Genomic DNA, 120,797 nt, shown 5'->3' on the forward strand with positions numbered 1-120,797 from the left:
AATGATCCTCCTATCCCCGCCCCCACATCCCCCGACTGTCAGGGTCAGTTCCCCCCAGGGTTCGTGCTCTTGGCCGCGAGGCCCTTGTAGGCGCTTCTCTGGGTTCGTGGCGCCAAGCGGAGCCACGGGAAAACCGGCCTGTTGACAGCGTGGGGTTTGGGCGACGCGGCGGCGCCCACTCCCTGCCGGCAGCTCAGGGCCCCAGCCCCAGCCAGGAAGTCCCGGACTGTGGTGCGGGGCCAGGGGGGTGAATAATTAACAACCAGGAGCAGCTAGGGTGTCAGGGGAGCCTGGCAAGATGAGGAGAAGGAAGATGAGAGAGACAGAGGAGAAAAGACGGGGCCAAGAACGGGACGGATAAGAGAGGAAGAAATGCTGGAGAAAAGGAAACATAGAGATAAAGGGGAAAAGGGAGACGGAGAAAGGTGGTGGAAGGGCAGCCGAGACCCTCGAGGAGTTTGGCCGGAGGCGCTGATATCCTCTCTCCCTGAAGCACCGCTGGGGGCCCTTGACCTTATCTTCCAAAGCTGCTGAATTCTGCCCTGAGACCCTGGGCTTCCAGTAGCGGATGGGGAGACCATAACGTGGTAGCCTGCAACAGGCTTCAGAGAATTAGGAACGTGCAGACTCCGCTGAACACGTCGGTGGCTCACAGAAGCAGAGAAAGGTGATAGAGAGAGTGTGAGGTGATGGGGAAGCTGTAACATCTTAGGGCACAGAGAAGGTGCCTAAGAGGTGCACCCAGCAAGCTGAAGTTCTCCAGATAAAGGTGCAGAGTCATTTCTGGAATCACAGCCACCAAGAGGCTTGGCTGAGTTCAGAGCTCACGCATAAGCTCCAGCTGACTCCGTGGCCATTTTACTCTCAGAACACCTGAAAAAATACCTACCGTAGTCTCTCTCCTGGCCCTCGTATCCACGGACCGGTGGGGAACAGGCTGCTAGGACCAACTATGTGGCCTTGGCCAAGTTATTCCTCCTTTATAAAAGGAGAGTCTGGGGCTAGGAGTCACCAGTCCTTCCAGTGGAAAGATGATCAGAGCCAGGAAGGAATGAGACCAACCCAGGTTTGGCGAGTCAGTCAGTCTCACCCCAGAACATTCTGGACTTCATCAGTAAACATACTGTGTATTAATTTTCAGCAGAGTGCGGGCCGACCTGAGAGAAAGGCACCAGCTGTGGGGAGCAAGAGGACTTCCCAGGAGGGTGAATAACCAGGCAGGGTGCTCTGGGCAGAGGATGACATAAGGGCCAGACAGCTTGATGGGAGAGCAAGGTGCTGGGAAGAGCACAGTCTGCAATGGCAGCCCTGCCACTTAGCTGGCTGTGTGACTCTACGCCAGTTACCTAAACTCTCTGAGCCTCTGTTCGGAAGAGGTAAAATGCAGGAGAGGAAACATAGTTCCTTGGGTTGTGAACTCAGTGCATTAATGCACCCAGTGTGTACCTGTTTGGCCCCTCATAGACACTCAAGAAATAGTACGTTTCTTCCAGTCCAGGATTGTTATGTCAACTGTTTGATTTTCATATTTGCTGGGGGGGAGGGGGGCTTGGGAGGTGAGGAATGGCTGTAACTTGCTGCCTTCTTGTTTTAACCAGTCTACACATCCTTGTGTCAGCCTCAAATTATCTCAACTAAACAAATACACACATAACAAAATGTCACCCTTTTAAAAAATGATACTAAAATAAAATAAAACATACCTCAGAACATTGAAATAGCCTGAAACAAAATGCTGTACAAGTGGAATTCCTCCTGGAACCCTCACCAGTCAACTGTTACATCTCTTAGAGTTTAATGTACTCAAAAGTGTTAGAATTTTTACTTGGAACTGAATAATTTGTGCTGCCTTTCTATCTGCCCCTCCCCACCACCAACTTTCCTTATTTACATACTTATTTTCAGAGAATTGTGGAGATTCTATGTATGGAAAAATGCATATTTGACTATTTGTGTTTTGGTTTTTAATCCCCCAAGTTAAATCTATAAATCTGATACAATTCCAAGCAGATGTCTGTTCAAGACTGATTGTAACAATAAAGTTTTGGAAATTACTTCAATACTGAAATAAATCAATAAAATGTTGTGCAGTAGTTAAAATAAAAATTTAGACCTCTATATCAACACGAGTAGATCTCACAATATAATGAAAGCAAGTTTCAGTTCTAGTTCTGTCACTTACTGAAGTGGGTGACCTTAGGCTTTCCAGTGTTTCGATTTCAATTTTCCTCACTTAGTTGTGAGGAACTACAAATAACTTACACACTACACACTACAAATAACTTATATGACCCTACCTACTGCACCACACCTCACACTGAATGCGTCTCCCATACGCCTCCAGCTCAGAGGCCCAGAGTCTCCAGATGGAGGGGATCCTAAGTCTGGAGGCACTTGGGCTCTGGGGGGATTGAGGTGAGTTAAAAGGATGAAGGGTTGGGCAGAGTGGCTCATTATCACCTTACCTCCCCTTTCACATTTCTCCCCCCTCCCCAATCCCTGCCCTTTCCCCCTGTCCTGGCTCTTTCTCTGCCTGGCTTTCAAGTCTGTGGAGAGTGGAGGGAGTCCCAGTGGAGGGAGTGGGAAATGGACTGAGATTCCACTGGGAGGGTTATCGTTTGGATTCTAAGAAGAATTTTCTGACCTCCCAAGGCAGGCGACCCAATATCTTTCCCCAAAGAAGAGTTCCTGGGAATGGAAAGTGTTGGAGGCAGAGGACGTTAGTGAAGATACCCCAGCACACCCAGGAGAGGGAGGAGGGAAAGGAAGAAAAAGGAGGCTCTGAGAGGGCACTGGGAGAATTCTTATTTCTGTGCTCTCTCAAGTGGAGAGGGGCTTCCATCGCCCAGCTAACGAACTTCTTCCCAAATTCTCTGTGCAAGATTCGGCTGCTCCCGGAGGGGGGTCCTTTCTAACAAGGTGCCCCCGGGCTCTGCCCCTCCCTCCCCAGGAGCTGAAGCCGCCAAAGGTTCCTGGAATATAATGGATCATTTTCCAATTTACCAGGGTCTTAGAGATTACGCCGCTAATCCCATCAAAGACCATCTGCTTACATTGTCCCTCCTGAGCCAAAATAAATAGATCCTTTACTCTCTCCACTTCAGCTCCTCTGGGGTATTGTAGCGGGAGAAAGTTCGACAAGGCCCATCCCATTTCCCCCTCCCTCCTGCTGCGGGCTGGACAGAAAAGGAGAAAACAAACTTAGCTTGTCTGAGGTGTGAAAGGTCACTTATGCTCCTGACCTGCATTCTTCTCGGGAGCCTGCGACGATGGGAATCGGGGAGAGGGGCGGGCCCGGGGCTCTGGGGGTCTCTGAGGATCAGCCCCCTGTGGAGGTGTGGGACAGCCTGTTCTGTGCCCCACTGGCCTGCTGTCTCAGCTCTGAGGCCACCTTGCCCCAGCCCACTTTTGGTCTCTCTTTCTCTCTAGTCTCTTCAAGTTTCTCCCACCTGTGACTGTTGGGAAATAATTATTGAAATCTAACTTTCATCCCTCCCTTGGCAGAACTGTGGGGAAGAGGACACGGAAATCCGCAGAAGCACTAATTTAATTCCATCTGAAAGTCATTTCTTCTATAGGCTTTTCACATTTATTCTCTTCTTTGTTATTACTCTGTTGTCAAAAGGGGCTTCATAAATGGTGGAGGGAGAGGCTTAGAGGAGCCTCACGGGAAGTTTATTTATGGCTGAACCAGGAGGACTATGTATGTGCAAATCGGTTCCAGGATTTAGATCATGCAAGTTATTTATTAAAAGGTGATAAGTGCCATAGAAAATAAATGAAATATAAAACAGGGTAAGGGAGTGAGGGATGGGGCCTCACTGAGAAGGTGGCATTTGAACAAAGACTTGCAGAAGATGAGAGAATTATTCAAGAGGAAATCAGGAGAGAGTTCCACACACAAAGAATAGCCGGTCTCTTCCCATCGTTTCCTGTGTCTTGGCCACATCTAACCCATTCTGTCTCTCAACCATTATTTTTAGCTGTTTTCTGACCTGCTCAAGAACCTAAAGGGGCTTCCAGCAGCCTGCTTTATCATCTCCAGGACAATCTGCAGAGGCAGGTCTCCCCAGCTCGGCCAACAACCAACTGCCTGTTTGGAGCGACTGCCCCAAACACACTTGGTCTCCAGAAGGGGCACATGTTTTATTTTAGAAAAGCAGCATAGTGACAGAAATAACACAGACATTGGAGTCAGGACGATCTCAGCTTGAATCATTCCAGCTCTGCTGCTTACTAGCTAGGTGATCTTGGGTCTGGATCCTCAACTCTCTGACTCTCCATTTTCCTCATTTGTAAAACAGAGATAATGCCAACCTCACAGGACTGCTGTGAAAAATCAATGAGGTAATACACAGTTCCTGGCGGGTGTTCTATACAAAACACTGTGCAGGACAGAGCAGGGACTGTGCCCCAACACCACAGAGAAGTTTGAAAGCCTTTGCTCAAGAAATTTAACAGCAGTGTGTAAAGCATTTGCACATTTAGGGACACAATGCTAATTTCCCAGTTATAAGATTTGTTCATTTGGCAAACGTGGCTGGATACTTCTATCTAAGAGACACAAAAGGGAATGAGGCGTATGCCCTGGTTAAAGAGTGAAGACAAGGACACAGATTACTGATGTACATAGCAGGACATGATATGTGCTCAGAAAAGGAGATAGAAATTCTAAGGGGAGAGCAAGAGGTCCTTTTTAAAAATTTATTTTATTTATTTATTTTTGGCTGTGTTGGGTCTACGTTGTTGTATGCGGGCTTTCTCTAGTTGCAGCGAGCGGGGGCTACTCTTCCTTGCAGTGCGTGCGCGGGGTTCCCATTGCAGTGGCTTCTCTTGTTGCGGAGCACGGGCTTTAGGCATGCGGGCTTCAGTAGTTGTGGCGCATGGGCTCAGTAGTTGTGCTCGTGGGCTCTAGAGTGCAGGCTCAGTAGCTGTGGTGCATGGGCTTAGTTGCTCCGTGGCATGTGGGATCTTCCCAGACCAGGGCTCAAACCCGTGTCCCCTGCATTGGCAGGCGGATTCTTAACCACTGTGCCACAAGTGAAGCCCAAGAGATAATATTCAGTTGGCATAATGTGGAATCAGGAAGATTTCGTTAAGGGGGTGGCATGAGCTGGGTGGGCCTTGAAGGATGAATAGGACCTGAACATGCAGAATGTAGGGAAAGGAGAGAATGGGAGAGACCATGCTTCACGATGATGCCTATCAATAAGACTTGAACATTTAGGTAATCGTAAGCTCATTATGAACCGATACCATCATGTAACTGGTAAAGGCTAACGTGGTCTTTGGCTTTATGAGGGGAAGAATCACATCCAGATCAAGAAAGATGAAGAATGTTACTGCTCTTTGAACTGGCTTCATCTGAAGTGAGATACTAACATATAAGATAGCACTGAGAAGAGGATTAGCTAAAAACAGTGGGCTCTGTGATATATAAGAGGTATGACCGTGGGCGGGTTACTTCACCTGTCTTGTCTTCAGTTTCCTTATTAGTAAGTAAGGTGAGAATGACATTGGCTGCACAGTAAGTGAGGATTAAATGAGATCATATGAAAACACCCACTAAAGTGACTGGCACATGGAAAACACAAGACATGATATCTGTTTTTAACTTTTAACTTTCAATGGGCCATCATGTAGAAGAGGGGCAGACTAGGGATTGACATATATACACTAATATGTATAACTAATAAGAACCCGCTGTATAGCACAGGGAACTCCACTTCGCTATACAGTAGAAACTAACAAAACATTGTAAAACAACTGTACCCCAATAAAAAAAAAAGAAAAGAAAGAAAAGGGACAGACTAATAGTGCAGGAGAAAAACAAATACCACATGCTAACGCACATATATGGAATCTAAAAAAATGGTACTGATGAACCTAGTGGCAGGGCAGGAATAAAGACGCAGACGTGTGCAAGGTACTTGAGGACACGATGTGTGTGGGGGGAGAAGGGGAAGCTGGGGCGAAGTGAGAGAGTAGCGCTGACATATATACACTACCAAATGTAAAATGGATGGCTAATGGGAAGCTGCTGCATAGCACAGGGAGCAGCTGGGTGCTTTGTGATGACCTAGAGGGTGGGATAGGGAGGGTGGGAGGGAGGCTCAAGAGGGAGGGGATATGGGGATATATGTATACGTATAGCTGATTCACTTTGTTGTACAGCAGAAACTAAACAACATTGTAAAGCAATTATACTCCAATAAAGATATTTAAAAAAATAGTGTAGGAGAAGAATCGGTGAATGGGAATAAGGAAGCAGATTAGGGTTGGCATGAAGAAGGATGTATAAATGGCCAGAAAAGACCAAATATAGAGAATGTTTTGTTAATAATGGCCACCCTTCAAAGACATAGAGGAAGGAATTTCTGATTTGGGTAAGGGATAGAACTAGTTGTTTCAAACATTCCTTCCAATGCCAAGATTCTGACACAAAGCAGTGGATGTGTCAGCTTAAATTGAAAACTATAAGCTTCCTTGAAAGTTCCATGAAGGCAGGAATCATGCCCGTTTGGTTCATTTCTCTATCAAGTGCCCAGAAGAGTATAACAGGCATTTGATAAATAATTTGTTGAATGAATGAATAACTGAGTGTTCTGTTTCAAGTGCTTTATATGCATTATTACAAAGACAGTAAATGTTACAGTTCAAAGGAAAAGCATGGGAAGAAGTGAGGTCTGCAAGAAACAGGGAGAATCAAGGAGTCATAGCCCAGAGACAGAGAAAACAGGGTAAGATGGTGGTATTTGTTGTACTGTGCTAAAGGAAATTTGGTGCGTCACCGGGCTGCACATCCACAGATGGCTGCTAAGATAGGATGTTGGACAGAGCAACAGGAGAAATGGAAATAATATAGAAAGTGGAATTTTGTCTTAGAGTTACAAAACCAAGCAGAGTGAAACTAAGGAGAAGGCAACATATTTCCACTGGGGTGATGTTCACGACACAGAAGACTTGCGTTATGGTGGCAAAGATGGCATGATCAACTCCCTGCTTTGTACCACAGTAGCTTTTCAGGATTTCATGGCTGAGATGGGGGTTTACTTGATGGCCCCCGGCTTTGGGCAGAGCCTTCTTTCCTGTAGCAAAGAACCAATACTTGATGGGAGGATAAAATGAAGAGTCTCCGTTAACTACACTCCTGATCTCTGCTTTGCTTTTGCTTTGCTGAGAAATGCTATGGGCTTTCTATCTATGGAGAAATTGGAGGAGACATGTCCTTGGTGTCCTGAGGCAGGAATGGGTGAGGCACTCACTTCCTCAGAGTACCATTATTTGATTTTAAAAAAAGAAAAAAAAAAAGATTCCTGCCACAGTTCTTTTCCCAATCAGTCTAGATTGGGAGTCCTATCTGAATGCCTCCTTACCCTGATCCAGATTTCTCATGCAGTGTTCTGAATTTTCCTTTTTCTTTTTATGCCCTTTTGAAAGCTGGAACACTCTAACCCCAGGGGCTATTTGAAAACGACCCTAGGAAACATGCATTTGGTTCCCCTCAAATTTTCTCTTCCCTGTCTGCATCTTTACCATTAGAGAGTGTCATCCTTTGAAAGAATGTAGGTAGAGAAAGGGAAAAGGTGCTTAAAGTCAGAGGAATACAGATGAGGTGCTCCGTCTCATCTCTTGGTTTCTTGCCTTGTGCTGCCACCTAGTGTCCCAAAACCTTAAATACCTTACCGTAGGGAGGGACCACAGTTCATTCATTCGTGCAGATTCATTTATACATTCATTCTCTCTTTGTTTGTTTTCGGGTTTTTGTTGTTGTTGTTTGTTTTTGTTTTTGGCTGCACCGCGCGTCTTGCGGGATCCTAATTCCCCAACCAGGGATAGAACCTGGGACCCCAGCAGCTGGAAGCACAGAGTCCTAACCTCTGGACCGCCAGGGAAGTCCCAATACATTCATTCTTTTTTTTTTTTAACTTTAAAATTTTATTTATTTATGTTTGGCTGCATTGGGTCTTCGTTGCTGCGTGCGGGCTTTCTCTAGTTGCGGAGATCTGGGGCTACTCTTTGTTGCGGTGCGCGGGCTTCTCATTGTGGTGGCTTCTCTTGTTGCGGAGCACGGGCTCTAGGCACGCGGGCTTCAGTAGTTGTGGCACGTGGGCTCAGTAGCTGTGGCTCACGGGCTCTAGATCACAGGCTCAGTAGTTGTGCACGGGCTTAGTTGCTCCGCAGCACGTGGGATCTTCCCGGACCAGGGCTTGAACCCGTGTCCCCTGCATTGGCAGATGGATTCTTAACCACTGCGCCACCAGGGAAGTCCTACATTCATTCTTTTATTCACTGATGCCCTTAACCTTTTAGCAAAAATACGCTAAGCCTTCCCTCTGGCCAATTATGGAGCAAGTCACCCCATCCCTCTGTTTGTTTCTAGGTATCCCTGCTTTCATGCTGCTCTAGACAGTTCCCTCTCTGCCCTTTTCTCCCTGTTAAAAAAAGAGGCTCCAGCCTTTCAACCTCTTGCTATGGTTGAAACTCATTCCTTTTTGTTAGCAGAGGTAGAGAAGCTGTGCTCTGTATTCCCTTCCTGACCATGAGTTTCCAACTTGAGGCACAGTGTTGATGGGAATGAAGAGCATAGACTGCAAAGACAGTGGAAGGGAGCAATGACACTGTATGAGATTAGACAAAGGTATAACCTTTGTGGCATGTTATAGTTAATAAATAGTGTCAACATATGTCAGGATATTTAAGATTTATAGCAACCTAGTGAGGCTCACAGGGCAGGTATTAGTATCATTATTTCACAGGTGAGGAAACGGATGCTAAAGAAAGTCAAGCAGTTAGCTAATCAGTGGCAAAGCTGGGTAAGTCACAGGTCTCCTGGCTCTCATCCAGGGTTCATTCCTTTAGAACAGGCTGTCTGAAAGAAGAGAATGGAAATGTAGAACTAGAGAGCCCCATGTATGCCTGGAGGAGGAGGGGACAGGGAGATGGAAGTGGTGGCATCGCAAAATAGCACACTACCAAGCAACATGCCCTAGAGGGGAGCGTATGAGGCCAGGAGACTCAAGCTGACTTTTTCCTACGGGAGAGTTGGAACTCCTCCTTTGGCACAAATGCTCCTCCTGGTGGCCATGCAAGGCTATGGCAATATCCTCCTCCACACAGGAGGAGAGTGAGGAGAGAGGAAGGAGAGGGGCTGGAAGGGCTGACCTGGGAAGAGAAGCTGGGAAGTAGAGTCATTTAATCTACACTGATGTGGATTTCCAGAAAGGCAGGCACATTCATACTAAAGTATAAATAGATAAAACCCATTTTGGGGCTTCCCTGGTGGCGCAGTGGCTGAGAGTCTGCCTGCCGATGCAGGGGACACGGGTTCGTGCCCCGGTCCGGGAGGATCCCGCGTGCCGCCGAGCGGCTGGGCCCGTGAGCCATGGCCGCGGAGCCTGCGCGCCCGGAGCCTGTGCTCCGCAACGGGAGAGGCCACAACAGTGAGAGGCCCGCATACCAAAAAAAAAAAAACAACAAAAAAACCCCAACCCATTTTGAATGTATTTTATAATTTCTACTGTTACTATAACATCTAAAATTTATTAAACACTTAATCTTTGCTAGGCACTATTCTAAGTGCTTTACTTGCATTATATTGACTCCTCACAACTCTACGAGGTAAGTACTCACAGAGAGTCCAAGAGGTTAAGCAATATGTTCTGAGTCATACTAGTAAGTGGTGGGACCTGGGCTGACTCCAAAGCCTGGAACACTGCTTCCCTCTACCTAACACTTGGAATAGAACTGACTGTGTAAAAGTAGGTAAAATTTATTTATGTAGGAATCCAATGGGAGAAAATAATCTCTCTTCCTAGGGGTATCTCTGATCTATTCCAGTTTCCAGGAATGACTCCCTCCTACAAGGCCACTCAGTCTAGAAACACAGCACAACAGCTCACCTGACAGAGCCTGAAATGTGGAAGTTGAAGGATTAACAAGAATGGACCAAATGTTTAGTTGATTGGTTCAAATCAGCCAAACTAAAATTTAACACACAGCACATGACTGCTTTGAACACTGCCTAGTGGGGGGCGGGGGGAGGGATGCGCGGGGGCGGGGTTAAGGTGAGAGGAGCAAAGATAGCTAAGAAACAGTCCATATCCTTTGAGAATATAAGAGACTAGTTGGGAAGACATACATTTACAAAAATCTGAGACAAGGAAAAATATGACAAAGAAAAGCAAAAAATACTAAGAGTGGGGGTTGGAAGAGGTAGAACTGAAATGTCCCTTAGAGGATTTGAAGGGGTTTTAGGTAGGAGGTGGCATCTGAATTGGGCTTTAAGTGTGGGTAGGATTTCAACAGACACATATTGGTGGGGGGGAGGGTTAGATAAGGAAGAAAAGGAATTAAAGAGGGAAGCAATAGCAAGAACAAACACTGGGTTAGGAGTGCGGGGCATGTTGAAGGCTCATGTTTTGGCTAGGTGGAATATAAGTCCACAAAGGGCACTTGCAGGATGAAAGGCTGGCATTAGAGGGTGGAGAGCCTTGGAGGCCAAGCTAAAGGGTTAGAACTTCATTCAGCACCAAGAGCAATTTCGGATTTTTAACCTACAAGGAGTGATATGTTTAAAACTATGCTTTAGAATGAAATCTGTCAGTGATCGTTGAAGAGGGTTTGCTAATTTCTAGGCAAAAAGAACAAAGGCTGACTGAAGGAGGTGGTGGGCAGATAAAGAAGGGGCAGATGTACAGTGAACATGCAGAGATTCAGGGGACCTGGAAACTGGCTGGATATGGTAGAGGAGCAGGAAGAAATTATGTGGTGAAATACCACACAGAGGCTTTACCACTAACTAGACTTGTGAATACCACCGCTTTCTAGTAGTTTCCTCATCTATAACAATGGGAATAGTAAATCAACTTTACACAATTATTGTAAGAGGATTGGATTTGACAGTGTATGGAAAGAACCTGGCATATAGCAGGTACTCAATACCTGGTAACTATTAGGTTATGGTTTTTTTTTTTTTTTTTTTTTTTTTTTGTGCGGTACGCGGGCCTCTCACTGTTGTGGCCTCTCCTGTTGCAGAGCACAGGCTCCGGACGCGCAGGCTCAGCGGTCATGGCTCACGGGCTCAGCCGTTCCGCGGCATGTGGGATCTTCCCGGACCGGGGCACGAACCCGTGTCCCCTGCATCGGCAGGCGGACTCTCAACCACTGCACCACCAGGGAAGCCCTAGATTATGATTTTGAACGTGACCATTAAAAGTATGGTGACAGCATTAACTGAAATGGGAAACATGGTGGGAGAGCAGATTTTTCTGTGTGGGGAGGGGAAGGGGTTGTTGGCTCAGGAATTCAATACGGGACTTGTGGAATCTGAGGAGTTACAATCCAGGTAGAGCTGTCTAACAGGTAACTATCTCATTTGGGTCTGGAATTCAAGAGAGAGGCTGTGAGTCATCAACGTAAAGAAGATCACTGAAGCCACGGAAGTAGGTGAGAAAACCCAAAGAGAGAGGGGAGAGAGAGAAGAGATGAGGGTGGAGGCACACAAACACTTAGAGGGCATGAAGAATTACAGACGTTCTCTTGAGAGGAGAACCGGGAGAAGGCAGAGCCACACAGCCAGAAGAAGATGGCCTCAGGATGGAGGTCATGGTTCTGCGTCACAAGCTACTAAGACGTGAAGGAGGACAACAGAGACCAAGATTTTCAGTATGGCTTTGAGACTGTTTGGGACCTTGAAGACTACAATTTCAGGAGAGAAAAGGGGCTGGAACACATAATTCAAGGGGTGAGAGGTAAATGAGAGTCAATAGACACTTCTTGATCACTGTTTAGAAAAGTTTGATGATGAAAAATAGGAGAGTTTGAGAAGGTACAAGTTTGAGAAGGTAAAAAAGGTGATGGAACTCTTTTCTTGTATAGGAGAGATTTAACTATATTTGCTGCAAGAGGAAGGACATTAATACTCTATTAATGCAAGCTACTGCTCAAATAAGGCAAAGGTTCTAGGGGAGGAGGGAAGGGCAGGAGTGCTTCGGAAGGGTCAACCTTCAAGGAGGGAGAAGAAACGACTTTTCAGAGACAGGAATTTAGGAAAAGAGGGAGATAAGAGAAAATACTAAAGAGTCACCAAAAACATATTTTGGAAGCTCATATAGAATAGTCTAGAAACCACTGCGCAGGAAAGCAGCAAAAATCGGGCCAGAGGCTTAAAGAAAGGGCAGAAGATTGAGAATTATCTCTATGGGAAATTTGGTGTAACTTTCCCCTCGGCCTTTCAAGTGAGTTGTGTATCCCGGGGGAGTTGTGAGAAACAAAGGATAAAGGATTTTAGGGAAAGGCAGGGGCTGAGAGTTGGAGGGCCAAATATAATCTATCATATCAGCAAAAATTAAAGGTGTTAACATCCAATGTTGGCAGAAGTACAGGCAAATGAATGCTACCCATATACTTCTAGTACAATTTTTCTGGAAGGCCAACTTGGCAATATGTGTTAAAAGCTTTTCAAATGTGCATACCCTTTGGCCTTCCACTTTCAGTTCTAAGTATTCAGTCTAAGGAAATAAAATACGTACATGCATGTTCAGTGCTATTTATAATAGAAAAAAAGGAAACAAACAGAATTTTCATCGGGGCAGTAGAATATAGTACATGTGTAGGAGATAATACTATGCAGACACTAAAAATATAGAAAATCATTTACTGACATGATAAAATGATTATGACATTAGTAAGTGAAAAAGAAAACATAATACACAAAATATAAGTGTGTTCCCAGTCTTTTAAATGCCTATCTACCTACGCACACATTTGGAGAAAGAGAGAGGAGAAGGAGAGAGAAAAAGAGAGAGATGAAGACATGTATCTGGCTTGGGCAACAGAGAAAGTATTGTGACCATTAGCTGTGATAAACAATTTAGGAGAAATTAACAGTTTCAGTCCTGGAGATACTGAGTTTTTGTTCAGTTTAATCCGTAAAATACCCTGGGGATATGTTATATAGGTAGCTGGATACATAGATCTGAAGCTCAAGAGAGAGATTTAAGCTACTGACATAGATTGGGAGTCATCAGCATTTACGTGCTTGCTTAAACCTCAGGACTAGATGACACTTCCCTGAAAAGGAGTAAAGAAGAAAAGGCAGCAAATACAGAATCCCCGGGAAACAATACACAGTAAGCAAAAGGAGTATAGCCAGTAAAGAATAATGTCTCTTAGATCACCAGCAATCTATAGTTCTTGTACACCACCCCATTACTGGAGACATGTAACCTTGCTTCCATCTGACTGAAAAAATCCACAGGAGCTCTCCTACACCACCTTTCCTACCTCAAGCGTCTGTATATAATTATGACTTGTGCCTTTAACCCTGCTGCCTACTTCAGAGGAGGAGACTTCTCACTTCCTTGCAAAAGCCAACCAGTCTCTTCAACTGGCTGATTTCTCAACTCCCTCCCATCCCCTCTGATGATGCATGTTCCCTTTCTCGAGCATTTTCAGTATCTCCTATGCTGCTGGTTTTGTCCCCTTTACCTACAAACATGCCATGATTTTCTCAATCTTAGGAACTCCAACTGGCATTATTTCTCCAGTATTTCCTGCTTGATTTTTCTTCCCTGTAGTGCCAAACTTCTCTGCATGATTTATATCCTCTGTCATGACTTCACAACTGCTTTCTTTATAAACCACAGCAATATGTTTACCAACTCCCTCTGTTGAAACTACCCTCTCAAAAGTTACCAACAATCTCCTTATCTTAAAATCTAATGGGTTTTATTTGGCCAACACAGTCTTTGATCTTTTCGCAAGTTTGATGATGCTGACCATCCTTCTTTCTTGAAAACATTTTCCAGTTTGGTTTAATAAACTTTGATGGAACACCTCTTACTTAGGTGCAAAGGATAATACTTGATCTCTGAGGAGTTTAGCCCAGTTGGAGCAGTTCAGTGAATTTAGCAACAGAGACCTTTGCCCCGGTCAGAAAGGCTTCAGTGGAATGGTGAAGGCTGACCTTAGACTACAGTGAGTTGAAGAGTAAAGCCAACTTATAATGGGAAAAGATAGAGTAGAAATAGCAAATGCAATTTATTCTGTTATGAAATTTGTTGGAGAAGGGAAAAAGAGATAAAACTTTCTAGAAAGTACCTAGAAGGGATTATAGGACAGTGGAGCAGTGGAGAGACTTAAACATGTTCTTACACTGAAGGAAAGATGCAAGTAGAAAGGGAAAAGTTGAAAACAGAGGAGGGGGACTTCCCCGGTGGCACAGTGGTTAAGAATCTGCCTGCCAATGCAGTGGACACAGGTTCGATCCCTGGTCCGGGAAGATCCCACATGCTGCGGAGCAACTAAGCTTGTGCGCCACAACTACTGAGCCTGCGCTCTAGAGCCCGCGAGCCACAACTACTGAAGCCCGTGTGACTAGAGCGCATGCTCTGTAACAAGAGAAGCCACCGCAATGAGAAGCCCACACACCGCAAGGAAGAGTAGCCCCTGCTCACCACAACTAGAAAAAGCCCGTGTGCAGCATAAATAAATAAGAAAAGAAAAAGAGGAAGAGAAGGGTATAACTGATGGGGCAAAGCCCTGGAAGTACCAAGAGGGTTGCGATTGATATTATAGAACTGCTATGAACAGAAACAGGAACCTCTTCCACTAAAATTATACTTAAGCATGTATGATTTGAGGGTGGGAAAAGAGTTCCTCTTTGCTACTATACTGGAGAGGCTAAAGACTGTGGCCCAACAAATCTGGCCTATAGATTGTGTGTGTGTGTGTGTGTGTGTGTGTGTGTGTGTGTGTGTGTGTGTGTGTTTACCTGCATAGAGCATCAAAAGAATCTTAATTGGTTGCCCACATTTAAAAATCATGAGATTTCAAACAAAAATCTGGATTTCCATCTTCATCTTAAAAACTAGAAGATGTGGCAACACAAGCTTTGGTAATCAGAGACTGCTGACTTCTTCGGATGGGCTGTGGCCTCTCCAGTCTCCACTGCTCCCTCATACTTACCACATGACCACTTCATTTATTTATGTTATCTGCCTGGCTCCTCTAGGCATCTGAATTTGTCACCCCTCCTATTATTATCTTTCCTACTTTTTTTTTTTTTGGCCATGCTGTGCAGCATGCTGGGATCTTAGTTCCCCAACCAGGGATTGAACCCATGCCCCCTGCATTGGGAATGCAGAGTCTTAACCACTGGACCGACAGGGAAGTCTCTCTTACTTCTGAGACTGATTTTTATGTCACTTTCAATGGCTTCTCTTTCTTGTATCGGATAACTGGATGTTGCTTCTGTTCTCAATCTTCTTCTTCTACACGTTTTCCCTTCAAGAACTTGTTCAAGTTCAATCTATCACTTCTGTGCAGATTACTTGTAACTCAATATTATAAAATCTTTGAATATTGGAGTTGGAAAAGGAATTTAGAGATTGGATAGTTCAATCTTCCCAATCCATAGAACATAGTTGGATAAAAGACTTCTATAATTCAAAAGAACTTTAAAGATGAACTAGCTTAATCTACAAATAAGGACATTTAGGTCTCACAGAGATTAAACATTGCTCTCTACTTAACCACACAATTCTGCGCAATTCAAGACACATCTACTACTTTGTGCAAGACACCTTGGGGGAATATAAACTTGAATTAGATAGGGTTCCTTCTCTCAAGGAACTCACTTCTAGCACAAGCACACGAAATAAAATGTGGTTAAGTCCTATAATGGAGAAAGAACATGACATTAATGGACAACCAAGGACAGCAAAGTTCCAACGATGGATATCTGCATATGTAACTATATGAGTAGATTTAACTAGATCTTGAGAAGGGGGTAGGGCACATTCTTCTTTTTATAGTTCTTGCTGTGTGTGTATGTTCCTTAATATCTGAGAATATAAACTCAGATGGATTAAGTAATTTCTCCAAGGCGACTCTGTCAATTACAGGCAAGGCCAGGTCTAGAAATCAGGTCTCCTAACTCAAACTCCAGTGTTCTTTCTCTTACATCTCAGTGTGTCTTCAGCCCTTATTTCTCCTGAGCACTATCCTGTATTATCAACTGTCTGCTAGGCATTTCTAAAAGAAGGCCTACTTCCTTGTTTTACTTGGTAGCACAACCATTCATCCAGTTGGGATGTGTCAACATCCTGTAGCTACCTACAACAATACACATAACAACAACTACAACACACCTCACACTTGTTCTGGCAAAAGGTCCTATTAATTTGTCCTTCAAAATGTCTCCTTTGTCCAGGCATTTCTTTGGTGACCACTTCCACTTCCCCAGTGGAAAGCCTTATTATCTTCATATGGTTTTGCCTTCAGCCCCTGATAAACTCATAGAGCCTTAGAGTTGAGAAGAATCTTAGAGGTTATCTACATCCAACCTTCACCCAGAGAGAGAATCACTTCTGTAGTACTCCTGATCCTGACAATGGTCAGCCAGCTGTTGTGCAGGGTATTCAACTGCTTCTAGGGCAGCTCATTTCACCACTAGACACCCAAGTAATTAGAAAATTCAGCCACTCGCTCACTCAACAGATGTTTACTGATCACGTTCTCTGTTCAGGCATCGTGCTTGGCTTGGCGCACTGGCGGTTTAGCTGTACAGGGCTCCCCACAGGCCTTCTGCATTTCTGCCTTTCCTGTCTTTGTTCACTGGCCTCAAGTAACTTTCAGTTGAGTTTCTTCTTCTCTAACATGGAGATAATAAAACCTACCTCGAAGGGTTTTTGTGAGGATCAACTGATATAACGTGTGTAGAAATGCTCTGGAAACCAAGTGTAATATAGCTAAGGCTTTCCCCTCATCTCTCCAACTGTGTATTATATTTGGGGGTGGTGGTGGTGGAGATGATTCCACTATCATCTTTTAGATATTTTATACATACAAAAGAATAGTTGTTGTATGTGTGTTATAAGATATAATGGATATCCACAAATCTACCGTTTAACCCAATAACTAGAACATTACCAAGAGCATCCACTTTTCTTCCCCATCCCATCCCCAAACTCTCTCCAAAGTAACTACTAATAAATTTTGTGTTTATCATTCCTCTGCTTTTCAAAACATTTTATCATATATACCCAAACAATATATTGTTTAATTTTGCTTGTTTCTGAGATTTATGAAAATGGTCTCAAATACCTGCAGTGTTCTGGGATTTCTTTTATCATTCAATAGTATGTTCCTAAGACTTAGTCAATCCAATTATACATACTTTGAAGCTTCATCTCCTTGACGTAGCCTCTTCAGATCACAAGAGCACAAAGCGATCCTTCCCACTATGAACGCCTCTAGCAGTCACTGTCTATTTTTAAAATGAGCTGAAATTGTAGCTTCACTTTTCCTATATCTTAAGTGACATCACCCTAACTAGACGTAAACTCCTTGGAAGGCAGGGAGGTGGCTTATCGTGGTAGGAGAGCACTGAATGGGTGGCCTGGGTTCCAATTCCGGTGTCACCCTCACAGGCAGTGTGTCCTCGGCCTGGCTCCTTCCCCTTTCTGAGCCTCCCACTTCTTTCTTTACTTTAACAGGAGGGTTTTTGCGAGGAACTCCTGAAACAGCGGATACAACGCGCTTCGTAAACTGCGAATTAATATTCACGTCACCGTTGGGCCCACAGTTTCCAGAGGGGCCTCTGCAAACAGGGCCAGGCCAGTGGCGCTCTGGCTGTGTTTGGGGACGGCCGTGTCACCCGCGAGGGCAGGGACCTGGATTCTTCCTTTCTTCGGGATACTCCAGGCAGCTCCACGGCGGGCCATACTCTTAACGGAGGATAAACTTCTGTGAAAACGCCAGCAGGCGGGAGGGCGTTCCCTCCCCCTCGAATTGGGCAGGGCGCGAGGCAGTTGTATTCACGCATGCGCATCTCCTCCTCGAGGCCCTGGTGAGACCCAGCCAAAATTGGTTCGCTCCGCTCGTGTTTTTTCCATACAGGGGCTAAAATCTTTTCTGTACGCACGCGTCTTGTGTAGGCTGCGGTTGGCTGATGGTCCCATCCGTCATCAGATGAGCCAATGAAATGAGCCTCAAGATCCACTTCCCGCCCTTCGGTGGGGAGCCCTAGGAGTGGATTTGGGTCTTTGTCCGCACTCATGCCCGTGCGGACCGAGCGGTTGGGAAGTTAGCCTGGGAGCGTGCAGGAGGCTTGGCTCACCCGCTGGCGACCGACTGCCTTATTTGCTGTCATAGCGGGGAGGGTGAATGAGAGAGTGAAGGGGTCGGTGTAAAGGGTGACGGGGTCCCCAGGGGTCGTTGCTAGTCAGTCATTTGTTGAGCACCCACTGTATGCCAGACGCTGCCCTAGGCAGGCGCTTTGGAACGGTGATGTCTGCTTCCATGGGGGCTTACAGCCTAGTGGGACAGGTTAAACAAGTGCTTTTATTGCCTTACACCTCCCTTCTTCCCCTTCGCTTTAGATGGAGATTCTCCTCTTCGCGAATACTAAACCAAGGTCCCCACCCGGCACTGGGTGGCAGCGCTGGGATTGGACACCAAGGCGCCGAGGCCAGCCTCCGCTCCCAGCCGAGGGCGGTGTCTGGGGGTGAGGACTGGCGCTGCGGTCACGTAAGGGCGGGGTTTGGCGGGCGCGTGACCTCCGTGTAGGCGGGGCCCTTCCCCTTCCTCTTCCTTTTCCCCTTCGCTCTTGGGCCCTCGGCGTCGTCGCCAGCTTTTATTGGACATATGGCGGCTGATGCGCAGTAAATGGGAGTGACTCTGGGCGGCCACACTGCGAAGGCGGGGATCTCAAGCCAAACGAAGTGCCCAAATGAGGCCTAAGAGCTGTAAACAGGTGGAAACGGGGGCAAAGCAAAGGGGGGTGGGGTGGGTAAATGCAAGTCAATCCAACTGGAAGCAATAAAGCCTAGGCTCAAATGAACTATACCTATTTGGGAACTGCGCTGTGGAAAGAACCTGAGAGCCACCTTTTCTTTTTGGGCCTAGGGTTTACCAACTGAAATAGAGCAGGGCACTGGACGTGCCCCTTAGCCGGGCAATGACACTGAATGATTTAAGTTTGCAATCAGAAACAAGCAGTCTGTACTGGCTCAGTAGGAGCCACTTTGGAGCCTGGGGTGGGGTCGCCTTATGTCCCTTTCACATCCGCTTGCTGTTCCTGAAACAAGTTTCCACAATCACAAGGCTGGAAAAGTTAGCCCATGGGACTGAGGGGTGAGTCACAAGAACATGAGCTACAGGGAACTGCTTGGCCTCCTTGGCTGGAACAATCAGATACCACCCTTTGTTTCCCACCTCCCAAGAGTCACCTCTTTGGGGATAGGCGCCCACTGGGTGCTAATTCTTCAGTGGAGGGATAACTAGAAGAAACTGGAATCCACGCTTCTCAGCCCCATTGGATCTGGTGCTGGAAAGTAGAGAAGCTGCAGAAAGTTACCACGCCCATGAGGGGAAAAAAAAACCCTTTGTAGATTGTAGCGCTCAGTTTATGAACTGCACTTTGACATGCATTATCTCATTTTAGTCTGACTGAACACGTACTGTGTGCCAGGCACTGAGCCAGACACAAAAATGGGTGAGGCAGTGAATTTTTAAGAAGAGCTTTCAGTCCAGTTGTACAGAATAAATAGAAACTAGTACCTACAGTTTCAGGTAGAATGAGGTAGGAGCTATAAAAAGGGCAGATTCCTAAGACACTTCATAAGAGAAGAATATCATATCCAGCTGGGTAGGATGGGGGAAATCAGGAAAAGTTTAATGGAGGTAAAGTTGTAGGAGTAAAAGCTTGAATGATAGGAAAGTTTTCAAAGAAACAGGCATGTAGAGCCCTATTTTTTGCCCATAGAACCTCTTCTTACCCACGTAAGTTAATCTATTTTCATGTCTTTGACAAGTAGCAGTAATAAAAATAATAACACTGATTGAGCACTTATGGATCAGGAATGGTTTCAAGTGATTAATACGTAACGTTTATTTAAATCTCACAGCAACCCATTTTACACATGAAGTGACTGAGTCATGAAGAAGTTAAGGTTCTCTCTAGGCTGATGTCTCACAAGCCTTCTCTTGCCTCTGGCCTACGCATTGTCCTGAGCCCCAGCTTCATTCATCCAGCTGCCTACCAGGTAGCTCCTCCGGAATATCCTCCAGGTATCTAGTAAAGAAGTGTTCTCTCTCCTTATCGAAAGAAAACCAGTGACCTCTAGGGTTGCACCAGGTCCACCACACCTGACCCTGCAGTTACCCCTGGGGAGCAAAACACTCCTCCCTACCTTCGATGCCCCAAAGAATGCATCAGTGAATTTTCCCTTTTTCAAGGTTAGCACAAGCGTAATGAGTCAAGGGACTTCCCTGGTGGTCCAGTGATTAAGACTCCGCACTTGCACTGCAGGGGGCATGAGTTCGATCCCTAGTCGTGGAACTAAGATCCCGGATGCGGTGCGGCCAAAAAAAAGACTAATGAGTCAAGCAGGCCTTTAGTGAAGTTAGGAGATCACAGATAAGAAATACACTTCTGGTTCTTCTGATCTCTACAACTCAAACTCTTATGCAGCTTGGGGCCCTCCATGAGTCTCTCCTTGCCCCGCCCTCCAGCCTTTTTCCTTGGTCCTTGGAGTTCCCATGTCCCAAGGACGACGACTTCACAGGTGACCAACACTATGAATGGCTTCCCTCTTCATAAAAACCTCTCTACCCATGGGGTGACCTCACCCTGCCGGCCTTCCACGTACACCTCCAACTCAGTTCATCTGAAACGAAACTCATCTCCTTCGGACGTACCTGGTGGCCTTGTCTGGCGCCACAGCACCACCATCCAGTGAGTCCAAGCACGAGTTTGAGAGTCGTTGACTCGCCTCCCTTTCCTTCGTCCTCTACCCTCACCAGGCAGTTTCTGAGTCCTGTTAATTCTACCTCTTAAGTATTTACTAAATTCATCCTCTCAGTTGCAAAGGACCCTGACTGGACCTCAATTCTGCCTGCCTTCCAACTGGTTCTCAGCATTACTGTCTGAGGGAGCTTATACTGGCAGGAAGCTTTCTGAAGTGCAAATCTGATCAAGTCCCTCCTCTATTTAAAATCCTTTGATGACCAAATATCTCCTGCAGAATAAAATCCGAATAACGGCAATCAAGGCCCTTCACAGTGAGGTTTCCGCCTGCCTCTTCAGCTTTCTCTGCTATACCTTTGACCCATGCCACAGTATTAGATTTCCTGAATGCACCATTTTCTCTCCATACTTTACACGCTATTCCGGCTACCAGGAATGACTTCCCTGCCCTCATTTGTACATGTCTTCCAAATCCAGCTCAAATACCTCCCCTAAGTAGCCTCCCGTGATCTGTACTGGCTCGGATTTCGGTGTGCCTCCTCCTCTGATCCCACAGCCCACTTACAGCCTTCCTACCTGTCATTTAATGCAGCCTGCTGACTCAAGTGTTAACTGTTGGTTCACCTGTCTTTTGTCCCCGCTTAACTGTGAGTTGAGAGGCAGGAGCTGTCTTGTTCCTCTCTGTATCTCCAATGCCTAACAAAGAGTTTCACACACAGCAGGTGCTTAATAAATGTTTGTTGCATTTAAGACAGGAGGATGGCATGACTGAAGACTCCAAGGGTCTGTCAAGGAATGGACTGTACTGCCTGGTTGCCCTAGTGGCCAAGGGATGTGCAGTGGAGTTGCATGGACTACGCCTGGAAAAGAGGTTGTGTCCGTTCTTTGAAGGCCCTGGGAACCCTGCCCAGGAGTTTGGGCTTATTTGGTGGGCAGTAGAGAACGATGAGGTGCTGGATGATCAGTGCTGTGCCAAAGATGGGAGGATGGATTAGAGAAGGCGAAGGCTTGGGTTAGAGAAAACGGGTAGCTATTAGTTCTGTCTTCCAGTTGATGAAACAGTGGCTTGGGCAAATGGTGACTACCCGAGGCCACACAGCTGGTAAGCAACAGAACTAGGAGTTGAACAAGTTCTGGACTATGCCAAGTCCAGAGATCTTTGTACCACACCACAGCGGGTATGCAGTAGAGGGGGCTTCAAGGTTGTCCCAGTGTGAATGGATACTCCATTAATCAGGATAGGGTAGGTTATGTTGCAGACACAATTCTGAAATCTCCGTGGCCTAACATAACACACTTATTTTCCATTCACACAAAGTCCACTGTGGTGCTGGACATCACCTTAAGGCAGCTTAGCCATCCAGGCTGCTTTGACATGCTTCCACAGTTGCCACGATAGGGAAAGAGCACTTGGAGAATCACATACCGGCTTGATTTTGGAAGTGACACACATTACTTCCAGTACGGTCCACTGGCCAGAACTAGTCTGATGACCTCACTTGACTACACAGGGACTGGGAAATACAGTCTTCTATGTGTCCAGGAAGCAGAAGAGGGCAGGAAATATTTGTGGGCAATAGTAATGCCTACCCAGGACATCAGGGGCTGATGTCTATAGAGAAGGAGGGGTGAGGCCAAACAGTCTGAGTGTATGAGATGTGCAAAGGAGAGAGGTTTTGCTCGGGATTTGTGTTAGGTCAAGGCTGTTCTAGTCACAGGCAGCCAGCAGGGGAACCTCATCCGGGCGAGAGTACCTTCTTAACCCTTTCCTGCTCAGCATCTTTCACCTCTGCTCCAGCTAAGGGAGAAGTGAAGCAAAATCTGTAATGACCCTGAGAGGGAGGCACGACTGGTACAGACGACCGCAGTTTTCAGATGAGGAATCCAAGGAATGAAGACATTCTGTGATGTGCCTGCATATGCAGCAACCAAAGCATTAAAACCACGGTTTGTGGATTTTAGGCATTTGCAGGCCTGTCGCCACCATCGTATGTGGGCCCTTCATACTCCATCTTTGCCTCTGCAGCACCTAGCATGGGCCTAGTACAGAAGAGTGGCCAAACCCTGTTAGTAGTGAGCCAGGCCCTCCCTGTGCACTTCCCTCCAGAGCCCCTGCATCTGCCCTACAGCACAGCTGTGCAGGGCACACGGCTTCGGGCGCAAGAGCCACCAGCCCCTGCCAGCCTCTGCAGAAAGGCACCAGGTGGGGAAGCCCTTTGGGGTATGTGAGGAGGGCAGGGAGAGGCTCCTGGCACTGTTAAAGGGCGCTTCAAAAGGGAGGGGTAGGGCAGCTGCCCCTTCGGGAGGGAACTCTGTGGGGGGCCGTGAAGGTGGAATCCATCTGTGCCTAACAGAGTGCCTGGGCAACTTTCTGCCGTGGAAGAGTTTTCCGTAGCTGAAGGTCCTCTATCACACTCCTCCTCCACGCACATTCCATCTGTTCCTGACCTGGCCTTGAGTGTCTTGTGTCCCAGGATCCCTCCTCTGGCTTCTAACCAGACAACCCTCCTGAGTCCTGGGGCTGCTTCTGCTTCTGACCAGAGCACCTGGAAGAAATTCTCACCTGAAAACCCCACCTCAGACGTCGTGAGCGTCCGCCCGGCAGGCTAACCGCCCTTCTTTCCTGCTGAGGTGGAGCTCTGGACTCCCACCCTGGCAGGGCCACACGATCCTTCCTTCCCCTACTCAGCCGACCGCACCAAAGAAACCAGAACCCAGGCCGAAGTATCAGAAACGTGTATTCTTTTTCTTTTAATAGTAAACCTCTTTACAACAAATATAGTGAAAGAGTTTTCAAACAAAACTCATAAGAATCTCGAGGACTTTGTCTTTTCTTATTGTGTAGAATACTAAGAAAGCATCACCATACAGCACAAAAAGAAATATTGAAAACAAATCAACAGTCACACACTTGGACTCGCCCTCCCCAGGACCCGGGATGAGCCCTAGGAGTGTGGGTGATTGTCGGGTTTGAGGGTGGGGCACCTCGGGGCCTGTCTCCCCTCCCTCTCCCTCCCCCCTTCCCTCTGGGACTTGAATGGGGAAGACAGAGAATCCAGATTCTCCGTATGACACTCCAGCCCCCCTCCCCCGCTACAAATCCCATTCCTTCTACCAACTGCTTAGGGGATGGAGAGGTGGCAAGAGGGGAGATGAAGCGTTCCCAGGCTCCATGTCTCCTCCCCTCCGTGAAAGCCTCATTTCACCCCCCCATCCCACCCCAGGGGATTCCAAAGAGTCAGTTAAAAATATATAGATATAGATATTTCTAGATACACTTTTACATCATTTGTCTCTCCAAACAAATAAATAATCAGCAAGAGAAGGTGCATTACTTCCTTCCTGTCCAAGGTGGGAAGGGCTGGATAAGGGTCAGGGGTCAGTCTCGCTGCATTGAGTGCACTGCTGGGGGGAGGGGAAATGGTGTGTTCCACTGGGGGAGGGGTGTATGTGTGGGAGGTCCTCTTGCCCACTATCCCTGAAAGCTGTGGGAAACCTGGGGAGGGGAGGGGCATTGGATGACTCCAGTGATTACTTTGGCAAATGCCCAGTTCTTCGGAGGAAGGAGTGGGTGGAGGCAAATTTGGCTTGTGAGAGGAAGAAGAAATGAAGTCCCCACTTGAGGTCTGGGTTCCCAGAGACCCATTCATCAGGCCGGCCAGGGGCCCCTAACCCCAAGAGAAACCTCGGGATACTGAATTGCAGAAATGTCACATATTCATTCACAGATCACCCCCTGCCCCCAGGGATAGAGAGAAAAGGACACGCACACATCCACACATGGTAATCAAAAGCCAGGTTTGCCATTACAAGGCAGAGGGCAAAACTGGTGAATATTGCACCGTGAACTGCAGGGGCCCTCACCCCGACCCCATGTTTAATGGTGGCCAAGCCCAGCCTAGAAAGGTGGGCAGACTGATGGCGGGAATAGCCTGAGAAGGGAAGGCCAGTCATTCAACGTTTATTGAGCACCTATCATTCACCTTGCACCCAATCAGCATTTGTTGAGCGCTGGCTATGTGCCAGGCACTGGGCAAGGCTCTGGGAATGCATGCACGCATGCACAAGACTACACCCTGGCTTCTTTCAAGGTCCTGATCAAGTCTCATCTACTGACACTCCCTCTAGGAACATGCAGGAAGACTGGGCATGCTGTGTGCCCAATCAGCAGTTGGGGGGGTAAGCTGTAAGGAAGGACCACAGCACAGGTGAGCAAAAAGCTGCAGAGAGGAAGAGGAACTTGAGTATCATCCTGAAAGCAGGAGGGGGTGTGGGGGGAAGAGGGTACTCCAAGAAAGGGAGCTGGGTATAAAGGCCTGGGGACTGGGTGAACAATTGTGCGTGGAGCTGCAGGAGAGGTAGGGCTACAGGGAGAAGCAAAGAGGGCCAAGTGCCAGATCCCCAAGTGAAGTATAAACATATCAGAGCTGAGGGTGAGAACAGGGGCTGCAGCAGGGAAGAGAGTGGGGCTCAGGAAGGAGGGTCACAGAGCTGGAAGCCAGGGCTGTGTGGCTGCAAGAAGAGCCATCTGTCCCTCTGTAAACACACACTCAGGCACGCACACACACACACACACACCCTCAGAGCTCAGTTCACACAGATTCACACACACATGCCCAGACGGGCTCAGAGCCACATAAAGGTACACCCATGCAGCCACACACACACACACACACATAAATACAAAGGTACACTCAGACACATAAATACCAGATGCCCTCATCAACACACTCGGGTACCTGTGTGGTCACACGCACCCCTCTGCTCTGGGTTCCTTCCCTGCATCAAGTATCGGAATACTGCAAGCGGCTGGATCGTAGAGGCAGGCAGTGTCGCCTACCACAAAACCGGGCCTTGTCTAACTCTACTTTCCCACCAGGATGAAACCCCAAGGGAGCACTGCACCCCTTGGGCAGAGGGGCTGGGCTTCTTATGTGAAGGAGTGGGGCAGGCCCCAGTCTGCCTGCCCACGTCACCCCAGGACAGGCCCCTTAGGGCAGGGAGTAGTGGTGGACTGCGGGCCGGGGGCCTGCCCCCTCCAGTTTGATCTGTGATCCAGCCTGGGGTCTCAGGACCCCACGCTTTGGCTGCCCCCACTGGGGAGGCAGTAGAGAGGGCGGACTTGGGGGGGGAGGGGAGGGGAGCAAGAACAACAGCAGAAGAATCTCGTCTGTACAGTACAGGCCGTTTGAGTCATTATTATTACAATATACTTTGACAAAAATAGAATCTCATTTCATATCAATACAACAACAACAAAAAAAAACAGTTTCCTGGACTGTTACACTGCTAACGTTTTCCAAAGGTTGCTATTTACAATTACAGTAGCCAAGACAGAAGGTGGGATGCGGCCTGGGGGTGGTGGGACAGGAGGTAGCGAGACAATGAGGGTGCCAAGAGCAGGGAGGTGGGGTCAGGAGCGGAAGGAGCTGGGAGGAGGGCTGGGGAGAGGGGCCGAGGAGGAAAGAAGGGAGGCAGGCCTTTTGCGGACCTCCTCCATCCCCTCTCCCACCCTCACACACCACCCCAATGTCCACTCCTCTGGGGATGTGTACGTGCAAGGAAGAGCAAGTCCCCTCACTCACGCTAGTCCCTGGATGCAAGGGTTTCCAGTCCTCAGGCACCCCGGGGTGCCTGAGGCCACCTCCTGCTGAGCCACTTCACTCTCCCCAGTTCTCCCTGCGCTTCGTGGCCGGCTTTACAGGGCTGGTGTCAACTGAGGGACGGGGAGCTATTGCACTGTGTATCTTAGAGAAAGTGCTGGGGAAGGGAGGGGGCCCCCAATTCACCCCCTGCCCCAGCCCTTCTGCCCCTCCTCAGCCCTCTCCTCATGGCTCTTTCTCTCCAACTGTGCTTCATAGGGGCCCCACCTCAAGCCCCTTCCCTCCAGCCTCGATTCCCAGGCAGCCTTCCCAGCCCCAAACCTCGGCCAGCACCCGCACACCTTGGAGGTGCAGATCACATGAGAATCAGTTGAGAGTGTGTGGTGTGTGTGCAGGGGCCTCTGGGGCCCAGGCTTGGGTATTCTGCCCCATGTGCCTGTGGCCATAGGAACAGCCGAGAAGCAGAGACCTTCTTCAGAACCTCTGCCTCACTTTCCCCCTGAAACACAAAACCACCCATGAGGCCGACTTTGGGGTTTCAGTCTATTGTAAGGGGTTTTTGTTGTTTGGTAGTTTTTGGTTATTTCCCTCTGTCTGGGGGATGGGGTGGGAGGGCCCCGCATGCAGGGCTCGGCACCTGTCCTTTCCCAAGGCCTATCGGGCCCCCCACCCCCTCCTGCAGCATATGTGTACAACGTGCAAAGTGTCCCCCCCTTCCCACAAAAAAGAGCCCCCCAGCCAGTGAAACTGGTGGGGGGTGCAGAAAGAGGGGATGGGAGCATCCCCCTCTCCAAAGCGAGAATCCAAATTAAAAAAAATATAATAATAATAATAATAATATAATAATTATACACAAATGTAACCGTCAACAGGACACGGAGCACAAGAAAGGAAGTGGGGGTCGAGCGGGAGGAGCCCAGGACAGGGAGGGGTGGGCGGTGAGATTGTCAACTCTTCATCAGGGAGGCTGAGAGGAGGGGAGTGGGAACCGTCACTTTAATGTCTGTGAAAAGAGGAGATGGAGAAGGGGGTGTGAGGGCGTGGCCCAGGCTACAGGGTATGTGCCCCCCACGTCCCTCTCCCAGTAGGGCCAGGATTCTAGTGGCAGGGCCAGCTCTGAGGGGAGGAAGTCATCGAGCAGAAGGACTGATACTGGAGGGAGGGGAGATGGGCCTTTGGCGGGGGTGAAAGGGTGTCCGTGCTGCCCCATAAGGGCTGATGGAAGGGCTAGCTGGCCACCTCTTAGGTGGGAGATGAGACAGGCTGGGGGCATATGGGCCAGTCCCTGGGTGCAGCAGACAATGGCAGACCGGAGGGGCGATGCTACAGTACCCAAGTATCGAGCCGCATCCTCTTCACAGCTGAGCCCTCAGCCTCAGGCTCTGGGGCTGGGCGCAGCAGGCCCAGTGTGGGCCCGAAGTCTCCCCGTCCATCATCCCGGTCCCCCGTCTCATAGGAGGCCCCAGCCGGGCTGCTGAGACTGTCGCCAGGCTCAGGGCGGGTAGCCGGAAACACAGCTGGAGGGGGAGGCGCAGGGCTGCGCTCACGGCTTGGGGACACTGGTTCCGACTTGATGCTGATGTGGGGGTGGGTGGTGACCGTGAGGGCAGCACCCACGTGGGGCAAGGGGCTGCCGGGGCTGGAGACAGGCAATGGGCATGGAGTACAGGGGACAGAAATAGAGGAGGTGAGGGACAGAAAAAGTGATGGGAGGTCACACGACGGAGTGAGAGAGGACAGAAAGTGAGAGGATGGGGGTTGGGGGTGGGGTGAGGCAAGTGGATGGAGACAGAGGCAGCAGGAGAGAGAGGGCCAAGTGAAGGGAAAAGAAGGAAAAGAAGTCACGTGAGTTGTCTTTCCATCCCATGTCATCTTCTGCAGAGCCAGGAGGGCCCCGCACCCCACCCCAAGCCCGGGCTGGCTGGGGGAAAGGCTCAGGATGGCTCTCCCAGGCCTTGGCAGGGGACTCCAGGGCTGCCACTTAGTGGCTTACGTGCTGTCCACTGATGACAGACAACCTCAAAGGGATCTCAGCTCTCATGAGGCCCCTCCTCTTCCCACCCCTCAGCTCCCCCTTCCCCAACACTGGTGGGCATCCCCTGGGACTCACATTAGGTTGCTGAGGGACACGGGGACCAGGTGGGGCTGCTGCTGAGGTGGCGGCTGGGGCTGCTGGGGAGGCTGGGGCTGCGGCTGCGGCTGGGGCTGCGGCGGCTGCTGCGGCTGCGGCGGCTGCTGCCAGGCGGTGACACTGCCTAGCGACAGCCCCCCAGGCGAACTGAAGGCCGGTAAGGAGGAGAGCTCTGCACTGGTCAACTGGTAATCTGCATGGGGTGGGGAAGAAAGTGCGGGTGAGCTTCTTGCAGTGGGAGAGAGGACCGAGGCTCCCGTGGGGGAGCCGCCTCCAGGACTATCAGGGTGGGGGGAGTTGTTAAGGACAGATGTGAATAATCAACTAAGCCCGTACAAATTCAGTGAAGATGGCACTCAAAGAAACGCAAATCTTGATAACCACGAGGTGCTGTTTTTTAACAGGATGCAAAGAGAGGTGGTTTTTTAAAATAGTGTTTAACTTTTTTTTTTTTTTTAACCGTGTGTAGGTATCACTTTTAGAATGTCAATTTTAAAAAAGAAGGCGAGGGACTTCCCTGGTGGCGCAGTGGTTAAGAATCCGCCTGCCAAGGCAGGGGACACAGGTTCCAGCCCTGGTCCGGGAAGATCCCACATGCCGCGGAGCAGCTAAGCCCGTGCGCCACAACTACTGAGCCCACGCGCCACAACTACTGAAGCCCGCGCACCTAGAGCCCGTGCTCCACAACAAGAGAAGCCACCGCAATGAGAAGCCCGTGCACCGCAACGAAGAGTAGCCCCTGCTCACCACAACTAGAGAAAGCCCGCTCGCGGCAGCGAAGACCCAAAGCAGGCAAAATTAAAAATATAAATAAATAAATTTTTAAAAAATAAAAAAGAAGGGGAAAAAAGGTAGGTAAGAAAGGTCTAATATATGTCTAATTGTCATCTCTTCAAATGCCAAGTCTTCAAGAGCCTTTCTGAGATTAGAGGGGAATGGTGGGAAATGCTAGGTGAATGGCGCATCTGAAGCAAATGACTGTAACTACCATTCCACCTTCCTCAAAGTCCCTTAGTCTCCTGAAGACTGTCAACACATAAAACAGGTAGGAATAGGTGGCAGCAAGCGTTCGGGCTGCTGTGCCCACAAACACAGAGGACGCACATCTGCCGCCCAGAAGGGCCTACAAGAGCAGAGGGGCTGTGAGCGAAACTGGCCTGCGGTGCAACTGGCCAAGGTTCTGGCGGATTTCCCCATGAGGTGGCACTCGTTGTTTTCAAAATTTCTGTCTTAATGAAGAAACTGTGATGTTTGCACTGAACAAACAGAACCATGAAATGTTTCACAATTTACACAGCTCTGTTATGTTTCATGCCGCAGCCTGTTTGGGACACTTTAGAAAATGCCTTCCCTGAGGAACACAGGCTGACTGCACCGTAGCGTGATGAGGAGGGCACACCCGCCAGTCCTCCCAATGCTACACCACGTGCTCCTACTTGAGGGGCCATCTGCTCCAGCCCTCTGTCTTTACGCAGGGAAGACAGGATTATCTGTGCAGCAGAACGGTAAGGTGAAGGGCATGAGCGATGGGGTCAAACTTCCTAGCCACCTCCACTTACAGTCCATGCGACCTTCGGCGAGTTACTTAGTCTGCCCATAAACTGGAGGCAATAATCCTGCCTGCATCACTCAGCTGCTATGAGGACTGAGCGCATTAATACACACGAAGTATGTAGAACAGTGTCTGGCACACGATAAATAATCAAAAGATTTACCTGCTGTTATTATTAATTTACAAAGGAGGTGACTGCAGCCTCAAGTTTGAGGAACTCTCCCCAGGTCACAGAGAAAGCCAATGGCAGAGCTAAGACACGACCCCAGGCTTCTTTTATTACCTTTAAATCTCACTCTACAGATGGTCCACGCTTGCCTCTGGTCTCATAACAATGTTAATTAGCCAGGAGTTTTGAGATGCTTACATTTAAAAAGCAGACCAAGGGCAGACAGGGGCCCCTAGGACCAACTATTTACAACATTCATTTTACAAACAAGGAAACCAACCCTGAACAGTGCAGTGTTGCCCAATGTCCCCCAGCCAGTGAATGGTAGGGACTCAAACCCCAGTCTTGCACTTTCCCACCACACTCCAGCCCTGTCTACCTGGAGATCTGGCTCCCCAGCAGGCCTCTTGGTCTCTTCCTAGAGCGACCAAGCCAGACCTCTGCAGCCAGTGTCAACAAGGGGCCAGGTGCGTCCCTTATCCATGATATTACCACAGGCAGATCACCCCCAGCCGGAACTTGGACTGGGGCCAGGCACTGTAAATAGTGAACAACTAAACAGCAATGTGTTCATTGGGGATTTGTTTATATACGTAGGGTCACCTGAAAACACCTGCTGTTTAAACCGAGGTCTGCTTAACTACTCCTGCAGCAAGAGGAACTGGAGCCCTTGGTTTCTGAGAGGATGTGAGAAAGCCCAAACACTTCCCAGCAGGGCTCCAACGGCAGGCCCAGGGTCAGAATCTGCTTTCACACCAGACTGACAAATAGAGTCTAAAGTCTGGCCTTGCTGAGCGCCTGTCGCAGGTTCACTGACACCCACTAACCTGCCTCCTGCTTCACAGAGACTGGTGGAGGACCTGAGAAGATGGCAGGAAACCACCACCATGGGATGCCCAAATAAACAGCAGCTCCTGAAAAGTGGCCTGTACTGCCCTCTACCAACCGCCCCCGCTGGTAGGGCTAGAAGGGCCTCAGAGACCTCCTGTACACCCACAACTCACAGATGAGAACTCCTACTGGCCCCCGAAGGTGCGGCCATCTGAAGCAGTCCTCTCTGAAGCTGCCCAAGGACATGATAACTTGGGAGTGGGTACACACATGGGAGCACACACAAGGGACGAGGGACTTCACAAGACACCCAGGTGATAAAATCTGGACACAGACCCACATGCCAGGGTCTGGCCTCTCAACACGAGGCAGTCCCTCCAGCTCTCTTACCTGCCCCGAAGGGCTTTCCCACACACAGGGTTGGGTTCTGGATTTTTACACACAGGGAAGAGGTGGGATTTTGTGGGTATTTGTACTGGTGTCTGGGACCCTACCTAGCATGGTTCAACTCTGGAATGTAGGCTTGGGGAGTGGCTAGAAGTTTAGGGGTCTTTTGGTCTAGTCTGATCTCACCACAGAACAGCCCTGATGCAAGCCATTCACAGGTGAGAAAAGCTGGGGAACATCAGAAGCCTCTTCAGTGGGAGAAACAGACCAGGTTCCCAGCCACACTGATACTTTGAAACAAGGTGACAAGGCATTTCCGCACTGGGAAGTCCTTCCTGACACAGCAGCTTGGAATGCAGGCAAGGATGGCTGAAAATGTCACAGACTGTTCCTGGGAGGGTGTGAGTGGGTGACAGAGGCCAGGACAGCCCTGGGGACCCAGGACGGCCCAAGCACTGGGTGTCCTTTCTGAATTTTTCTACACAGAGGTCTCTCCCATGTCTCCAAGTGACTCTTCAACCTTCAGATCCCCTCCCCCACTTTCATCAGACCTCCTCCTCCCTTTCCCCCTCATCATTCCACCAAGCCGACATCAGGGTGAGAGACCCCCTTCTTCCTCCTCCGCCCCGCCCTGGAGTCCCTACTTGGCTTTCCCAGGAAGCTAGATAAATCTTCCTGACCATGCTTCCTCTCGGGTCTCCTCAGCCTCCCTGTCTCTCTCATTCCTTCATTCTTCTCCTCCAGGAAGCCTTGCTGAACTCGGCATGCTCCCCTCCCCACTCCCCGACCCTGGTCAGCCCGAGTCACCCAGCTGCTCAACCCACCTCAGATGAGAGCTCCCCAAGGACAGGGCTTTCCCTCTCCATTAGGTCCTATTTAAAAATAAGGGATACTCATACCCACTTAAATTTGATTTGCAGACAAAACAATGAATAATTTTTGCACAAGTATGTCTTTGAGACAGTTCCAATAACACCATCACCATGTGAATGGCATCCGATGTTACTATTTGCTAAATCTGGCAACCTTAATTAGGTAGGGGCTACCCCAAATCAATGGCCCTCCTCAGATGGGGGCATCCCCCAGAGAATACCTCGTGTTCCTTCTCTGGTCCCTCCTGTGCCCCAAGGCCAAGTGCACACAGCTACATGTCACATGAACACTCACCTGTGTTGTAGGCGGTGGGCATGGAAGAGAAGGGGAGGCCCTGGCTGAGTAAACTCGGTGTTGCCACGGAAACCACTGGGGTGGTGAGCGAGTGGGTAGACTGGGAGACCCCAAGGCGCTGGGCATTGTTCTGCAGGAGAAAAGAGTCTGTCAAGAGGTGGCAAATGGGAGGGCTGCTTTATCCAGGCCCCCCATTCCAAGGACAAGCTGGGGTCCCTGAATCTCAAGGCCCAGGAGGAATGCCTCAGCATGAAGACACCGCAGACACACAAACACTGGTGCATTCACAGAGACACTGAGATCCATGGAGAGAGACATGCACACACAGATTCACTGACGCCTACACACATGTGAAAAGGAAAGTACATATGCTGGCCCTGGGGCCCCAACACCAGCCATGGGCCCTGTCTCCATTCTTCTCCTGGTTAGTCCTCCTAGAGTCTACCCTCCATCTGTCACACTGCAGCACACGCCCTGCTAGAAGTGTGCTGGCATCTGTGAGAGGAATGCAGGGCCTGGCGTGGCGTGTGCCTGCGTGTACGCACACACGTGTGTGGGGCTGTCAGCTCCATCTGCCGCTGAGTCACTTGTTTATTCCAACTCCACGCTGGGGCCGTAACTGCCGCCGTGTTGGCCGCCAAAGCCTGCCTGCCTTTTCCAGCCTCTCTGGCCTCCCGTCAGGGAGTTCGGGAGGGAGGAGCCCCCGCCCCACTCCTGGCTGAGGGTGAGGATGTAAGCGTGTATATGTGTGACAGAGGAAGAGTGCTGCGTATGCCTCTGAGTGTCTGTAAGACAGGCTGCGTGCAGGAGGGAGCACCAGGAGAGAGGGAAGCAGGGAAGCCCCTGACCAAGGACAACTCTGGCCTTGCCTTGGGCCTCAGCTTTCCCTAGAAAACCGATTTTCCTGTCCAGCTGGCATCCCTCCTAAGGAGGTCCCTGTCCTGGGTGGGCATGAATAGAGTCAGAGGGCAAGCGCAAGGGCCTAATCCAGGCACCCAGGGATACACTGAGATGGGACCTCTGAGGCCTGAGGCAGGCCCACTCCACTGGTGCACGTGCATGCGTGCACACACACACACACACACACAGGTGTGTCTGCATGAATGCAACATCCCATGAAAACATCCACGGACACTCAGGTACACACACATGCATTGAACTCCTCGCCCCCACCCCGTTCATCTCTGCATCCCACTTGGCACTAAGCATAGCTCTTGGCAAATAACCAGATAAACAAACACCACACACTACACACACAGGCGAAAGGACAAAGGCACACACATACTCCATGCTGGGGGACCGCAGAGCAATGGGCTAACCCAGAATTTAAAGCCACAGCAAACATCTCATAGCCTCACTTACCAGATCTAAATGGTCCTCAGTCTGGGAGCAGAAATAAAACCAAGGGGATGGTTCAGTCTCTGACCCCTGCCCCCCCCTCACGCCCCTGCCCCCACAGCCATGCCGTCTACCTCTTTGCATCGGAGCAGGATGGCTCTCCAGCCTAGGAGGGCAGAGCTCGTCACTGTCCTGATTTCCAGAAGATGCTATATCCCAATGCCCACCAGTTAGGAACCCCTCACAGCCTAATCCTCATCCCTCTGAGCACCCTCCTATTATCATCAGGGAACCTTCTCTCCCACCTCCTGTCCCTTTTTACTGCCCTTGAGACTGGTACTTCTGTGCTCCAACCTCTTGGAAGGCCCTTCGGGAAGGAAGAGCTCATAAAAAGCCATGATTCCACGATCTCTCTAGGGAAGTCCTAACTGCTGGTTCTCTCTCCTGCTAGAGGTCGGCTCTGTCCTCCCACCCTACTGCTCCCCACTCTCCCATTCCCCAGCCCCTGGCCCTCGGTCCAGACACCCCACTCACCAAATGATGCATTAACCCCTTTCCTCCCTGGGAAGTGATGACCCTCAGGTCAGGCTTGCGGCTGGGGGCTCCAAGCTGGGCGCTGTGGGTGGGTGGGGGCGGAGACTTGGCAGGGATGACCTTGTTTAGGCTGTTGCCGTTGGCCATGGGGAGGAGGCCAGGGGAAGCCCGGGCACTGACGTAGCCATTCCCTGGAAAGGTGAAGAGATGAGGGTAAAAGGAAAAATGTGGACCCACCACTTAGCCCTGTTAACTGCTCCCAAACCAATACTCCTGTCACCCAGAACTTCTCAAAGCCATGTTCAAACTTTGAGTGGCTACTAAGTTCTCTTATTTTCCCCTAAAACCACCCTGGTCTTGGGAGTAAGGGGAGAACACTCCTTACTCCTCAATCGTCGGGTTCATCCCCCTGCCTCTAAGCTACATGTGATGGGACTGGGTAGTAGGAGCTGGTCTCCAACGACAGGACGTCCAGTACCTGCCCCCAACTGGGCCCATAATGACGCAGGTTGGAGAAGGGGGGCAGCCTGGAAGTTGAGACTCAGTGTGGATCCCGGTCACAAGGGCAAGTCAACCACTCAGACTGCTCCCCTTGCCTTGAGCTCGGGATGCTGTGATGTGGATAAGCACGTGACAAAATGCCTGTAGCTCTGGGAAAAAGACGAGCCATTCACTTGCAGTGCTGGTGTTACTGGAACTGGGGGACTGATGACATAGCTGCCACCAAAATTAGACTGGTAATAACAAGCAGAATAACCATCTTTTACATTTGTTCCACACTCCATAACCAACACAGGGCCTTCACACACGTATCAGCGTATTTAATCCTCACACTAACCCTGCAAGATGGACAGGACATGTATCGTTAGCCCTATTTACAGACGAGGAAACACCTGCCAACCGCTGGTTGGGAGAGGTGCGATGACTTCTCCAGGGCCACACAACCACTTTGTACGTGTTGCGCTCGAGGGCCTAGAAGTATCACCGTTCCCTTAAGGTCTGCAGGCACCTCACGGGACATTTCCTTGGAGAGGGAGGGGTATTCAGCCATTCCCCCCATTTCCTGCCCCCGTACACAACTGCTGCTAAGGAGGTAGTACGTGGTTCCTGGGGCCAAGCTGGGGAACTCTAAAACCCAGAGATGTGGGGGTGACCAACGCCAGAAGTATCACCTTGCCCTCTGCTCTGAGAGCACACTGCTTCCCTGGAAGTGTGTGGCTGCCTCCATCCCAATTCCCGGATCACTCCGGGAATGGCAGGAATGTTGGGGTGACGTCAATGGTGACATTCGAAGTCACAGTCACCAGCCGGACAACGGCACAGGGCAGGAGGGGCTGTCAGCTGCCGGGGGGGCGGGGTGGCATGGGGCGAGCAGCCTTTCTTCTGTGGTTCATAGACGTGTGCTTACAAGTGCACATCTAATGTCTGGATATTTCCATAAGGGTGAGAAAGTGTCCGTACGTGTGTAAGTGCGTGTGAGTCTGTGCCTCTTTATCTGTTGCCAATGTCAGATATTCGTATCTTCCAGATCCCAACCAGACGCACCCCCCTACTGAACTGGAAAAATCTGGAATCTCTCTTCCAACTAGAAATGTTGGTCAGTTCTCAGAGTTTTCCCAGAATTCCAAGCCTACATCTCTGCCAATCATCCACACCAATCACTGCTACAGACAAAAAAATCCAGGGGCTTAGAAATCCTCAGATACTACAACCAGCTCAGGCCCTGGGATCTTCCTCTCCCCTAATCTAGGCCACTCTCGGTCCCTGGAACACCTGAGGCCACCGAGCAGGCAGACCCTGGCCCTCCCCCAGGCAGAAGGGCAGCGTTACTCACCGACAGGGCTGGGGCAGGCTCCGTTAGCACTGTTGAGGTCTCCCCCCAGCATGGCCCCTGGAGGAAAAAGAGAACCATAAGCCGACAGGACAGCCTCTTCCAGAGTGAGTCCTGGGAGAGTGCTGTGGTGGGTGAAGGGAAATAGTCACCGTGGAAAATGGAATCCCGAAGTCTCACCACACCTCACTGCCACGTCACCTACCCACCTGTCAGATCACTTACCTGCGCTGGCTGGCCGCTGGGGCAGGCCGGGAGACACACTGTTCCTCTGTAGTGCTGGCTGCTGGGGGGACAGGAGCCGTGGGTCCGTGAGGGATGACGTCACCAGGGAAGGGGTGACCAGGGAGCCGCTGGGATTGCTGAACTGCAGTGAGCTCTGATTGGACACGGGCACCGTGACGGGCATGGCAAAGTTGGGGGCCGGGACAGCTGACTAGACAGAAGATGGAGAGGCAGGGTCAGGCCGGGGTGATCCCTTACCCTGGACTCACTTTGCCTGGGAGGGCAGGCCAGGGTTCCTCTAGCCTCTGGGCTGTGGGTCCTTGGGCCAGTAGCTCCAGCTCTCTGCTCTGGAACCCCCTGGAGTCATGCCTGCCACTCCCACCAAGGAAGTATGCTGGTTGGAGTGCTTTGGGATCCAGCTCTGGCCCAGAGAATGAGAAGAAGGCTCTGCGCACTGCAGAGAGACCCGGGGACACCTGGAACCCCCCTAGCGGAGGTGGGTTAGTCCTCAGCCAGGCAGGACACACAGAGAGCAGGTTAGAGGCCCTGAGTACAGACCCAAACTCACACACACAGCTGTTAAGGATGAGCGCGTGGGTCGGGGCGTCACCTCACTTTGTCGCCTCTCATCCGTCTGCCTGCTGCAGAGGGCGTTCACCCACCTCACTGCCTTCCCCTTCAGCAGGAGTCTCTGCCTCCCCTTGACGTTGCTATTGAGTATCTTGGGCTGGGGGTGTCAGAGCAGGCCCAAAGGGGCCTCTCCCCAGAACAAATCTGGGCAAAGAGCACATTCTCTACTTTCCTGTCATCTAAGGATCTCAGGTCATCTACACACTTCTTGCTGGTGAGGGGGACACTCCAGGCCTCTCCCGGCTTATGCTCCATCCAAGATGAGTCTCAGCAAGGGTCACGGGTTTATCACGACCAACGTCAGAGGTTCCTCAGTGGTCACCAATAGCCCCAGCATGGCTCAGAGCAGAACATCCATCAGAGGCAGCCGAGGGCCGGGGCGGGGCGCGAAGCCACACCATGCACCACAGGGAGGCTCTCCTCCATGCGACTACTCACGGCCAGTCTATAACTCTGCATCATTTTATCAAACTCCTCGTCTATCTTTTTATATTTCTCCTCCGTCTGGGGGGTCAGGGCAAACACCTCGTCCACCTCAGGGCTCTCACATTCCCTGTGCTTCTTGTGCAGCGCCTGGGGGGGAAGGGGCCGGAAGGGGGGCCAACAGAGAGAGAGTGAGTGGGGCTCACCCCATAGCGCCGGAAGAGCCCGTCGAGCTCCTCGCTGGCGCGCCGGTACTTGTCCTCCAGCAGGGGGCTCTGTTCCAGCGAGTCCTCCCCGTCGGGCTCTGGGCTGTCGCAGCCGTTGAAGCCCTTCTTCCTCAGGGTCTGTAACCGCACCACTACCGTCAGCAGGGGTGAGGGTCCTCCCAGCTCCGACCACCCCCCGCCTCCCTGGCGTTCCTTCCAGCCCTTCCCTAAGACTCTCCTACTAGGGCACTGTGTGACTGTGTGGTTGGTGGGGGAGGCGTCAGAATACAGGGTCACGTGGAAGGTGGGCCTAACCCAGGGACTGCAGCCGGCACAGGGACATGTGCTTCCAAGGTGACAGGTGGGGTGGGGGGTTTCTGGGGGATGAGCTGAGGGGCTGATACCCTGTCTACCCTTAGGTGAGCCCCAGCCAGAAGGCACAGAGCACTCTCCAGCGCAAGGCAGTCGGGGCTGTCTTTGCCCGGCTCAATTCCTGGGCTCTGCTTAAAAGAAGAAGGGGAAAGAGAAATCGAAATGGAGACAGAGAGGTAGAAGAATAAGAGAGAGAAAGACAAAACATTTCTTTGCATTTACTGAGTTCCTACCATGTACCACCTTGTACGCTGTCCTCGAGCAAAGGCCACAGCTTCTCCCATGCACCCACACAAAGTAGGGGATGCACACCTGGTGGTGTGGAGGAGACCCCAAAGCTGACCTCTCCATGCTCAAAACATCTTCACAGATGCTTGTTTTGTCTTGAAAATGAATGTGAATTTCACATTCTAGTCTAGAGTAAATCTGTTTTCTCTAATATAAAAATAAAAGAATTTCTTCCACATCTGTGGAGTGGAAGTCTCGCTCCAGGAAGGCAGGCCTGTGGCTTCCCAGGCACCCTTCTTCATCGGCACAGGTCCCGTACCCCCAGTGTGAGAAGCAGGAACTGGGCTGTCTCATTCAATTCACACAACACCCTTCAAAGCAGGCACTGGCCCCATTTCGTGGAGGTGGGCACCAAGGCTCTGGGAAGCGAAACCACCTGCCCAAGGCCACACAGCCAGTAAAGGCCAGAGCTGGATTCCAAAGCCCACGTCCTTTAATGGTTTACAATGTCAGCTCTCTTTGAAACAGAAAATAGAGCCACAGGGACCCACAAAGGGACAGAGACAGAGTATCAGAGATGGAAACAAAGAGGGAGACAGAGAAAGGAAGAGTCAGATGCAGGAGCATATCAAAAGATGGAGAAGGAAGGAGAGAGAGAGAGAGAGAGAGAGAATTTGAGAGCAGACAGAGCAGAGATGTCATGTTGTGCCTGACAGACATGAAGAAAGCGGCTCAGAGAGGGCTGGGGTGGGACTGGGCTGGGTGGGCAGCCCCATCTGACATCTACCTCACTGCCCTCCCTCCTTCTCGGGCCCGGGGTTTGTAGAAGAGGATGTGGGTTTGTATGTGTGTGCGCACAGGTGAGGGGGCTTCAAGGGGCAGGTGTGCACGTGTGCGTGCACGGGGAGGTCCAAGTGTGCATGCTGCATGGGCACGTGGTGTGCAGTTGCAGGGGGGGGTGGGGTCCGCGTGCGTGGGCCCACCTCGATGATGTCGGCGTTGGTGCGGCTCTCGTGCGGCTCGTTGTACTCCGTGTACTTGAGCAGCACCTTGTCCATGTCCGTGCTGGCGTACTGGAACAGCTTGTTGGAGTGGTTGAAGATGATGAGCGCGATCTCGCAGTCACAGAGCACGCTCAGCTCGTACGCCTTCTTCATCAGCCCGAACTTCCTCTTGGTGAATGTCACCTGTAGGTGGGCGTGTGGGCGGCCAGGCCTGGCTCAGTCAAGGTCTGCCCAGGAGTCCCACCTACAGGAAGCTGGACATAGCCAGCCCCTGCCTCAGGGTAACCCTGTTCTCAGGAGCCCCTGGTCTGGGCAAGGAACAGGCCAGCACCCCTCTGCCAACACATGGCCAAGGCACAGCCCAGGGCCAATTCACTGAAGGCAGACATTCAGATGGACAGAAATACACACCTCTGTGCTGGGGGCTATAAAGAGGTTAGGGAGGGAGAACAGAAGAGCTTCCAGGCTCTTCCCTTGGGGTAGGAGGAGGGGAAGGATTCATCTCGGGAAAGGGGAAGTGCCTGGGTGCGGCCTGAGGTTTGCATATTGCATATTGTAGGGGCTCAGGTCTGCCTGGTTGCAGCAGCAGATAAGTCTTGGGGTTCTAGGACACAGGGTCCTAAGAGCTGCAGGGAGGTGGGGATTCCTCTTCTCCCAACTCAGCCCTTGCCCTTCCATAACAGACTCCAGAGCCCCCTTCTTCCAGGAAGCCTTCTTGGAGTGGCTGGAAGTGGAGTGGAGGCAGAGGCCAGCTCCCTGCCCTCATCCACTCCGTGAAGCTCCCGGATCCCCTCACCTGTCGGTTCCGCTCATCGGTGATTCGCTGGATCTGAATCTTTTTCCTCCCCATCTTTTCCGGGGATCTTCACTGCCGGGGAGGGGAGGGGATAGCTGGGTGGCGGGTCTCGGCACACCTTACACTGTGCTCATGAACAGTCTCGGACCAGCACTCAGTTCATGGTCTGCGGGACACCTTCTGCACAGCCTCCTGGGTGGGGAGGGTCACAAGAGGACTGTCAGCCCTGGCAACCCTCAGGCCTGCTCCTTTGGCACACGGGCCAGCCTCACAGCACCCCTGTGAGAGGCTGGCAGCATCTGAGCCCCATCCACAAACTAAGGAAATGTTGGTGACCTGAGGTGATGGCATGCCACAGCCAGGCACAAGCCGGTTCACTCAGGGCCCAGGACTCTGCTCCAGGCTCCTTCCACACCATCACTGCTGCCCTCAGGTTCTAGGTCAGACAGCACACAATCAGGGAGCTCCCTGGCTCCTAAGGGTCTGAGTCTTAGAGAATGTCCGACCCCCTCACTTCTCCCCAGAGCCCACCAGGAGCAGAGACACCTGGGCTTGCCAGCTGCCCCACTGGCCTAGGATGGTGGTTCCCATACGGAGCCCGGTGCAGAGAACATGCCGAGTGAACACCCGCCGAGGCTGTGAACAGCTAGCCCGGTGTACCTGCTGCCAGAATGGGAGTGTGTTTGCACCCCTGGCTCAAGAATATACCAGAGCAGGTCTAGAGCAGTGGTCCTCATACCAGACTCATGGAACCCTGGAGCCTGGAGTCCCAAAGTAGGGCTTGGGCTGCAGAACCCCTATCTCCCTTTAACCAGGGCTCCTCTACACCAATCTGTTTTACTCAGTGGGCCTTGGCCTAAATTTCTGCTTTGAAGAATGGATTCTGCTGCTTTAAATAAACAAACAAACCAACCAACCACCCCTCTACACCAGAGGTCAGTAAATTTTTTCTTTAAAAAGCCAAATAGGGGGCTTCCCTGGTGGCGCAGTGGTTGGGAGTCCGCCTGCCGATGCAGGGGACGCGGGTTTGTGCCCCGGTCCGGGAAGATCCCACATGCCGCGGAGCGGCTGGGCCCCATGAGCCATGGCCGCTGAGCCTGCACGTCCGGAGCCTGTGCTCCGCAACGGGAGAGGCCACAACAGTGAGAGAACCGTGTACCACAAAAAAAAAAAAGAAAAAGAAAAGCCAAATAGGGACCTCCCTGGCGGTCCAGTGGTAAAGAATCTGCCTTCCAATTCAGGGGACGTGGGTTTGATCCCTGGTTGGGGAACTAAGATCCCACATGCCGCAGGGCAACTAAGCCCTCGCGCCACAACTACTGAGCTCGCGCACCTCAACTAGAGAGCCCGTGTGCCGCAACGAAGAGCCCACGTGCTCTGGAGCCCACGCGCCACAACGAAAGATCCCATGTGCCGCAACTAAGACCCACTGCAGCAAAAAAAAAAAAAAAAAAAAAGGTAAATAAATATTTTTAAAAAAAGAAGCCAAATAGTAAGTAGTTGAGGTTTTGCAGGCCATACCGTCTCTGTTGTAACTACTCAACTCTGCCATTGCAGCATGAAAGCAGCTGTAGACAACACATTTAAAAGAACGAGTGTGGCTGTGCTCCCAATAACACTAGATTTATAAGGACAGGCATGGCCAGATTTGGCCCATGGGTCACAGTTTGCCAACTCCTGCTCTAGAGGAGTGGGGCATGCCTAGAACCCAAGCTCAGTCTAAGAGCACTGCCTCCCAACCTTGCTCAACTCAAAGCATGTAGAGAAAATATAGAACCAGTGCCAGACAGGAAAGAGGCTGCTGGCAGCCAGGGGGACACAGGCACCAGGTGGAAGGATCCTTGTTTCAGTACACCTATAAACCCATCGTGGCCCACTGGTCGAAGAGCTCCAATTAAAGGGCCAGGAGGGAAAACGGAGGCCCTGCACTGTACAGCGTGAGGTACCACAGGATGGAAGGAGGCACAGGGATGGCAGCCCAGCCTGAGCCAGACAAGGTGCATGCTCTCAGGTGTGGGTAGCACCTAAACAGGCTGGGTGAGCCCCCGGGGACTGGAAGGGCCCAGGATGGAGGCACAAGATGACCCCAGGGCCCTTCTGGCTCTGTGATTCCAGAGATGGAATAGTGGGAGATGGTGGAAAGGGGCAGTAGGCATGGGACCCATGCTTTCTAAAGCCACTCTGATAGGGTCCTGGAAGGAGCCCAGACCACAGAAGCCCAGTCCTCCTTTCCAGAGTTCCCCTTCCACAGAGTCCCTGCCAGAGGGCCCACTACAGAGTCCAGGAAGGTGGGCTCTCACCTCCCCACAACCAACCTGGGCAGAGGGTGGGTGTTTGACGACAGAGACACCTGTAATTAGGAACCCTCTCCCCAGCCCCCATTTCCAGTGGCTGCTGAGGTCCTCTAGCCTTTACGTATCCACTCAACCGTGGGTCCCAAGGTTCCACAGTAGATGCCAAAGTTCAGCCTTGGCATCTTGGCCACAGAGGGAAGGAGAAAGGGAAGGCAGGGAATCTATGGCCTTGGGAGGAGCCAGGAATATCCCTCCCCACCCTTTCCCGTGACCAGGACTTTCCCTCAGGCGTTCCCTAGCCCAGCTGGAAAGAGAGCTTCTGCTCTGTCCAGGTAGCTTCAGAAAACAATGCAGCCCCCTCCCCACTCCTAGAAGGCCCCTCCACACCTCCCTCTCTCTCCCCAGGGAGAAATCTTCAAACCCTCTTCCCTTTTTCCTTATCCTCAAGGTGCTCCATGGGCCTTGGGCCTCCTACTGTCCACCCTCACACATGCCCTAGGACATCACCATCACCAGCCCAGCCAACCCTGAGTCGGCTGAACAGATATCTGGACCCAGAACTAGCTCCAGCCACCCCATCCCTCGCCTGTGACCCCGATCTCTGCCAAACACGCCACTGCAAAGGCTCCAGCCCGAGGAGTTCGGCTGCCCCGCCTCCCAGTGCAATCCAAAGGCTGTATTTTCCAGAGTTGCAGTGGTACGGGTTTGGCAGAGAACGGGGCGGGGAGGGCACACTGAGGGCAAGGGAGGGCTAAGAAGAGGGCTTTTTAAAATTTTTCAAGAAGGCGGCTTTTTAAAGGGGATTCTCTGGCCTGGCCTTGAAAACCCCAATCTAGACTGGTAAATGCAGTCACCATCACCCTCCTCTGGCTCACAGTATCCACCTTTCATCCCTCTCCCATTTTACTATCTCCTTCTCGCCACCTTTTGCTCATCAGCAAATTTTTGCTGAGAGGTAACCTCTACCAGTTTCTGGCCAATGCTGTCTCTTCCCTGAAGTTGGGAGAGATCCCTCTCTTTGCTCTCACGATCCTCAGAAAAGTCATTCCTACAATCTAACTTCATTCCTTTGGTTCTCCCCAAGATTATTGACTCTCAGGGTATTTTGTTCTTTTCTTTCTAGCACTTATCATGATTGTAAATAATTACAATTCTGTGCTTCTATTTAATGCCTGGCTCCCCTATGAGACTGAAGCTTCATGAGGGCAGGAACCACATCTGTATCCTTCACCACTCTATCCCGTGTAAGGAGGAGTTTGGGAAATGTCTGTTGAAAGGAAGAAAGGATTGTTTCATCGCTGTGACCCTGTGAGAAGTCCTTCTTCTGGTCTAACTTCTGTTGCAGGACCAGCTCCTCCCACTCTATCCTCTGAGGAGACAGAACTCTTCCTCTCCCAGCTGCGCCGGCAGCTTGTCTGTTTGGACGCCCCCTACCCTCCAACTACCCCTGCTACTCCAGTCCTCAACCCTCTCTACCCTCAGGTTGGTTGGTACAGAGGGTGAGACTCTAGTCTTCTAAGGAGCAGCCCTGAGTACATGGAGATGGAGAGGACTGGGTTGCTTAGGCAACTGTCACCTGGCAACCAGCTCCCTGGCTGATCTCCTACACCACCACCCCCACCCCCGCCTCATGCTGGGGGAGCTGGGATGCTAGAGGGATCAGGGCTGAGAAGACAGGGAAGGCACAGAGACCCACTGAGCATCCTCTGATAGAGCAAAGTCAGGGTTAAAAAGACCAGGCCTCATCTATACCCAGTAGCCCAAAGCACTTTTTATGATTCCATGTTCCCATGGCGCCCTCCCCATTGCCACTCCTACCTCTGTGCCAACACTGCCAGAGGAGGAGATGCCCCTACCTTGGGCAGTCCTTCCTCCTATCTAACCAGGAACCTTCCTACAAAGCAGGGTCAGTCTGTACTCATCTCTTTCCCCTTCTGCTATCCATTCTACACTGTTGCAGTCTTGGAAAGCTTGGGGGCAAGAACAGTAAGGGCAAGAACTCAGCCCTTACTTTGGAAAAAGGGGTGGCTGGGGCCTGGGTGGGCACAATGAACCCTAAACTGACCCTATCCAAGGTATGGAGGCCTACCTTGACCAAGCTTCCCTCCTATCCAATTAGGGAGATTTTAATGAACACCTGGACCTCCTTAATTAGCTCTCTTCCTAATTACCTAACCAACTGCCAGGGCCTGGGCATGTTATCCAGATGTGAGCCTTTTCTTCTTCGCCTGGGCCGGCCCCATTCCTCTTCCCCTTTCCAGCCCGCTCCTCCTCTAGGAGGCCCTCCCAGATGACCTGGCTTTTGGCTGCTTCTCCTGGAGGCCAAAGGCTTGGGAGGGCTTAGGGCTGCCACAGAGACGGGGTTATCCAGGATGGCCTTCCCGCTCTGATGGCCCCAGGGCCCACCCAATCCTGACCTCAGGCCACAGCTGTGACTCCTTGGGCTGGCAGCATCTCTGTCACCAAAGTACCCCCTCGAAGACTCCAGCTGCTTCTGATTCTGATTCACCTACTCGGAGTAGTGCTGGCAGGACAGGATTGGGCAGGGTGGACCTCCTGGGGAGTAAGTGGGAGCAGACAGAGATAGGGCCTCCCCCAACAGAGACAGAAGGAGCAAAGAGGGAGGAGGATGGCAGCTGGGCTGAGTCCCAGGGAGGCAGGCGCAGACCCACCGTCTGTGGAGAAGGGTGGCTGCAGAGAAGCCTTTGCAAATGAGACAGGACACAGGGCAGGAGGCTCATCTGACAACACGCTTGACAAGGAGTAGAGGCTGAGCGAGGGGACCAGAAACGGTGGGGGTCCCAGAAGGACCCCATGGACAAACGGTTTCCTCAGCTGGGCTACAGACCCAATAGGAACATGTGGGTTGTACTGACATGCAAATAAGATGCAAATAACATATAAAATGTACCCTAAAGGGGATCTTGGTTTGGAGGTGGCATGGGAGAAGTAACAGGCTCCTGCCTCCCCCAATGTAACACCACTTGGTACCTGAGCAATATTCAAACCATTCTCGGGTTTCAGAATGATGCTATCTCAGTTCCTGTGTGAGGGTGGCCTGGGGCCAGCGGGAGGAGTTGGGGCAAGCGGTCAGGGCAGCCTCCTGAAGCTGCAGTTGCAGCAGGGCTGCCCTTCCTGGGGGAGCTGCAGAAGTGCCTTCCAGGGGCTAGCCTCCACCTCCCCTCTCCTGCTGTCGTCAGGGGACTACCTAGCTCCCCTTCTCCCCTGCACCCTTCCACCCATATCCACCCTCTGTCCCAGCGGCCCAGAGGTTCAGAGGAACTGCAGAGCATCTGCTTTCAGCGCTGCCATACCAGCGCAAGTCAAAATGGAGCAGCTGCCCAGAGAGGCTGAGTGAGCAGCCCCCGTCACAGAGCATCGGGCTTCAAACCCTGCTCTTCCACATAGTGAGAAACTCTCATTAAGCAGGCCCTTCATCCCTTCCTCCCAGGCTGCTCAGGGCTGTGGACTGGAGGGGAAGGCAGGAGGTGCTGGAGACAGCTGTCATCCCTCCTCCCGCCCCTTCCCTGTAGCTGGGCTGCAGGGCATGAAATAAGCAGCAGGCGCTGGGGGAGGGGGTGACAATCCAATCCACCTGTCACCCCCACAGTCAGGCGGCCTCAAACAGCCTGCTCACTAACGAGGGAGGAGACGTGGGTGAGGCAGACACAGAGGGGGGTGGCAGAGGGGGACAGACACACAGACAGGAAAAGAGACAGAGAAAAAGTGGCAGAGAGTCCAAGAGGAAGGCAGAGTGAGGGGCAGAGGCAGACAAGGAGAGGGCCAGAGGACAGAGGGAGAGGCAGGAGACTAGACAGAGACAGAGGTTGAGAGAGAAGCAGGTAGAGAACAAGAAACTGCTTGCACGACGCTGATGCTAGGCCGAGCACGTGGGCGAAACTCGACAGGACTCCAACCCTGTCCTCTGAAATCCTGCAGTCCTGCCAAGAGACAGACAAGGGAAGGGCAGGGCCCACCTAGGGCAGGGCAGGGAGAGGCAAGGAGGCCCTCAGGGGCCAGGACTGAGCCCAGACCTGGCCGGGGATGGAGCATCTTGGCTCTTGAGGCTCTGGCTAGGTCCAGGCTCCAGGGCAAGCAGGCCCTGAGAGTGGGCAGAGGTGGGCACAAGGCCCAGCGGCCCTCTAAACGCCCGGGGTACTGCCTCCATTCCTGCCTCACCCCAGGGCTCACAAACCTTCCAAGCCACTCTCTCTGAACTGTAGCCGTCTACGCAGAGACACATGCTGAGGAGCTCTGGAAGATGGGTGGGAAGGTAAACTCAGTGACCACCAAGAGATGGGGCCCAGGCAAGAGAGCCCTGGGGTTCGCAGCCTCTGGAATCTACACAGACAGCCCTTCCTTCACAAACACTGTACTAGCCCCGAAGTGGGGGGCATCACCCTCCCCTCGAAGTCTGGGCAAAGGCAGTGCTGGGGTCTCACGCTGCCCCTCTCCCCCACCGCGCACAGTCCAATTCTCGCACCCCCGCCTGCTCCCCACCCACTGCTCCCTGGCTCCTCCCTGTTCTCCAATCTCTCTGCCCCCTCTCTGCTCCCTCTCCCACAAGGCAGCCTCCTTTCATTCGCCCCGAAGTTCTTCTAGGGTCTGCTCTCAAAGGCACAGGCAGGTACCCATCCCCATCCTCCTCCTCCCTTCAAAGTTCTGTTTGGCAGGCTCACTCCCCAAACCCCTGGTTCCCACCATCCTCCCCTCCCTCGGGGACTCCCCTCCCCCAGCCCAACAGCCTCAGGGTTGGGCAGGGGCTATTTTTAGTCTGGGCACCGAGCTAATTTTAACTCACCGACAAGGGACCTGGGGGCGGACTGTTGGGCTGTGGGGAGGGAGAGAGGGCCAGTCCAGGAAAGCTGGACCTGGGGCGGGGGTGGTCTCAGGTCCCAGGCACCCTAAGAGCACAAGCGGAGGTCGGCACTGAAGCCTTCGCTTAAGGGGCTTAAGGGACAGGAATCGACTTGCCAAGAGGAGCACCCAGTGTGGGCAGCAGGGCTAGGAGCCCTCCCTCCAGTTTCCGCTGGACAACTCTCCCGCGCCCCACCCTAGGCTTTCCGCCCTCTTCTCCTTGGCAAATCTCCTGGGATGGGGCCAGCCTGTTCTCTGCCCAGGAGATGGCTCTCCAGTGAGGGGCTGTCTCCCGAGCCGCCTCCACTGCTTCCCCACCCCAGCTTGTCCTTCCTGTAGTCTAGCTCTCATCCTTCCTGTAGCATCACTGAGGCTGTATGGCCCCCTACAGAGGCAGCAGCCACCGCCCCCCCCCCCCCGACCTCCAGCACTTCCCACCCCAGCTCTGGCCTTGCCCTGGTGGCCTCTAGGCTGGCTGCTAGGAACCACCCTGCGCCCACAAGTTCCCAGAGCCACCCCGCTGACCTCAGGAAGAATCTGGGGGCAACAGGAGACTGAGTCCTAGTAGAAAAGGGGTAGGTGAGGTAGGGTAATGAACAGCCCAGGGAAATACGGGGACTATGGGTAGGGATTCTGGATGCCTGGGTTCTAGTCCCTGCCCTGGCCCTAACTCACTGTGTGAACTTGAATATGGCACTGCCCCCGCCAGAGTTCACCCCACTGGCCAGTATAATGGGTAGGTGGAGTGGACTAGGTACCCAAGTGCCCTTCCAGCCTAGACATTCTGTTCCTATGCTCTTTATAGCGGCTCAAAAGGAAGGGAGGTCAGGACTGTGTGATTCCATGGAGAGATAACAGAAGAGTTGGTCCAGTTAGGTCCCCTGTCCTCCAGCTTAGGAGGGGAGGGCAATGTGGAGGCCAGAAGAGTGGAGGAACAGGCCTGATGAAGACGGAGGTGCTTTCGGAACGATAACCTCCACAACAGATGGCCAAGGGTTGGCAGAGGCTCATGGTCAGCCAGGGCAGGTGCCAGGCAGGGCGCACAGGCCCTGGCAGCAGAGGTTCTGCCAAGCCAATCCCCTCACACACCTGGAGTGCCTATCAGACCCAGGGCTTGGGATCCTGCTTCTGGTTAGAGTAGTGACTGGCCCAAGGTCACTGTCATGGTCATTAGTGGGGCCAGCTCTGGAACCTGAGCCTGAGCCTTGCCTCATGCTCCACCCAGCAGGCCAATCAGTAATGACTCACTACTGCTCATTTGCATGGGGATTTGCATAGTGTCTCTGACCTTATTCCATCAAGTTCTACTTCCCATTCTAGGACCTGGGACACCCCCACTCAGCATCCCTAGGCCGTTAGGGACCCCACATGGAGTTCTTGGCACCTCAGGTCTCCAGTCTCATCCTTCTTCTGCAGAAAACATTTCTGAATTGATCTAGTGGTACTGTCTAGAGCTCTCAATCCAACTGGGTCCTCCACTCTTGTCCAGGTCCCCTGTCCAGGAAGGGATCTGAGGGGAGGAGGTGTAATTATGAGGAACAAGTAAGCACTGCAGCTAGAGGAATTGGATAAGGTTCATGGGGTAAAGTGTGATGGCTCCGAAACTGCCTGGGGGTTCCTCAGGAGAAAAACCCTATTCCCCTCTTTAGTGCCAAGGCTGGGGCAGCAGTAGGACATGAGCGGACTGTCCTTACTTCCACCTCTATCCCCACTTCTAAATTCCATTCCCCAAAGTGCAAAATGAGAGGAAATAGCCTAGTACAGCAGGCGACATAGATGTAAGACTACAGAGAGGACTTCCCAGGCTGAGTCTTTGAACTCAAAGTAGTCTCTGAGGCTAAAATTTGCTTTGTTATTAGTTACCTGACTAAGCATGGGCAGCTGGTAACACTTGGGAGGGCACTGCAGCCCCAGCATTGTAGTCCAACTAATGGGAGCTAGAAGACAGCTAATCCCCTGCCTACCTTGAAGAGGTCAAATGACCTGTTTGTCCAGTTATAATACCTATGCTTCTAGCTGTACCCTCTGAAACAATGAAGCCAAGCAGGCAGTGGTCTCCTATCCCAGGAAGTCCTTCCTGCTATCTAACCACCATTCCTCCCACTGCAGCCAACCCTTCCCCTGCAACCTAAGCCCATTCCACTCATCTAGCTGAGAGTGGCGGACAGGGGCCCCTGGCCATGTGAAGCCTCAGCTGAGGAGAGGTGGGGCGGTTGGGACGGTTAGTGGGTCACCTTCCACCTCCCCACCCAACTTCCCTCTGGGGTCTCAGGAGACAGAAGTGAAAGTGGCAGCTGGGGCCTTGGGGGCGGGTCAGCTTGAGAGCCGTTGGGGTGAGCATAATGCCACCAGTGCTGGGTCTGGGCTGCCTGCCACTGCAGCAGGAGGGCTGATGGTTAGATCAGGAGAGGGACTGCCCATGGAAATGAGGGCTTGGGAAAACTATGGAGCATGGGCCCCTGGCCTAAGGAAGAACAAGCTGAAGAGGAAAAAGTGGAGAAAAACAGGCAGTAGACAGTCTCAGAAGGGCACTGTATTCCAGGGCAGTGGTCTGTCCCCTTGTTTAAAGCAGCAAGATCCTTCTTTCCCATCCAGAGAACAGGGGCAAGGCTGCTTTAGCTGAAGTAGATGAAGGGGGTCCAGGTCCTGATTGCTGGAACGTGAGAGCAAGGAGAGAAGGGAGGAGGCCTGAGGCCTGGGCCCTCAGACTGGACAGCACCAATTCCGATGGAAGGGAAGGTGGAGGATGAGAATGTGAAGTGTTCACCTACAATTGCAGACAGCACTGCCCCCCACAAAGAGGCCAATCCAATCACGGAAAGCAAATCCTCCTAGAGACATCGTGACCTCGGGAAGCCACCGGGGATTTAAAGGGGCCGCTCAGGGTGGCAGCTGGATCTCCTTCTGACTGGAAGGACAGTCCTCTAAGCCCCTGGCAAGGGAGGGCCGGCAGTGCGGCTCCGTGGGCCTGCTGAGGCGGCCAGCCAGGCAGCTCTTATAGGATTAGCTTGCTGCTTTCAGGAAAGGTGCCAGGTGAGGCTAAGATGCCCAGCCAGATGGAGCTGCCCCGACCCCGCCACACTAGCAGGCAGCACGGGGGGGGGGGGGGGGGGGGGGGTACCTACATACACCTAGTCAAATACTTGCCCCCAGACTTGATCCATGCCCCTCACCAATATCCAGTCTCTCACCCTTTCAAGAAGATATTATGCAAAGACCCCTCTGATTTCTGACAGCTAGGATCCCTATGTACTCAGCATTCTCTGCCATTCCTATGGTCAGGATTTATCCTTCCTCTGAGTGGGAAGTCCTGCCTATTGTCTACTCTCAATCCCTCTGCTACATTTTATAACCAGGGCCCCACCCCAGGGAGCAGGTGAGGAGGCCAAGGGGTTCCTCATCTCTGCTCCCTGTCAGCTCTCCACCCTCTGGGCTGACAGGTGGGGGAGACAAGAGGGAACAGCTGGGCCAGGACACCTGTCCCCACCCAGTCAGCCTGGGCCCCACAGGCCTGCCATGGGGTATGCATAGGGGAGTCAGCAGAGAGGCAGGCAGCTGTGGGGGATGGAGAAAAGGGGCTCAGAGGTCAAAGAGAGATGTGCCTGGGGAGGCCTGAGGCAACCCTTTCAAGATCACCCTTCCTCCTGGTCTACCTTCAACCATTAACACACGCATGCTTTAAAGGTTTGAGGTCACCTGCTCCATCCCCTTGCCTCCGTGTTACTCGATCCAACTGGAGTGGGAAGACTCCACAAAGAGACCAACCCTCCTCTCCCCATCCACACCCACTCCCGCCCGTATGTCTTCCCTTGAGATTTGAGGATGAGCTCTCTCTTATTCCTTATTCTCCCAACCCTCAATCCCAAGTATTTGCTGGCAGGGGTGGGGGCAGGGAGATCATGAGAGATAAGTAAGCACTCAGCCAGAGGGATCTGGTAAGACTCTGGGGTGAAATGTGGAGTGGGCAGGTTCTGAGACAAGGAGGCAGCTGGTTGGGGAGGGCAGAGCTGGGCTCAGCTTCCCAAGCCCGTCCCAGGGTCCCCTCAGGGCCTCCTAAGTCCCCCTCACATCCAGTCCCTACCCAGGACACTGCGTGCCTCCACCCCACCTTCTGGACCGCTGCCTTAGCAGGCAAGTCCAGGGCCAGGTTGGAGCTGATGTCTGGAAGAAAGGATGCAGCCACTTTCCAAGCACCCACTCTGCTGAGTACCACACGTTTTCCCATGGAACCTCCTTCCTCTTCCAGGGGAGGCATCTCTGTTTCACAGAAATGGAAACCAACTCAGAATGTGCAGGGACATGCCCAAGGTCACCAGGAATTAGTGGCAGAGGAGGGCTGACTGCTGAGCACAGCGCTTCCCCGCACAACTTGGACAGAGAGCAGGCAGGTTCTCCCTCCCAGGAGTAACAGCACATTCCTTCCAGGGCAGATTCCCTAATATCTGGGCCTGGGAGGCTCAAGTCAGCCATGCCTCTTGCCTTTGCACAAGCCCAGGACTCTTGTGGCTCAAGTCTTTCCTGATCTAGTCTCTCTCCTCATCCATCTCATATGGCAGCTTTAGGGGGTACTCACTGGTACCCAGGAAGGGTCTCTGAGTGTCACTTGTTCCTGCCTACATACCCCTGCTTTGGCTTCCTCCCATGGCACTCAATCAGAAGACAATACCTTCTCAGGGAACCAAAGCATGTCCCCCTGCCCCCCCATCTTGCCACCAGACCCTAATCCTCTGCACTCCTGCCAGGGAATCCTACTGGGTTCGTTCTTCCCTTCAATGTATCCTCCACCTCTTCCCAGGTCTCCCTGGGCCTCCTTTTCCACTGCCCCTCCTGCAGGGCAGGATCCTTCCCTTAACCTTAGACAAAAGCCCTGAACACCTCCTAACTGGGAAAGCTTGAGCAAGTCACTTAAATCTCTGACTCAGTCTCCTCAATTACAAAAAACAATGTGGAGAAAAATAAATGAGTCTTCCTATGTTTCCAGCACAGAGCTTGGCACACAGGGACACAACAAATGGAAGTTTCCTTTCTCCAATCCCCAGGGATCTCAAAAGTTTTAGTTTTTGGTCTCCAAAGTATATTGGAAAATAGGGTGAGTGGGGTACTGCCCTTGGGTAAAAGTGCTCATGACCAGGGGGCAAAAAATGTTCCTTCTCTATATGCTTCCCTGGTCTCTCCAACTCCTAGGGGAGTAGCCAGAGCACCCAGCCAGAGGCACCAAGCCAAGGTCAGTGAGCAGGCCTAGAGCCTGAAGCCTCCTGGGAGGGTGAGTTTAAATGAGTAAATATGGTCCCACCTGGCTGAGGCCAGCAACAGGCCAGAGCTCCATACAAGTCCTTCCCTTCCCAGCCTACAACAGAGGGGAGAGAGATCAGACAATAGGCACAGCTGCCACCCCTCAACCCCAGGCTATCAGGGTCCTGTGCAGAGTCAGTGAATGCATCCCCCTGTCTCCACACCAGGCAGGACCAGCCAGAGAAGCATGGCTAGCTCCCAGGAAGGAGAGGTTGCGGCTACAGCCTCAAGAAAAGGAAAAATCAGATGCAAAGCGTCTTGGGGGTCACCCAGGCCAGGAGTTGGCCCCCAAATGCTTGAGGGCTCAGATGTAACCTTGATACCTCAGAATGGCCTTGCTTATCTGGATGAGTGGGGAGGGCAAAAGAGACCAGTGACAAACCACCAAAACACCCAGGTGCTCTGCTCACCACAAGGCTAAGTGAAACTCCTGTACATCTGGAAAGCAGACTTACCCAAGGACATATGGTTCGAGTGAGGGGCTGAGGCAGGCTGAGCCAGGGGCACAGAGAGGGAAAAATGGTGGCGGGGGTGGAGTGCTGCAAGGGGCAGTGAGGGAAGTCAGCCAGGGCTCCCCAACTCACACGCTATGCTCTAGGTCTAAACTCAATCCCTCTTGCTCGAGTCAACACTCCTCTCTTCAGAGTTGTGCATGCCTCTGCCTTCTTGCCTCCACTCCCCTCACCCTGTCCCCAGTCTCCAATCTTTCAATTATCTTTGCCTTTCGCTACCCCCACCCGCTACAGGGAGCAGCTGCTTCATGGGTGTCTACACGCTCGTGTGTGTGTGCTGCACACCTCCATGCATGTGTGCCACTAAACGCCGTGGACCTGCCAGGTGCATCTGGGCATGCCAGTCTGCACAAGACCCCCACCCCGCCCCCTTCAGGGGAAAGGAGCCCAAAGGCCAGCCATCCCACAGCTCTCAGGACAAACTCTCCTCAGGATACTTTCAGTCCCAGGCATGGGGGAAGAAGAGAAAATAAATATTACAGGAGCCAAACAGCACCATCCTCACTAGGCCAAAGTTCAAGGCCTTTCAGCAGAGCCACCAAGAGCCACTGGCGAAGAAAGTATTTTGAGATCCCATCCTTCCCAAGCCAAGTTAGAGCTCTCTCTCTCTCTCCCATCTATCTCCACTGATAAGTTCTTCCTGAAGTCTAAGCTCCATTCTGCCTGCTGCAGTTGTGGACAGACAGGGGAACATCAACCACAGAAAGGTTTTCAGCTCCCAGAACAGAACTACTAGCACCTAACACCTCCCCCTCACCCCATGAGTAAGTCACCAAACTGGGACAGAAGGACAGACGGTTGGCCGGACTCCGGCCCCATGACTGGCTCATAAAAGTCACCAGAGATTACAGTGATGCTGAGGCTATGCTGGCCCTGCCACCATCTCCTCCTTCCCTCTAAAAGGGAGATAATTGCCTCAAACCAGTTGGCCTCAGAGAGCCTGGAGAGTCCCAGCTATGATCGCAAGGGGTGGGGAGAACCCACCACCACAGTGCCACAAGACCCATAGGCTGACCCTTGAGGATGGATTCTAGGCCCATGTCTGATCCTCTTACCCACTTCCAGGACCCAGCCGAACACCAACTATGACTTGTTCCCAAGAGGTCGAGGCCTCTATTACACATCCCCCACTGACTCCCCTTCTCCAGTAAGGCCACCACCCTCTGGACTAGAGGGGCAGAGAAGCAGGGATCCTGGCTTTAAATACAACTAGGGAAATGCTGGACCCACCCATTTGTTCCATTTGACTCCTCTTGCCCCCACAGAGGTACAGAAGTGGGTGGCAAAGTGTCCAACACAGGGCCCTCCCATACCAGGCCAGGGTAAGCATTGAGATTCTGGACCAAAGCCAACTGGGGAGGGCAAGGGGCCCAGCTGGCCAGAAGAAGAAGGTTGACAGGATGAGCAGAGGGGCAGGCTTCTCTGGGGGCACAAGGCCCAGGGATACCCACAGCAGGGAGACCTTCCCAGGGCAGGGTCGGGGAGGAGGGTGGGAGAGGCTAGGTCACAATCAATGAGGGCCTAAACCCAAGGTGTCCTCTTTCCTGTCCCCCTCAGAGGCCAGGAGGCCTCTCCCAGCTTCCTTGCTACTGGTCCTCCAGCCCCAACCTGGGGAGTCTACCCTCTGCCTTCTCCCCTCATCACACCTCCCAGGAAAGACCCAGGAAAGATTAAAAAAAAAAAAAAAAATCTTCTGGCGAGATTATGTAACAGCAGCCAGAAAGACTATCATATCTCCGAGCCTATGAGAAGAACCAGGAGCCAAGAGGGGCAGAGCTGGGAAGCCCAGGCTCCTCCAGTCCAGGGACAGCAGGTACAGAGTGGTGTAGACAACGGGCAGTCCCCGCCACCCTCTCATGTCCTCCACTACTCTATTCCAGGCACTGGGCACAGCAGACAGAATCCAGCCCAACCTCTCATGCCCATCCCCCAACACAAGGGTCCTGCTTCTCCACTTGGACCAGGGCCTCCAAGGGGAAGGACTGTGTCTTCTTTCCTATGGTCTCTCCCTGCTATGAAGCCATGCCTGAAAGAGTGGTGGTTGGACTAAAGCTCTGACACAGATTTGCTGTGTGACCTCAGATTAAAAAAAACCACCTCTCTGGCCTCTAAAGGTATGTAAGTGAAAGCTCCCCCTTCTCCCAGAGAAACCAGAGACCCTGCCCTTTACAAATGCACACGCATATACATACATATACACACAAATACACTAACACACACAGGCTGTGTTGGGGGAGGGGTGGCAGGAAAGTTACAACAAAGAGAATATGACCACTGAGACCCAAGGGTCCAAATGTCTGCTGGGGAAAGTGGAGAAAGAGCTACACATAAGCTCTTGTGAACCCCCAATCACTCCATATAAACGGGTCTTCAGCCACCCTCACACTGATCCCACGCCACCCCCATCTCCTGCCCAACACACTGGGAAACCACAGGAAGGAAATTCATTCCCAGGCAGGCCGTGGGAGCTGGGACAGCCAGGCTAAGTCCTGGGGCGGGTGTGACCCGGCGACCACAGGCGGGTAGACATCTGTGAACACTGACATGTGCCTTTTTCAATGCTCTCCTTGACTACTAAGACTTCTCTGTTGGGGGTTTGGAGGGGAGCGGGAGGTGGACAGCTCCCTAACTTCAAAATACCCAATGTTCTGCTGGCCAGGGCTCCCCTGCTATCTCGAGGCCAGAGCAGCCCAAGGTCACCGCCCCAGACGGTAAACTTCCCATAGTCCAGGCTGGCCCCTGAATTGCCTAGGACACCCACTGAGGGGATGGGGGAAGGGGCAGCAGAGGGCCACTCCCCCAAACCAAAGAAACCAGGCCTACAAGGAAATCTCAAAAGGGGGCTGAGCACTGAGAAGGGGGACACAGGATCCACCCACTGTACCCTCCCCCAACCCATCAACAATGGGCTGCTTAAGCGAAGGCAGAGAGAGTCCCCCACTCAAAGGACAAACCTGGGATAACCGAGTCAGTGGTTCCAAAGGTGCCCACACTCAGGAGCCCTCCTTTCATTGGGGAGAGACCTCAGGAGGCCACTGAGAGATGAGCTTCAATCACTAGGGGAAGGGAGGCCCTGTAAGACCAAAACTGATAGGAAAGGGGCTAGCACTGGGGTGAGAGACTAGATGCATCTTAGCCTCTTTGGCCCTCCCTCCCCAAAAGCCCCCCAACACTCACTAGACCCCCACTCCCAGCCCAGTTCAGCCAGCCATAGGTGGAGAGAGGGACTGGAGAACTCTTGCCCAGATGCTGAACAGCTGCAAACTTCTGGCCGGGGGTTCTCCGGCTGGGGCTGCTGACAAACCAGATCAGGGGTCTCGGGAGCGGGCTAGGAGGTCCCAAGGAAGGGTCCTGCGTGCCCACCTCCGTGGTGACTCCGCGTCCCAGCTCCACAGGCGCCGGGCAAACCCGGGCCCCGGACACACACACACTCACACACCTCAACCCACCACCCTGGTGTCATCTGAACAACATCCCCCCTCCCTCCCCCGCTTCCCAAACAGCTGCGGCTCCCCCCGCCCCCACCCTCCCGCCGCCCTCCCAGGCCCCCTTCTGCACCATTTCGGGCCAAGGAGGAGGGAACAGGCGGCGCGAGGAGGGAGAGGGAGGGAGGGCCGGCTGTTAAAATGTCAGTCGCTCCCGGCTGTCACCAGAGACCCCCTCTGAGGATGGCGCCCCTTCCCAGACCACTCGGGGATCGCCCTAAACCCCCGGACACCAACAGACCGGCGCGCCCCCAAGCCCCCGGTCCCCACCCCGACCCCAACACCCAAGGGAATTACAGCCCACTCCACTTGTCCCCACAGCCGACTCCCTCACCCAAACAGTCCCCCATATAATCTCCCACCAACGCCACACGAAAACAGCCCGCTCCGCGAGTTCCTCCCAGTCCAGAAGGCCACCCCATTCCACCCCTCAGGGGGACGGTCTAGACCACCCTCCACCCCAACCCCAGGACGGGGTGGGGGAGGGGGCCTCTTAAAGCGGCAGGCTCATTATTTTTCTATACTCACCGGCCCCACTGGGGGAAGGGGGGTGTCACGGCTGGGAGGGGGTAGCCCTCGCCCCTAGTCCGGGGGATCTTCAGCACCTGGAAGCCGCAGCTCCGGGCGGGGGGAATAATAAATGAGGCCGGCGTCCGCGCGGGCCCTGGGCGGCGCCGGGGGGCCTAGGCCCCCGTCCTGGGCGCGGGGGCGGGCAGGCAGGCGGGGGACCCGGGCCGAGCGTCCGAGTCGCCTCGGCTGTTGTTGATATTTTCCTTCCTTCCTCCTTTCGGGCTCCAAAGGTAACTCCTCCAGCCCCCAAGAGTCAAGGCCGACGTAGGCACAGCTCAGCCTAGCTTGAGGGGTGGGGGGAACAGGGGTGATGGACAGGCGGGGAGCCAATGGGAGGAACCCGTGGGGGCGTGGGGGCGGGGCCGGAGTAAAGGCGGTCCCAGGGACGCGGCCCCGCCCCTCGCTTTTCTCGGGCCGGCCGAGCCGGGCCGGGTCGGCCCCCACCCCACCGCCCTTCCAAGCTAGGCTGCGGCGCCGGGAGCGGCAGATCCCTCCGCCAGCCGGGAGGGAGGGAGACAGCGACGGACCGAGGCAAAGTAGGCACGCGAGACCCAGAGGCCCCTAAAGGGATCGGCCCGCGCCCGTGGTGCCCCCGCTTCGAGCTGGCCGGACGGCCGCCTAGCACTGCTGCCACCGTGCGCTCGAGGACGTCCTTTCCCGGGAGCTTCCTCGGACTGCGTGCACACTCTCTCATACACACACACACACACTCTACCTCGACAGCTCCCCCCATCCCCCAAGCCCCAGGAGATTTGGGAGGTGGGAGTCTAAGTAGATAAATTAAGGGTAGACGCTAAGTATTGAAAAGATTCCATCTTCCTCACTTAGGGTGTGCCGAAGCTCCACTTAAAGGGACACGTTCATTTCTGGGGGGTTACCTGGAGAGCTCGCTTGCTCCCTCTACCTGAGACAGGCCCCCTCCCCTCCCGGAGCCCGGCTCGGCAGACGCCCATCAATTTAAAGCGACAGCTCATAGTTCGTGGGTGACCTAATCCCCAGTGCCTGCGGCCCCAGAACACTTACAGCCGAGGGGGCAATTTAAAGGGGTGTGACCCTAATTTCCCCCAGCACAGGAAACGCCCCAAAGCATCTTATTAAAGAAGCAGTAGTAGCTGTTTTAAAAAGTTTTTAATTCCTGTTTGCTCCAGGGTGTGGTGAATCTTCTCGTGCCCTGCAACAGGAGTGTGGGTGCCATGCCTACTGGACAACTGACCCATCAGACTTCCTCTCCCAGCATCCCTGTTACTCCAACGTCTGCTTCCTACCTTGAGCTTGAGGAAATGATGGAATCTGGCTTAGATCTCAAAGAACCTTGGAGAACAGAAGGGCACTCAGTTCTTCACACACCCTGATTTCTATCTGGCTGGGTCTGATTTACTGGACAAAGACTCAATTCTAGGTTAAGGGCTGAAGAGACGAATATATCCCGAAAGAGGCAGCATGTTATGGTGATAAGAGGCATCAACTTTGGAGTAGTCAAGCTACCTTGGTTCAAATCCTTATTCCACCATTTATTAACTGGGAACAGAGGCACGTTACTTAACTTCCCTGTACCTCATGATCCTCATGGGTAAAATAAGAGATTTTGATAATAGTACCTAACTCATAAATTGGTGTGAAGATTAAATTAGTTCATACAAGTAGATTGCTTTGAACAGTACCTCATGCTGCATTATAATAATTCAAGGGCTGGACTGTCAAGACCCCCTTTAGGCCCATTATCTCATACAAGCATTAGTGGAGGCAAGTTCAGTGGAATTGCTTTGCAAATAGGTTGGAGGCTTATCTTGTATGCTTTAAGACAGGAAGCCAGCAAGCTCCTATTTCCTTGGCCTCAGTTTCCAACTCTTCCACTTGGCCCCTCCTTCAGGAAACCTGATTTAGAGTGTTCCACTTTGTCCCCAAACATAGCTTCTTAGTTCCCCATTAGATTTGAGAGATGGGGCCCCAGCACCAGAAGATGTCAGTCTTCCCTACCAGGCAGGGCTAGCTTGCCTGAAAGACCTCAGTGTAGGCAGGGGGAGCCCATCTGCCCTGTCCCCAAGGACTCTAGAAGAACAGAGTCTTGTGCCAGGCCTGGGGCTGTGGCAATAGCAGGATGGGAAAGTGCCCCCCCCTCCCTCAAGTGGGGAACCTCCCCTCACTTGTGGCCTCTATTTTTAGTGCTTCCCCAGGCTCTAGCTGGAGAAACCGTTTAGTCATCAGGGTGTTTATTTTCCGGCTGTTTCCGACGTCGGGAAAGCAGAATGTTGAGACTGGAGAGATCCAGGGCTGCTGGAAAAGACTTCTTAGGAACAGGCCTGGGAACTCAGCCTTCAGACCACTGGGTCCCAGATCACAGGAAAAAAAAGTGGGCAGGGGGCAGCCAAGCCCCCAGGACACTGAGAAAGCTGGGTTCTCAGCCTGCCTCCAGTTTTGAGGCTCTCAAGCTAGAGACCCTCTGGCCCCAGCTCTATTGGAAAGATTCTCTTCAAAACCATTAGCTGCCCCAGAACAAATTATTTCCCAGGGCTGTTTCCCAGAAACCCCCTCCCCAACATCCTACAGATCTGAGTGGTGAGCCTCCCGCCAACCACAGCTCCAGCCAATCTCAAGCCCGAGGTAGGTTTGCCAGGGCTGTGATTGGCCACCTGGTCCTCCCTGCCTTGGAATGTTGGGTCCTAAATAAAGGAATGAGGAAGGAAGGTAGGTGAGTCACCTAGGAGGGTGTTAAAGGGCCAGGAAGAGCAGGGGGGAGAAAGGAGGGCAGGGAAAAGCTCAGTGGGGGAGACGGAGTGTCCTGGACCCTGAGATGCTGAAATGATAATCCACTAGAAAACAGAGTAGGAAAGAGCAGGAGAGGCTGACATTACAAGTAGAATAGAATTTACATATACATGTATTTATAGAGAGAACTTCATAGGAAAGGAAAAGTAATAAACATGAGGTCTTGATTTCCATGGAGAACTAAGAAAGGATCTAGGGAGTGTTGCTGGAAGTTAGATTATAATAAAGACTTCCTGAAAATGACTCACTACATCTTTTTCTTCTAGCCCCTGGACTACCCATCCCAGGATGTGCTAGGTGGAAAATGCCTAGGCAGGCTCAGATGGCTGGGTCTCATTTTTCCTTCTCTCCCTCTGACTACCAACTCCATCTTTCTTAGAGAAAAGTCAACTAACGTTGCTATAAAATCCCCTGTGAGTCGGACAGATGCCCACCAAAGTCCTAAAAAGTGTGTGTAAACTCCTCAGTACTGTATCATCTTCATCAATTTATATGGCAAAGGGACATCAATAGCTCCCTTTAGTCACACCTCCCCAAGCATCCCTATCCAACTTAATTTGGAAAGGTCTCCCTCATCCACAAGGGCTGCTTCTCTCCTGACTGTTGTTTCATAACTATGGGAAGCCATTACTGCTGTTTCAGCCTCTAACTGGCTGCTTGGTTAACCCTCTTGCCTTCTCCACAGTCATTTGGACAATCTCCATCCTCACCTCCATCCATGTCATACTTTCCATTGGGCTGATCATTCTTCCTCCCAGTCTTCCAGTAATCCCAGCAAAGGCTCCCAATCTTTCCCATCTTCCACCTCACTTGTGAGGGGAAGGGCCATCAGCATGGGTAATATACTGGTGATCCTTCGACTTGTGTGTCTTCCTGTACCTCTGATTCTGTATAGTGTTCTCCACTCTGTGTATCTACCTCATCAGTACACACTGCATTGTAGTGACATTTTTGGTTTCTAATTTACTCTCCTTCACTAGATTTTGAACTCCTTGAGGGCAGCAGTTTAACTCAACTTTGAGTCTTCAGGGCTTTTCAGGGCCTGGCATGGAATGTGCTCAGCAAAAGTCTGTTTCATGAATCTGTATATGTGTTTGTAGCTGTGTATCTGAGTTAAGACTATAAAAACGTTATTGAACACTTCTAATTGTCTATTGATAACTGTGCTAGTCCAGGGATGGGGCTCTGATCTGGGACCGAACAAGTCCCGCTTTGGGCGGGGGCAGGGTGCGGGGCGGAGTTGGGCAGAGAGGTGTCCAAGACTGTGTTGGCAGAACTGTGCCCCAAGCTCAGTGCCAGGGTGCCTGGGGCCAGGCCCAGGGCAAAGGGCAGACGCCCCACCCTGGAAATGAAGGAGGTAGGGAAGGGGTGCCTAACCTGGGTCCTGGGTGAGTGCCCCCCCCCCACGAGTTCCCTGCCCCCGGCTGGGCAGGATGTGGTGGCAGCTGCAGGAGGGTGGGCAGGATGTGGGGGTGGGGGCAGCTGAAACGAAGCCCGACAGTCGTCTCCCCAGCTCCTCCCTTCTTCCCTCTCCCCACCCCCCACCGCCCCCTCCATGTCACGTGGTTCCAGCCCGGGCACCGACGGACTATTTCCCCCTTCCCGCGGAAGGACATAATTGACATTGCAAACTTGAGTCACCACCGACTTTAGCTACACCACGCCTTTTTCTTGCCCCATAGTGCAAGACGGAAAGTTTTCCAAATACACATTTCTTTAAAGCCTTGATCGCTAACCCTGGAGTGGACCCTTTAAATGCAAATGAACCGCCCTCTCGCTTTTGCCCCCCCCACCCCCACCCCATCTTCGCTCCTCGTGCCCAGACTCCGCCAGCTGCCATTGACGTCACACGTGCGTCAGCGTCGCCAGCCCAACCAGACGGCACGTGGGGGGAAGAAGGTGGCCTTAAAGGGCCAGACGCTCTCGGACTGCCGGGTTAGTGCTGTGAGATTTGGCCTTGAAAAAGAGGAATGAAATGGGAGGTGGGGAACTCTGTTGGAACAGAAAGAAATGCAGGATAGACGTTAGGAAGGACTTCCCAGAGTAGGACGGACAGGCCTTTCCTCTAGATTCCCCAGAAGTTTGGGTATTTGCTTCTGGGAGAGAAACCCAGGAGGAGCAGAACAACTCTGAGGGTAAAGGAAACTTGGCATTTACGACTCGCGCAATTATAATTTCGGCCTTTCCTCTATCCCTGCCCAGCATGTCCACAGCGCAAGGACTTCGGTCACTTCGGGATCCTCAGCACCAACAACAAGGGCGTAGTAGATACTCAATTTAAGTATTTGTAGAATGAATTGAGTACGATGCAAAGCCACCTCTTTTAGGAGGCTTTCCCTGATTGCCCCACCCAGCTACGCGTAGCACATACCCGAAGCTAAAGGCAATCTCACTCTCTTTTGAACACCCACGGCGTTTAATGAATTTACATCTTCCTTCCAGGCATTAGCGACCACAAGGGCAGTGGTTAAGAGCCCGAACTTGGAATCACATAAACGTAGGTTCCAGTTCCATTTATATAGTTTACAAGCTGAGTGACTTTGGACAAATCTCTTCATCTTGGTTCTAATAACTGTCAAATGGGGCTAATGCTTAGACCACAGATTTGTTATGAGGATTAAATGGGACAATTTTTGTGAAGTTCCTATATGGTATCTAATGCATAGTAAGCACTCAATAATGGTGGAGAGCAGGTTTTAAGATGGCCATCTCCCCCACTAAACTTCAAGCCTCTTGAGAGCAAGGAGCTTGCCGTACTAATTTATTCCCAGCACCAACACAATGCAAGGCTTACAATTTGTGCTTTTAAAATGTTTGTTGAATGAATAAACATGAATGAATGAGTATTTCAGTATTTCCTGAAATCTGACCTCCAAACCCACCCCTGAAGTTGTTACCAAAGAGAGAAAACATTACAAGTGCCCCCTCTGGCCCCAGGTTTTAAGCTCTGTGGTAGAGCCTCAAGGTAGAGTTGGGGTGAGGCCCTAATCTCTGTGGTTGAACCAAAAGTATTATGCAAACAAGCCTCAAATGATTGGTCTGCAATGGAGACCTGAAGGGGCCCTCCCCACCTCTCCCCATCCCCAGCTGCTAGAACCCTGTCCCAGCAAACCCAGGCTGGGCATCTGCCAGGAACACAGGACACTAGGGAGCTAGAAGAGAGCTTCTTGCCCCTTCAGAGTTTCTCAGCCCCAACACTAATCCATCTTTGGCCTTTTCTTCCCTGGAGCCTAGTCTGTCCCCCCATCAATTCGTCTCCCCAGCTCTGCCTCCCATCCCCCATTCCAACCCTCATTCCCTCCACAGCTTTCCAACAGTTATAGTGAAGGGCGAGGGGGACACAAGACCTCCTATCACCTGATTCCAGCTCCTTGGCCAGAGGAGCAGTAGCCACCTCGTCCTGGTTCAGCCTGTCTTGAAGCTGCTTATCGATCTGATTTTCAATATCTGTCACCATCTCTGAAGTAGAAGGGCTGACAGACAACAGAAGGGACTTCCTGCCAGGGGAGGAGCTATGAGCAGAGGGAAGTGAGAGCCCTCTCCTTCCTTCAAGACCAGGAAGATGTGGTGAGACCCTCCTCTGGCTGAGAGCAAACATGTCAACCCAAGGAACCCTGGGGGGTGCGGGTGGGTTTCCCCCACAGGAATCTCCCATCGGCCTTCATGCTGGCTCCACCCCCTGCGGGGGTAGGGTACCGCCCAGGAGCACTCTGTGTTCCAGAAAACCCCAAAATAACCCGCCTTAGCTGTCCGGCTACTATTTCTGTCCATCTTGTTTAATTATTCAAACCCAAGTTGGGGAGTGAACTATAAAAAGCTCTCCTACTTGGGGACCCAGGAGAGCTGGGAGACTCGCCAGGTTGCAAAAGCAGCAGACCACAGGGTTTGGGTGAGGTCACTCAGTCCAGCCTCCTGCCTGAAAGTTCCATCTGCTGTTTGCTGGCTTCCTCTGCTAGAAGAGGAGAATCCAGGTCTCCCTCCCTAAATCTCCCTCATGCTCTCATTTCAGCATCCCTCCAACCCTGCTGTGCCTGGGCTCCACCCGGTCTCCCTTTACTCAAAGTATTTCCTCTCAGCCATCTCTTTGCTGACTGCTCCCTAGTCCTGGTTCTTAACCCGCAGGTAATATTGTCAAACCCAAGCCTAAGGGATTGAGGGAGGTGGGGTGGCAGGGAGTGTAGGTAAAGAGGTCAGGTCAGGTGGAAACAGACAGGGGGATGGACACCATGCCCTGGGAGGGCACTCTATCAGCTGGGGGCTGGGCAGCACTGTTCTGGGTGGGGCAGGTTCCTGCCCACTGCAGGCGCTGAGTCTCTTCAGGAGCTTCTCTTGGGGACTCTGACATTGTAGCTGATCGGATGGAGGGAAGGCAGCGGGGAGGACTTTCTTTCTTTTCTGGACCTGGTCTTCTTCTAGTTGGCCAGAAGTCCAGTGTCAGTTTCCATTGAAACTGAAGCCCAGAGCAGGCTGAGTGCAGAAAGCAGGATTCCCCTGGGGGCCATTTCGGTGAAGCCTCTCCCACCACAGACCTTTCCTGGAAAGGTGGTAACAAGAGATGTGGTCATGGTTGCTGGGGCAACATGGGGTCATCCCAGTGACCAGTCTTTGGAGGTGGGGAGTGAGGGGATTGGTGTTAGTGAAGGGGAGACAGGCAGTTACTCAGTCTGAGCAGGAGGGGCTGAAAGAGAGCCTAAGACAGCCACTGAGACCCCAGAGACAAACACATGTGGATGTGGAGTTATAGGATGACAAAGGACAAGGGGCCTTGCGCCTCAAGAGGGGAACAGACCACATGGGGAAGATCCAGAGACCCAGGGCAGAGAAAGCACAGCAGTGGGGTGAGATGTCCAGTGTGGGAGGGGGAACCAGCAGCCTGGCAGAAGCTAGGGACAGGGGAGGGTGGCAGGACCTTCCGAGAGTCAGTGTGGGACCTGTGTGTTAAAAAAGAACCTTGGGTTTCACACCTGGGCCTATTTGGGGGCTTGTTCCCACACATTCCCTTTCAGCAGCAGCAGCAACTCCTGGCAGGTCCAGCCTGGCTCTCCCTGCTGTGGCTGCTACTAGAGCTACAAGGGGAGGTTGCTGAGGTAGGGGGAAGAGGCACGCCGTTGCTAAGCAACCAGAGGCTGTACCTGTGTGGCGGCATAGGAGGGGGCCCTGGCACCATTTGTAGGGGGCAGGGGAGGCAAGGAGACAGTAAAGGAACAGAGTGGACAAAGCTCAAGGCTTCCTCTCGCATCCTCCTCATGATGGTTACAGAGGAGAGGTGTACTTGTCACTCCACGTGTTAATGAGTGTGTGTATGGTCCTTCTCCAGGATGCTATGATTGTTTGTGTGGGCTTGCCTGTGAGGTACTCATCAGACTATCTCTTTTTAAAAATTAATTTATTTATTTCTGGCTGTGTTGGGTCTTCGTTGCTGCGCACGGGCTTTCTCTAGCTGCGACGAGCGGAAGCTACCCTTCGTTGCGTTGCGCGGGCTTCTCATTACAGTGGCTTCTCCTGTTGCAGAGCACAGGCTCTAGGTGCGCGGGCTTCAGTAGTTGTGGCTCGCGGGCTCTAGAGCGCAGGCTCAGTAGTTGTGGCGCGCGGGCTTAGTTGCTCCACGGCATGTAGGATCTTCCCGGACCAGGGCTCGAACCCGTGTCCCCTGCATTGGTAGGTGGATTCTTAACCACTGCGCCACCAGGGAAGCTCCGGACTATCTGTTGAGGGCTTTTGGGAGTGGGGACGGGAGGTAGGGGACAAAAGACCAGGTCAAGCATTTTTTCATCGGGTGATAGAAGGGGTCAAGGATTTGCCCCACCCACCAAAAGGTAGGAGCTTCTGCAGAACTGCAAAGGCCGGAGGGTAGAAGCTTGGCAGGAGCTGGAATGGGAGGAGAGGCTGGCTGGAACCTGCACTGGCCTCCCAGTCAGACAGAGGCTCTGCAGAGGAGAGGCAGCCTGGCAGCAGGATCCCTCTCTCATCCTGGAAGTCTCAGTGTTCTCAAAGCTGAAGTTCCCCACAGTATTTCATTATTTTTATTCTATTACTTTAAATTTATTTTCAAGTTGGCTGGAGTTTGACAGTGGTAACCATCAAAAGGAACGACTCTGTTGTTTCTCCTTTGAGCCCTGTCACCCACCCAACCACACCTCTAACAGGTCTATCAGGAAGCAGCTCAGGCCTTCATGCAGTGTGGACACAGGGCCATCACCATTCTTCTATCGCTTCCCCCATTGGCTCAGCCCCTATCCCCAAAGAGCATCTTCGTTCAACAAGTTTTACTGAGCACCTGTGATAGGGAGCTGGGGAAGTGACGAGGGGTGGGCACCGTGATGGTCCATACCCAGCTCCCCGTGTGGAGTGCCAGCCTGCCAGCTGGTGTCTCGCCAAATTCTGGTTCTCCCATCGCTCTCCACTCACACATGTTGCACATACTGGTTAATAACTGCTTGCGGTCTGTCCTGGCATGGTCCCCAAATTCCACAGGGAACGGGGTGTGCTTCAGCCCCCTCCTGCTCTCAGTAAGAGCTAGGAAATTGCTCCATCTCACACACTCCTGACTTGCCCCTGGAGGGCTGTGTTGCTGCGAAGACGCAGGGGCCAATGAGAGGCCACCTTAGTCCTGATCCATGAGAAAGTTTAAAAATTGAGGATAAAAAAGGTACAAGCTTGTTTTGTTTTCGCTCCTGCTGGATGCCAAGCACTCTGAAAGGCATTAGAGGCACTATTCTCATCCTCCAATAGCCCATCTGACATAGAGTTATCATCCTCATGTTACACATGATGAAACTGAAGCTCAGAGAGGTTAAGGAACGTGTTTGTATTCACACAACAGGTGGCTGTGGGATTCCAACCCAGGCCTGTGTGTGCCCAGTCAGGTCAGGGACAAAATGGTCTCACTGTTGCCCAATAAGAGAACCCTGACTACGTGGTTACAGGAACGCTAGAGGGGCCCAGGACTCCACACGGAGGGGAGACCCCAGGGCGTAGTTGGGACTGTATCCTCATGAATTCAGGACTGAAAGTGCCAATGAGGGAGAAAAGGGCACTCAGAGACCCAGCATGGTCACACAGGAACCTCAGAATTGCTCAGGTTTAGAGAAAGCCTGGGCAAAATGCTGAGTCAGGCAGGTCTGAGATCCAATCCCAGCTCAGTCATTTCTAGCGGTGTGACCTTAGGTGAGTCACTGACCCTTTCTGAGCCTCAATTTCCTCAGTGATAACGTGAGGGTGATACTCATAAAGTACTGCAGAGATTACAGTAGTTAATGTAAATGACGTATGTATGGTGCCTTGCTACAAAGGCCTTCTCCTTCCATCCCCTACAGAAGGAGAGGGTCACATGTAGCCAAGGCCAGATTCCAGAGTGGTGCAAATCTGTTGGTATAGTACCAGGATGCTCAAAGCCCGGTGGAGGTTTGTGGACTATCTTAGAGGTTTCTCTCTTTCTCTCATGGCAGGGGGCGGGGGAAGGTCATGTCTGGAGCAAAAGTGTTGAGAAAGGGCCAAAAAAGGGTCCTCTGCTGGAGCAGGCTGAGTAATGGTGACAGATGACAGAGGGAACACAATTCCCAACTCCAGTTTTCTACCCGTTTCTCTCCTAAAACAGATATTTAAAGTGGAAATGAGAGAACTGAAGTTCTGGAAAAGTGAGAATCAAGTCTACAGCCCATTCGTTCAGCAACTTCCTGTTTCCACCCCGTGAAGTTCAGCAGCGCAGCAGCGCAGAGGGAATTTGCACAGATGGTTGTGGTGGCATGGCCCCCGATCTGTGAGGAATTCTGGAGTTCTGGAGAATAGAAGGGGAGCCAAAGACTGGAGGTGAAAATAGGAGCTTCCAATCTTTAGGGAAGGACTTCCTTGGTGGTCCAGTGGTTAAGACTCCGCGCTCCCACTGCAGGGGGCGCAGGTTCGATCCCTGGTTGGGGAACTAAGACCCCACATGCCTCACAGCCAAAATAAATAAATAATAATAATAAGGAGGAGGGAAAGATAACCCCCACCACCATTTTGGTAGGTGAGAGAGAAAAGCAGGGGTCATCAGGAGCTAGCTGGGGTTTGCTAATCCCTGACCACTCAAGTGGGCACAGGCATCACCTGGGAGACGGTAAAAACTGCTGAGAATCTCGACCCACTCCAGACCTACTCATCACAACTTGCATTTTTTTTTTTTTACCTTTTTTTTTTGGCCCCGCTGTGCGGCATGCGGGGTCTTAGTTCTCCAACCAGGGATCGAACCCATGCCCCCTCCATTGGGAGCGTGGGGTCTTAACCACCGGACCACCAGGGAAGTCCCACAACTTGCATTTAACAAGATTCAGAGGTGATTCGAATGTACATTCAAGACTGAGACGCGCTTATCACAAGAAAAAAAAATTGGAACTATGTGTGGTGATGGATTGTGCTGGTCATTTCACAATATATACAAATATAGAATCATCATTATGTTGTACAACTGAACCTAATATAATGTTATATGCCAATTATACCTTAAAAAAAGAGAAAGAGAATAAAAAACAGACAGGAAGCACTGCTGTGACCTACTGTTGGACCCTCTATGAGGTGAGTGATTTTTTTTTTTTTGGCCATGCAAGGGCAGCTTGTGGGATCTTAATTCCCCCACCAGGGATCGAACCAGTGCCTGCAGTGGAAGGGTGGAGTCTTAACCCCTGGACTGCCAGGGAAGTCCCAAGGTGAGTGATTTTTAAATGTGTCATCAAAAGCTAGGAGTTCTGGGCTTCCCTGGTGGCGCAGTGGTTGAGAGTCTGCCTGCCGATGCAGGGGACACGGGTTCGTGCCCCGGTCCGGGAGGATCCCACATGCCGCGGAGTGGCTGGGCCCGTGAGCCATGGCCGCTGAGCCTGCGTGTCTGGAGCCTGTGCTCCGCAACGGGAGAGTTCACAACCGTGAGAGGCCTGCGTACCGCAAAAACAATAAATAAATAAATAAATAAATAAAAAAAAAAAAAAAAAAAAAAAAGCTAGGAGTTCTTTCAAGGACGGGTCCCTCCCTCCATGGAGTGTAGTGAGGAGAGGCTCTGTCTGGGCCCCAGCGGCTTGTTTCACTTGTTTTAAACAGTGGGCTTCCAAGAATACTTTTCCTTTGAAGAGGCAGGCCCCAGCTAAAAGATGTTTGAAAATCTTCTATGCCCTGTTATGGAATATCTATGCTATGGAATGCTGCACAGCCTTACAAAACGTGGAGTGGATCTGAGCCCACTGACACACATCAGTCTCAGAAATTGCTCAGTGAAAAAAGCAAGTCTCAGAGCAATCTATATAATAGTAGGTCATTTATGCAAGTAAGCCTAATATACATAGATATATGTATATTAATCAATTAGCTAATGGTTAGTGGCTTTTTCATTCAGGGTCTTACACTGTCACACTCTGATAGGGGTTAAGGTGAAAGCTTCCTCACATGTCTGGCACATGGGGTGGGAACACTCAAGCAGGGTGGGAACATTCAAGCAGGGGTCCAGAAAAGCTATGATCTATTCCCTCTGTAGTCTATCTTTGTGGTCTCTCCAGCATGGGGGCTTCAGGGTAGCCAGACTTCTTACAATGTGGCTTACGGCTCTAGAAGTATGTGTCCTAACACAGACAGCCAAGGGGAATCAATATTGCTTCTTATGACAAGACTTGGGTGTCACCTAGCACCACTTTTGTCACACCTTAGTGAGACAGGCCCAGAGGCCTGCCCAGGCTGTGGGGTAGAGGACAGAGCCCCCACCTGAGGGAGTGTGGTAATGTTTTGGAAGAGCATGTGGGATGGGAAATGGTGTCATGGCCATTTTTGGAAAATACATTCTGCCACAAAAAGTTCATATACATAAATGCAAATAATATATATAAAGAAGGGCTGGAGGGATCCATACCAAACTATCAATAAACCTTCCCTCTGGGGAAAATAGGTAGCAGATGTTTTAGCTTACCTTCGTATCTATTCCTTGAGTCTTTGACATTGAGATACAATATACATTATTTTATTTGTTTAATGAAAAGGAAACTGAAGAGAAGGAAAAAGTAAAACTTTGCTGTAAGCCTTTTATAATAAAATTATTTAATAGATTGGTATTTCTGGGGAATGTTGTATAATGCATCTGAAATTCATGAAACCATTTAATTAGGTTGATTATAATATATTTAAACAAGATGCAGAAATGTGGACAGCATTAATATTTTATTTTATTTATTTTTATTGGGGTATAGTTTTACAATGTGTTAGTTTGGACAGCATTATTATTATTTTTCTGTCTTTATTAAGATATAATTGACATATAACATTGTATAAATTTAAGGTGTACAATGTGATGATTTAATACATGTATGTATTGCAAAATGATTACCACAACAGGGTTAGTTAACACCTCCATAAACCTCACATAATTATCGTGTGTGTGTGTGTGTGTGTGTGTGGTGAGAACATTTAAGATCTACTCTCCTAGCAACTTTCACGTATAGAATACAGTATTGTTAACTGTAGTCACCATGCTGTACATTAGATCCCAGAATTTATTCCTCTTATAACTAGAGGTCTGTACCCTTTGACCAACATCTCCCATCTCCCCACCCCCCATGGATAGGATCATTCATTCATTTAACAACTATTTATTGAATACCTACGTGTGTTAACTGAACAGCTATTCCCAGAACATTTTTGTTCTGAGTCCATTTTGAGGGACATCTCTGGTAGTTCCATCCATTGTCTCACCCTTTTTCACATATTTATCTGGAAAGAGAAAAGCCAGGCTTGGTAAGGAGTGGCATGTTGGTGTAAAAAGACTTCAATATATTAGGTAAGAATAGTGAAAATATTCAGCCTCACTCTTCCAGTTATCTATTGCTATGTAACAAACCACCCTACAACTTAGTGGCTTAGGGGACTTCCCTGGTGGTGCAGTGGTTAAGAATCCGCCTGCCAATGCAGGGGACATGGGTTTGAGCCCTGGTCCGGGAAGCTCCCACATGCCACAGAGCAACTAAGCCCGTGCGCCACAACTACTGAGCCTGTGCTCTAGAGCCCATGAGCCACAACTAGTGAGCCTGCATGCCACAACTGCTGAAGCCCATATGCCTAGAGCCCGTGCTCCGCAACAAGAGAAGCCACTGCAATGAGAAGCCAGCGCACCGCAACGAAGAGTAGCCCCCGCTCGCTGCAACTAGAGAAAGCCCAGACAAAAAAGACCCAACGCAGCCAAAAATAAATAAAATAAATAAATTTATAAAAAAACAACAAAAAACGTAGTGGCTTAAAACATCATCATCATCATCATCATCATCATCATCACAATCATCACCTTCATCACCATCATCGTTATCATTATGGTTCTGGGCTTGCCTGAGCTCAGCCAAGCAGTTCTGTCTTAGGGTCACTCATGGAGTTGCAGACAGACAATGGCTGGAGTCTTCCCAAAGGCTTCCTCACATGTTTAGTTGTCAGCTAGGACCTCAGCTGGGAACGTCAACTGGAACCTACACTTGGCTCCTCTGTGTCAGCTTAGCTTCCTCACAGCATGGCTGTAGGCTACCAAGAACAAATGTTCCAACAGGACTGGGCAGAAGCCATATCATTTGTGACTTACCTTTAGAGGTCCCAGAGCCTCACTTTCAGTGTAGTTCTAGGCCTGCCCAGATTCAAGGGAAGGGAACATAAAGGCCAACTCTCAATGGGAGGAGGGCCGATGCCATGATAAGGAGAGCATGGGGGCTGGGAGAGTTTGTTATGGCCATCTTAGAAAATATAATCTGCTATTTCAGTCATTATCAAAAAATGAAAACTAAACAATCACGCTTGTAGTTTTCAAACGAACAATGGATTCGGTTAACAGAGGGTCAAAGCCAAGTCCTTCTGTGTCAGGCCAGATGGGCTAAGTTGTGCTGCGGTGATGACCACCCCCCAAATCTCAGTAGCTGAAGATAGTAAGTCTCAGTGCCAGACAGTGCCTGGCTGTCTTTCCAGGGTGCCACCCGCTGGTGACTCAGCTCATGACACTTGTCACACATAGGATAGTAGGGGGAAGTTCTGCTCCAGGTAGCCACTCGGTAGTGACCCAGGCCGATGGAGGCTCTACCATCTTGTAGCTGCACTCTCTGGACCACAGATACCGATGAGGGAAAGAAAGACCAGAAAATCACATGTGGGATTTTTGTCGCCTGTGAGCCTGGAAGTGACACACTACACCTCCTCTCACATTTCATTGGTCCAAACTGTTCATATAGACCTGTCTAGCTGCAAGGGGCTGGGGAATGTAGCAGAGTAATTGGGGTTTGGGGTGAGCATTTAGTGGTCTCTGCCACATCTCGTGTGACCCCAACAAGGCCATACACGATCGGTCCTTCCACCTTATCTCTCAAACCTTTTCTCCAGATATCCACATGGCTTACCTCTTCACCTCCTTCAAGTCATTGCCGAGATGCCTCCTCCTCAGTGAAGCCTCTCCTTATCACCCTCCTGAAAATCGTAACCCACCCTTTATTCCTCCCCTTCACCCGTGCTGTCCCTTATTCTGATTTTTCCAAAGTACTTATTACTTCTTTTTTTTTCTTTAAATTTCTTTATTTTTGGCTGCGTTGGGTCTTCCTTGCTGCGCACAGGCTTTCTCTAGTTGTGGCGAGCAGGGGCTACTTTTAGTTGCAGTGTGTGGGCTTCTCATTGCGGTGGCTTCTCTTGTTGCAGAGCACGGGCTCTAGGTGTGCGGGGTTCAGCAGTTGTGGCACACGGGCTCAGTATTTGTGGTGCACAGGCTTAGTTGCTCTGTGACATGTGAGATCTTCCCAGACCAGGGTTCGAACCTGTGTCCCCTGCATTGGCAGGCGGGTTCTTAACCACTGCGCCACCACGGAAGTTCCTACTTCTTTTCTTTTCAATTGAAGTATAGTTGATTTACAATATTGTGTTAGTTTCAGGTGTACAGCAAAGTGACTCGGTTATATATGTATAGATCTATATCCTTTTTTCAATTCTTTTCCATTATAGTTTATTAAAAGCTATTGAATATAGTTCCTTGTGCTATACAGTAAATCCTTGTTGTTCAAAGCGCTTGTTACTTCTAACATACTAAAGTATCTGTCTTTCTTTACAATGTCAACACCATGAGGGCATCAATCTATGTCTGCTTTGTTTAACGACGGATCCCAAGTACCTAGGATAGTGCCTGGCACAGAGACGGCACTTAATAAATATTTGCTGAAGGACTGAATTTTTAAAAATACTTGCTGTCGGCAAGGTCGTGGTAAGACTAACACTTCTATGCCCTCTTAGTGGGACTATAAATTGGTGTAATAGAGTTTTAAATAAACTTTTAATTTTGGAATAGTTTTCAATTTACAGAAAAGTTGCAAAAACAGTACAGAGAGTTCTTGTATATCCCTAAGGTTAACATCTTACATTGTTGTGGTACATTTGTCAAAACTAAGAAACCAATATTAGCATATTATTATTAACTAAACTCTAGACTTTATTCATTTTCACCAGTTTTCCCATTGGTGTCCTTTTTTCTTCCCAAGATTCAGTCCAGGGTACCACATAGCATTTGGCAATCTGTATTTTTAAAATGTGTGTTCCTTGCCGAGGAAGGGGCCTTCTTATGCTACACTGGGAGTGGTAGGAAGGCAACTGAGAGGTTTCGCAAGCCCCACGAGGGCAGATTTGTGTTGATTTGCAAGAGTCAGGCTGGGCTTCATTCTGGATCAAGGAGTACTGGCCCCATAGGGTGTACCGGTTTTCTCTCACCTTCTGTGCCCTCTTTCTTTGTGAATTGATACAGATTTGCTGGAGGACATTAGGTCACATGCAAAAAGTGCCTTTAAAAGGTGCCTACTCTTTGACACAGCAACTTCCCTTCTAGGAGTATAATCCAAGGAAATAAACCCAGGCACAAAGATTTAGGTAGAAAGATGAATCAGGAAGGAATCTTTGTAAATAATAAAACATGGCGCTGAGGAATTTCAGCAAGCAGGGATCTGTCAGGAGATGCTGATAGCGCTCAGGGTTGTAAGGAGTGAGATGACTTGACCTGGGAAAGATGACACACTGACCCCTCTAGGGATCTCAGTGTCAGAAACTGCTGGCTGTCTCTCCAGGGTGCTGCCAGCTGGTGACTCAGCTTCAACTGGCTTTCCTTCCGGGGTGCCACCCTCAGAATTCAAATTCTGATTGCAGAAGGGAAGGGAGTCTGTGTCTATTCTATAGCCTTGAGCCCAGTGTCCTGGTCAGGGGGAGGCAGATTCTGCTAACCATTAATCCCACCAGTCATTTGGAGGAAGAGAGAATCAGTACCCTAAAGGAAAAGACTCAGGACTTCCCTGGCAGTCCAGTGGTTAAGACTCTGGCTTCCCCTGCAGGGGGCACAGGTTCGCTCCCTGGTCAGGGAACTAAGATCCCGTGTGCCGCATGGCATGGCCAAAAAAAAAAAAAAAAAAAAAGACCCAGAGAGAACAATGCCAACAGAGCCCCCTACAAGGGATTTGCAACATAACATTCTTCTATATATCAAAACTTAACCCTCTAGACGGTTATTTTATAGTGGATGGATTAAGTATATATGGTTATTTTATAGTGGATGGATTAAGTAAATTATGGTATATCCCATTTAATATGGTGAATTTTTTACAGTGTTAAATGGAAAAAGCAGGTTACAAAATAAGATGCATAGTGTGATTCTAATTACAAATATGATTAGAAGAAAATACATCAAAATATTACAAGTAGCTACCATTTGGTGATGGTATCATGAATTATTTTAACCTTTTTTTGCTTTTTAAATATTTTCTAAATTTTCTACAATGAATATGTGTTATAATCTGGAAAAACCTAATTTTTTAAAATTTCATGCTCTTTGATCTAGTAATTTCTGTCCTAGCATTCTAAGGAGATAATTAGAAATGTAAATAAAGATCTTATACCCAAGGATATCCATTGCAGAATTATATAAATTAATGAAAATGGAAAACTGTCCAATATTATGGGAATGTTAAATATATGAACTATATGGGTTATGTTATAGACATTAATAACGTTTTTGAAGAATTTTTTTTTGTTTTTAATTAATTAATTAATTAATTTTATTTTTGGCTGTGTTGGGTCTTCGTTGCTGTGCGCGGGCTTTCTCTAGTTGCAGTGAGCGGGGGCTACTCTTCATTGCGGTGTGTGGGCCTCTCATTGCGGTGGCCTCTCCTGTTGCGGAGCACGGGCTCTAGGCGCGCGGGCTTCAGTAGTTGTGGTACGCAGGCTCAGTAGTTGTGGCTCGTGGGCTCTAGAGCACAGGCTCAGTAGTTGTGGCACACGGGCTTGGTTGCTCTGCGGCATGTGGGATCTTCCCGGCCCAGGGCTCGAACCTGTGTCCCCTGCTTTGGCAGGCGGATTCTTAACCACTGCACCACCAGGAAAGCCCTGAAGAAATTTTTAAGACATAGAGAATGTTTTTCACAGCTAAATGAATAAAGCAGACTCTAAAATTGCATATATAGTGTGATCTCAGCTAGTCCATTCAGTCCCTCTGGTTTAATTCAACAGTACCAATGTGGGACTTCCCTGGTGACTCAGTGGTTAGGACTCTGGGCTCCCAATGCAGGGGGACTGGGTTTGATCCCTGCTCAGGGTATTAGATCCCACATGCATGCTGCAACTAAGAGTTTGCATGCCACAACTAAGGAGCCCACAAGCCGCAACTGAGGAGCCTGACTGCCAAAGCTAAGACCTGGAGCAACCAAATAAATAAATAAATAAATATTAAAAAAAAAAAAAACCAGAAACCCCAGTGCTAATGCACTTTTTTCTTTTTAAATAAATTTATTTATTTATTTTTGGCTGCGTTGGGTCTCCCTTACTGTGTGCGGGCTTTCTCTAGTTGCGGCAAGCGAGAGCTACTCTGTTGCGGTGTGTGGTCTTCTCATTGTGGTGGCTTCTCTTGTTGTGGAGCACAGGCTCTAGGCGTGCAGGCTTCAGTAGTTGTGGTGCACGGGCTCAGTAGTTGTGGCTCATGGGCTCTAGAGTGCAGGCTCAGTAGTTATGGCGCACAGGCTTAGTTGCTCCACAGCATGTGGGCTCTTCCCGGACCAGGGCTCAAACCCGTGTCCCCTGCATTGGCAGGCAGATTCTTAACCACTGTGCCACCAGGGAAGTCCCTGCTGATGCATTCTTATGTCACATGACTAAAAGTATTCCCTGTAGAACAGTTCTTCTCAAGCTGTCTGTAATGAAGGGTGACATCTTAAGATTTCCCATCTGTTATGGACTGATATTTTCGTGAAATACAATAAAAACTAGTTATTAGAAAAATGAAATGAACAGACTTATAAAATATAAACTCAATCTTTTATTAGATTCAGGGGTAAAACTGCTGGCTGTGAGTTTCTAAATGCTTGTTCTCAATTTTGGCATGTGTCCCAGTAGCGGACCAGGAACAGCTTGTGGTGCCTAATCCCAGCAGCACTGCTGTAGAACAAGGGACACGCCACTCCTCCGTGATGTTCACACCTCAGTTCTAGAGCCATAGCGTGCGTTGGCTTTCCTTTTCATAAGACTAGTATAAGCTCACTGTAAGAACAGCACAGAAAGATACTTCCTCCTCCCCAAAGGTGACCACTGCCACGTTTCTTGTGTATCTTTCCAAACAACATGTACCATTGACAGCTTTTCACATCATTGCACTCAGATCTAGCTCATCATTTCTATTGGCTGCATAATGTACCGTTGTGTGGCTGCCTTTCTAAGATCATCACCATTACAAATAATACTGCCACAAACGCTCCGGAGCTCTTTGCTCCCTTATACAGGTGTCTCCACAGGAAAAATTCCTTACTGGGTATGTATGCTTACATTAAAAAAAATAAATATAATTCACATACCATAAAATTCACCCTTTTAAGGTGTACAATCAGGTGGTTTTTTACTATATTCACAGAGCTGTGCAGCCATCCCCACTATTTAATTAATATTTTCAACATCCCTCAAAGAAACCCCATATCCATGAGAAGCCACTTTCCATTCTCCCCTTTCCCCAGGCCCCGGCAACCACTAATCTACTTTCTGTTCCGGACATTTCATATAAATGAAATCATACAATATATGACCTTTTGTGTTCGGCTTTCACTTAGCATAATGTTTTCAAGGTTCTTCCATGTCGTAGCATATATCAGTACTTCCTTTTGATGGCTGAATAATATTCCATTGTGTGGATATATCACCTTTTGTTTATCTATTCATCAGTTGATGAACATTTGGATTATTTCCACTTTTTGGCTACTATGAATCATGATGCTATGAACATTTATGTACAGATTTTTGTGTGGACGTATGCTTTCAATTTTCTTGGGTATATACCTAGGAGTGAAATTGCTGGCTCATATGGTAACTCTATGTTTAAAATGCTGAGGAACTGCCAAATTGTTTTCCAAAGTGGCTCCACTATTGTACAAGCTCCCTCGCAATATATGACTTGTAATTTCTCCGCATCCTCACCACTTGTTATTACCTACTTTACTTTAGCCATCCTAGTGGGGGTGAAGTGGTATCTCATGATTTTGACTTGCATTTTGTTAATGACTAATGATGTTGAGCATCATTTCATGTGCTTATTAGCCATCTGTATATCTTCTTTGGAGAAATGGCTTTTCGAATTCTTTGCCCATTTAGTTGGGCTTTTTATTTTTGAGTTGTAAGAGTTTCTTTTTTTTTTTTTTAAATTTCTTCCTCCCTCCCTCTCTCCCTCCTTTTCTGTGTTGGGTTTTTGTTGCCGTGCATGGGCTTTCTCTAGTTGCAGCGAGCGGGGGGGCTACTCTTCGATGCGGTGCGCGGGCTTCTCATTGTGGTGGCTTCTCTCATTGCGGAACATGGGCTCTAGGCGTGCGGGCTTCAGTAGTTGTGGCTCGTGGGCTTAGTTGCTCCGCGGCATGCGGAATCTTCCCGGACCAGGGCTCGAACCCGCGTCCCCTGCACTGGCAGGAGGATTCTTAACCACTGTGCCACCAGGGAAGCCCCATAAGAGTTCTTTATACATTGTAGATATAAATCCCTTGTCAGATATATAGTTTGAAAATATCTTCTCCCATTTTGTGGGTTGTCTTTTTATTTTCTTGGAAGTGTCCTTTGAAGCACAAGTTTTGAATTTTGATGAAGTTCAATTTATCTATCAATACTTTTTCTTTTGTGGCTTGTGCTTTCAGTGTCATGAAAATTTATGTGTTTCTTCTAAGAGTTTTATAGTTTTAGCTCTTATGTCTAGGTTTATGATGTTTTAATTTTTGTTTGTGGTGTGAGGTAGGGGTCCAACTTCATTCTTTTGTATGTGGATATCCAGTTGTCCCAGCACCATTTGTTGAAAAGACTACTCTTCCCCCCATTGCATTGTCCTGGCACCCTGCACTTATATTTCTGATGTTGCCAAATTGTCCTCCGAGGAGGTTGCACTGGTGTAGAGCCCCAACCATTGGAGCTAAGTGTCCGTATCTCAGATTGGGCATCAACAGTTAGGAGAAGACTTGATGAACTGAAGCTCATCAGGGACCATCACTAGGGTCGAGTCAGGTGAACCTGGAAGAAGAGAGTGGCATGAGAGTGTGGGGTGAAGGAAGTGGAAATGCTTCAGAGAAGAGAAAAATGCAAGGGAATATAATCTGAGCAGATGGGCCCGAGTTTAAAGACTTTTTGCCCCTTACCAGCTGTGTAGCGTTGGGTAGTTATCTAATCCTCTGAATCACAGTTTCATCATCTGTTAAACAAAAATGGTGACTGCTTACCTTTGTAGAGTTGTTGTGAGGAATAAGTGTATGTAAATATCCCAGCAGTAACGGTAGCTGTTGTGACTTTTCTACATGCGGTGCCTGCAGCTGAGATCATGTGCTTGTGGGGGGGCATCACAGTGGGGTAGTGTTGGAGCCGTTTGGTGAGTGTGGGACTTTTAATGATGACTGATCATGTACAGAAACTTGGATCCACTGGTACGTGTCACTGTCACCCAGAGCGAGGCGGTACTTGAAGTTTTTGCTGTGACATGTTAAGGGGGGCAGAGGATGTGACTGAGATTGAATGTGACAGCAAGACAGATCCTGAGTGACAGAATGGAACGGAGTGCAGGGAGATGGGCTGCACTGGGCAAACTTGTGTGCACCCGCCCAGTAGGAGCTGCTTGGGAGTTCTGATGTCAGGACGGGTGTCTGTATAGACTGTCCCCTCCTCCAGACTCCCCTCCGTGCTTCCTGAAACCTGGGAGGAAAGGAGGGCGGCTTTCCTCATGGACATGGGATTTTGATCATAGTGTAGAACCCATGATACTAAGGAGCTGTGGCTCAAGCACCTTTGGTGTCATCACCCAAGGCTCAGGAAAAGAATTTGCAGCAAATGTGTGCAAAACGGATGAAGTAGAAGCTGGACTGGTTTCTCCTCCTCTTGGCTTTAGTCTTCAGAGTGGCTGATAAAAGCAGAATCAAAACCTAAGCATTTCTTCCTACTCTCTGTCCCCTGGGGGAGGGAAGAGAGGAATAAACGCCACATCTCATTAAGCATTGATGAGCTCAGGCAGGCAGAGTGGGCCCACAGCCGAGGCAGGCAGGAGGCTGGGGGAGGCTGCAGGAAGGACTCCCCAGCTCACCAGGGAACATCTGTCCCAGAACTTGGAGGCCTGCGCAGGAAGTGAAATAAGGGGTTAACAACAGATGTGGGGGTAACAGCTGCTTTTATTAAAATGAAATCAGAAGGGCCACAGGGACAGGAAGCTGGGTAGATGTGGGGACAAGAGAGAGACAGTGGCTGAGACAAGACGGCAGATCTATGGAAACTGCCTGGAAGAGTCAGCTCTAAGGTGCAAGAATCCTGAGGGTGAGAGAGAAAAGGGGAAGACTGCTTTTTGTACCGTATGAAGCTGAAGTAATGAGATCTTAAACACGAGTGATCCAAGGTGACTTTATATACAAGGTATAAAAGATTGGCATGAATATTAGTTTGAACAGGGAAATGGGAACTCTTTCTCTGAGCTCAAAAAGAAAGCAAGCCATGATTAAGGCTGCACAGAGTATAGGGGTAGGAGAGAATAAATACCCTAGTGACCCGCATGTAAAACAGACTGTAAACAAGGGAATGAGATTTGAGGTTAACGGAGGGTCATCTTGCCTAGGCCGCCTTGGATGGCAACCGTGTCACAATGCCACATGGGCATTCACGAGCGCCGTCCACCCGGTGTGAGGGTGACGGGCTGGAGGGTGTGAGGCGTCACAGAGTGGCCTGGGCTTCAGCAGGGCAGGAACACACACAGCTGATGAAGTGGGAGTGGGGACAGGGACCCCCTGGCTTTGGGGTCTGCGAAGGGAAGGGAGGCAGCAGGAAATCAGGCCGCTGGGGCAGTGCTCACGGTATTGGGAGGGCAGCAGCAGACGCAAGAGCAATAGCTTTCTCAGGTCAAAGGGCAGGCCCTAGGTTCATTCCCTACCATCTGGCTGGAAAACCGTGGGGTTCTGGGACTTCAAAGCCACACAGCCAGACTCAGAGACAGGGTTCGCTTGGGCCAATTAGAGTCCCTGCCTGTGGCCAGGTAGACAAACTCCTCCCAGCTGGGGAAAGGGTGAGACTCCTCGAGCCCTGCCCAGTCCTGAGCTCTGGGTGTCTGCAGGGAAGTGGAATAGTGCATTAGTGTTAAGAAAAGCATCCAGCGAGGTAAGAAAGGCTTGGGTAGCACCCACTGCCTCTGTCACTTCCGCAAGAATTTCTTGTTGAGGAGGAAGATGAGAAGGTTGACGTTGACCTTGGCCTTGTTGAAGAGTTTCATGACAGCCACACCCTCGTATTGGAGCTGCAGGAGGTCCTAGGAGGGAGGGAAGGGGCAGGGAAGCAAGTTTGAGGGTTTCTCACGGTGGCCCATACAGCTAGTCTATAAAACACTAACATCTTGGAGCCTTACACAGTCATCCAGTGGCACTGGCCACTGAAGTGGGCATTGAAACCCCCTGCACAGATGAGGAAACCGAGGCCAAGAGACAAGTACAGTGACTTGACCAAATGTCAATTCAAGCAGAGCCAGGGCTTGAAATCATTTAAAAGACAAAACAGCAGAGCAAAAAGATTTGGATTTAAAATCACTGCTTCCCTGAACACTGGCTTATGACTTAGGCCGGCTTCTTAACCTTTTAGTCTCAGAGCCTATAAAATAGGGATAATGCTTGAGAGTTTCGGAGAGGATTAAATGAGGTAATGTGTAAAGTCCCTGACATGTGATAGGGCTTCAAATGTTAATCCTGCTCTGACATCACCAGCCCACTCCACTCTCCTGATGCTTGGCAGTGGGGTCTGTGTCAGGGCACGGGGACAGAGAGGCTTGGGCTACACAGACCATCACCCTTCTCTTCAGGAATAGATGATACGGATTGGGTGGGGAACAGAGCTGATGTCATCCGCGGCCCAGGGAAGCCAGGCGAGGCTGCCATCTTTAGGCTAGCACCGAAAGCCCATCGGGTGTCTTGAGGGCTCATGGGAGTGTCCCCTCACCTGATAGTGAAGCTGAAATCGCTCCATGTCCACACCCAGGAACTTGGCATTTACTTCGAACTTTCCTGCCTCATCTCCAGGGGTGATGTCAAAGATCACATTTCTGAAGCTATCAAGAACAGGATTCAAAACAGGGACCCACTGCGTCTTTCCAGGGCCACAGCCGCACTCTTCCACCCACTGCTGCTCATCCCAGGCAGTGCTGTGAGTCACCCAGAGCCAGGCTTCTCCTCTATCACTCTCTTTCTCCTCCCACTTTTACCTCTGCTTACACCTCAGCTCTTCTCTCTGCCCAGCCCTAATCAACTGTTCTCTCCTCCAGGACACCTTCCCAGCATCTTCTGCCTTGGAGTGTCTAGAACTGTGCCAGACCACACCCACTGCCCTTAACTCTGTCTGGAAATGTCGTGTCTTCCCCATTGTTCTAGCAGCTCCTTCAAGGCAGGGACCATGCCTCTCCTTCCCTCCCACCTGGTGCCCAGCCCAGAGCCCCACCCCCAGGTTAGGATATGGGAGAGGTCTGACATTCTGCCCTCCAAAGACACATACTGAGAGGTGGGAAGATCTTCAATTTCCACCAAGACACCCTTCTCCAGGAGCTGGGCAGCAGTGTAATGGAGAGATGGCTGCTTCTTCCCTTTCCCAGAACTCCTGAGGAAGAAAAGGCCCCAGAGAATGCATCTAACAAACCCTTCAACACCAAAGACACTAGTTCTCTCTGTGGCTGGTAGGAAGGAAATTAGACCCCGAGGAAGACTTCTCACTGGTGGAAGACAAGAGGAGGGGGCTGCACTTGAACCCAAGACTTTGCGAGTGAAACTCAAAGACCAGAGTCAGGAAGGGACCATGCTGTTCTGGGGTGAGATGTCCCTATCAAAGCTGTGAAAGAGTGGGGCAAAGGTCGACATGGGCAGGAGGAGAGGTCACAGGCAAGCTTCAAAGTGTAGGAAGGGAGCACCTACTTGGAGCTGGGGGCCAGGTGGTCCAGGCAGGCCCGGATGTACTGGCTGTAGTAGTCGCCCTGCTCCTCATAAAAGGTGGCCTTAGTGCTCAGGGCCTGGAACGTGGCCTGGAGCTTCACCAGCTCTGCCTTCCGCCGCTGCCGGTGCCTGCGCTGGTTGCAGATGTCCTGGGGTTGGGGGCACCAGGGGAGGGGTGAGTTGACCCTTCCTGGCAGGAGAATCTCAGGGTCTGATTCAGGCCCGAGAACAACTCACTGTAAGGATCTTTAGGAAGAGCAGGAAGAGGAAGATTTCAAGGTTGTTTTCCCTAGGAGGAGGGCAATCTCAAGGACCCTATCCCAAACCCTTGAAGGACGTTTTCAGGGCCTCTCCCCCATTGAGGAGTAACTGTTCCACGGCTCCTTGTTTTTTAGTGAAAGAGAGTTTCAAGAATACTCCCTTCCCTGACGAATTTTGAGACCTTTCCTTCAAAAAGGACCCTTGGAGATCGCTTGGGCTTCCCCTGGCTGGTGACAATTTTGGGTAGGCACTCACCAGGGAGAGGCCTGCCCTTGAGGTGCCAGCACTATGGACATGCGTGCGCGCACACACACACGCACACACACACACGCACACACACACACACACGCACACACACACATACACGCACACTCTCTCACTCCCTCTCTCTCTCTCTTTCTCGCCCTTCCGCTCCCTCCAGGCCCAGGCCGTTACCTTGGCCAGTTCGTCTACCAGCCCCTGGTAGCCGTCGCTGGCACTGACCAAAGCCAGGCCCTCGAGTCGGCGCAGGTTCCGCAGGACACGCTGTTGCTTCTCTGCCAGCGGCAGGAGGGAGTGAGCTGTCAGCGAGCGGTGTCGTCGCAGCGACACTGGGGTCTGGGCTTCACAGGCCTGGCGTCGGCACATCAGCCGCTTGTGGGCTGCTTCCTGGGGGGCAGAGATGCTGAGGGGTCTAGCAGGCCCTACCATTCTGCCCCCAGGCCATGGTCCAGAGGGGGAGGGGCGGGGTGAGGTGGCTTGTGAACATCAAAGTGTACAGCCTCGCAGATGCTGAAGGGCCTCGCGGGTCACCTGAGAGGAAGAGCGGCCAAGGGGGCCCCACTAGGAGTACAGCATAAAGGATTCCGGTAGACACTGGCTGCGACTCCCAACGACGGAGCTTTGTGATGGCTCCAGGGTATCTGGGCTTCTCTCCCTCCTTCTGTCCTGCGTTGTGGGACAGGCCTCTACTGGTTGTCCCCACCTGTTCTCTGGGAAGCCCCTGGCTGAGTCTGTACTCCAGCTGGCCCAACTTGCCTCTGGCCACCCACCACTCAGCACCTTCTCCTGCCTCCAGGCCCTCAAGCAGCCCACTCCCTACGCTGAGCACCGGCCCTTCGGTGCTCTTCAAGGGAGCCTGCCCAGACTGCCTCTCTGCACCCCCAGCAACTCCTAGCACTGACAGCAGGGGCTGGGGTCCCTGCAGGGCTCACTCTTATTTCAATGGGGAGTAGGGAGGGAGGTGGAGTCTTGGCACTCTGCAGCCTGAGGGTCTCTGGGGGTCAAGGGCAGAGGCCTCGGCCCCCCAGAGCTCACATTACTGGTGAGCACAGCTGTCTTCCCGGGAAAGGCATCAGCCATGCTGGTGGGGGGTGAACGAGACAGTACCTGTGGGCCAGCCTGCCGCTCACCTGCTCTCTGGAGGCCGAGAGGGACAGGATCTCCTTGAGGGAATCCCCAGAGTGGAACTGCATGATTTCAGCCAGCATCTGCTTGGTGCTGCAGGAGGGGAGCGAGGGGGGAGAGGTGAGGGACAGGGGGAGGGTCTGGACATGGGGCTGGTTAGGGAGCTGAGAGTAAGTGGACCTTGCCCCGCATCACGGCTGCCAGGGATGCTTGGGTGGTAAGGAGAGAGGGTGCGATGGGGGTAGGTGTTGTGAGGAGAACATAACCAGGAGGAAGACCCAGGAGGTGGGGTGATGGGTCTGTGATACAGAACTACCAGGGTTCCGAACACACTGTGCTCTCTTACACCTCTGTGTCCTCTGCCTACAATGCCTCCCACAAATGGTCTTCCTTTGAGTCCTTTGGCTGAAGGACACACTTCCTCCTCTGTGAGACCTTTTCTACCTAGGTGTCCCTCTGAGCACTCATGCACCTGACACCCACCTCCCTCTTGGCAGCTCTCTGATGTGTACTCACCCCTAGCCTCGCCCCACTGTAAGGGCTTTGATGGCAGGACAGAGCTGAACACCCTGCTCACTGGTTTACCAGGTGAATGGGTGAGCAGAGGGACTGCCTTGCTGGCAGGGGGATCAAAGTGGCGACCTGGCTCCTCTTCTGCCTGGATGACCAGCCCAGCCCTGCTGGGGGTCCTCCCTCACTTTTGCAGAACTGGGGTTGAAAAGCTCCATGCCCATCTCCTGACCATCACTCGTAAGGACAGGGAATTAGAACACGAGTTCCCCTACCGACCGGCTGTGGGACTATAGGCAAGTCACTTAACCCAAGTTTCTTTCTTCCACTGGAAGGCAGGGAAACCATCATCTACCTCACCATTTGTCCCTTAGGTTAAATGATGTGTAAGAAAGCATTTGGTAAACAGCACAACAATATGCGAACAACCGTGTTGCCAATGTCCTAACTATTCCTTTGCCTTCAGCCACAAGACAGCGCAAAAAGCTGAGGCCCCCAGAAGGGAAACAGCTGAGACTGCAGCAAGGGGAAGGCCAATTCGGCTTCAGGGAGAACTTTGTGAAGGATAAGAGAGCCCAGGAAGAAGGTGGGATGGCCACTCCACAGTAGCCATCTTACTGGCCTGGGGAGGCTCAGGGGGCCGAGGCTGCTCTCCCACCTCAGAAGCAGGCTCCGGGCATTGGTGTCGTCAGCATCTGTCTCTAGCCCTTCAAACTTGTTGGTCAGTGTCAGGGACATTTCTAGCTTGCTCAGATCCACGTTCCCGTCCGCAGCTACGTTCTCCCCTGAGGCAGGTGAGGAAGGAGAGAGACTAGCACACTTACGCACAGATGGGGCCATGGTAAATAAATACATTGCTCCATGAGCCCCCCTTCCAGGAAGCTTTCCCACACTGCTCTGCGGCATCACCCTGTACCCTCAGCCCTGAGCACCAGCGGAAGGGCTGTTACCCACAGAGCTCACCCTTGCATTACTGGGGCTGTGCCTCCCCAAGTCTGGAGCTCCTGGCTGTCTCCCATCTGTCACCACCTCCACCCTGCCCTTCCACGCCTGTAAGCCAGCTTCCTTTCATTCCACAGCTCCTGAAATCCCCCCTCATCAGAGACACGTTTTAAGACCCAAGACAGGCCCTATGCCTCCATGGCTCTCTCACATGATTGAACTGGCCATTTACATGACGGTACGGGGTCCCCTACTGTCTGTCCACCTTCTCCATATCAGTCTGTCCATCCCAGGACCAGAGGGAGAGAGGGAGAGCGTGTAACCAGCTTCCTGGCACACGTCCCCGACTGAACAAAAACTCGAGGGGGCACGTTCCCACGCCCTGCTCACCTGACTGCCCGCCCCCGCCGCCCGCCCCAGCTATCAAGGATGGCACGTACCGATGAGGTCAGAGACGGTGGGCAGCTCCCCAAGGTCCTCCAGGAGCTCGTGCAGGGGGTCGCGGTGATCAGGGGAGATCCAGTCCTGGTGTTCTAGCAACAGCTATAGGATAGGGAGAAAAAGAGATGCAGAGTTTGAACCAGGCCTTCCAGGGCCAGCCCACCTACCCAGCGCCCCCAGGTTGCCGCCTCTCACCCTGTGCGTGTTGACCAGCTCCCCCACGGTGATGTACACCACAGGTTTGGCCACAGCCACCATGTCTGAGTACTCATCCATCGCAAAGCGCTCTTCTGGCTCTGGCACGTGGCAGGCTCGGCAGATGAACCTCCTACCTCCAGAGGAAGATCATGTGAGAGGGCGGGGCGGGCCGGCACCCACCACATTTCTGTTCCCATCAGCCTTCCGCCGGCCCTCTCCAGTGACTGCTCAAGCCAACTGTGACTCTCCAGTCTCGACTCCGGCCCTTCTGTGCTGCTCTACCTTCTCTCCCGGTGGTCCCCTCAAGCCAACTTCCTTCAACAGTCCTCTTTTCTCTCCACTGGGGAGTCCTTCCAACAATCTATCCTCCAACCCACTAACTATACTCTTCACCTCTATGCCTCTCCTCTTCATGGAGTTGAGAGGGGAAGTGGTACGTGAAAGAAGATGGGAAAAGGAGGAGGGGACAGGAGGAATAGGATGCCAGGACCCCAGACCTGAACTTGAGGTGTGTCTCCTCCAGATAGTCGTTCAAGACCCGCAGGTGCTGGTTCTCCCTGGAGAAGGCCTTGCCAGCGGCAGCATGCTGCAGGAGTTGAGCCACAGCCCCCAGGGCGTGGCGCTGGGGGGTGGCCAGGGCGCCGCCTGCTGCCATGGCCACAATGTCGAAGGCGTCGGGGGCCACTACAGCCGGGTTCAGGAAGCGGTAGTACAGGAGGTTCCCTACGACCTGCGGGCACAGGATCGTAGAAGCACCTGGGGTCCGCCTCCACAGCCCCAGCCCCGCTCTCCCAGCTCACCTGGCTGGAAGGACCACCTGTGTCAACCCCGTTATGGTACAGAAGAGTAAACAGACCCAGAGCAGGCCGGGAACTTGCTCAAGGTCACGCAGCAAACTTGAGCAATAGCTGGGACCGGAACCCAGATCTGACAAGTCCAGGGTTGGCCACTGTTAACTCATGTCCTGGGTGTCTTTCCTTCTGCTACCTGAGCCCTGCTGGTGAGCCAGGCTCGACTGACAGGGTGGAGAATATTTTCCTTCTTGGATTTTTACAGCATAGGGTTTTCTGTCCTTTTGCGTCAGTCTGGGGGTTCACAGGCACCATCGGGGCAAAGGAGAGCGCAAGAGGTGGGGGATGGGAGACAACACTTGCCTTATAGACCTCATTCTCTGTGGCGTCGGGGAACTTCTCTGCCAGAGTTGTCTTCAGGACCTTGGCCACATATCGCATCCCATACCTGGGGGCAAGGCAATAGGTGCGCTATGGCCCTACCCACCCACCCCAGAGTGTGGGCCTGAGTGCCTGCTTCTCCTTCCCCAGGCTCAGCCACCCGAGAGCTGAGCTCAAGCACTGGCCCTCCCCTATCCACAGCCAGCTCCCTGCTGCCTTCCTCCAAACATCTCTGGGCCTTGTCCCTCCCTCCTGCCCTTATGTCAGCACCAAGGACCAGGGCCCAGTCAGCCACTAAGCTCTCACGCAGCCTCCAACCTGGCCTGAGAGCCTCTTCTTTGGTCCCCTTTAGTCTCCCCTGGGAAACACCCCAGATCCCAATATTCATCCCGCACTCCCCACAGAGGCACCTTTAGCCTGTACCTTAGGTGTCTGACACCCACAGCCAGAATCCCATCCCAGGACAGCCTGGGAGGCTCTGAGGCTGTTATCACAGAGCATCTGTGAAGGGCCTGGTCAGGGCTAGAGGCAGGGGCCGAGGAGCACAATGAACTGGAGTAGAAGCATCCAGTCCTGATTCCACCACTAACCAGAGATGTCAGCTTAGGCTGTTTTGCTCCACTTATAAGTTTGTTCCCTCATCTGGAAAATGGGAATGTTCGTTCTTGCCCTCTCTATCTCATAGTGTTTTTATGAGGATCAAGTGAAACTACATCTGTGAAAGTAACGGTAGTGCTATTCGAACATGCTAGACTTAATTATTATTCCTACTATGGGTGTGCCACCTACAAATTTAATTAAATACCTTTAAAAGCGATTTCCACCTCCTAGGGTGTCAGGGACAGAAGTTTACAGCTCACTGTGTACTTTCCTTTATTAGTCCTAGGACAACCTTTTCTGAATCCTAATTTTAAATCCTTAATCCAGTCCTCCAGGTTTGGAAAGCAGGGTGCTGAACTCTGTGGGCTCCCCTCTGCAGCATCCCCACCTTGCCCCGTGCACTACTGAGCACCAGAAAGGCTGGCTGGCTGAGTGATGATCTAGATGAGGCCCACCTTCTCACCGTTTTCAATCATCTGTTTTCCAAACAATAATTATTGACTAAATTTTAAGAAAGGAAAGGACCTTTATCAAGTGTATACTGGTTTGAAGTTTTCTTATTTTTGACTTTGTGGACTGAAGAGTTTTATATTGTCCACCACTTACACTCAGACAATAATATGTCCCCATAATCACTTGAGGTTCCCTTCTCTGGCCCAGTGATGTCCTGACTGCCCACACAGACCTGCGTGCTGTATTCCAGCGCAAGTCTCTAGCCGGGGCTTTGGGCATTCTCCACCCATCTCCTGAAGCCCTTGAGCACCTCGAGACCAGTTTCCCTTCCTGCTTCCATCCTTCAGTATTGCTCTGCTCTCCCCATCATGGCCTGGCCCTCTTGAGATCCTGTGCCTAGGCTGGTGTGCGGCTGTTGCACATACGGAATTTGGTCCGCAGATGAGATGATGGCTGCAAGGAACTTATCGGTCATGGCAAGGAGGTTGCGGAGGGAGATGTCCAGTCGTCTCTGGACCTCGGGGTGGCTCAAGGCCTGCTCTGGGGTGATGTCATAGGGGAGGTGGCTATGGGCAGAGAGAGACAAGTTATCAGCCAGAAGCCCCTCCCATGGCCTCCCCTCCCTAAGGCTCTACCCCCTAAATTCATCTAACAACAAGATCTCATACATACACGCTGAGGGCAGCCCAGCATATGCTTAAGGGGATTAGGCCAGAATAAGAGAAAGGACTCGGAGAGGACTAGACTGATGTGGGTGGAAGAAGAAAGAGATGGAGCACCCAGGGGGAGGTGGAAGAGTGTAGGAGGAAATGGAGGACCTGGAGTCTGTGGAAAGATCCTAAGGGGAACCAGAGGAGACCAGGGCCACCCTGCATATCTTTGGTAGTTGTGGTGGTGGGGAAGGCTGGGCCACCCCCAAACTATACGGCCGCGTGCCACCCAGAGAAGCCACCAGCACTGCCTACTCTCCTTAGCGGCTCCATTTCCCTAGTACCTATGCACCTGAGTTAATGCCTCCAATCTATAAGGCCAACTTATTTCTCCCCCTATCTCATTTGCCTATTCATCTATAAATTTGAATATTCAACTATACCCCTATCAATAAGGAGTCCATATCCCAACTCCCAGTAAATCTGACCTATCATTTGCAAGCACTGACATGGCAATTAAACACATTTGCACATTCATCTGTGCTCATTCTATGTTAAGCACACCAGGTCTGGTGTCATTTACAGCAGTTCCATGTTAATTACCAGAGGGGGTCTAAAGGCTACCAGATTTCATCCTATAGGGCTGGTGTCATATTTGCATAAATCAGCATGCTCATTTATATGCCACCTTCAAAGCACGCTCAAGCTTCCCCAGTGAGGCCCAAGACTGAGCTGATCAGAGAGCTCTCCTTCTGCCCGTCGGCTCACCTGCGCTGCCCTGTCTGGGCCTCGGTCTGGTTGATCCAGCTCTTGTAGAGGTGGACAGGGTCTGTGTGGATGCTGAGCGTCTTGTCCTCCAGCACATCCTGGATCACCTTGCCCAGGATCTCCCGCAGGGCACTTTGCCCCCGCCCGTTACGATAGAATCTCACCACCAGCCTCACCACCGTTGGGTTGCCTGTCACCATGTCCTGGGGCTGCTCCACCTTCGACCTATGGGTCAAGAGGCAATTGAACCTGGTCTCCTGCCTCTGTGTAAAATAGCTGCTTTTCCTTTTGAGATTTTTGGCTCTTTAAAGCCTGCTCTGGTATCCCTCCTGTTAAGGAATGTCTTGTTATCTCTGTCTCGGCCTTTGTGCTAACATTCTGTCTCGGCCTTTGTGCTAACATGTCAGCGCATGTCCTCCCTGCATGCTGTCCCAGGAGATGGCTTGTCTCCATAGGAAGCAGAGAAAAGAGGTCTTCTGATTCCATTTCTACCTTCAAACCTCAATAAATTGTCACCTTGTGAAGGAGCTAATAGTGGCATCTCTTCACCCATTCTCTTCCCATTCCTTTGCATCTGGAAAACCTACTTGATTTCCTCCTGGAGTGCCGTCTTGAACAGCTGGAGCAGGAGATAGGCCTCTCGGCGGTTGGAGGCATAGTTGTATAGACTGAAAATCACTGATTCCATGAACTTGGTGGTTTTGTTCTGCGGCATCTGAAAGATCAGCTTGGCCAGGTAGATGGGTTGAGTCTGTACGCAATGGGGGAGATAAGAATAGCTGATAACGCACCTTGAGGACTAGTGATCAGATAAAGCAAGGTTTTGCTGATTGGAACTTGGAATAGAGAACACTGTCACACTTTCTGGGGGGTACTGGGAACATTCCAGACAAATGAACAGAGGTAGTTTCCTTCCCTGGGTACAAGGCATTAGGACTGTGGGAAAGAACACCTTACTTGCAGGTAAAGGCACAGACATGAAGGCCTCAAGGTCTCAGACCCTCAGGAGATAGTGGAGATATCTCCTTCCAAAGTCCTCTGCTCACCTGGAGCAGGTAGAAGAGGTGTTGGTAAGCTTCTAGTTTCTGCCGTTTCTCTTTGCTCAGCGACTTTAATCCCTTCTGCTTGTCCAGAACCATCATATCTGACAGCTGTTCCTTATTCTTCTTGGTCAGCTTCTTGCAGTGGGAGACCACTTCCTGCAGGGGCGGGGGAGCGGGTGATACAAACGACCCAGGCCAGCACAGAGCACAGAACATATGGTCTAGAATCAGTGCCTTGAAGAGCCAGGGCTTTCTGCTGTTCAAGGTATTCAAGGAATGAGCCAAGGGAGATAAACAGTTCTAGGGTGAGAAAGGGCCTCCTACTGCCCCGAGACTCCATCTGGCACCTCTGCTGTCACAGGATGAGTCCCCGGAGAGAAGTGGGTTACCAGACTGAGGCACCATGTCTATTCGTTTCTGCTATTATTTCTTATTAGACTGTTGTACAGATTTGAGGTGGAGATATCACTATATCACTTCCACCCCGTCACTGCATATTTGTATGGTAATTTACAGTTTAAGGAGCTTTCATATCTATTTTTACATTTGGCCTGGTGAGGTAGGCACTCTCATTATTCCCACTTTACTAATGAGGAAACAGACCTAGAGGTTAAAAGACCAGCCCGCAGTCCCATCACTAGGAATCAGCAGAGCCAGCCATTCCAATTTTATGTCCGGTGTTCTTCCTGCTATATCATGTGCCCCAACAAATTGCTAGAAGGGCAGAGGACCACTGCACAAGGACCTGAGCCACGTGATAAAATCCAGACATTTAAAAAATATTTGATTAGCAACCAGAGAATGGCCAGCATCACCTCTCCAGAGGCAGCTAGATTTGGGAGAAGGGTGGGCCAGTGGGCCCCTCACCTGCAGGGTGATCCGATTCTTCACCAGCAGGCCAATCTTGATGTCCATGAGATTGAGGTCCTGCTCCAGCTGCTGATTGGACCGGATCTTCCTGACCACCTCTTCCTGGAGCTTCAGCAGCTCTGCCTCAGCCAAGAAGTCCTGGTGGCTTTGATTCAAGAGGTGGGCGAATCTGCATACCACGCTGAGAGGGGGATGGGGCACGTGGACTGGCAGGAGGGGCAGAGGCGCCAGAATTAGACATGCCTTCACTAGAGGCTTCCTCTCCAGCCCCCTTCCCCAGTAATCCCTCCCTCAGTGTCCATTCTGCTTGAGGCTAGCAGGTCCCCAACCCCAGCCCTCTTCTAATTAGTTCTGCCTGCAGTTGGAGGGCAGTGGGCAGCCTCCCAGCCAGTCCTGTCCCCGAGCTCCTTATCTTATAACTAGGGATGACACAAGAGCTGTCCTTCCCCTGCCTGGATTCACCCCCAACCTGGGCCTATCTCGGTGACCTCCCACACCAAAGTCAGAGCCCTAGCATCCTCTGATGATCCGTTTAGGCTCCCCTATTCTGATTCACTCCCCACTCCTGCTGGGCCAACTTACTCATCCTTCATTCCAAGTTCACTTCCACCTATCAGCCTCCACTCAGCCCTGCCTGACCCTCACACGACCCTCCTCTGTCAGGAGTGTCTGCGTCAGGGGAACACAGATAGAAGGAATGTTCAATGGGTTTTATAATATAGGGAGGTCAGAGTTAGATGGATTCTCCTTGAATCTCTTTTGGAATGATATTTGAGCAAAGAGAAGCCTGTGAGCTAAGCTACAGGGAATAACAACAAAATATCAACTAAGACATATAATGTTCACTATGGAACAGAAACTGTTCTAAGTGCTTTAACATACTTAAAACAACCCTGTGAGGTCAGCACACTGTAACTTACTGAGGAAATCACTCCGGCACAGAAAGGGTAAGTAACTTGCCCTAGGTTACACAGCTAGTAAGAAATGAAGGAGTCAGATTTGGAGGATAAACAAAACCAGGTCTGGTCCTTAAAGGCAGTCCAGTAAGGGAAGCAGACAAATAAACCACAATTCACTACAGTGTGGTTAGTGCTCTGAGAGGGGCAAGCATGGGGACCTTTGGGAAAGTGAAAGCGGGCCACCAAAGGCTACCTGCGGAGTGAAGAAAGGCTTCCGGGAGGAGGTGAGACCCAACCTGATGTCTGTGAAAAGGAGGTGAGAGGGAGTGCACTTGGCTGTTTTAGGAAGTGCTAGAAGTCCATAATGCCTGTAACACAGTGTGGAGGGTGCAGGTGCTGAGGGACAGGGCTGGAGGTCAGTGAGGTCAGAGGTGCAGGGAGAGTTTGGATCAGAGAGTTTTGGAAGCTGTGTTTAGGAGACTGGACTTTATCCCCAGGGCAATGGGGTGTCCCTGACAGGTTTCAAGAAGGAGAGTGACAAGATCACGAGGTTTAATTTATCACGCTGGCTACTGTGTGGAAGACAGATCTTTGAGGAGTGAAGAATGGATAAACCAATGGAAGACAGCTGATGGCATCTTGGATTCAACGAGATATAGCACCTTAACTCATTTAATCCTCACAACAACCATACCTGATCATTATCTCCATTTTACAAAGGAGAAAATGGAGGCAATAAAGAAGTTTAGTAACTTGCCTAGGGCCACACGGCTAGTAAGTGGCAGTGCCCTGAGTGGAGCTGGGGCTAATGAAATTGGGAGACAGACCTGGGAAAAACAAGTTCTTCCAGAAAAACTATAAACTAAAGAGAAGAAAAAGAGATCAAGGATGGTCAGGGTAGTGGTATTAATGCAACAGCAAGAGAAAAAACAGAAAGGGCCAGGCTGGGGAGAGGTAAGGAGGGAAAAGCAGCTAGCTGCCCGGAAGCAGATGGACCAAGTGTCTGTGGCGAGATAGGGGCAGATGGTACCCCTGCCGGCAGGACAGGGTGGGAAGATGGACTAAGGAGGTAAGGGAGATGATTCCTGAACAGTGTACTCAACCTTGAAGCCCACAGGTATGGCCTCAGGCCCAGGAAGAAAAGGGGCCTACCTCTTCGGAAACCCACGGGCTGGAGGCAAACCTGGAGATAGACCACTAGTCCACTTCACCGAAAGGAGGGGGACCTCCAAGGCTGGGTTTCTGGGCTTTAAGAACAGGAGCCAAGAGCAGCCTAGAAGGACCTCTTTAAGGCTTTAGATGTATGCCGAACTACTGGGAACCATGGGGCACGAAGATGGAGCTCCCTCAAGAGCTCCTCCTCAAGTTTCCTAGCACTGCAGAGAGGACCCCAGGTACCTCGCCTGGCTTCCTGTATGTTGGGCCACAGAGGGCGGGAAGTGGAGGAATCATGGGTCAGGGAAGAGGGCAAAGTTGGGGAAGGCTGGAACTCTAGGGAGAGGAGAAAAGTCCTTTTCTTTCTTTCTTTCTTTCTTTTTTTTGCTTGTGTGGTAGCAACAGGAAGATAATCTAAGACTGGTACAGAGGTACAGACAGAACCTTGTTAGAGGGGCTTTTCCTGTGATGAGGCTATCTCTAACTGGGGTGGGGCAGGGGGCTTTTGTTACCACCTCTGTTCCACATTCCTGCACAGACAACTTGTACCTTCCCCTTACCCGCTATGTGGCCCCAGGAGGGATATCTGGACCTCCCTTCCTATCCCTCCCATCAAACCGGGGTATCTGCAAAGGCAGGAGCACATCTCCTCATTCCTCCACCCACCCTGGGTCCTGAGGCATGCTCAGGGTTGGGAACATCAGCTGTTGGTGAGAGAAAAAGGCTTAAGAAGGCCAGACAACTTTTCTAAGGTCCCAGTTTGTGAGCTGTGGGGTCGTGTGACTTTCTACCTTGCTAACTGCTGAAAGCCAGGAAACTCGCAAAGACAGACACTTGCACAGACAGAGGAGGGAACCCAGGCAGTTTACCTAACATCCTGTAGTCATCCTGGGCTTTCCTGGCTCGGAAAAATGCCTGGATCTTCACGATGGAGTTAACCTGCCAGGAACACAGACGGGAAAAGGGTTGCCGGCTGCCTGTGCTCTGGTCTCATGGATAAAGGTTGGATATGGGGACAGGGGGAGTGGGATGACACTCACATTCTTCTGGAAGTAGCCCAGACGCCTCCGGTATCGCCTCCGAGCTGCCCACATCCGGGCCCAAGCCTGGATCTGGGGGCAGAGACACACTGCCTCAGAGCTCCAGGGTCAGGGCCCACTCTCCAGGCCAATCCAGCCATCTCTAGAGGTCATAGGTGAGGGGACTAAAAACTGTTCTCAGAGAGTCCTTCAAGAAAGACAGGAACCCACCCAAATCATGATAGCTACCTTGATTATAGCATTCGTGTTTGCTTTTAAATACTGCAACCGTTCCAGGTAAATCTTCCGCTGTCTGTAACCCCGCCAATGAGCCTGAGATCAGAAGGGAAAAAGCGGTAACCACAGCTGGTCCCTGTTGGCCTGAGAAGCCTGTGGGAAAAGCCTCGTCCTGGGATCTCCAGGGAAGGGGCAGGGGGTGGGGGGAGGCAGGAAAGTAGAGGGGGAAGGAAGGGGAAACTGGCCCTGTTCTCAAAGAACTTCCAACTTCATGGGGAAGACCAAATGTCTGCATGTAGCCAATCATACCCTCTGCCACACTCCCTGGTCCCCCCCACCCCACACTCACGCTTGCACCATGCAATCAAACATACACACTCATGCTAAGCAACACCTCCTCATAGAAACAACTGTTAAGATACAAGCGTAAAAGATATTAATAAAGCATACATCTACTCACCAGCTTCACCACAGCATGTACCATAACCCCCCCGACATACTCATCCACCCACATAAAGACTACCCACACTCTGTCACACACTCCATGGTCTGCAGAGGCACATGGTGGCACAGGTGGAAAGTGTATGCAGGCACAGAGCTGTGTGCCCACCATCTCTGCCAGTGGCCATCTGGGCAGCAGGTCATTCATGCTCTCATAACTCACCCTTCTCTTTACAACTCTACCATTCAGCTCTGAATTCCAGCTCTCAGCAAATCTTCCCTCTAAGGCCCCCAGTAATTCAGCTGTCAGGCTGATGCCCCTCCCCACTGCTAGTCTGCTGCAAAGGGTCTATATGACCATCTCCTCCATAAATCACATCCCCTTTGGTCCCTAAGACACAAATCTCATGGCTCCCTTCTGTTTTGGTCTCCTTCCTAGGAGCCTCTTCCCTTTCACCCCAAGCTTGTGTGAGATTAATTTTCCTAAAGTACCACTTAGACCATGTTTCTTCCAGCCCCCAAATTTCCAGAAGTTCTCAACCATCTGACCCCACACTCCTATCTGTCTACGGATCCCTACTTCCTTAAGGATTTTAACCACCTCAGACATTTCACTTTCTTCTAAACATGCCTTATGATCTTCTGCCCCTGAACCTTTGTCTGTGCCCACCCTCACCCCAGCCCTGTCTCTACCCACTGAAATCCTGTCTTTTAGGGAACACATTAAACATCTCCTGAGAGCTCAGGCCCTGGAGAACTCTCTGCCGCTGACACTGCCATGGCTTGGTGTGTTAAGAGCATCCCCTTTCAGACAGCTGGCCCTCCCAGCCCCTTCTAAAGCCAGCTCTCTTGGCCAGGCTTTCCCCTAAGACTTACACCGTCCTTCTGTTGGGAAAGGATATAAAAGAGACAGCTTGGCCCCATGATACCAGCTGTCCATCTTGGAGCCTAGAGGCCAGGAAGCCCCAAGTCTGTGCGTTTCCTCAGCACTCTTTCCCCTCCTACTCCAGGTACTGCCTGACATATTGTCAGTTGCTGTGGGGAAAGGCAGAGGGGTCTCCTCTCTGCTCTTACCACCTACCCACCCCCACATGGCTGCTCCTTAAAGAGAAGGCCTCCAAAGCTGGATTGGTCAGAATTCACGACCCTGACTGGGGTCCTGGCCAGGGTCAGACCTCTCAGGAGAGATTACAGCCTCAGCACACCCAAGCTGCTTCGTTTCTCAGTCTCACACCTGCTAGCTGGAGAGCAGGTAGCCTGGGGCTCTGGGCCCCCTCTCCCTTTCTCTGTCTCCCAGGACCCAGGCCAGAGCTGGCACACATCCAGGCTCAGTAGCAAACTTGCCTTCGGACGTTGTGCCCTCTCCCACTGCTGGTATGGCTCTTCTGCTCCTTAGAGTTGCTGTGAGGTGCCAGGCTGTGCTCAGGAGGGAGGAATTCCTATGATTTAGACCACTAAATGCTGATTATTAAGGTTCTGTTTTGAATTCTGGGACCAATGCCCCGAAATGTACATCTCGTAATGGCTCCCACCAATAGAGGACGTACTGCACTAAGTGCTACATGTAATTTTCCTACTTTACCCTCACAATCAACATGAGGCGAGTACCACCGTTATGCATGAGGAAACTGAGTGCTGGAGAGGCTTAAGTAAGGTGCCCAGACGTAGTAGGACCAAGAGGCAAACTGTAGCCTCTGACTCCAAAGCCTGAGTTCTCAGTGACCACCACATGTCCCAGATCATAATCAAGGGCCATTGGCCAGTCTCAGTCTGTGCTTCTGTCTCCCTTGGGGTTCTCTGGTATTATCTCTGCGTCCCTACTATCATAATATCTCACATCCACTGTATTCCAGTTCCTGCGATGGGAGAGATGTGATCACTCACCTGTGTCTCTCACACCCATCTCTCACCCTTGCCCAGTGCCAAGGGGCATCCTTCGCAGATACTGGGCATTTGGAGGTGTTCATTAAATAAAGTCTCTTTTACACTGCCAACATTGCCACGAGGCCCTCCAGGTCACGTCTGCCTGAGGAGGTCTCTGTTTGCTCAGCTCCCACTGTTCCTGGCTTGTAAAGTGCCTGGGCCCGAGGCCTATCTTCCCAGTTGGCCTCGTGCCCCAGTTACTTGGGGGTTGGTCTCAGAGGCCACACTGGACCATCCACAGGTTGGGAGAATAAAAATGGAAAGGCTGGCTGGAGAGAAAAGGTAGAGTTCTTTCCATAAGGGATTCCACTCCTTTTCTGTTTGACCACCACCACCTCTTCACTACTCCTTTTCTAGGCAGGAAGTCCTCCTGGTGTCTAAACCCTGATGTCTCACTAGATCTTCTACTCTCCCCCTGGAGAAGCTCAAAAGCAGCTCTCATACCCTCTGGAGGGTGATGATGACAGTAACTAGCATTTATACCATGCTCTTGCCTATCTGCCAGGTACTGTTTAGATGTACTTTAGATATTACCTCAGAACGACCCTATAAGGTGGGTGCTACAATTTCCAGATTCCTCGTTTTCAGATGAGGAAACTGGGAGAGAGTAAATAACTTGTTGAGGCCATGCAGCTAACCTGGTGGAACAGGGATTCAAACCCAAGTAGTCTGGGCTCCAGAATCCACGCTCTTAATCACTACTGTTCAGAGGCCAAAAGATCGTCCCAACTCCACTCAGCAAGAAGTAAGTAGGGAGAAAACCCTGAAGCTCAGGTATGTCCAGGCCCTGAAGCCTCAGATGGCCAGAGCCTGCTACCTGGATTTTGATGATTGCTGGGAGCCAGCTCCTCAGAAAGTGGGAACGCTCAGCAAACTTCTGCCGAACCAGGAAGCCGCGGAGGCGGGCCTGGAGCCGGATAATGAAACCCACATTGGCCTTCCAGAGCTGTTGGCGGTCGTGGGCAGCGGTGATCTTGGTGACGGCCAACTGCGGAAGTAGGAGAGAGAGCCTTTGGTGTCCTGGTGGTTGGGAGCCCCTCCCGCAGGAAACTTCCCATCCATGAGCCCCCTCCTTTGCAGGGGCCCGCCAACCTGGATCTCCTCCCGAGTCAGGTGGGAGGTGTTGAGGCGGCAGCCGGGGGGTCGCTCCCAGGTCCCCTGGAAGGTCTGCAGATGGAAGTAGTAGGCGGTACCATCCTTCATGTCATGTTGAACCCAGAGCGCTGTATCCCCTAAGCAGAAACCAAGTAAGCAGAGAAGGCTCAGAGGAGGCTAGAGGTGGCTGAGGCATGCAGAGAACAGAGGGACATGGTAAGGCCACTACCTGGGCGCCGCTTCTTTGCCATGGCATCTTCCAGGACTTGCTGGTAGCCGTCAGCACAGTCAGGAACCACCCCTCGGAGGCCCACGGAGGGGTTCCTTAACACCCGTTCTGTCTGGGCTGCCTTGCCCTCCTTGATGGCCTGATTGATGGCGGCCACACCAAGAGCCACTAATAGGGGCATTGGGAGGAAGTGGTCAATCTTTCTGAGCCCCTCCCAGAGGCCCTGTCCTGTCTGTTGGGAAGGGATCCAGAGAAGAAGGACACAAAACCACTCTGCCTGATGGAAGGGACAAGGACATCCCAGGATGGACACAGATGAAAAGAAGCAGCATGCAGCTGTGCTTGGAGGAAAAGCTAGCAATCAAGGAAGGCTTCCTGGAGGAAGGCTGTGTAGGGCTGGGCTGGGGCTTGGTAAAAGGAAAGTCAGCTTGTACAGAAGCTCCAGGGCAGGATATGGTCAGAAAGCCTCAAGACAGTCTTTTAGGAGGAGAATAAAGTCCAAGAAGTGGGGGGAGTTGATGCAGCCCCTGCCTTCCAGTCACTCACAGACAGACAGATGGACAGATGGACTCCAGACACTGAAAACTAACACCATCAGCACCCCACACCAGAAATAACACCAGTGTCTATTTGTACTGACCTTGCCTAGTTTTCCTCAAAGCCAACCCCTCTTCGCCAACTTCAAGACTAAACATTCTCTAACCAGAGATGATTGTTGGAACCCAGACTCAAGCTAACAGTAGAAAACGGGATGGGTTTTTGACCCCCATGTGGTTTCACATGCTCACATTGTAGGAGGAAAGTGTACACAGGAAGGCACAGAAGGAGGCAGTGGGTGGACTATGGGCTCTCGACTCCTGAGGATTTCCTGCCCAGCTGACTGCTAGGAAATCCATCCTACGGTCGAAACAGCAGCCCTGTTCTCATTCTGGCCTGCCTCCCCAAAGAGGTTGAAATGGAGAAGGAGGTGACTGGGGAGGCTCCCGCTGAGCCCACGTCTCCTTGCCTCCCCCAACCCCTCTCCCCCCACTCCTGCCCCCACTGCCGCCCATTTACTCCTCTGAGCTGTGTTTGTGTCCTGGTTGGCTCTAACCACTTCCTGGCGGATCTCTTCCAGCCATAGCGCAGCTCCAGGATCCCCTGTCACCTGGTAAATTGAGAGAGATGGGACAAGATGAGAGCCCAGGCTGGTCTCCCCAAGCCCAGCTGCCCAGGGGAGCCAAACTGCAGGCCCACTTTGGGAGCCACAGGGTAGCAGTCTCCACTCCCCTCTGCCTACCCTGCGTGGGCATGGCCTTATGGCTCCCTTGGACTGCTGCCAGGTTCACAAGGTTCTTTCCTACCCTGCTTTCAGGCCAAGCATCAGCTCAGCTTGGCCACAGCACCCCCAGAACCCTCTTAAACCCTCAGCATCCGCCATCCTCTCAACAGCTCACCTCCCTGCCCTTGTGCCTGAGCCATGTCCAGGGAGAGCCCACGCCGGAGGCCACACTTACCTGCCCCTCCTCCCCATTCCCCTACGCCTCAACTCACAGCTTCTTGGGCCCATCTGACCCTGACCTCCACCCTCTCCTTCCCATTCCTCTCCACGGTCCTCTGCCGCACAAGGCAGCGGGAAGATTGCATGTGACCACGGGTCAAGTGAGCCTGTGCCTGCCACGCTGTAAGGCTTGTTCCCTCCCTTGCTTTAGCCAACCCCAACCCCAGACTCTACTCCCTCCCAGCTCTCCTCATTAATAGAGTGAATGTTCTAAACTAACGTTTTATTGAGCACTGTGTTCCAGGCAGTGTTCTAAAGCACTTTCTTATGAACTGAAACTTGCAAAGCACATAAGACAATGCTTGGGAACAGAGTTAGAACTCCATCAACCTTAGCTAGTACTCCTGTCATATTACCTCACTTAAACCCTATAACTCTGAGACAAGTTCACTATTATCACAAGCTTGTAGGTGAGGGAACTGAGGCCCAGAGAGGGTAAGTAACACGTGCAGGGTCAGGTGCCAGGATGCAACCTGGAGTTGGATGCAACCCGGACAAGGATGCAGGAGTCCTTGTCCTCAGCCACTCTCTACGCTGCCGCCTGCTCTGGATGTTACAGGTTTTAAACCTGTTACATTCTTCAACTCACTTGGTTTTTACCCTCATTCCAGTAGGTAGGTAGGACCAGGGCATGTGGTATTTTACAGGTGTATAAGGAGAGCTCAGGGATGTTAGGGAATTGCTATAAGTCACATGGTCACTGAGTGTCAGAGCAGGGAATCCAGTCTGGGTTTTCCGGCTCCCAGACCTGTGCTCTTCCCACGCACAAGGCCCCCACCATTTGCTCTGTGCTGGCGACCAGAACTCTGCCCTTCTTCCCCATGGCCAGATCAGAACCCCCGCTGCCTCGCATCCCCGGAAGGGACAGTGTCCATCAGACTGGCTTTCCCAGGGTGCATACTGGGCACAGCTCTACCCATAGGGGATATTCTTCCTGCTCTGGTGACCAACCCAGCCAGCCCAAGCCTCACCTGGGCCTTCTGCTTTTTGGCCGCCACGAGGAGGAGATGGTACCGCGGGGCGACAGGAAGGCTGACATCGTCCAGGCCAGCCGCAGGAAGCAGAAGGGAGGAGAGGGTCTTTTCAGGGTTGTTCTGTTCCAGAGCCTCATTGATGAGGCTGACTGCAAGGACCTCTGGGAAAGAGAGATATAGGTGGGCAGAGGGCCCAGACTTATGGCTAAGGGATGGGGCTGTCCGCATTGGGCCATCTTCCCCCAGTCCTGGACTCCACTCACGATTGGTCTCTTCCTGGACCTGGGCGTTGACCTGACTCACAGTGGCCTGAAGATCATTCCAGCTCAGGAAGGCCCCATCCATTCCATGCACCTGTTGCAGCTTCACCAGAGTATCAAAGTACCTGGTAGCCAGGTGAGTGAGAATGAGGGGGGTAGTATGTGCACCATGAGCCAGAGGTCAGGGGAAACTTCTGGACTACTTTCCTCACTTGACCTCCAGGACGTCACATTCTCCTGGTTCTCGTCTCGCCTTACAGCTTGTCCTTCTAAGTCTCCTCTGCTGGTTCCTCCCTCACTTCTAAATGTCGGAGCATCCCAAGACTCAGTCTTCAGGCCTCTCCTCTCTCCGTGCTCACACCCTAAGTGATCTCACCTAATCTCATGGCTTGAAACACCACATTCTAATGACTCCAAAAAGTACACCAACAGCCCATTCATAAATGCCAGCTGCCTGCCCGGCATCTCCACGTGAATGCCAAAATTCACCGCAAGCCCAGCAGCAAACATCTGAACTCCCGATCCCCCCCATTCAACCTGCGTTTCCCACAGTCTTTCCCATCTTGGTAATTGTTTACTCCAACTTCTCAGGCCAAAAATCTTGGGAGTCATACCCGTCTCCAGTTTCTCTCACACCCCATATCCACCACATAACCAAATCCTGTCAGTTCAGCTATCAGAATATACCCCAAATCTGGCTCCTTTTCACCACCTCCACTGCTACCACACTAGGCCAAGCCTCCATCAACTCTCGCCCAGGTTACTCCAACAGACATTTAACAGGTTTCCCTGCTTCTTCCCTTCTAACCCGGTAGTCGATTCTCGGCACAGCAGCCAAAGTGATCCTGTTAAAAGTAGGTCAGATAACCTCCCTCCTCGCTTAAACCCCCCCACCGTGGCTTCCTTCCTCACTCAGAGTAAAAGCCAGAGGCCTACATGGTCCAGCCTCTGCAACTTCTTCTCCCATTATTTTCCCTCCCTCCCTCCACTCCGCCTCGTGGCTTCCTGGTGTTCTTTGAACACATCAAAGACACTTCTTTTTCAGGGTCTGTGCCCCAGATAGCTCATGGCCATCACTTATGCCTTTTAGGTCTCACTCCAAATGACCCCCCTACCAAAGAAGGCTTCCATAACTGTACTATGTAGTAGAGACAAACTGCCCTTACCATGTCCCCACCCTTTATCTGCTTTGCCCTGTATTTTTAATCACCATAGCTCTTCTAATCATTTGACATGTTTGTTTTTTGTCTGTCTCCCTCTACTAGCACATAAGTTAGAGAGCAGGGAACTGTGTTTTGTTCACTGTTGTTTCCCAGCACCTAGAATAGTACCTGGCAGGACTTACCTGGTGGAGCAGTGGTTAAGACTCCGAGCTCCCAATGCAGGGGGACTGGGTTCAATCCCTGATCAGGGAACTAGATCCCATATGCATGCTGCAACTAAGAGTTTGCATGCCACAACTAAGGAGCCTGCTGGCCGCAACTAAGGAGCATATGTGCCGCAACTAAGGAGGCTGCGAGCCACAACTAAGACCCGGTGCAACTAAATAAATAAACAAATAATTGAAAAAAAAAAAAGTATCTGGCACATGAGTGGGTACTCAAACCTTTGTGATAAAAGATTAAATAAATGGAGGAAAGGGGAATGACTGTGAACCCACCAACTCCCAGGAGAAACACAGGCCAGGGAACTGCAAATAGACCCCGAGGGTTGGCCTGTGCCGGAGAACAGGGCATCATGCAGAAGGCTAGTCTCCGAGCACAAGAACTTGGACTCTTGACTACATTCCCTCCATCACCCACCCATCCCCTCTCTCAACATGCAGCTAAACCTTAACCTTTCTCACCGTTGAGCATTCTCTCCTTCCACCTCGGCCAGCCCTGTGGCGGGGTTCACCAGACTGCTCCAGAAGCTGCTGGCATCCCTGGCCTCCAGAGCTCGGTTGATCAGGACCACGGCTGAGAGCATCTCCACGGCCACGAAGAGCTCCTCCTGGCCAAGCTCCTACAACAGAGGGAGGGCTGATTCCCTAGTGGGCTGGTGAAGGGCCTCGGGGGTCTGCCTGCCATCCTGCCCCCAAGACTCTCCCACATCCCAGAGTCTCTGTCTCAAAACACCTATGGCCTAATCCATTCACTAATAATTAATCATACTTAATACTTGAGAGTGCTTACTATGTGCTCAATGTATAAGTACTCTGTGCACATTATCAGTTAATTTTAATAACAAGCCAAAGAGGTAATAGGTAAGTATCCCTATTTCACAGATGAACCCATAGTCAAGTAATATAAGTTAAAGCTAACTGCCGGATACCAGAGCCCACATTCAACCAGTGAGCTCTACCTGCTCCTTTCTGGTCCCTTCCACACACCAAGAACTGCACTAGGCCCTGGGCACACTGAGAACAAGATAAAGTGGGCTCCTCAGCGCTGTGCTACACACCCAAGGGCCCCTTCCCTGCCCAGTCTTCTCATCCTTCTCAAATATCTGCTTGTGCTGTTCCCTGTCTGGAGCACCCTTCCTGTCCTCTACAGATAGAATGCTGCAAATAATAATAATAATGATGATGATGATGATGATGATGGCGGCTAAAAATTTCACGCCAGGTTCACTTCTAAGCACATATGTTAACTCATTTAATCCTTACAACAATCCTATGAAATAAATATATTATTGTTCCCATTTTATATATGAATTGAGGGGCAGAGGAGGTAAATAGTTTCCCCAAGGTCACAGAGCTAGGAAGCAGTAGAGCTGAAATTTAACTCAAGGATTCTGGCTTTAAAGTCCACATTAGTCGCTATGCTTTACTTCTTAGGACTTATTTTATGCTTCCTTGTACTATAGTCTCATACACTGAGACCATGAGCTTCCTGAGTATCGTGCCTGGAGTCGATGCTCTATAGATGCCTGCTATGGTTAGGATTCTTTTTTTGTTTGTTTGTTTGTTTTTGCGGTACGCGGGCCTCTCACTCTTGTGGCCTCTCCCGTTGCGGAGCACAGGCTCCGGACGCACAGGCCTAGCGGCCATGGCTCACGGGCCCAGCCGCTCCGCGGCATGTGGGATCCTCCCGGACCAGGGCATGAACACATGTCCCCTGCATCGGCAGGCGGACTCCCAACCACTGCGCCACCAGGGAAGCCCAGGATTCTTTATTGAGTCTCCTCTCTTCCAAGAAGGCTTCCCAGACTTAGCCTGAGCTCTGCCCCTTCCATTTCCCTAGTGTGAAGTCATCTCCCATTTACATCATCTACTCCTCCCTGTGTCTCTGCCTGGGCCCTCGGGTGTGTTCTAACTCCTCCAACAGGCTGGGAAGTCCCTACAGGAGGGCCCTATCACCTCACCGTCAGAGAAGCTGTATGGACAGGGGGAGGTGGGACAGCAGAGTGGTTAAAAACATAGGCTTCAAGTATATTCAGCTTTGCATGCACTCCCAGCACTGCCAGCCACAGCTGTTTGGGGCAAGTTACTTAACTTCTGTATCTGTTTCCTCATCTCTAAAATGGAAATAATAATACTTATCTCATAGGGTTCTTTTAGGATTAAATGAGTGTTTAAAGCAGTGTTTTCTCAAAGGTATTTGCTATTATAATACACTCAGGATGGCAAGGATGGTAGTCCACCTCCCACCCCTAATCTCTTGCCAGAATCTAAGGGTGCCCTCATGGGTGCTCTGGACTGACTGCTCTGATTCCTCCAGCTCCTTGGGAACCCAAGAGCTGGATCCTCATTTCTAGGGCTTACCCCCTGCTGCTGCCGCTGGAGCACTGCCAGCTCCTGCTGGTACACAGCTGATGCAAAGGGGTACACTGGAGGCAGCTGAGCTTCTGGGCACATCAGCTCCTTCACGGTGTCAGCTGCCACTCCCCTCCGGATGGCTTTGTTGATCCTCTGCACAGCCTGGAGCACTGCAGGGGAGGAGGGAGAGGCTGTACAGGCGGGGCATCCAGTGCCATTTCCACTTTCCTGGCTAACTAGGTTCTGCTGGCGATCTGGGAGGGGAAATGGCTTTGAACCTCTGCTAGGTTCAAAATGCGTTTCTAAATATTCAGGAGGGAAAGGGGTTGGGTCGCTTTAAGAAGAGGCTCTGGAAGAAGCAATTTGTCAGGCCTAGAAGTTGAGTAGCTCAGCAGGTGGCTGTCATAGCAGAGGTGAATTCCTAGGGTGGTGAGCATAAGATTGACAGGAGGCTATGTAGCACAACTAAGATGAAGTTAGTCAAGGGGCTCCAGGGACCAAATCTTGATGACAGCGCAGAAGAATAGGGAACTAGCTCCAAGGTGGAGCCATTTGGGCTGCAAAGGGCGAGAGTAAGCTAAAAAGGGGCCCTGGTGTATCTATGTAGTTTTAGTTTTCAAATGCTGGGGCTTATAAAATGCCCAGCAGATATGGGCATTGACATCAAGGAGCACAAAATCCACTGGGGAAAAATAAGGATACAAAATTACCTACATTGCATTGCTGCCACCGCTATGTGAGAGGCACTTCCCCTCCCTGCAAATCCACTGGCAGCGTGGGGGAGGAGGGATGCTAGGGGGAGAGAGTAGGAAGATTTCACAGAGGAGGAGGCATTTGAGGCAGCTCTGCAGGATATTTTCATCTGCTTTCCACTGGTGAAAACGTGGGAGAACTGTAATCCAGAGGACCAGAGGCCTGGCAGTGGGCAAAGCTGTGGGCAGTCAAGGAAGAACAGGTCATCTGACTCAACTGGGCTGGTGGGATGTGAAGAGAAGGGTTGGGGGAGACATTTGGAAGGTCTCACCTACCATGCTGAGGAGATGGGACTAAAGTCTAGGAGAAATATGGAAGAAGCCACGACGGTCTGAAGATGTTCAACAAAGAAGCTAAGATCAGATCTGTGCTTGAGCGATTATTCAGGCAACAGCAAGGAACTGAGCGATAAGCAGGCAGTTAGCCAGGAGCGGCCTGGGGGCTCCATGAGGTAGCCACAGAGAGCCCTGCCAGACAAAGGTGAAGGGTGACTGAGCAAGTCCAGTCGGAGGCAAGCATTCGTGCCAGGTGTGGCTGTCCACAGGCTGCTGCGTGGCGCCTCGGCACTCTATGTCTCTTCACGCCTGCTATCCCGATTGAGCCCCTTGGAGGGAGACAGTCGCTAACCCACATTCTTTTAATAAAGAATTATATTTGTATATCATGTTTTTAAGGGAAACTGAGCTGGATCATGAGTTTCTCTCTCATCTGGGCCATCACTATATTTCAGAAGCCAAAGGAACTCAACCAAGTTGAAACGGTCAAAATACAGGGGAGGTGCCTAGAAGGAAACTGCCTGTCCTAGAAGTGCAGCCTGGTGCAGTACTGACTGTTATTATCTCCAGGGCCTTGATGAACTTACCTGTAGCATCCCCCCAGGCGGCCAGGAATAGGGCACACTAGGTGGGGAGCTGGAAAATCGGGCAGCAGTCTACCTTGCTCTACACAGAGGCTGGCAAAGGAGTTACATGCTCTCTCAAGAGCCAGTGATACACCCAGACCAGGTCTCAGTCTGGAGATGACTTACTGGCTTGTTCCTGATCACCCTTTATGTTGGCTGCAGCCACACCAGCTTGGACCTCCTCCTTTTCCAGAAGCTCCACCAGGCCCAGCTCCTGGAAGAGGGAAGAGATGCAGTAGAAGAGAGTCCTCCTGGGACCATGAACATACTTCAGGAGCTGCCAGCATGAGCCCCAGGTCCACCCAGTCACCCACCCTCAACCCCAGCTCTCCCCTTTAGGCAGACTAGCCTGGCCCGCCCATCCCTCAGAACTCATCTCTAACCTCTGGCTCTTTCTTACCCAGCAAGCACCTGAAATAACAACACAGGCAACACAAATATAGTGTCAGGGAGAAAGTCAACAGCATTGAAAATAAGATTGCTAACTTGAGGCCTCAATTCAGCAATGGGGGAGCATATCACTGCCTACTGGACTGCCCCTGGGTCCCCCCCGGTCAGTATGAGAGATTCTCAGAAGGCAGAAGCTGATCAGCATGGGCCGTTAGGCTTTGGGGTAATTTAACCATTTAAACATATAGTCAGTACTTACTGAATACAAAGAATTGACAGTGGTGAGGCCCTCCCCCATCCTATAGTCAGATAGAGGAAGTAGCAGATCATAGACAGAGCCTGACCTGTGCTTTCTGCTCTCTGTCTGAGCTCAGCTGTTCCAGGTACCAGTCTGCAAAGTCTCTCCTCACTCCTTGCAGGGCCAGGACAGGGTCTTGAAGGGCCTCAAGCAAGGCCTCAGGGCTCTGTCTTTCCAGGGCATCATCAACAACTTCTAGAGCCCCATGGACTGAAAAGACCAAGACTCCATAATGGATAGTGTGAGAAAGCCCACCCCTTAATATCCCCAGTTCAGCCCTCTTCCTGCCTGCCCAGGGTTACCCTCACCCCTGCCCCCTGGGCTCCTAGGGCCCAGCCCAAATTCTTCAGCTTGATCTTCACAGCCTTCCCATCTCACTACCCCGTACCCTGAGGATATCCTGACCTAAAAAGGTAGAGGCACGCTCCATCCTGGGCTTTCAAGCAGCCTCTCCTGCCCTGATCTCCTACCCCCAACCATTCTCCAAACTCTCTTCTTGAAGGACCCCAGACCAACTGCCCCCGGGACCAAGAGTTGAAAAGCCTGCCCCTTTCCCTCTGTCCACTCTATGGATGTCCATTCAAACAGAAGCCCCCTTGACAGCAACCACTTCTCCAGACGTTAACAGACATAAAACAGAGCACACACAGCCTTGACTTTGAACTTCCCTTGAAATAAGTGTTGGCCCAAGTGAGGTCATGGGTCTTCTGGCCTGAGAGAAGCCAACCCCATAACTCCCTAGGCGGGGGCTTACCCTTCAAACCCCTCCTGGCCTTTCTCTCTTACCATTGACATGGTTGATGTTGCCCTGGATTTCAGCCTGAGTTAGGTAGCAGTCATAGATGTCCTGGCTTTCTCCATCATTCTGCAAAAACTACATTGAGAGGGGAACCTGGGAAAACCAATTCAAGCTTTCTTACCCCTCCCTCCCTGTCTATAACTATTTCTTCTTCTGGGGGGGTCTTCCAAAGGCCAAAGGTCAGTCTGTTTGGAAGGAATCTGGGGAAATTGTGGGATCTAATCCCCTGGCACTGACACAGTTAAGTTGAACTACCCTTTGGAATCTCCAGTCTAATCTCATCCAGTTCTACATTCCAGTCTCTCAGCCCTGCCCGAGAACATTTTCCCCTATCTTCTCTTTTGAATTCCCATTATTCTCCTGAGTTCCTCTCCTGTTTCTCAAAAATAACTGACAAGTTAGTTTCTCTAGGCAACTTTGGATTCCGGAGACAGGACAAATAGGAGTCCTGGTTTCACTCGAGATTTTCCAGGCCACCCAGCTTTTCGGCCCCGCCATCCAAGGCTCCTTACGTGGTTCCTGGCATTGGCAGCCTTCTCCATCTTGGCCTGGGCCAGCAGCTCCTGGTAGATGGCTGCCAGAGGCTCTCGAAGATTCCCCAGCAGAGCACTGGGATTCTGCAAGGCAGCCAGGGTGTCCTTGACCACTCCTCGCTCCACTGCCTCATTGATGGCAAGAACAGCTGCATGGACTAGGAGGGGACATGAAGACAAGGTCAGGATGCCAGAGCAAACCCCAGTCCAGCTACACCGTAACCAGCTGCAGACCCCACTCTGACGTCATCCCCTTTTTCCATCCACAGGGGCCAGACAAGCCAGGTAGGCTGTTGGCCCTGCCTATGATGAGAAGTATCCAGGATTTATGCAGGGGCTATAAGGTTCAGAGTCCTCCCATACTCACTGAGCTACCCCAGCAGGGGAGCCTGGTCTCTACCTGCAGCCTCATCCACCGAGAGTTCATTGGCCAGGATGCCCCCGATCTTGCTGAAGGCAGGCAGCTGGAGGCCATATTTAGCTAGTTCAGAGGCCATGTTGCTGAGTTCCTCAGCTGCAATGATAGCACAGATGCCCTTCATCAGGCCCAGAACCCCCAAGACCTGCCCAGACTGTGGTGGCTGGGGAAGGAGCTGGGCTTACCTGTGAATTTCACTTTCCCATATAGATCATGTATCTGAGGGGCCAATCCCAGCCGGAAGAGGAAGAGACTAGGAAACAATGGAAGGCATTGGGGTCTATTCATTTTCACATGCTGACTATAATAGGTTTGCAGGAGATACTAGGGGGACTTGGAGATGAAGACCATACAGCACCTGCCCACAAGTCATCCCCCATTCACAGGGAGAGAGGTTATTGTAAGTCAGCACAAGGCAATGCCATAGCAGAAAAATAAGATGCTGTAGGAGCTCTGGAGGGATTGTGAAGGCTTCACAGAGAAGGACACATTTCAGTGGCAGGTCACTGGATGGAGATGGAGGATGGAAAGGGCATAGCAAGCAGAGACCCACTAAGCTAAGGCACAGAGTCCTCAAAGGATGTGGGAAATGAAGTCAGGAAGAGAAGACATGATGGACATAGGAACTGGTCAATTACTTTCTATGCTTTAGCCAACTGGTTGCTGATGGCCGGCTGCGAGTAGGACTAAATAGCCTTCTCCATTCACGCTGACGGCATGTGACACTCCAGATGCATCCTAATCTGACTTCCTTGCACCCCGGTCACAAGCTGAACACTCTTCCCTGCCTGCTCTTTCCCTTCATCCACACAGATCACACATAAATGTGCCCTCCAGCATGCACATAAGTCTAAACAAAACTATGTAGATCAAAAATGTCCCTCTGAGAAGTGCTCCCTGTGGTCTATCTTCCATCCTCCCTGCTGCAAAGTTTGTTGCTGTTGACTGTTGGTTGCATCCACCTAGAGGAACTTGGATGACAAAAGTCTCGGTCTCTCACCTGAGTGCATGGATGCAGTAGACCACCCGGGGCATATTCTTCTTGTCATAAATGTCCGTGGTCTCTGGCAAGAAGGTCTAGAGGGGAAACCAGCCAATTACTGCCATTGAAGACTTGGAAGCAGCACCAGATATGGAGAGAGGGGCTGAGGAATGGTTTTCTTCTCTGACCTAGGGCTTCTGGGTCAATCTCCCCAACGCTTTACAGTCAGCACTGCATCCACACACTCAGTGTAAAAGAAAGGCATTGGGGACACATGCTAAGCCAAGACCCAGCCACGGACACACAGCCCCAGATTAACCAAACGCCAGACAAGGCTATCAAGGCTATAGGATGCAGGCCACATGCTCCAGGAGAAACAGGCCCCCTTTTCATCCTACAGACACAGCCAGCCTGTGCCCCTCACCTTGGACTCTTGCCAGAAAGGTGGCATGCTGGGAGCTGGCCATGACTCCACAAGGGGCCTAATGAAACACACACTGCCAAGGACTGCCAAGGGTCAGGGCATGCCACCCCTGTCTTCAAGCCAAAGGTCTCTGATCAGTGGGGGCCCCTCTAAGAACTGAGTAACCTCAGGCATGATTTCTCATGCCACCTGGCGACTGTAATGAGGTTTAACCTCAATACCTCTTGGTTACCTTAGATACATAAGAAAAGACCAAATCTAGAGACTTAAAAGTGTTCTAGCCTCACTGAGAACACATGGCCTCTATTGATCTGCCTCTCACCAAAGCATCTGTCTTAACTGTTATTTCCTTGTCTTATAATTGCCTTCTACAGTGAAGAAAAACACTACAGAATCTTATGCCTTAATTTGTATAGTTCTTTATAATTCACAAAAGGAATTCACACAGATCATGTGATCTTCCTGACAACCTTATAAGGAAGACAGGGGAGGGATTACTATCCCCACTTTACAGACGAGAAACAAACTGAAAGTCAACGAGTGAGAGGACATGCAGCATGTGTCCAGTTGGGGTCCTGGCCTAGGCTTCCAAGTCTACCGCCTTGGGATGTGGTGTGTCCTTGCTTCACACTATGCAATTCTGGTGGAAAGATGGCTGGCCAACATGAGGCCCACCTCCTGCGTTATATAGGGGCCTCACTGACTAATGGGAACAATGGCAACAATGCATCCTGGGCCAGGTTGCCTTCACCTCCCTTCACTTCCCTTACCCACAAGGAAGTGAAGACAGAGACCAAGTAACATGGTTCAAAGACATACAGCCTCAGGGAACTTAAACTCTTAGATTAAGTTCATTTAGAAGACACATGGAGATGAGCACTAAAGAGTGCCAGGGAGAAAAAGCATGTGTGTGGTGGAGGTGCGAGTACTGGTGAAGAGCAAAGGTGAACCCCAATCCTGAGACCCAATGTTACCGAAGGCAGACCGATGTGGGCTACTGCAGACAGCCAAAAGTTGATGTTGTCTGTGTGACGGAAATGCAAGCCAGTTGCCTAAAAGGGAAGGAAAGAGAAGAGAATCTATTTCCACAGTTCTCAGGGTTCCCTCTGGGTAGAGCCCAGACCACAGCTTGAAGATTCAAGGGGTGGGGGCAGAGGACCCTGTGCTATGGATTTCCCATCCCCCCAGGACAGAGACACAAAAACAGAGAGAAACCACCAGGGATGGATGACCCAGTGGGTCATTTGGGAAGGATGGCACAGGGATGGGATTAGCAAGCTAGTAAGGCTTCCTGGAAAAGGGGAGTCCGGAGCTGGGATGGGAAGGAGAGGCGGGTTGGGTTGACTAGAGCAGCATGTCCTGGAAGTAACTTAAGGTGGCAAAGCTCACAAGCCTCTGAGTGTAGACTGTGGGTAGAAAAGTCTGCTCGGAAGTTCTCGTATCAGAGGCATCTCAAAGCCCACCTAGCAAATGCCCCTTGCTGCTAAGCATAGTACACACCGCCTAGCTGCAAGACACCAATTGAAACCCGTTGTTCCAGTGCAATGATTACTAGCACCCATTTTATCCTCAATAGTACCCAGGTTTGGACAATAAATTATATGGTCACCCCACTCTCACAACTTTGAGAACAGATAGTTTGAAAGGAAGAAGGTAGAAAGTAGAGACCTCTGCTCCCCACCTGGTACCGTAGCTGCTCCACGTCATAGATCTTCTTCAAGGGAACCACAGAGGGTGCAAAACAGTGGCCCAGCTTGGCCAGCAGCACTCCGTTCCGGAGGCTCTCCTCCAGCTCCACCGGGGAAGGAAGCTCCTCCTTCAGGCAGGCCTCCATCCAGCTGAGAGCAGAGAGAAGCTTCTCACCCCCTCTGGCAAGCCACAGCACTTCATTCCAACCATAAGACCTTCCCTCCCTCCCTCTCTCCCCCTAGGCAGCCTCTCACTCTCTCCTGCCTCCTGTTCCTGCCCTACTCCCAACTCCCCTCTCTGCCCATTGCCTGGCTGTTCCCACCTTCTCCCAAGCTGCCGCAAACACCTGGATTGGCCTATCCTCAGCCCCCACCCACCCTCTACATCTTCCCTGACAGCTACTGAAGCTGCCCATCTTCAGTGAGGCTTAAACAGGCTCTTACCTGTTACATGATATAACCTCTCACTCAGTCTGGTTATGCATTTGACTGTTGAACCAAATTGTACCTGCTCACTTCTCTTATTCTGCAAGTTCTGAGAACCCAGGTATACAAAAGTCATGTCTACACAGCACATAACCCAGCTTTGATGATGATGAGGGGAGTAGGGAAGCCCCAGGGTTGAAGCGAGGGGAGCAGCACAAAGGGACAGAAAGGTCACAGCCCTTCGAATCAGAAGACCTGCTTTCCATGCCATCTCCCTCACTTCACCTCTCCGGGCCTCAGCTGTATAATCTGCAAAATGAAGATACCACCTGTACCTCCTGCTTCAGTGGGCAGCTGCCAGGATTAAATGACGTAATGAATGTGAAAACACTTTGAATATAAATGTAAAGTATTATTATGGCTGATGATGGTATGAGGGAGAGAATAAGGGCTTCTCCGCCTATTGGGGCCTATAGGAAAGATCTGTTTTCAAAGAGAGAGCCAGTCACACCTCCCTTCATGCCTTCCCTGACAGAAACACCCTGGTTTTCTACCTACCCCATTCTACCCACTTTCTCTGGAGAACATTAAAAATATGCTATTGATTAAAAGGAAAGAATTAAGCATTTATCCTGTCTTTAGAGCCAACATCCATTCACAGGAAATATGGGGTACAGAAGAACAAGTTGAGGGACACAGGAAGCGAATAGACAAAGCCAGAATGTAGGATGTTCTACAGGACAAATGACCCGGTTTCTTCAACAAGTCAATGACATAAAGAACTGTTTATGTCAGTTCCAGATGAAAGAGGACTTAGTAGTACATAACAACCAAATGTAAAATGTGAACTCTTTCAGATCCTTAACTGAATAAGCCAACTGTAAAAATAGATGATTTTTTCAGACAATCAGGAAAATTTGAAGATGGCCTGGGTGTTGATCCAAGGATTAATGGATAACTTAGGTGGGTATTATAATGGTATTGTGGTTATGTAACCAAGTGTCCATATATAGAGATATGTATTAAAGTATGTAAGCGGATAAAAGGACGTGATGTTGTCTTTGTTCACAGATGGCATGACTGTCTTTGTAGAAAATCTGAAAGCATGATACCAGAAAACTTGTGGCGTTAATAAGTGATTATAGCAAGGTTGCAAAAGACAAGGTTAATATATAAAAGTCAATTGTGGGACTTCCCTGGTGGTGCAGTGGTTAAGACTCTGTGCTCCCAATGCAGGGGACCTGGGTTTGATCCCTGGTCAGGGAACTAGATCCCACATGCATGCCACAACTAAGGAGCCCGCGAGCCACAACTACGAAGCCCGCCAGCCACAACTAAGGAGCCCGCCTGCTGCGACTAAGACCTGGTGCCACCAAATAAACAAATTAAATAAATATAAAAATAATAAAATAAAATATTATAAAGCAGAAACTAACACACCATTGTAAAGCAATTATACTCCAATAAAGATGTTTAATAAATAAATAAACAAATAAAATAAAAGTCAACTGCTTTCCAATTCATCAGCAACAAACAAGTGGAATTTGAATTAAACACAATACCATTTACATTAGCACTCCCCAAAATGAAATACTTAGGTATAAATCTAACAAAATATGTACAAGATCTACATGAGGAAAGCTACAAAACTCTGATGAATGAAATCAAAGAACTAAATAAATGGAGAGATAGTCCATACTCATGGATAGGAAGACTCAATATTGTCAAAATGTTAGTTCTTCCCAACCTGAGCTATAGATTCAATGCAGTCCTAATCAAAACCCCAGCAAGTTGTTTTGTGGATCTCCACACACTGATTCTAAAGATTACATGGGGGCTTCCCTGGCGCAGTGGTTGGGAATCCGCCTGCCAATGCAGAAGACACAGGTTCGGGCCCTGGTCCGGGAGGATCCCACATGCCGCGGAGCAGCTAGGCCTGTGCGCCACAGCTGCTGAGCCTGCGCTCTGGAGTCCGCGATCCACAACTACTGAAGACCTCGCACCTGGAGCCCGTGCTCTGCAACGGGGGAGGCCACCGCAATGAGAAGCCCGCGCACCACGGTGAAGAGTGGCTCCCGCTCGCGGCAACTAGAGAGAGCCTGCGCAGAGCAACGAAAACCCAACTCAGCCAAAAATAAATTAAAAAAATAATAATAATAAATAAAAATAAAGTTTACATGGAGGCACACCCAGCTAACTCAGTCGGTGGAGCATGAGACTCTTAAAATTTACATGGAGAGACAAAATACCCAGAATAGCCAACATGATATTGAAGGAGAAGAGCAAAGCTGGTACACTAACACTACCTGACTTAGCCACAGTAATCAAGACAGTGTGGTACTGGTGAAAGAATAGGCAAATAGATCAGTGGAACAGAACAGAGACCCATATAAATATAGTCAATTGATCTTTGACAAAGGAGCAAAGGCAGTACAATGGAGCAAAGATAGTCTCCTCAGCAAATGGTGCTGGAATAACTAGACATCGGCATGCAAAAAATGAACCTAGACCTAGACCTTACACCCTTCATAAAAATCAACTCAAAATGGAGCATCAACTTCCAAGTAAAACGCAAAACTGTAAAACTCCTAGAAGGCAACGGGGAAACCTAGATGACCTTGGGTATGGCAATGACTTTTTAGATACAACACCAAAGGCACAATCCTTGAAAGAAATAATTAATAAGCTAGATTTCACTAAAATTAAAACTTCTGCTCTACAAAAGGCAATGTCAAGAAAATAATAAGACAAGCCACAGACTGGGCGAAAATATTTGCAAAAGAAAATATTTGCAAAATACACATCTGAGGGAATTCCCTGACGGTCCAGTGGTTAGGACTCGGCACTTTCACTGCCAGGGACCAGGTTCAATCCCTGGTCAGAGAACTAAGATCCCGCAAGCCACATGGCACGGCCAAAAATAAATAAAATAAAATAAAATAAAATAATTATTTAAAAAAAGACACATCTGGGCTTCCCTGGTGGCGCAGTGGTTGAGAGTCCGCCTGCCGACGCAGGGGACACGGGTTCGTGCCCTGGTCTGGGAAGATCCCACATGCCGCGGAGCAGCTGGGCCCGTGAGCCATGGCCGCTGAGCCTGCACGTCCGGAGCCTGTGCTCTGCAACAGGAGAGGCCACAAGAGTGAGAGGCCCGCGTACCACAAAAAAAAAAAAAAAAAAAAGACACATCTGATAAAAGATTGTTACCCAAGATATCCAAAGAACTCTTAAAACTCAACAGTAAGAAAACAAACAGTCTGATTAAAAAATGGGACAAAGACCTTAACAGACACCTCACCAAAGAAAGATATACAAAGAAGATATACAGATGGCAAATGAGCATCTGAAAAGATGCTTCACATCATATGTCATCAGGGAAATGTGAATTAAAACAACGGTGAGATACCAATATACACCTATTAGAATTGTCAAAATCTGGAACACCGATAACACCAAATGCTGCTGAGGATGTGGAGCAACAGGAATTCTCATTCGTTGCTGGTGGGAATACAAAATTGTACAGCCACTTTGGAAAGCCGTTTGGTGGTTTCTTACAAAACTAAACATACTCTTACCATATGATCCAGCAGTTGTGCTCTTTGGTATTTAGCCAAAGGAGTAGAAAACTTACATCTACATAAAAACCTGCACAAGGATGTTTATAGCAGCTCTATTCATAACTGCCCAAACTTGGAAGCAACCAAGATGATCCTCAATAGGTGAATGGATTAATAAACTGTGGTACATGTAGACAATGGAATATTATTCAGCACTAGTAAAAAATGAGCTAGGAAGCAATGAAAAGACATGGAGAAAATTTAAATGCATATTACTAAGTAAAAGAAGCCCATCTGAAAAGCCTACATATTGTATTATTCCAGGTATGTGAAATTCTGGAAAAGGCAAAACTATGGAGACAGTAAAAAGATGAGTGGTTGCCAGGAGTTGGGGGTGGGGGTGGGGGTGCGGCAGAGGGAATGAATAAATGAAACAGAGACTTTTTAGGGTAGTGAAACTACTCTATGATACTATAATGATGGATGGCTATGTCATTATACATTCGTCCAAACTCATAGACTACAGTCTACAACATGAAGAGTGAACTCTAAGGCAAACTATGGATTTTGGAGGATTATGTGTCCAAGTAGGTTCACCAATTGTAACAAACATACCACTCTTGTGGGGGCTGTTGATAATGGGGGAGGCTATGTATGTTTGTGGGGAGGAAGCATGCGGAAAATCCCTGTATCTTTCTCTTAATTTTGCTGCGAACCTAAAACTGCTCTAAAAAATAGTCTGAAAGAAAGAAAAAAAAAGATGCTATTTCAACTTTCCCTTTCCCATAGAATGGACTCTTGTCTTTTTGTATTTGCTTTGGGGGCAGGTGCCTGGGGTGGGAAAGGGAGACCAGAAAGAGGCGGTCGCTCTGCTCACCGTTTGGCTTCCTCCAGCCGGCACAGGTACTCATAGGCGACGTTCTGCCGCCTCTGCTCATCCATTTCCTCAGCTGTGAGGCGTTCATCTGAGGAACCAAGAAGGAGAGCATTAGACAGAGGGCTGTAGCAAGCTTCTTCTTAACAGACTTTCTAAGACAACTCTGCTCGGAAACCGGAGGCATCTCCCACATGTCTGTCCCCCTAGTCCCAGGACACTGGCTCCAATCTTCTCTCCCATCCAGTAAAGCTTTCCTAGTCAGCACCCTGTTAAAGGGAGGCCTCCCCACCCTTTAAGAGGGGATCCTTCCTGTATTGGAGGCATTCCTTCCTTTTCCCCTCTAGCCATCTTCCTGACCGCCCCCCTTCCAAAACCTACTTCACTGCGCTTCCCTCAGTACCTCCTAGTAGGAATGTCCAGATCCCTCCTTGGCTGGGAACTTAGCTCCTCATTTTATCCCTAATTAGATTCTGAGTTCTCCAAGAACTGTACTTGTGTCATCCTCCTCAGGTACTCTCCCAGAGGCTAGGTTAACAGGACTAACTAGAACTCATCATTCAGCAGCCATTCATTCATTCAATACCTCCTATATGTCAGGCACTGGACTAGTGGACCCCTACTCTCAGGAAGTACAAAGATTATTATTAGAAGAGAAAAACATGTAAGTAAAAAACTTCAACCTGATGTGAGAAGTGCGATCATAGCTCATGAATAGTCTATGGACGTAGACATAGAGAACGGACATGTGGACACAGGGCGGGAAGGGGAAGGTGGGACAAACTGGGAGAGTACGATGGACATATATACACTACCATGTGTAAAATAGATAGCTAGTGGGGACAAGGTATAAAGCACAGGAAGCTCAGCTCGGTGCTCTGTGATGACCTAGATGGGTGGGACGTCGGGGGGGTGGGGAGGTCCAAGAGGGAGGGGATATAGGTATACATATAGCTGATTCATTTCATCGTACAGCAGAAACTAACACAACATTGTAAAGCAATTATACTCCAATAAATAAATAAAAATAGTCTATGGAAGCAGCAGAGGAAGCAAAGGATTCTACCTGTGAGTAGAATCTTAAAGAATGAACAGGCAGAAAGAGAGAAAAGGCAGTTCAACAGAGGGAACCACGTGAAAAAAAGCCACTCACTTGGGTTTAAGTGGAAGGACAGAGAATTTTAAAAGATCACAAAGGTGTATTTACTCTCCCTTTTGGTATAGGTCACCTGAGGAGTAAAATAGTCTCCAAGCTAAATAAAATGCAGACAATCTCTGACTCCTAAACTCAAGAACAGGAAATCCCTGAAATGAGACAGCATTCATATTCTGCCTTAGCCACAGCCTCCTTTTATCCTTTTCCCCCCTCTTCTCCCCTATCTCTCTAGTCTCCTTAGGGAAGACAATACAAAAGCCGACAAAATGAGAGAAAGCTACACACATACACCAAGAAAATAAAGTCAGAGAGCTTGAAAACAGAGACAGAGCTTAGCAAATGTCTTTGACTCAGCACTTAATGTTGTTCCAACTCTTTCTCTCTTTTCATTATGTTGCATATCCTGCAATATGATTGGGGCAGGGGCAGGGCTTCTTTGAATTGTCAGTTAAGCAAGTTAAAACACACACACAAACACACACACACACCCCTCCATGTTCAAATTGGAAAGCACTGGCCAATCGCAGGAAATCCATCAGTTCTTCTGAGGGGGGTGTACAAGAAACAAGTTTTGGTTGCTAAGCATGGAAAATAAACCAGTAAGTGAGTGACATCACTTCAGAGTTATGAATTGAGGACTGTGAGAGATGGGCGGGACTTTGTACATACACACAGAGTCTTAAAAAAAAAAATCAGTTTTCCTGTCCTTTTCAGATCTGGAACTAGCTTTCCTTCAACAGATAGGTGGACGTGGACTTCGCTTTTTGAATCCTAATGGAGAGCAAGGAAAAGGAGTAGATTTTGCTTTTCTTTCAGAAGGTCAGATGGAAACCTTTCCGCGGTCCCATTTTTCGGACCCCAGTCTCTCTTTCTAAAGCAGTGTTTTTGAAAGTGTGGTACTTGGACTACCCGCATCACAATTATGTGGGGTGACGGAAGAAGCACAGCGGTGCTTGTTATAAATGCAGATTATGGGCCCAAGTCGAGACCTATAGTTGCTAAAGCTCTGGGATAGGATTCAGGAATCTGCATTTTAAATTAGCTCCCCGGGTAATTCCGACACCGTCAAGTTTGAGAGGCATTGTCTCAAAGAAGCATCAAAAAGTCAAGGAAGCCCCCGCAGGCCTTTTTAGGCGTCCCGTCCCCCGGTAGCGCTTAGCAAGTATGGTAGCCAAGAGTAACAGCCGAATTTTTAAGGGGCCATCCAGACCACCTACATTCTCCCAGCCCAGGAGCCCCAGAATTTGGGAATAAGTGAGAAAACTCTTTGTAAGCTTTGAAGCGCGACACAGAAGTCGGAGCGTTTCGCAGCTCACAGGTTTACTCCCGCCCGCAGGAGTCCGGACTGAATGCTCCCTCCCCACTGAGCACAGTTCGGCCGCCCCTTGCTTGGTTGGCCCTGCGCCCAACCCCAGCCCCAACCTCTCCCAGGACCGCCGAGTCCCCGACCAGTGGCATCACTGCCGGGCCCTTCTCGGCCCCTTCTGGCACTCACAGGTCGCCCGGGACGGGCCCGTTCCTCTCCCCTCCATGTTTCTCCTTCTTCCAGGTTTGAATCTCCCGCCGCCCGGCCACCGCCCCTCATCGTAGCCACAGGCAGACAGGACACGTCCTGTCTGTGCCGCAGGGGCCTCTGGGATTTGTAGTTCCAGGCTTGGGAGGTGCGCCGCCAGATGGGACGAAGGGTACTGTCCAAGACGGGGAGGGGCGCTCCCGGAGGGGAGCTCCCGTTCCTGTGGTATTTTGGGTCGCTGTTTCTCCAGGGCTCCTTCGCTGTTAAACCGTCTTACTTGAAGTAGCCCCTGCGCCTACCCCTGCCTCTATCATTTTTCCCTTGTATTCCCATTAACCCCCCCCCCACACTTCCTATAGTGTTCTTTGGTCCCTTTAACTTGAGGGTCTACTATATGTGTGTGTGTGTATATATATATATATATATATATATATATAAAATGGAATATTAGCCATAAAAAGGAATAAAATATTGCCATTTGTAGCAATGTGGATGGACCTAGAGAATATTATGCTTAGTGAAACCAGACAGAGAAAGGCAAATACTATATGGTATCACTTATACGTGGAATCTAAAAAATAATACAACTGAATGTATATACAAAACAGAAACAGACTCACAGACATAGAAAACAAACTTGTGGTTACCAAAGGGGAGAGGGAGGCAGAGAGGGACAAATTAGGGGTATGAGATGAACAAACTACATAAAATAGAGAAGCAATGAGGATTTACTGTATAGCGCAGGGAATTATACCCAATATCTTGTAATAATCTGTAATAGGATATAATCTGCAAAAGCACTGCATCACTATGCTGTACACCTGAAACTAACACAATATTGTAAATCAACGATACTCAATTAAAAAAAAATTCAAAG

The 120,797-nt window shown here is 50.7% G+C and overlaps 2 protein-coding genes and 3 long non-coding RNA genes across 15 annotated transcripts; 3 read left to right on the forward strand and 2 right to left on the reverse strand.

The window, feature by feature from the left end:
• Nucleotides 1–17,623: 17,623 nt before the first annotated feature.
• On the forward strand, nt 17,624–24,004 carry LOC137219507 (uncharacterized). 2 transcript variants are annotated; one of them, XR_010941153.1, is made up of 3 exons: nt 17,624–18,760; nt 19,914–22,702; nt 23,230–24,004. It is a non-coding gene; the product is annotated as an uncharacterized lncRNA (long non-coding RNA). The 2 variants fall into 2 exon arrangements; XR_010941154.1 differs by having other exon boundaries at nt 17,624–18,511.
• MEF2D (myocyte enhancer factor 2D) lies at nt 23,481–63,450 on the reverse strand. Of its 6 annotated transcripts, none has more exons than XM_067728202.1 (12): nt 63,316–63,450; nt 40,183–40,374; nt 39,366–39,569; nt 37,783–37,920; nt 36,524–36,734; nt 36,302–36,358; nt 34,468–34,658; nt 33,958–33,978; nt 32,596–32,725; nt 28,469–28,682; nt 27,691–27,997; nt 23,481–27,361 (listed from the first exon to the last, which is right to left on the reverse strand). In XM_067728202.1, exons 2-12 carry the CDS (start codon nt 40,234–40,236, stop codon nt 27,350–27,352), a joined length of 1,539 nt encoding a protein of 512 aa, XP_067584303.1. In that variant the 5' UTR covers nt 40,237–40,374; nt 63,316–63,450; the 3' UTR covers nt 23,481–27,349. The 6 variants fall into 6 exon arrangements, with proteins under 6 accessions (XP_067584303.1, XP_067584302.1, XP_067584304.1 ...); XM_067728201.1 differs by lacking the exon at nt 63,316–63,450 and adding an exon at nt 58,071–58,093; XM_067728203.1 differs by lacking the exons at nt 37,783–37,920; nt 63,316–63,450 and adding exons at nt 37,592–37,726; nt 57,151–57,497.
• On the forward strand, nt 57,613–61,101 carry LOC137219508 (uncharacterized). The gene is made up of 2 exons (XR_010941155.1): nt 57,613–57,728; nt 58,341–61,101. It is a non-coding gene; the product is annotated as an uncharacterized lncRNA (long non-coding RNA).
• On the forward strand, nt 63,393–83,211 carry LOC137219509 (uncharacterized). The gene is made up of 4 exons (XR_010941156.1): nt 63,393–63,525; nt 63,968–64,080; nt 67,556–68,508; nt 83,086–83,211. It is a non-coding gene; the product is annotated as an uncharacterized lncRNA (long non-coding RNA).
• On the reverse strand, nt 79,605–120,011 carry IQGAP3 (IQ motif containing GTPase activating protein 3). 5 transcript variants are annotated; one of them, XM_067728195.1, is made up of 38 exons: nt 119,903–120,011; nt 117,255–117,327; nt 112,388–112,544; nt 111,681–111,758; nt 110,301–110,377; nt 109,486–109,553; nt 109,283–109,396; nt 108,862–109,040; nt 108,337–108,424; nt 107,597–107,760; nt 106,989–107,076; nt 105,215–105,378; nt 103,316–103,473; nt 101,473–101,594; nt 101,207–101,370; nt 99,752–99,842; nt 98,696–98,863; nt 98,464–98,603; nt 98,189–98,359; nt 95,020–95,103; nt 94,792–94,863; nt 94,621–94,690; nt 91,695–91,903; nt 90,831–90,983; nt 90,372–90,535; nt 89,785–90,009; nt 88,792–88,932; nt 87,296–87,380; nt 86,639–86,871; nt 86,139–86,271; nt 85,943–86,045; nt 85,219–85,345; nt 84,056–84,143; nt 83,100–83,312; nt 82,386–82,552; nt 81,973–82,074; nt 81,424–81,532; nt 79,605–80,743 (listed from the first exon to the last, which is right to left on the reverse strand). In XM_067728195.1, exons 1-38 carry the CDS (start codon nt 119,937–119,939, stop codon nt 80,630–80,632), a joined length of 4,893 nt encoding a protein of 1,630 aa, XP_067584296.1. In that variant the 5' UTR covers nt 119,940–120,011; the 3' UTR covers nt 79,605–80,629. The 5 variants fall into 5 exon arrangements, with proteins under 5 accessions (XP_067584296.1, XP_067584295.1, XP_067584297.1 ...); XM_067728194.1 differs by having other exon boundaries at nt 117,255–117,342; nt 119,903–119,983; XM_067728196.1 differs by lacking the exon at nt 117,255–117,327 and having other exon boundaries at nt 119,903–119,976.
• Nucleotides 120,012–120,797: the final 786 nt, after the last annotated feature.

This window comes from Pseudorca crassidens, chromosome 2, assembly GCF_039906515.1.
Source record: "Pseudorca crassidens isolate mPseCra1 chromosome 2, mPseCra1.hap1, whole genome shotgun sequence".
Taxonomy (NCBI): domain Eukaryota; kingdom Metazoa; phylum Chordata; class Mammalia; order Artiodactyla; family Delphinidae; genus Pseudorca; species Pseudorca crassidens.

Bases quoted from the DNA above. Each gene is read 5' to 3' on its own strand.
- MEF2D (XM_067728202.1), bottom strand. From the start codon at position 40,236: ATGGGGAGGAAAAAGATTCAGATCCAGCGAATCACCGATGAGCGGAAC. The intron at 37,921-39,365 runs GTGGGCCCACGC...GTGCGGTTACAG, and splicing joins CCAACGCCGACATCATCGAG to ACCCTGAGGAAGAAGGGCTT. The intron at 34,659-36,301 runs GTGAGTAACGCT...TCACCTTTCCAG, and splicing joins AGCCTGCCCCAGCCCTGTCG to GGAATGGCTACGTCAGTGCC.
- IQGAP3 (XM_067728194.1), bottom strand. From the start codon at position 119,939: ATGGAGGGGAGAGGAACGGGCCCGTCCCGGGCGACCT. The intron at 107,077-107,596 runs GTCAGGCTCTGT...TCCCTCTTCCAG, and splicing joins ACAGAGAGCAGAAAGCACAG to GAGCTGGGCCTGGTGGAGCT. The intron at 88,933-89,784 runs GTGAGCCGACGG...CTCTGCCCATAG, and splicing joins GCCCAGACAGGGCAGCGCAG to CCACCTCCCCTATGACATCA.